The 144179-nt window shown below is 36.9% G+C and overlaps 1 protein-coding gene across 4 annotated transcripts; it reads left to right on the forward strand.

Moving 5' to 3' along the window:
• The first annotated feature begins 69447 nt into the window (after positions 1-69447).
• Positions 69448-121000, forward strand: ZNF800 (zinc finger protein 800). 4 transcript variants are annotated; one of them, XM_037023447.2, is made up of 7 exons: positions 69639-69779; positions 70268-70386; positions 75666-75761; positions 83711-83854; positions 85985-87680; positions 119674-119733; positions 120410-121000. In XM_037023447.2, the coding sequence occupies exons 2-7, from the start codon at positions 70326-70328 to the stop codon at positions 120438-120440; spliced, it is 2088 nt and encodes a 695-aa protein (XP_036879342.1). In that variant the 5' UTR covers positions 69639-69779; positions 70268-70325; the 3' UTR covers positions 120441-121000. The 4 variants fall into 4 exon arrangements, with proteins under 4 accessions (XP_073094592.1, XP_036879342.1, XP_073094591.1 ...); XM_073238491.1 differs by lacking the exons at positions 69639-69779; positions 119674-119733; positions 120410-121000 and adding exons at positions 69448-69588; positions 114163-118930; XM_073238490.1 differs by lacking the exons at positions 119674-119733; positions 120410-121000 and adding an exon at positions 114163-118930.
• Positions 121001-144179: the final 23179 nt, after the last annotated feature.

A 144179-nucleotide genomic window follows, 5' to 3' on the forward strand; every position in this document is an offset into this window, starting at 1 on the left:
ATTTGTGGGTGTGACTACGCTCTTCACTGCTCAGGGCTTTCAGCCTCTGACTAGATTCTGTAGCTTTATTACTAAGGCTTCTTATCATACATGTATAAAATTTAAGTGAGTGAATTAAGTTTACTAGAACATGCTTCTGTGTCCTTCAATAGGTGGACTAAATACTCAGCTAGTCCCTGGATGAACCATAGTATTGATGAGTAACAGGATGTTGGACTGAAGTCTTCCCCCCGAGTTTTGATTGAAACACCAGAATGGTAGATACCAAAGAGAGAGTGAAAATTCTGAGAACCATGTCCGTGAGGGCAGAGGTCAAGGATATGAAAAGGGGTCATTTCATGGGAGGGGAAAGGGTTAGTGAAGGAGATATATTTGGAGAAAAATGTGTGATAAATGCCCCAGCTTCTCCCCACAGTGGGAAGGAGATACTTCTTCATCTCAGATCCAGTGAGGAGAACTCATGGTGCCTTCTGGAGAGCTTTGAGCTTATGGACTGGAGTCTGATTCTGAAGTCGAAAATCTAGAAGGCAAGAGAATGGTTGACTAATCACTCTTCGGGCAGACTTTGGGAGGGATTGGCTCTGAGGTTTATTTTTAACTTTTTCTTTGCCAAAGGATGTTTCCTTGTGTCAAATAAATTAGACGTGGGCACTTGGGAGAAAGAGCCAGTGGGATTTGTTTCAGAGCCTGCCATCTGCAAGGGTGAGGAGACCTCAGGAGACAGAGGCTGGGGATACACTACTGGTGTGCAAAGACTAAGGGGGGAGTTATGAATGACCACTCAGGTTGGACATGTACCCACCTCGGGCTTGAAGTCACAAGAGAAAGATGTTCACTGATGCTAAGCTCTGAAGAGCTCATTAACCTTCAGTTCATGAGGATATCAGGTCAAGTAAAGACGTTTAGTCCCATTCCTCTTCGCCATCCTCCTGACATGACCCTGAGGACATAAAACATCAGCTCAGGAGAGGGAAGAGGGAGAGGAACCCAGGGCAGGAACTGGGGAAGAGGCCAATCATTCCCTCCTCCCTGCAGCTTTCAACCTGGAGCAGAAGCAAGTTGGGAGAGGAGGAGATTTATTGTTAAATCAAGCCCAGAGTTGTTATCATTATCCAGAATTGGACATTCTAGTTTCTGAATCAAGGCTGTGTTTCATCCAGGCACAGGAAACTTTAACCCCTGCTAAATAAAGCCTAATGGAGCAGTGAGAGGCCAAAGTAAAGTTGTGTTTAGACTACATTGTGATACAGGTGAGCTTGAGTAACATCACAATTTCAAATGCAGTGCTAAGTTTGAGGGGAAATGCCTAATGGTGTGAAAAAAAATAAGACTAGCTTGTTGAAACTTGAGTAAGAGATGCTGTGAATAGTAAACAGATATGACCAGGAGTTTAATCTTCGTGCCCTGTGCAAGGTGAGTGAATGAATCCTGAGACTCCTATGCTGGTTTAGGCCTTGGAAGGCAGATTGGGCAGCTCTGGTCTAGGGCACCCTGGCTGTCAGCAGAAGCTAGCAAAAGCCTGCTCTTGAGGAAGGCAACCAAAGTGGGCCTGCAGGAGTCCTATAGATTAAGATCTACCAATATAAACTCACAAAAATCACCAGAATGCCAGAAGAAAAAGCCTCTGTCTCACCATGAGCAAAGTCAGCAGGAGCGATCAACCAAGGATTTAGAGCCCTAATGAGGTCGGATTTTGCAAGTATCAGATGGAGAGTATTAAATGATTATGTGTGAAATATTTAAAGAAATAACCTGGTATCTCACAAATATGAGAAAGCAATAAGGAATGCTCCAAAATAAGCAGGAAGACCTGAAAAGAAACCAAATAGAAATTTCAAAATGGAAAAATAAAGTTGTTGATATTTTAAATATTAATGAGTTGGCTAAACAGCAGATTAAACAATTGAAGAGAGAATTACTGATAGGTGGATTGAAAGGCATTGCCCAGAATATAGCACGGAAAGACAAGGAGATGGGAAATATGAGATTTTATCAGCACAGGCCCTCTGTAAAGGAACTCTGAAAGCAAATGTTTTAGTCTCAAAACCCCTTTAGAGTCTTAAAAACTACTGAGGACCCCAAAAAACTTTAGTTTATTTTTTATATCTATTTGTGTTTATTATTTTAGAAGTTAAAATCAAAATTAAAACAGTTTTTTATTCATTTAAGAAGAATAATAAGCCCATTTGATGTTAACATAAATCACGTATCTCAAGAATAGGTGACTTATGTTCACACACAAAGACATTAGTGAGAATCTGTTGTTTTTGAAAGTCTCTTTATTCTTTGGGTAAATACATGGACCTAGATTCTCAGATCTGTGTCTGCATTCATTCTGTCACTATGTTTTGGTTGAAATGTGTGAAGAAAATGTGCCATCATACAGATATGCAGCTGGACAAGGGAGAAGTAATTTAATAGCCTTTTCAGATAATGGTGAATATCAATTATTCTTGATATTATACCAAAACTCAACACATAGGAGCTTCCTAATAATTAGCTGCAATGTGGAATCTGAAAGCCATATTACTAAACTTTTCATATTCTGTTACATTAAAATTCATTTGCCTATCTTAATCTTTAAATGGACTTTTTACCTATGTATGATTTCATAACACAATGGACTAGTGATTTGGAAAGTATTGATTCATTGAGTGATGTAGATCTTCCAAACATTGATGAAAAAATCTCATTCATTAATGTCACTGCTGATCTTTCTAGAAGAGTCCATGTATTGAGAAGCTGTTAAGCTCATAGAGGGAAATACAAGTTTTCTAAAATTTTAATTTTTGCTTAAAAACTTGAATTTTATCATTGGCAACAAATTCTGTGAGTAGTTTTCCTTGAAATAACAGGCTCACTTCATTGGACTTTAAGAAAATGTCTGCCAATTAGCCAAGTCTGAATAGCCATAGTTCATCTGTCAGTCATTCTCTTAAGTAAAGATGTTGTTCCATGAAAAAACCGGTTACGTCAGCTTGCAACTCAGTCACACAAGTGCTTTCCTTGCGACAGCAGTCATACTTTGGTGTTCGGTAAAAGTGTTTTTTGTAACCCCATTTGGTCACAGAGTATTAAGAAGATACTGCTTAAGGGTCAAGATTTAATAAAATTAGTATGTTTTTATTTTTCTGCTTCACCAAGCATACTGTTAAGTGAATCTAGCATTTTAAAAATTCACTGTGAGTGGATGACAGGGAAGAACACCGTGATTCTTAGCAGTTTGGTGTCCCTGCCTTGATTTGTGCTAAGACACCAGCTTTTTTGCCCCCCATGGCTGTTGCCATCAGCGTGTCAGTGAAGTGAAAAAGACAATTAATACCTGGGTATTATTATGAAAGTAGTTTTTGTGGACCCTCCTAAAAGGATCTTGAGGACCCTTATAAGTCTGTGAAACACACCTTGAGACTGCTATCCTAAAAGAATGAGAAAAATGTCTCTGGGACCAAGGTCGGAAAGAAGGACTAGTGAGCAAGGACCTGGTACTCTAACCAATCGTATCTATATAAGAGAATATCGCTTATTCATGGGGACTAAAATATTAGAGTTAAATTGTAGGCAATAGTAGCATATAAACTGGGAGGGGTGAAATAGCATTGGGAATAAATTGGGAAGGGTGTTTGGGAGGGAGGGTTATGGTGCCAAATAACTTAAGAATTTAAACATGAAGGAAACATTTTAAGTATGTCCAATAAAAAGTAAGTGTATGTATTATTTTCACTCTTCCCAAAGTCTCAAGTATGATAATAAAGGGATGTTTTAAATATATATATATATATATGCACCTATAGGAACAAATTAGGTGAAATAGCAGTCAACTTAGGAAGGCAGAGAGCAAGTAGATGAGCAGTAACTGTCTTAGACAACCTAGGAAAACCAAGTTCCAAGCTGCACAAGGAGTCAGAAGAAACAATAGAAAATGATTTAGATTCTTAAGGATTTCAGATTTTAGAATTACCAGATGCAGAACATAGACTGATTATGTATGAAATTGTTAAAGAAATCTGCATGTACTCACATAAAATGGAGAGCAGCAAGAGACTATCGGGCATACAATGTGTACCCAGAAGAAATAATGGCATCGTGTGCATCCAGATGGAGAGCTGAGGAGCAGTTTATTTATGCTGAGGAATCCTCGAATGGCCCAGGTGTCATTAGGTACCTCCTGGAAGTGGCAGTAAGGTGAGGCTGCAATATGAAAGGAAGTGTCAGGGAAAAGTTTACTACCTAGTGACTAGCTTCCCAGCCTTCCTTTCACCCCCTACAGGTTTCTATGGATGTGATAATTCATATGACTTCTGGGCTGGGTTGTGGTGGACACGTTTGGGAATGGAGTGTAGTTAACGTTTATATACTGAAGTGTGGATACTGAATGTATGTAAAACAGCAGCTCCTATCCAGACTTCAAATAATTAGTACATTGTGAGGATTGGGGGAATGGTGTTTGTGTGTATATGGCAGGGTTATGAGAGGATATGGGGTACTCGTGAAAGTGTGTTAAGTCCTTGTTTTCCAACCTGGAAAGGCAATAGGTAATGCCTGAAACAAAAAAACCAAGCAGTAGTATAAACATGTTATGCAGAGATATGGAGATAAGTAGCACAAGAATCAATTAAAAAAATTAAAAGTACCTCTGGGGATCAGGAAATGGGGCTGCAGATTGGGGTTAGGGAACTGTTGTTTTACATAACAGATTCATAGATCTATTTCACTCTATGTCTACCTGTACTTTTGATAAAAATAAGAATGAAAATTTAAAATCACAAAGGTAGTTACTAAAAGAACAGAAATAGATTCTATAATTTCAAACTCATGAGAGGAAAACAGAAAACATAAAAACTAAACATGTAATTAAAATCTTCCCACAAAAAATACCACACCCAGATATATTTACTGAACTTTAATGAATAAATTATTTCAATCTTATACTATGCTTCCAGAATATAGAAAAAGAGACAATACTTTCACACTCATTCTGTGAACCTTCTATAAATTTAACACCCAACTTTGGCAAGGATAGTATAAGAATGAAAATTACAGGCTAATCTTACTATTGAACATTGGTGCACAAATTCTAGACTACATATTAACAAGCCAAAGTCCAGCTGTGTATAAAAGAAAATAATGCATCATGATTACATTGGGCTTACCCTAGGAATGCAAGGGTGCTCTAACATTTAAATAGTTGTAAATGTCACTCATCATATTAGGAGAGTAAATAAAAAAAAATTAAATAGATGCAGGAAAAAAGTTTGACAAATTCAAAACCTATTTATGATTTTTAAAAATCTCATGGCACTAAATATTGAAGGATATTCCCTTAACCAGATAAAAGATACTAAAAAAACCCCAATATTTGACAGTGAACATTATTCTTAATGGTGAAATCTTAGTAGCATTCTTTTTAAGACTAGGCAAAGGCAGAGGCACCCACTATTGTCATTTCCCATCAACATTTTATTGGATTTCTAGTAAGACAAGATATGAGTAGGAAGTAAATTAGTCATTATTTGCAGATAATATGATTCTCTGCCCAGAAAGCAAAGAATCTATAAATGTCTTAGACAATTATTAAGAAGGTTCTTGGATATAATGTTATATAAACCATTTGCCATCACCAAATAATGTTACAGAAGAAAGATTATTCCATTTACAAAGCAACAGAAATATGGTACGTATGAATGAATTACTGAAAGATATACATGATCTTTATGAACTAGACTATAAGACTTTATAGAAGTTAATAAGATTTAAATAAATGGAGAGATGTGTTATGTTGATATATTATAAGAGTCAACATTGTGAGACATTGATTCACTCCAAATTAATTTATAAATTCAATGCAATTCCAATTAAAATCTCAATAGGGATTTTTTTTTTATGGAACTTGGAAATACTGATTGTAAAATTTATATGGAAGAGCGATAAACCAAAAATAGCTACATTACTCTTGGAGAACAGCAAGATGGAGGACTTTTCCTACCAGATATCAGGACCATTTTTAGAGCTACAGTAAAATTAAATGATTTAAAACAGTAGTTGACCCAGATTAAGTGCTCAATGAATATTAGTTATTATTATTGTACCATTTCTGCATTTCAATGTTTATTTCTTTTGCAATAATCCTTTGCAAGGATTGTTTCTTTCCCCATTAGTAGAATTTCAAACCTTAAGTGCTAGAAGTTTTTAAACTATTTGACAGGCCTGGGTAATAGCTGTACTCCAAATCATGTGGCTCCTGACTGTTACGGAACTGAGTTCCTTCTTTCCGTTGTCTCTCCTGCCTGCTTCCTCCTCTCCCTTGAGTCTAAATGGAAAAGTAGTGTGTTGGAACAATGTCTATCTGCAATGGACTAAGGAGGTAAGAAGCAGTATCCAGAATGCTAGGAACCAAAATGAAAAGGCACAAACTTGGACTCCTTGGATGGCAGAAGAGGCTTGTTTCATGGACAAGGCAAAGGTTGGTCAAAAGGGATAACCTGCTGAATGAAAGTCATTTCATTCATTCATTCAAGAAAACTCTACCTATCACCTATGTATCAAACACTGTGTCTAAGAGATATAAAGATGCACCAGACAGATCTCTTGGGTATAAGATACTCACAGACTAGAGGGCAAGACACACCTGGCAAATATTTAAATATTGTATGCCAACTGCTAGGGGATAGTAGATACCAAATAGGGTGCTGTCAGAGCAAGGAGGCTGAAGGACAAACTGTACAGGATGTGGGAGCAGTGTTATGAAAGGTGGCATCATTCATGCTTGATCTTGGCCATCTGTGCTACTGGGGTAGGAGATGGCAGAGGTACATGCACAGAGTTATAGACATGGAGACACAGACTTTTCCAAATGTGTTTTGAAACAAGAGGAAAGACAACGGAAAGAAAGAACTCAGTTCCGTAACTGTTGGGAGCCACATGATTTGGAGTACAGCTATTACCCAGGCCTGTCAAATAGTTTAAAAACTTCTAGCACTTAAGGTTTGAAATTCCACTAATGGGGAAAGAAACAATCCTTGCAGTCATCAATTTTAAGCTCCACCCCTTAAGCACCATCAGAATTTTACAAAATCTGTTCATATCACACAGCACACTGTTTATTAATTTTAATCTCTTGTCTTTCTTTCCTCTTGTTTCTTTTTGAGTAATCAATAGCCAAATTACCAAAAATTGGTAGTAGCAGGGAAGAGGCAGAGAACCAGGATCCTGAGTATTAGGCTGGCTCCTGGGTGTAGAGTAAAGGAGAAATTCAGTGTTCCAAGCTCATTGATTTGCACTATGTTAATGTTTAGAGAATGGTGTAGTTTTGTAATTCTATGGTTCTCCCTGTGATTTAGTGTGAGGTTTCTTTCTTAAATTGTGTAGTCCTAGTAAATGTCAAGGCATAACAGGCTGAAAATTAGTACAAATTGTGTAAGTGCAAGTGACCTTTTGTGAATTCTGCACTGCTTGGTGTAGTTGTCTCATCTGATCACACATTTAACAGAGTGGAATGCGCTGCTGTTACAGAAGCCTTCTGACTGTAGTTAGAAAGATTTGAATAAACTCCATTTCGAGAAGGGGCTGCTTTTACAGAGGATGTTATAGGACACCAGAAGTGTAGGAAATGGGCTCTGGGCTAGGGAAAATTGGAGAATGGGGAGTCTGGGCTACATGTCTGCAGGAGGTGTGGTGCTTACGGACAAATTTCTGAGAATGTAATGGAGGAACTCCCTTTGCTGTCTAATTCCAAAAAGTCAAGAATCTTTCCCTCGGGAACACCTTTCACCTTGGATTCCTACTCTTCTCAGTCTATGTGCAGTTCCCAGAGGATCTCGTCTAGACCCATAGCTTCAGTTGTCACTTGGGTACTGATTACTTATGTCTGTCTCCAGCTTAGTGTCCAAGGAGCATTTCACTTGAGTGCTCTAAAGCACCTCCAAATTATGCCTGACTGAACTCCTGGGCTCTCCAAGGGATCAAGCTGAAGCCCAACTCCTGCTGACACACATCTTAGCTCAGTTCCTTCCCCATCCCTATTCTGTTTCTCATATTCTCTTCTCCTTAGAGCACTCCCTTAATAAATCATGTGCACCTGAATCCCTGTGTCAGGCTCTGCTTCTCAGAAACTGGTCCAAGACATGTTGTTTCAGTATTTTCTATAGACTTATGCCCTCATGCTTAGCCCAGGGCTCAATGCCAATAGGATCTTCAGAAACTGTTCACTGATTGAACAAATGAAGTCATCTTCATTGGGCAGCATGTTGATTATACTTTCTAAACCTAACTTTTAGTTATGAGTTTAAAATTCCTGATTTTTGCTTTAAAGCCTTATTCCAGTGGCTTATCCACATTAAGCCCATCTGCCTTTATTTGTTAGTTATTCTGGTTTTTGTTTTTACTGCTTTTATGATCCCAAACATGTCTTTTTTACACTTGAATTATATATAGTCCTACATGCTTGTATGTTGTGTCATGTGTCTCCTTTCCTCAACTGGAACACAATTTTATGAACTTTATGTTTTTCGATACCACTTAGGACCTAGCACTTTGCTAGATATTTAGTGCTCAATTGATAATTGTGTAATGTTTATATGGCAGCTTAGTTTAAAGGGATAATATTTGAACACAAATATTCTCTTGGAAAATATTTTTTATTTATTACTCCTGGATCATTTAATCCCTTACTGGAAACTCTATCTCAAAAGCAACAGATTAACACCAAAGAAAGGATAGTATGCTCTTTAATGACCAGAAATAGAAGGATTATGAGAAGAAAATTTATAATTGCAAAATTATAAGTAAAATGAATGAATCAAGCAGAGGGAAACAGTACAAAGAATCATTTCTGACAGTGTTAATGGTATTATTGTACATCAAGATGATTAAAGTAGCCAGCAGAATTCAGAGGCTCAAACATTAGCAATGTGATAAACTTCAGAAGCTGAAGGCAAAAAGCATTAAGTCAGTCCCAGGGGTCCTAGTGGCTTCAAAGCAGTGCCCTCTATTTGATCAGTGAGGGCAATGGTACAGAACCTAAGCTCTTTAATGATTTGCAGTATCATCAACTCTCCAATATGTCTGTATTTGAGAAATGCCTGAGGTGACTTTCTCTTTAATTTGCGAAAAGTGTTCAATATCCAAGAAGTGACAAATTGAATGTGGCCCATAAAGAGGGGAGAAAAATAATGAGACCCCAAACCAGCTTCTCTCTGGAGAACCTACGGAGTTCTGGATGACATCCAGTGGCTGGAGTCAGTGGGTATTTCTTTGGCTTTATGTGGCAAGATATTTTAAAATATACTAGGTGGATGCTGTCGTCAACTAGACTGACTCTCTTGCCACAAAGCATGCTCACCTCTTCTTTTTTTTTAAATTAAGGTATTGATATATACTCTTACGAAGGTTTCACATGAAAAAAACAATGTGGTTACTATATTCACCCATACTATCATGTCCCCCCCATGCCCCACTGCACTCACTGTCCATCAGTGTAGTAAGATGCCACAGTCACTATTTGCCTTCTCTGTGCTACACTGTCTTCCCTATGATCCCCCCCACACCATGTGTGCCAATCATAATACCCCTCAATCCCCTTCTCCCTCCCTCCTCACCCACCCTCCCATAACCCTCCCCTTTGGTAAACACTAGTTCCTTCTTGGAGTCTGTGAGTCTGTTGTTGTTTTTTTCCTTCAGTTTTGCTTCATTGTTATATTCCACAAATGAGGGAAATCATTTGGCACTTGTCTTTCTCCACCTGGCTTATTTCACTGAGCATAATCTCTTCCAGCTACATCCATGCTGTTGCAAATGGTAGGATTTGTTTCTTTCTTATGGCTGAATAATATTCCATTGTGTATATGTACCACATCTTCTTTATCCATTCATCTACTGATGGACACTTAGGTTGTTTCCATATCTTGGCTATTGTAAATAGTGCTGTGATAAAAATAGGGCTGCATATGTCTTTTTGAATCTGAGAACTTGTATTCTTTGGGTAAATTCCTAGGAGCGAAATTCCTGAGTCAAATGGTATCTCTATTTTTAGTTTTGCTTTCCACATGGTTGAACTAGTTTACATTCTCACCAGCAGTGTAGGAGGGTTCCCCTCTCTCCACATCCTTCCCAGCATTTGTTGTTCCTAGTCTTTTCTATGCTGGCCATCCTAACTGGCTTGAGGTGATGTCTCATTGTGGTTTTTATTTGCATTTCCCTGATAATGAGTGATGTGGAGCATCTTTTCATGTGCCTGATGGCCATATGAATTTCTTCTTTGGAGGATTGTCTGTTCATATCCTCCGCCTATTTTTTAATCGGGTTATTTGCTTTTTGGGTGTTGAGGCATGTGAGTTCTCTATATATTTTGGATGTTAAACCCTTGTCGGATATGTCTTTGACAAACATATTCTCCTATACTGTAGGATGCCTTTTTGTTCTGCTGATGGTGTCCTTTGCTGTACAGAAGCTTTTTAGTTTGATGTAGTCCCACGTGTTTATTTTTGCTTTGGTTTCCCTTGCCCAAGGAGGTGAAGTCAGAAAAAATGTTGCTCATGTTTATATTCAGGAGTTTTTTGCCTATGTTTTCTTCTAAGAGTTTTATGGTTTCATGACTCACATTCAGGTCTTTGATCCATTTTGAGTTTACTTTTGTGTATAGGGATAGACAATAATCCAGTTTCATTCTCTTGCATGTAGCTGCTCAGTTTTGGCAACACCAGATATTGAAGAGACTGTTACTTGTCCATTGTATATCCATGGCTCCTTTATCGTATATTAATTGATCGTATATGCTTGGGTTTATATCTGGGCTCTTTAGTCTGTTCCATTGGTGTATGGGTCTGTCCTTGTGCCAGTACCAAATTGTCTTGATTACTGTGGCTTTGTTGTAGAGCTTGAAGTCAGGGAGTATAACCCCCTCAGCTTTATTCTTCCTTCTCAGGATTGCTTTGGCTATTTGGGGTCTTTTGTGGTTCCATGTGAAGTTTAGAACTATTTTCTCTAGTTTGTTGAAGAATGCTATTGGTATTTTGATAGGGATTGCATTAAATCTGTAGGTTACTTTAGGAAGGATGGCCATTTTGACAATATAAATTCTTCCTACCCATGAGCTCGGGATGTGTTTCCATTTATTGGTATCTTCTTTAATTTCTCTCATGAGTGTCTTGTAGTTTTCAGAGTGTAGGTCTTTCACTTCCTTAGTTAGGTTTATTTCAAGATATTTTGTTCTTTTTGATGTAGTTGTGAATGGAATTGTTTTCCTGATTTCTCTTTCTGCTAGTTCATCATTAATGTATAGGAAAGCAACAGATTTCTGTGTATTAATTTTGCATCCTGCAACTTTGCTGAATTCAGATATTAGATCTAGTAGTTTTGGAGTGGATTCTGTAGGGTTTCTTATGTACACTATCATGTCATCTGCGAACAGTCACAGTTTAATTTCTTCTTCATCCATGCTCACCTCTTCTTGAAGTGCAGAAGTTTTGGTTAGAAAAAAGGACTGCAGGAGAGATGTGTCAAAAGTTCCAAAAGAGCCAAAGGAAAACCAACAGATCACCAAAGTAGTAATTTGGAACAGTTTATTGTCCACACACAGAAAGGACAGTTTGTAAATTGGGTACACTCAAACCAAAACAGGGAATGAGGCCCAAGGTATATAGTTATGAAGCAGCTTATATAGTGAGAAAGTAGTGACTGTTTATTCTTCACTGTGATTGGTTATAATAGAATTTTCATAAATGATAAAAAAAATTGGTCAGTGGTTACCTCGTATTAACCTTAGGAATCAGTTTAAGTTTTGCTTATGATTTTCAGAGGCATAAGCAAGAATGACCAGGGCAAATTAGTCTTGCAAAACAAGCTATATTAAGGTTGTTTATTGTTAAATTATCAATCTTTACTGTTACAGTTTATGTTTTTTTAGTCTTGTTTAAGAAATTATTTCCCTAGCTTCAGGATATACATATGTTCTCCTTTATTATTTTTAAAGGTTTTATTTTTTTTCCTGTCACATTTAGATTTTTAATCCATCTAGAGTTGATTCTTATGTATGATGTGATATAGGAGTAGAATTGTTTTTTCATTTGAATACCTAACTTTCCCAGAGCCATTTATTGAAAACCTATTTGTCTTTTCCTAATCGGTCTGCCATGCTACATCTCTTAACTATAACCCATCCAGATGTGAGTTTATGTATCCTTTTCTGGACTTTCTTATGTTATATTCGACTATTTCTATACAAAAAAACACACGATCTTATTTGCTGTAGCTTCATAATATGTCAAGCACTGTCAAAGCACGTTCTTACATACCCAATTTTTTGTAACAGTCATGAGTGGATGTTAAGTTTTATGAAATGTTTTTATCTATACCTACTGAGATGGTCACATTGTTTCCTTTACTCTGTTTATAGTGAATTATTCTGATTGATTTTTCTTATGTTAAAATAACTTGTCTTCCTGAAATAATATGATTTTCCATTGGATAAGTTACCTACTGTAGCAAAACAAACACCCCCAAATCTCAGTGGCGTATAATAATAAGCACTTATTACCAGGGATCTTAGGTCATCTGGGTTTTGGCTCATCTATGCTGCATGGCTTTGTTTTGTGCTGGGGAAGTCAGGACAGCTCATTCTCTTAGTGAGGATTGTGGTTGGGTTAGGACAACTGTGCTCTGCATGTCCCTCCCCATTCTTGGATCAGCAGACTGCACAGTGTGTGTGCGTCCCAAGGCATGGTAGAGGCATTATCAGGAAATTAAAACTGATCCAATACTGTTATCCCATCTCTGGACTTCAAATATCACCATTTGTGTCACTAATATCCTGTAGAGCTAAGGAGAAAAAAATTACCTGTGCCAGGATCCAGTTCAGGACCACACATTGCATTTACTTGTATTTCTTTAGCTTTATGGACAGAAACATTTCTTCAGTCATTCTTTCATGTTGTTGATATTTATGAAGGGTAAAGACCATTTTTTTCTTTGTAGATATCTTTGTATTTTATTTTATTTATTTTTTCCATTTTTTTTATTAAGGTATCATTGATATACAATCTTATGAGGGTTTCACAAGAAAAACAATGTGGTTACTATATTCACTCTTATTATCGAGTGCCCCCCAATACCCCTTTGCAGTCACTGTCCATCAGTGTAGTAAGATGCCACAGAGTCCCTACTTGTCTTCTCTGTGCTACACTGTCTTCCCCATGACCCCCCACCGCTGCCCACACCATGTGCAACAGTCATAGATATCTTTGTATTTTAAATATTTAGTGTCTTTTTTAAAGTGGTAGATTTTGAAAGTAATTTATTTTTTTAACCAGTTGGAAAACCTATCTTCCTCTGAATATTTAGCCTATTTACATTTATGATTATAGTTATTGATATATTTGGATTTATTCCTACCATTTTATTATGAGTTTTTTGTTCTACTTTCTCTGTGTTTCTTTTTCTTTGCATTCATTTGAATTGAGTATTTTTTTTTCTCATTACATTTTCCTCATTTAGTATATACTTAGTTTCTGTTATTTTAATAATAATGTTTCTCCTGGTATGTTTTGTGGTTTTTTTTTTCTTTTTTTTTCTGTGACCTCTGACTCCTTAGCTTGTGATTTATTGGACCTCCCAGGTAGTGTGAATTTGGCCAGCCAAATTGCCTGAAATCTGGCTTGTGGTTAAGAAAGAATGTTTAGAGAAGAATCCCATCTTCTCCAAGGCTAAATTTCTGGATAGGAAATTTTGCTTTTAGTCCCTTGAGTGGCAGTTTTCCCTAGTTCCTTCTCACACTAGACGAATGGTACTTTGCAGTCTCATTTTTATGGTTGCCTATTAAACCTCTCATGTTGGGTGAATCCTAGGCTTTGTGACCTCTAATCTGTGGCTTTATGGGACTCGAAAAACCAGAGAGCAATTTCATTTAGTTTGGCAAATGCCCCCAGAACAAAAGGTGGCTCCATTTCTCTGATTACTTCTCTGGGTTCCCATTTTCAATGAGTTCCCCTTACTAAACAGCCAGATAATTGATGTATTCAGAAATATTTTTTTGTACTTTATCCAGTCTTTTTTTTTTCTGCAGAAGGGCTAAACAGGGTACTTTGTTAACCATACTGATAGAAATAGAAGTCCAGATTATCAATTGGAAATTATATTGGGGGAAAACTTTCTAAATACTGAAGAACTGGGTAGCATTTGATGATCACAAAGTGAAACATATGAGAATGCTTTCTATAGAACACTAATTATAAGCAGAGCTACCATAATATTGTAAAATACAATAATACAGGATGATATTTATAAATACACAAGTAAAGCAGCATTTTATCAGGATTTTAATGCAAACATGTATATTTGATTTTATCATTTAGTGCATTGTTTGCATTAATGATTGTGTAATAGAAAGAGAGTTTTGTAGAGATAATCATATTTTCCTGCTCTCCACTCTTTAAAGACCCTCTAGCATACTGAATGCTGGCCTGGCAATCAAGGCTGTTCAAAATAAGAAGAGCTAATTTTGCTTCATCTTTCACTCCTCACTCCTGCCCTTACAGAGGCTGGTACCCTGAACTCCACCGAGATTTTGTCACCATTAGACCCTGACCATGCTCTAATCTTTGCCACCTCAAAGCCTTTGTCCTTGCCCTTCCTCCTTCTCCCACCCAAGCCTTGATTATTTTTGCACATAACATGCTTTTTTTTTTTTTTTTTGCAAATAATACATCTTTTCTTTTCTATCTCCATTTCTGCTTTGAGGTTTATTTAGAAAGCATCCTTTTGAAACCTCACCCTGACAAGATGTGATCTCTTTATTTGCCACTGAGAGCCTTTGAACCTCTCTTAAAGTTCTTCTACTTTGCCACACATTATCTTTTTGCTCTTTTTAAACCTTCTTTGTTAGAATGTAAGCTTCTCTGATGCAGAGACTCAGATGTTGTCATAAGTGTGTTCCCCCCTGCAAATGCCAAAAACAATGTCAAATGTATGTAGTGCAGGTACAAGAAAAGTACCAGGTGAAATATAGTATAAAAAAATCTATTTAATTGAATTAAATAGTCCGGCTTGAACAACAGAGCATTCTTCTTTCAGTGTTAGTGCATGTGAAATTATGTATGGAGTTAATAAAATGGTATGGAAAATGTGTGGCTTTACGTAAACAGGATTTGGAACCCTTGTACTAGGCAGAAAAAAGGGAATCATTATTCAGAAAGAAAAAATGATTTATTTATTCTTATGAACCTTGTGCATAAGTCTTCATAAGTGGATCTAAGTTCAGTTTTTCAGGATTATTGTCATGAATGAGAAGTAGAGAAATTCTTCTAGTATAATTAAGCATGGGCTAAATGCAGATTGCATAGCTTGAAGTCACCCAAGGGTAGCTTAAATTTAACATGACAGTTTTTCAAAATATTATTTTCTTATGTGAGGACTATCATTTTTTGCAAATAGCACATCTTTATTTCTGATCCCTGTTAGGTCTTTCGTGTTTTAAAATGCCTTTGCATTCCTGTGAGACATCACCAGCATTTCATGGCCTGATGGTGGAGCCACTGCTGCTCTGTCCCAGCGGTTCTGCCTCTTTATGCTCTTCACCAGCTATAAAGCCCTTTGTATTTATACAGCATTTTTAGCTTTTTCAAAGCTTGTTTACAGTTTTTATGCTCGCAACTCTCTTAAGTAGAAGCATGAATTTTTCTACCCTCTTTTTATAGACAGGAACAATGAGGCACAGAGAGGTTAAATGAAGGGCTGAAGGCAAGTAGTGCCTCCCCACTAGTCCACACTACTTTCCTTTCCGGAGTGAAATTATGTGGGCACACATGGTCTACTGGAACAAAGAGAGCTGGGCCACATAGAGCTGCTTGACACACCTGCATGATTGCTCATTTCCTTGTGTGCACAGAGGGCTGCAGGATAGATGGATGTGTTCTGTGAGAGCTTGTTTATGAGTTCACATGTTTTATCTCCTCTGTTGTTTGAACCCATTAGGAAAAACCCTGAGCCAGTTTTCCCAATGACCTCATATCATCACAATAAGAGTTATTCTTCAAATTATTTGGAGATCAGTTCACTTAATTTTTGCCAGATTGCTTACTCTTTTATCACCATCTGCAAAATAACATTCTGATACAAAAATTCTACTTTTTGAATTAAATTTTCCAGGACAAAAACTTTACTTGTCTTTTGATAATATAAAAATAAACACATCTCCAGCTGAGAAGCAGGGACTGCTTTCAAATTATTAGGCCAATGGGCATGATAATGTTACTTGAGAATCTATAGAAGAAATGAAGGATAAACCTGTTTCTATCTGTAGACTTTTCAAAAGGTGTATTTTTAAAAATGATACATTTATCAGGGCTCTATTTACCCCAAGATTTCCATTTAAAAATTTTATTCAGTTTTGTGCCATGTTTTCACAATTTTGTCATTTAAATCCATTTCATTTTTCAGTGTGCATTAAAGAATTAATATAAATGTAATGTTCTCTATGAATAAGATCTTTGATTCCAAAATCTGTTTTTCACTAAAGAATTTCTTTTGATTCATAGATAATGTTCATTGCTTTCCTCCAGACTATATAAGCTTGTTTCCCTTTTCTTCCATTATGATGACCTTTGTCAAGACTGGAGGCCATGCTAATTTTGCCTATAAAGTAGACCTCACTTTTTAATGTTTCCACTACCTATATTCAAGTGGTACCCTTAAAATAATTCCTGGCCTTAATTTTTCAGAATGAAAGTATCAAGGTGAGGTCACCACAGCCAGTTAAGAGCTTTTGTCCTCAATAAAGGCATGCTGGAGTTTGATGACTAGATCAGCAATGGGGTCTGCGAGCACTGGGCTGGTCATTGACCTGTTACTAGTAGAATAGAATTTGTATAGATTCAGCCTATTGTAGTGCAGAGGTGCTGAACTTGTGGACAGACTGACATTCTAGACCTGCTTCTGCTGCTTTCTGGTTCTAAGATCTTGGAATAAATTATCTAATCTCTATGAACTTCCCAGTATTAATTTATAAAATAAAAATAAAAATAATTATATTTCCTAGGGTCATTCTATCAGTTATCTGTTGCTAATTAACAAACTATCTAAAAACTCAGTGGCTTAAAACATGATAATATGTTTGTTCACAGTGTGGGCTGGGTTCAGCTGGGCAGTTCTTCTGTTGGTCTTTCCTTGGGTCTCACATAGCTACAGTGATGTGGGGGTTTGACTAGTTTTAAGTGTTACATCAGTATAAGTTTTGTGTGGTGTTTATGTGTGTATGTGAGTGATGGTGGTGGTGACTGGGAGAAGATATGAAAATTTTGACAGATATTAGATTTTCAGTCCTGAAAATAATTATTTCATTTTATCTCTGACTTCTACTGTTAGACATATTTAATTCATATGGGCTCAGAGGTGTGGCATGCTGGAATCTGTATAATGTGATCAGTGTACGAAGTTTGGAAGAATGGATTCAGCTAAAGAGAGCTGGCAGTCCAAGTCTCAGTGTTTCAAAGAGATATCAAATTAATGGATTAATTAGTCATTCATCAGAATCTGGAGGTCCATTCTAAGTGAGTTTAACTTGAAAGTCAGAAGGGTAGTGAGTGGGTTAATGTCATGAGAGCTCTCCACACATCCTGACTGTGGATGGAGATTGTGAAGATGAGGATTCATTTGAGTTAGACAGGTGGGAACTAGGAAGGTGCCATCTATACACCTACAGGGAATTAGGGGACCTAAGGAGGCACAAACCAAAGCAAATGTGTACATCTCTGGACTAGACAAAATACACGGGGATAAAGGTCAAATAACATATGAATATAGAAGTACTGTGATCCAGAGCAGGGACAGACAGGTGCTTATAGTTTAGGTATCATGAGCATCTTTAAAGTGTGTCCTTAAGTAATCTTTTGATGTAGAAAGATGATGTGGAAGTTCAGCAACTGTCTTGAACAACTGGGTCTCAGGTGTAAAGTCAGGGCTACAGTTGGGCTGAGGCTTTTAAACTTCCTAAATCAGGACTAGCTCAGGAATTGAAATTAAAGTGGAAGGCATCAGAGGAAAAGCTTTAGAAGGCTTACACAAATGCCCTGTGAGATAGTGGGTCTCAAATGTCAATGAGCACTGTAATTTTTTGATTAAAAGTGCACATCCCTCGACTCCTCAGATTATGACTCAGTACGTCTGTTCTGGTGCCCAGGAATTTGCATTTACAGGAAACAGCTTAGTGATGGTCTAATTTGTGCTGTCCAATATGGTACACATGTTGCTATTTAAATTTAAATAGTTAAAATTAGATAAAATAAAAAATTTAATTACTCATCTACTAGCTACATTTCAAGTGCCTAATAGCCACATGTTGGTAATGGTTACTATATCAAACAGTGCAGAATTAGAACATTACCATTGCTACAGAAAATTCTATTGGATGGTGTTGATTAAACCATCTACTCCATGCTTTTTTTCTTTGGACCACGTCTAGTTCTGCTAGGCCTTCCTGGTTTTGTGCCCCATCCTACATCCATAACCACTGTTTCTTCCCAGAGGAGCAACCCTCTCATGCACAATGTTTCAGGACCATGGACAACAGCACACGTGGCCATCCCTCCTCAAACAGTTGTGCTGTTAAGTCTAAGCAGGTTAGAAGGTAAGAATGGGAGGCTAAAGGGATCCAAGGCAGCAAGCCATGTTGACAGGAGAGTCTTTGATCCATACTGAAAACTTCAGTCCGTAATTCCTTAGCTCAGTGGTAATGACTGGCTTCTGGTCATATCAGCTCTTTTCAAGAGAGGCAGGGGGAAGGAAGCCTTGAGCTGCTATTTAGAATATATTACTAACAAGCATCATATATACTGATGTATGACAGTGAAGTATAAAATAAACTTAGAAAGATTCCAGCAGGATTACAATCTGGGTTGCCACTTGTGTAGCCATGGGAATGTTACTTAAACTCTCAGTTTCCCCATCTGTAATGGCTGTAGTAATATTAATGTTATCAAATGATAAAATATATGTAATGCACCTAGTATGACACCTAGCATATAGTAGGCATTCAATAAATATTAATGTTTCCCCTCTTGGTAAATTGAACTTTATACTCCCTTACATGGCGGGCCCCAGTTTATGGTACAGAATGTCTACTCTTCGTTAGTGGTGTCTAATTTAGGGACGGGATGACTTGGTAAATCATATTCTTTGGTCTATTTCCATGTAGGAAGAGCTTGGAGGGTCTGAAATACCTGTGAACAGGATTTCAAATAATGATCTGGAGTTAGAATATTGTAGCAGAGCCTCCTCCTCCTCCCTTCCCTTTTCCTCTCCTTCCTTCACCTCTTCCTCTTTATTTTCCTTCTCCTTCCTTGTATGTCTTCTCCTCTTCTCCTTCCTTCTTACTTTTTCTCTTCTTTTCCCTCTTTGTCCTTTATCCTTTTTCTCTATTTACTTCTCCTTCCTCTGCTGCTGCTATGAGAAGTGCAGCATGAACAAAATCCTAAGCTTGTTATTTCCTGGAGCTAGTGAGTTTTGTTGATGCAGGGTTTTTATTTTATTTACTTATTTATATTTTTTTATTAAAGTATAGTTGATATACAATATTGGTTTCAATTTATGACATAGTGATTCAATAGTTGTATCTATATTACTAAATGCTCTTCCCAGCTAGTGTAGTTACTATCTGTCAACAGAGAAAGATGTTACAGAATTATTGACTATATTCTCTATGATATACTTTCATCCCTGAGACTAATTTATATTATGACTGAGAATTTGAATGTAATTCAGAATTTTAAACTGCAGTGTGCTGATCTATTTGAGAACATAAATGGTCCTCTCAGTTCCCAAAGATATCTCTTTGACATAGGATCTGATGGGGTTTAAACTCACCAAGCAGAGATCAGTTTATGTATTTTTCTTAGCTTTATTGAGGTATGATTAAGAAATAAAATTGTAAGATATTTAAAGTGTACAATGTAATGATTTGATATAACTGTGTAAGAATGTCCCCATCTAGTTAATTAACACATCCATCACCTCATATATTTATTCCCCACCTTTTTTTTGGTGAGAACATTTAACTTTCACTTTCTTAGCAAATTTTGATAATACAAGACAGTGTTATCAGCTATAGTCACCATGTTATATATCATATCCTTTTATGGATCATACTGAAAGTTTGTACCCTTTTACCAATCTCTCCCCCTATTTCCCCCATCCCAATCCTCTGGCAACCACTTCTTTAAGATTTTGTGAGTTCTATGAGTTCGACTTTTTTTTTTTTTTAGATTCCACAACTAAGGCACAACATAAAGTCTGTCTTTCTCTGACTTACTTCACTTAGCATAATGCCCTCCTTTTCATCCATGTTGTCCCCAGTGACAGGATTTCCCTCTTTTTAAAGGCTGAATAATATTTCATTATGTGTATATGGTTTCCATATCTTGGCTATTGTGAATAATGCTGCAGTGAAAATGGGAGTACAGATATCTCTTTGAGGTAATGGTTTCATTTCCTTTGGGTATATGACCAGAAGTGGGATTGCTGGATCATATGGTAGTTCTATTTTTTCTTTAGGAACCTTCATACTATTTTCCACGGTGGCTATATCAGTTTACATTCCCACCAACAGTGTATAAGGGTTCTCTTTTTCCACATCCTACTAGCATTTATTATTTTGATAATAGCCATCCTAACAGTTATGAAGTGTTATTTCACTGTGGTCTTGATTTGCATTTCCCTGGTGATTAGTAATGTTAAGTATCTTTTCAATACTTTTGGGCCATTTGTATATCTTCTTTGGAAAAATGTCTATTGATTTCCTTTGTCCATTTTTAAATTGGGTTTTCAAACATTTTTTAATTTGTTTTTTTGCTATTGAGTTGTATGAGTTCCTTATATATTTTAGGTAATAAGTTCTTATAAAATATGTGGTTCACAAATGTTTTCTCCCATTACATTGGTAACCTTTTCATTTTGTTGATGGTTTTCTTTGCTGAGCAGAGCCTTTTGATGTGACTGATATAGTCCCACTTGTTTATTTTTGCTTTAACTTTTGCTGTCAAATCTGAAAAATCATTGCCAAGACCAGTGTCAAGGAGTTTACCTCCTACACTTTCCTCTAGCAGTTTTATGGTTTTGGGTTTTTGTTTAGGTGTTTAATCCATTTTGACTTGATTTTTACATGTGGTGTAAGAGAGGTGTCGACTTTCATTCCTTTGCATGTAGCTGTTCAGTTTTCCCATATATATCACCTCATTTATTTAAACAGACTATCTTTTCCCCATTGGATATTTTTGGCTCTTTTGCTATGATAATTGATCATTTATTCATGGGTTTATTTCTGGGCTGTCTATTGTGTTCCACTGATTCATGTTTCTGTTTTTATACCAACATCATGCTTTTATTACTGTACTTTGAAATATAGTTTGAAATCAGGAAGTGTGATGTCTCCAGCCTTGTTTTTCTTTTTCAAGATTGCTTTGACTCCTAATGAATATAATATCTTTATTGAATACTGCATTTCCAGCTAATTATGAACAATAATATTTAAAAGTGCCTGCTATTACAGAACATTCACTTCTAACAACCTTTGAATAATGTGAGGATAGTACCTATATAATTCAGAATTAATGTATGTTCTAATTAAGTTTCAAATACAGAAAACCACTCCCTTTTAAAAATCCTAGTGTTTTGGGAACATGATAAACTTTCCATTTCAGAGTAGATATTGCTGTATTAAAGTTGTAATCCAAAGGCCATATTTTAACTGACATGAGTATAAATATGCATAGTAATATGGAAGTATTGGAAGATCTAGATGCCAACCTACATTTGGCCATTTACCAGCAATGCAGGGCTGCACAAGTGGCTCAACCTCTCCAAGCCTTGCTGTACTCCTGTATAAAATGGGAATAAAAACAACTTGCATGGATATTGTAAGGATTAGAGATAATATTTGATGCTTGACACAAAGATGGTAGAATTGAATTTTTATTACTTATTTTTATTCTTGCCCAGGAAAGATTTAGGGAATCTAGTATTATATTAATTTTGATAATGAGTGTTACTAGGAATTCCTATTAATATTACTAAAAGCAAACATGAACCCATGTTATATAATCTTAATTTCATTCTTTGCCTTTTGCCTTGAAGACAGTTTATTTTAAGCATCTGTAATAGAAGATCACATGATTCTGGAGTGTATTACTCATAAAATTGAAAAGAAATAGAATATGTCAAACTAGCAATTTTTAAAATGAATAGTTATAAAGTCTCACAACTGGTGAAAAATATTTCCCTTTCAAATTGCCCTGAAAGCATGATTTTTCTTACCTGATGCATAACTTACTGTCTCATTTTAATCTGTAAAAATGTACCCTCTAGAGAATGAATTTTAATTTGCTTTGTTTTGACTTAATATGTTATCTGTTAAAATAACTGGGAGTAAAACCTTTGCTTTGATATGAGGGAGAAAGGATTATAACTTAACATTCTTTTTCTTTAGTTACTTTTTGATGTTAACCTATTGTTAAAGGAAACAAAAAACCCTTTTTCTGCTTTACATTTATGCCAACAGGTAGAAATAAAATATATTTCACTCAGATTTTTATTATTGTATTTATTTATTTTTTGTGAAGGTGGAAAACTTTGATAATTAAAAAAATTTTTATTCCCTTCTACTCTAGAATATCTATATTACAAACTAGAATATATTGCATATAAGCACTGTTTACTTTTCTAATGATTTCATCTTTTTACACTGGAGCAATGACATTTTCCTTCCTTTTCATTATATCTATCTTCATTATGAAGCTACAAACACATTTTTGCTGTCCTTTGTGCACAATAAATACAGACAAATTCGCTCATAATAGAAACTATGGTTACCCTTTTTATACAGATATAATGAGTCTTCTGCTTCTAAAGCAATATATCTCTCACAGTGGCATGTGCTGGTGATTTTTGAGGAGTCACTTTATTGAGGTGTGATTAATATACAAAAAGCTGTATCTATTTAAAGTATACAACTTGATGGGTTTGGGGATAAATATGAATCCATTGCCAGAATCTATGCCATAAACTTATCTATCACCTCCAAATTTTCCTCCTATTCTACTTATTTATATAGTTATTATTTTTTTATAGGAACACTTAAGATAAATATAACCTTACAGCAAATTTTTAAATATACAATACATTATTGTTAACAATAGGCACTATACTGTATAGTTGATTTGTGGGGGTGATTTAAAAAATGAAATGCAAAGAAAAACTGGAGACTCACATATTTCACCTTAATAGGTTAAAAAATGTTATTTCACATAAATTTGTTAGAAAAGCAATAATCTCTATTTTTGTGTAACAGATTTTTCACATTAAAAAAAAGTGGTGGTACATATATATAAGGAATATTAATTAGTCAGGAAAAAGAATGAAACCTTACCATTTGTGACAACATGGCTGGACCTAGAGGGTATTATGCTAAGTGAGATAAGTCAGAGAAAGACAAATACCATATGATTTCACTTATATGTAGAATCTAAAACAAAACAAATGAACCAACACAAAAAACAGAAGTAGATTCATAGAGAACAGGCTGGTGTTTGCCATAGTGGAGGGGAAATTGGTGAAATAGATGAAATGGGAAAATTAGTGAGAATGCTCAATATCTTGATCTGGGAGATGGTTACACAATTGTATACACATAACAAAATTCATTGAGCTGTATACTAGGATTTGTGCATTTTATTATATGTACCTCAATTTAAAAAAATAAAAGAGGAAATTTGATGATAAATCATTTGAAAAAAATAAAGCAATTGCCTAGGTGTACCAGCGGGCTTCACTGTTAGATGGTCAGTGTGGGGGCAGGTATATCAATTAGCTTAGTTCACCTTGCCCATTCATGTTGGGATGGATGATAGAAAAGCAGTCAACAGATAACTGCAGTGTGGCAAACTAGCTTCAGGTACTGGAATGTGTAGGAGGACAACTGATATGGCTAGATGTGTAAAGAATGCATTTTAGTTAAAAGATAAATAACAAAATGAACTCCTACCCAGGCCAAGAAATAAACTTTGCCATATTATAAACAGATGCCCCTTGTGTGTTCTTGCCAGATTATATTCCTCTCCCTCCTAGCTGAATTTTGTGCAGTATTGCCTTATTTGATCATAGTTTTACCTCTCTCTGTGCATCTTAATGAACATATTGTGCAGTGTTTTCTGCTTTATACAGATGAAATCATACATAGGTATTTATCTTTGACTTGCTCCTTTGCCTGAGTTTTAGATTTCTGAGATTCATCCTTGTTGATGCACCTTACTCCAGGCCATTCATTTTCACTAGTGCATTTTTCCATGAGATGAACACATGATCACTTAGCTATCTGTTCTACTATTGGCTGACACTTGTGTTGTTTACTGATTCTTTGACATTACTAACAGTAAGGCCATAAAGTAAGCCTCCTCATATACAAGTCCATGAGTTTCTCTAGGGAATTTAACTAGTGGTGGGAATATTGGGTCACACAATATATGCTTTCAAGTAAGTGTTTTCTTAATTGGCTGAAATAACTGTGACAACTTACAGTCCCACCAGCTGTGATGAAAATTCTTATTGTCACATCTTTGCCAACACTTGTTATTTCTCTACTACATTTGTAATGTGACTATAAACTTTAGTGCTATAGTGAACCTGGGTTCAAATCCAGTTATGGCATATGAACTTGTGCTAACAATATCATCTTGCAAGTTCTTGTAATGATTAAATGATGAAATATATTAAAGGATGGTTTCACATCTTAACACCAGTAACCGTTATTATTAGTGCTATTCTTATAATTCTTATATATTTATATTATATAGTCTCATAATTTAAGACTTTTAAAGGAAATTAAAGATGAAGACATACATTCTCTATCATGTTATTTAGAACAACCTCAGCTTTTCAATAATGTCATTTGATGAATGCCTATACAATATGATGCAATATTTTGTACACACCGACACACAAGCAAACTGAGGAACAAAACCCTTCCATATGTGATTGAGAATATTCTGTTTGGCTAAGAGCAGGAATACTGAGATATATAGAATTATTTATATTTTTTATTGAATAAACACTTAATCCAGGAAAATTCCTTTCTGGCTTTCCTTAAAGCAGACAGGGATATTTTTCCATTTCCTGACAGTTTTCCAAGGGCATCTGTGGTGGATTCTTTGACATGCCTCCCATCGACAGGCCCATTTCTCCTGCCCTTGAGTCAGGTGGCCTGGACTGCTTTGACCAATAGAGCACGGCGGAAGTGGCACACTGTCAGATCTGGGCCTACACTTTAAGAGGTCTGATAGCTTTCTCCTTTGTCCTTTGAAGCTCTGATCATAAGTCAGCCATGAAATAAGAAGTCTAACTACTCTTCTGGAGAAACCATGTGGAATGGTCCTGAAAGTACATAGTGAAGAAGAGGAGCACAACTGAACCCAGACATCTGCAACCCTGCCAAGACATGGGGCTCATGAGAGAAGCTACCTTGGACCCTCCAGCCTAGCTCAGCCACAGGTGAATTCATGAGTGACCCCAGTGAATGCCAGATGGAGCAGAAGAACCACCTAGCCTATCCCTTCCCAAATTTCTGACCGACAGAATTATAAAATATAATAAAATGAGTGCTGTTCTAAGCCACTGGATTTTGAGGCAGTTTGTGGCACAGTAGGAAATAACTGGAGGGCAGGTTTTCAAAGATGATGACTGGGATGGTGGAATGCTGCATTATTCTGCTTCTGGCTAAAGCATATTCCTGCATCTGACTCTAGACATGGAGATTTCTTGTATATGTCAAGGACCAATAGCCATTTTTGCAATGACTTATGGGTTTTAGTCAAATCTCTACAGTATTTGGCAACACAGATGATTTGTCTGCATGTGGTACGAATAGATAGATCATGAAAAGTGTGGATGACTTCTGATGCCCTGAAATAAAACCAACATTGATAGGTCAAAACATTTTTAATCATCATCATTTTGGTTTTCAACTGATAACAGAGTATGAAGACTCTCGATTGCTATCCATAAAAAGACATGAAAAAAAGACACCCACTTTACTGTCAGCTGGTACAGAACCAGTCCTTACAACATTACAACCAAAGTTCCTCCCCAGCTGACCCTGTGGGATAATTCACCAGCTTCTATCCTGGTCATTGACTCCCTCAGCTCTTCACTTTTCTGCCTATAGTAACACAATTCATGCTTCTTCCTTTGTAGACATTATATGATTTGACTGGGTTTGTGAAGGAGGTTTTCCTTAAAACATTTTAATCAGCATGAATTCAGTAAGAAGTAGGGCTCCCGGCATCTCCCTGTGCACACTATGCCAGTAGTTCCCAAACTTTGCTGCACGTGGGAATCTCCTGATGATCTTTAAGTATACTGCTGCTTGGCTCTTGCTCCAGATATTTTGGTTTAATAGGTATGGGATGGAACCTGAACACTGGGATTTAAAAAATTTCCCAGATGAGGGCAGAGCCAAGATGGCAGCATGAGTACAGCAGCAGAAATCTCCTCCCAAAACCACATATATCTATGAAAATATAACAAAGACAACTCTTCCTAAAATAGAGACCAGAGGACACAGGACAACATCCAGACCACATCCACACCTGAGAGAACCCAGTGCCTCGCGAAGGGGGTAAGATACAAGCCCCAGCCCGGCGGCACCCGAGAGGCCCTCCTCCCAGCTCCCGGCGGGAGGAGAGGAGTCAGCAGGGAGGGAGAAGGAGCTCAGGACTGCTGAACACCCAGCTCCAGGATTCCGGACCAGAGCGCAGACACAGTGCATGCGTGGGGTCCTGGATACTAGGGAAACAGGGTGGCAGGACAGGTGAGCGGGTTCCTAAGGCCGATGCCGAAGAACAAAGAAATGGGAGCGGCCATTGTTTTATTTATTTAATTTTTTTTTTTTTTTTTTTTTTTTTTGCTGTTGTTTTTGTTTGGAGAGTGCTTTTTGGAAGTCTTAAAGGGGCAGGGCAGGACACTTAGTCCAGAGGCAGGGAATCTCAGGTTCTCTGGGCACTCTAACCCCCTGGGCAGCAGGGAGCACAGAGGCCCCTTACGGAGATAAATAGCCTCCCGGCTGCTCCCCCTACAATGGGGCTCCACCATTTTGGAGCAGCAGCCTGAGCCAGGCCACGCTGACAGCAACAGCAGAGATAAACTCCATAGCAGCCGGGCAGGAAGCCGAAGCCCTGTCTGCACGCAGCTGCCCAGCACAAGCCACTAGAGGTCGCTATTCTCCCAGGAGAGGAAGGCCACAAACCAACAAGAAGGAAAGCTCTTCCAGCTGTCACTCATACCAGCTCTGCAAACTATCTCTATCACCATGAAAAGACAAAACTACAGGCAGACAAAGATCACAGAGACAACACCTGAGAAGGAGACAGACCTAACCAGTCTTCCTGAAAAAGAATTCAAAATAAAAATCATAAACATGCTGACAGAGATGCAGAGAAATATGCAAGAGCTAAGGGATGAAGTCCGGAGGGAGATCACAGATGCCAGTAAGGAGATTACAGAAGTGAAACAAACCCTGGAAGGATTTATAAGCAGAATGGATAAGATGCAAGAGACCATTGAAGGAATAGAAACCAGAGAACAGGAATGTATAAAAGCTGACATAGAGAGAGATAAAAGGATCTCCAGGAACAAAACAATACTAAGAGAACTATGTGACCAACCCAAAAGGAACAATATCCATATTATAGGGGTACCAGAAGAAGAAGAGAGAGGAAAAGGGATAGAAAGTGTCTTTGAAGAAATAATTGCTGAAAACTTCCCCAAAATGGGGGAGGAAATAATCGAACAGACCACAGAAATACACAGAGCCCCCAACAGAAAGGATCCAAGGAGGACAACACCAAGACACATAATAATTAAAATGGCAAGGATCAAGGACAAGGAAAGAGTTTTAAAGGCAGCTAGAGAGAAAAAGGTCACCTTTAAAGGAAAACCCATCAGGCTAACATCAGACTTCTCGACAGAATCCCTACAGGCCAGAAGAGAATGGCATGATATATTTAATACAATGAAACAGAAGGGCCTTGAACCAAGGATACTGTATCCAGCACGACTATCATTTAAATATGATGATGGGATTAAGTAATTCCCAGACAAGCAAAAGCTGAGGGAATTTGCTTCCCACAAACCACCTCTACAGGGCATCTTACAGGGACTGCTTTAGATGGGAGCACTCCTAAAAAGAGCACAGAACAAAAGACACAACATATGAAGAATGGAGGAGGAGGAATAAGAAGGGAGAGAAGAAAAGAATCTCCAGACAGTGTATATAACAGCTCAATAAGCGAGCTAAGTTAGGCAGTCAGATACTAAAGAAGCTAACCTTGAACCTTTGGTAACCACGAATCTAAAGCCTGCAATGGCAATAAGTACGTATCTCTCAATAGTCACTCTAAATGTAAATGGACTTAATGTACCAATCAAAAGACACAGAGTAATAGAATGGATAAAAAAGCAAGACCCATCTATATGCTGCTTACAAGAAACTCACCTTAAACCCAAAGACAAGCATAGACTAAAAGTCAAGGGATGGAAAAACATATTTCAGGCAAACAACAGTGAGAAGAAAGCAGGGGTTGCAGTACTAATATCAGACAAAATAGACTTCAAAGAAAGTAACAAGAGATAAAGAAGGACACTACATAATGATAAAGGGCTCAGTCCAACAAGAGAATATAACCATTCTAATATATATGCACCCAACACAGGAGCACCAGCATATGTGAAACAAATACTAACAGAACTAAAGAGGGAAATAGACTGCAATGCATTCATTTTAGGAGACTTCAACACACCACTCACCCCAAAGGATAGATCCACCGGGCAGAAAATAAGTAAGGACACAGAGGCACTGAAGAACACACTAGAACAGATGGACCTATTAGACATCTACAGAACTCTACATCCAAAAGCAATAGGATACAAATTCTTCTCAAGTGCACATGGAACATTCTCCAGAATAGACCACATACTAGCTCACAAAAAGAGTCTCAGTAAATTCCAAAATATTGAAATTCTACCGACCAACTTTTCAGACCACAAAGGTATAAAACTAGAAATAAATTCTACAAAGAAAAAAAGGCTCACAAACACATGGAGGCTTAACAACATGCTTCTAAATCAATGGATCAATGAACAAATCAAAATACTCATTCTCCTTAAAGTGTTCCAAAAAATAGAAGAGGAGGGAATACTCCCAAACTCATTCTATGAAGCCAACATCACCCTAATACCAAAACCAGGCAAAGACCCCACCAAAAAAGAAAATTACAGACCAATATCCCTGATGAATGTAGATGCAAAAATACTCAATAAAATATTAGCAAACAGAATTCAACAGTATATCAAAAGGATCATACACCATGACCAAGTGGGGTTCATCCCAGGGATGCAAGGATGGTACAACATTCGAAAATCCATCAACATCATCCACCACATCAACAAAAAGAAAGAGAAAAACCACATGATCATCTCCATAGATGCTGAAAAAGCATTTGACAAAATTCAACATCCATTCATGATAAAAACTCTCAGCAAAATGGGAATAGAGGGCAAGTACCTCAACATAATAAAGGCCATATATGATAAACCCACAGTCCACATTATACTGAACAGCGAGAACATCCCAAGACAGGGATGCCCACTCTCCCCACTGTTATTTAACATAGTACTGGAGGTCCTAGCCATGGCAATCAGACAAAACAAAGAAATACAAGGAATCCAGATTGGTAAAGAAGAAGTTAAACTGTCACTATTTGCAGATGACATGATATTGTACAAAAAACCCTAAAGACTCCACTCCTAAACTACTAGAACTGATTTCGGAATACAGCAAAGTTGCAGGATACAAAATTAACACACAGAAATCTGTAGCTTTCCTATACACTAACAATGAACCAATAGAAAGAGATATCAGAAAAACAATTCCATTCACAATTGCATCAAGAAGAATAAAATACCTAGGAATAAACCTAACCAAAGAAGTGAAAGACCTATACCCTGAAAACTACAAGTCACTTTTAAGAGAAATTAAACGGGCCACTAACAAATGGAAACTCATCCCATGCTCATGGCCAGGAAGAATTAATATCATCAAAATGGCCATCCTGCCCAAAGCAATACACAGATTTGATGCAATCCCTATCAAATTACCAGCAACATTCTTCAATGAACTGGAAAAAATAATTCAAAAATTCATATGGAAACACCAAAGACCCTGAATAGCCAACGTAATCCTGAGAAAGAAGAATAAAGTAGGGAGGATCTCACTCCCCAACTTCAAGCTCTACTACAAAACCATAGTAATCTAGACAATTTGGTACTGGTACAAGAACAGAGCCACAGACCAGTGGAACAGATTAGAGACTCCAGACATCAACCCAAACATATATGGTCAATTAATATTTGATAAAGGAGACATGGACATACAATGGTAAAATGACAGTCTCTTCAACAGATGGTGCTGGCAAAACTGGACAGCTACATGTAGGATAATAAAACTGGACCATTGTCTAACCCCATACACAAAAGTAAATTCAAAATGGATCAAAGAATTGAATGTAAGTCATGAAACCATAAAACTCTTAGAAAAAAACATAGGAAAAACCTTTTAGACATAAACATGAGTGACCTCTTCTTGAACATATCTCCCTGGGCAAGGAAAACAACAGCAAAAATGAACAAGTGGGACTATATTAAGCTGAAAAGCTTCTGTACAGCAAAAGACACCATCAATAGAACAAAAAGGAACCCTACAGTATGGGAGAATATATTTGAAAATGACAGATCCGATAAAGGCTTGACGTCTAGAATATATAAAGAGCTCACATGCCTCAACAACCAAAAAACAAATAACCCAATTAAAAAATGGCAGAGGAACTGAACAGATAGTTCTCTAAAAAAGAAATACAGATGACCAACAGATACATGAAAAGATGCTCCACATCACTAATTATCAGAGAAATGCAAATTAAAACTACAATGAGGTATCACCTCACACCAGTAAGGATGGCTGCCATCCAAAAGACAAACAACAACAAATGTTGGCGAGGCTGTGGAGAAAGGGGAACCCTCCTACACTGCTGGTGGGAATGTAAATTAGTTCAACCATTGTGGAAAGCAGTATGGAGGTACATCAAAATGCTCAAAACAGACCATTTGACCCAGGAATTCCCCTTCTAGGAATTTACTCTAAGAACGCAGCAATCAAGTTTGAGAAAGACAGATGCACCCCTATGTTTATTGCAGCACTATTTACAATAGCCAAGAATTGGAAGCAACCTAAATGTCCATCAATAGATGAATGGGTAAAGAAGATGTGGTATATATACACAGTGGAATACTACTCAGCCATAAGAAAAGGGCAAATCCTACCATTTGCAGCAACATGGATGGAGCTGGAGGGTATTATGCTCAGTGAAATAAGCCAAGCAGAGAAAGAGAAATACCAAATGATTTCACTCATCTGTGGAGTATAAGAACAAAGGAAAAACTGAAGGAACAAAACAGCAGAATCGCAGAACTAAAGAATGGACTAACAGGTACCAAAGGGAAAGGGACTGGGGAGGATGGGTGGGTAGGGAGGCATAAAGGGGGTGGAGAAGAAGGGGGGTATTAAGATTAGCATGCATGGGGTGGGTGGGAGAAAGGGGAGGGCTGTACAATACAGAGAAGACAAGTAGTGATTCTACAACATTTTGCTATGGTGATTGACAGTGACTGTAAAGGGGTTTATAGGGGGGACCTGGTATAGGGGAGAGCCTAGTAAACATAATATTCGTCATGTAAGTGTAGATTAATGATAACAACAACAACAACAAAAAGCAGTTCCTCTGTGGTTACCTCCAATGAGTTCTACACAAAGGTATAAAGGGCATATCAAAGTGAGGGCAAAGGGTCTGTTTGTGTTTATACAGAGGATCAAAGCCTAATTTGGCTACCCAGAAAATGAACTAAGATACGATATGAAGAAGAACTTCCAACATCAGCACTCTCTGGAAGAGTCATTCCAGAAGATGATCATCAAAAAACCTCCACAAAGATCCAGGCGATGCTGCAGTTGTAGGTGCATCCATCCCACTGTTTCCTGGACTTGCCATTGGAATGAAGAAGGAGATATCTAAGCTGGCCTGTGCATGCAGTAAAACAACAAATTTGACTGGATCTATACTGTTGGAACTCAACCAAGAATTAGGAGAAGTGCAAGTTGTAGCGCTCCAACGTCTTAGGACTACAGACTATCTACGGTTAAAAGAACATATGGGATGTGAACAGTTCCCAGAAATGGGTTGCTTTAATTTGTCTGATTTCTCTCAGACTGTTCAAGTACAGTTGGACAATATCCATCATATCATAGACAAATTTTCACAAATGCCTAGGGTGCCTAACTGGTTTTCTTGGCTTCACTGGAGATGGCTGGTAATTATAGATCTGCTTTGGTTATGTATCTGTATTCCTATTATGTTAATATGTGTGCGCAATTTAGTTAGTAGTTTAAAACCTATACATGCTTAAGTTACTCTACAAGAAGATATGTGAAAGAAATAATCTTCCCATGTTTTCTTCCATCTGCTACCTCTATAGCTTTTCTGCTTCCTTCCTAATTACAACCCTTAAATAGAATTCGTGTCTCATATCGAATTTACCGAGTATCATAATTCCTCCAAGTGGTAAAGATACCTCAAGACAAATGCTGGGCATAGAAACCACAGGGCATAAATCTGCAAAGAAGTAAAAAGCTAACCTTTTCAAACAATATGGCTTCTCTCTCACTTACCAACTTTACATCTCCCTGTATGGCTCCAGAAGATGACTGGTTAGCCAGAGACGGGTAAGAGTCCTCAAGGGAGGAACAACCTAAGACAGGCACAGTCGCAGGGGGGCCATCAGGTGAGAAACTGGGGATCAACAGTGGTGAAGCTTAGAACCTCACCCCCCCTCTTTTGAGAGAAATCTTCTGCATCCGTGGATGTTTTATTGCCCTTGTCTAGCTCGGATTAACACATAGTCTACAGGCACATACCTGATCATCTACAATTGCTCTCTTACAACACTAAACTATGTTTTCTACCTTTATCTTGCATCTACCTACCACTTCAGCATTTTATTAAAAATAAAAATAATAATAATAATAAAGGGAGGAATGTGGGATCCACATATAAATCAAGTATAAAAATCAAACGAATATTCATATTTGACCTGATTGTTTATAGTTCATAATGCGTGATCAAAACCAAAAGTTTCTGTGATGACTGCCCTTGTACTGTTCACCATGTAAGAACTTATTCACTATGTAAGAATTTGTTCACCATGTAAGAACTTGTTCGTTATGCTTCAGAAGATTGGAGACTGACGAGAATTAGGCTTGGGGTGGATTAGTGATTGTGCATTGAGTATTGACTCCCCTATACAGAATTTTATTGTTGTTAACAACTATTTGATCAATAAATATGAGAGATGTCCTCTCAAAAAAAAAAAAGTACAGACTTCCAATTGTAAAATAAATAAGTAACCGGGATGTAATGTATAGCATAAGGAATATAGTCAAAATACTGTAACAACTTTGTATGGTGATAGCTGGTAGCTAGAATTATCATGTATATAAATGTTGAATCACTGTGTTGTACACCTGAAACTAATGTAATACTGTGTGTCAACTACCCTTCAATAAAAAATAATTTAAAAAAATATACCAAAAAAAAAATTTCCCAGATGGTCCTTATGTGCAGCAAAATTTGGACACCACTGCATCATACTATTATTTAAGGACTCTTAGTGCAAGCCACTCCCTGACTAAAAGGGAAGAACATTAACCTAGGCAAGTCACTGGTACACAGAGAATATGACTAGTAAATTACCCAGGAGCATGTAAAGACAAGAATTAAGACTTAAATAACTTCTACTGTGATTTTTTTTCAGCTCTTGATTTTACTTAATACCATTATTCTTCGCTCCAGTCTGAATGCTTTCTCTTTCATCTTGGCGTTACTATCTTGTACATATTTTTGTAACTTTATTTCTTTACTCTCTCATCTCTGGCAGGTCCTGCATATTTAATTTCTTGCTCTTTTCTGATGAATGAATCCCTGAAGGCTCCAGTTTGTATGTTTTGCTAGCCCTACCGTTCACAGGTTTCTTGTGTCCCCAGTTTGAACATTACATAGGACTACATGGTCTCAGCAAGCAGTGAAGAAAAGCAGTCTTTTGCCTTAATACCCAGTCCAAATCAGCACTGACCTGGTTTTCACTTACATCACTGGAAACTCATCTCTAATTTGTTTTCTATTTTCATTTCAAGATCTCTCCCCACTTCTCCACTGCTGTTCCTTCTTGCCATTTGTTTCTTTCTAAGCTTCTCCATTATTGAGTAACTATGCAGAAAAGAGTTGCCCCAAGTGGATCAGATTGAGTTTTTTCCAAGATTTAAAAAATGTCGCTGTTTATTAATGAAACTGTGTGGCAATTTGTGTCTGCATTGGCCTGTTTTTGTAGCCCTCCCTCTTGCTTTGCCAAGGCACTATTTGAAATATGACTTAATATGCCTTGAACTTCCTTTTGGGAAACTATTAATATATTAACGTCAGAACCAAAGCAGCAATGGCCCACATCACAATTGCCTTAAATGGATAGGCTTAAGGCCTTTTATTTTCTCACACACAGTTGTACCTATTGTCTGCATTTCTTTCACTCACTTTTTCTGATTATAAAAATAATGTGTAATAATTAAAAAATGTTTTGAAAGTACAGAATAATATTTTAAATTGAGAGGGAAATAGCCTATAATTATGCTGATATAACTACAGTCAATATTTTGGTATGTTTCTTCTTAATCTTTTTTCTATATATGCATATATTCAAGCTTTTATAATGATAAAAAATTTTAATATATAGACAAATCGAAAGACCAGAATTAGGAATTCTCATATACCTACCACCTAGATGCAGCAGTTATTAGGATTTTGCAATAGATGATTCATCTTTCTCATTTCTTGTGTCTCAGTTTGTCTCTCTGTCTCTGTCTCTCTTTTAGGAGAGTGAGCCATGCCTCTTTACTTTTCGCAAAATGAGACATTCTCTTGTGTTAGAGTGATAATATTATTCAGCAAAGTTAATAACTCCCAAATATAACTTGATACTCAGTTTATGTCTAAAATGTCCTTAATGTCCCCCAAATGTCTTATAATTGCTGTTTTTTCAAGCCAGGGTACAATGAAGGATGGCTGTTGGATAGCTACGTTTCTTCAGTTCCTTTTCATGGCGTTGCCTTTTGAAGACACTAGGCTTGTAGAATGTCTGACATTCTGGTGGATGCTTGTTTCCTTAAAGTGACATTTGACTTGTTCTTACCCTGTGTTTTCTACACACTGGAAGTTAGATCTTAGAACCTGGGTAGATTTAGGCTAACATTTTTGGCAAGAGTATTTCATAGGTGGTACTGTGAAGTTCGTATTGGTTCATGTCAAGAGGCATAGAATATCAGGTCATCTCACTAGGAGTGGCGCTGTTTGCTTCCCTGGCAAAAGTGGCACAGCCACATCCCTCCATTTTTCCTCCTTTGTGACTGGCAAATAATCTGTGGTGTAAAATTCTAGCACTTTCGAATATCTAGTCCTTCATCACCATTTCACCTAATGGTTTTGGCATTCATGAGATGCTTGCCTGAATAAATACTTTTATTGGGTGTTGCAAAATGATTTTCCAATTCTATTCTTTCTATATTTATTAGCTAGAAGTATTCTGTAAAGAAGAGCTTTGCTTCATAAACTTTGGTTCCTCTGTAAAAAGCAAGGTAAATGTTCTATAATTTCCCTTTATTTACTAATTTTCAGAGTAAACTATTTGTATAATATTTCCTAGTTTTTTAAGGTACAAAGTTGAGATCACAATGCATATACAGTTTCTATACTTTTTAGTTAGTATGCTAGAATACTAGAGTGACCATGATGTCATACTGATAATGATTTATGAAAACCTCTTTATTTTATTTTATTTTAGTTTTATTAAGGTACCATTGATATACACTTATGAAGGTTTCACATGAAAAACATTGTGGTTACTATATTCACCCATATTATCAAGCCCCCCCCCCATACTCCATTGTAGTCACTGTCCGTCAGTGTAGTAAGATGCCACAGAGCCACTACTTGCCTTCTCTGAGCTACACCATCTTCCCCGTGACCCCCTCTACACCATGTGCCAGTCAAAATACCCCTAAGTCCCCTTCCCCACCCATCCCCTATGGTAACCACTAGTTCGTTTTTGGAGTCTGTGAATCTGCTGCTGTTTTGTTCCTTGTTTTGTTTCATTGCTATACTCCACAAATGAGTGAAATCATTTGGCACTTGTCTTTCTCCGCCTGGCTTATTTCATTGAGCATAATACCCTCCAGCTCCATCCATGTTGCTGCAAATGGTAGGATTTGCCCTTTTCTTATGGCTGAGTAGTATTCCACTGTGTATATGTACCACATCTTCTTTACCCATTCATCTATTGATGGACACTTAGGTTGCTTCCAATTCTTGGCTATTGTAAATAGTGCTGCAATAAACATAGGGGTGCATCTGTCTTTCTCAAACTTGATTGCTGCGTTCTTAGAGTAAATTCCTAGGAGGGGAATTCCTGGGTCAAATGGTCTGTTTTGAGCATTTTGATGTACCTCCATACTGCTTTCCACAATGGTTGAACTAATTTACATTCCCACCAACAGCATAGGAGGGTTGCCTGTTCTCTGCATCCTCGTCAGCATTTGTTGTTCCTTGTCTTTTGGATGTTGGCCATCCTGACTGATGTGAGGTGATACCTTATTGTGATTTTAATTTGCGTTTCCCTGATAATTAACGATGTGGAGCATCGTTTCATGTGCCTGTTGCCCATCAGAATTTCTTCTTCAGAGAATTGTCTGTTCAGGTTCTCTGCTCATATTTTAATCGGGTTGTTTTCTTTTTGGGTGTTCAGGTGTGTGAGTTCTTTATATCTTTTGGATGTTAACCCCTTGTTGGATATGTTGCTTACAAATATATTCTCCTACACTGTAGGATGCCTTTTTGTTCTGTTGATTCGTTGTTCTGTATTCGTTGCTGTACAGAAGCATTTTAGTTTGATGTCTCATTTGTTCATTTTTGCTTTTGTTTCCCTTGCCTGAGGAGATGTGTTCAGGACAAAGTTGCTCATGTTTATATTCAAGAGATTTTTGCCTATGTTTTCTTCTAAGAGTTTTATGGTTTCATGACTTACATTCAGGTCTTTGATCCATTTCAAGTTTACTTTTGTGTATGGAGTTGGACAATAATCCAGTTTCATTCTCTTAGATGTAGTTGTCCAGTTTTGCCAACACCGGTTGTTGAAGAGGCTGTCATTATTCCATTGTACATCCATTGTATATTAATTGGCCATATATGTGTGGGTTTATATCTGGTCTCTCTATTCTGTTCCATTAGTCTATGGGTCTGTTCTTGTGCCAGTACCAAATTGTCTTGATCACTGTGGCTTTGTGTAAAGCTTGAAGTAGAGGAGCATAATACCCCCAGCTTTATTCTTCCTTCTCAGGATTGCTTTGGCTATTCAGGAACTTTTGTGGTTCCATATGAATTTTAGAACTATTTGTCTTAGTCATTGAATAATGCCATTGGTATTTTGATAGAGATTGCATTGAAAATGTAGATTGCTTTAGGCCAGATGGCCATTTTGACAATATTAATTCTTCCTATCCATGAGCATGGGATGTATTTCCATTTATTGCTGTCTTCTTTAATTTCTCTCATGAGTGTCTTGTAGTTTTCAGGGTATAGGTCTTTCATCTCCTTGGTTAGGTTTATTCCTAGGTATTTTATTCATTTTGATGCAATTGTGAATGGAATTGTTTTCCTAATTTCTCTTTCTGCTAGTTCATCATTATTATATAGGAATGCAACAGATTTCTGTGTATTAATTTTGTATACTGCAACTTTGCTGAGTTCAGATACTAGTTCTAGTAGTTTGGGGTTTTTAATGTACAATATCATGCCATCTGCAAACAGTGACAATTTCACTTCTTCCTTACCAGTCTGGATGCCTTTTATTTCTTTGTGTTGTCTCATTGCCATGGCTAGGATCTCCAGTACTATGTTGAGTAACTGGGGAGAGTGGGCAACCTTGTCTTGTTCCCAGTCTTAAAGGAAAAGCTCTCAGCCTTTTGCTATTAAGTTTGATGTTGGCTGTGGGTTTGTCATATATGGTCTTTATTATGTTGAGGTTCTTGCCTTCTGTACCCATTTTGTTGAGAGTTTTCTTCATGAGTGGATGTTTAATTTTGTCAAATGCTCTTTCAGCATCTATGGAGATGATCATGTAGTTTTTGTCCTTCTTTTTGTTGATGTGGTGGATAATGATGGATTTTCAAATGTTGTACCATCCTTGCATCCCTGGAATAAATCCTACTTGATCATGATGGATGACCTTTTTGATGTATTTTTGAATTTTGTTTGCTAATATTTTGTTGAGTATTTTTGCATCTATGTTCATCAGCCATATTGGTCTGTAGTTTCCTTTTTTTTTGGTATCATTGCCTAGTTTTGGTATTAGAGTGATGCTGGCCTCATAGAATGAGTTTGGAAGTACTTCCTCCTCTTCTACTTCCTGAAAAACTTGAAGGAGGCTGGCTACTAGGTCCTCACTAAATGTTTGGTAAAATTCAGTGGTGAAGTCATCTGGTCCAGGTGTTTTATTCTTAGAAGTTTTTTTATTAGCTATTCAATTTCATTGCTGGTAATTGGCCTGTTCAGATTTTCTGTTTCTTCCTGTCTCAGTCTTAGAAGGTTGTGTTTTTCTAGAAAGTTGTCCATTTCTTCTAGGTTATCCAGTTTGTTAGCATACAATTTTTCCTAGTATTCTCTAATAATTCTTTGTATTTCTGTAGTGTCTGTTGTGATTTTTCCTTTCTCATTTCTGATTCTGTTTATGTGTATAGACTTTCTTTTTTTCTGATAAGTCTGGCTAGTGGTTTTTCTATTTTGTCTCCAAGAACCAGCTCCTGCTTTCATTGATTCTTTTTATTGTTTTATTCTTCTCGATTCTATTTATTTGTGCTCTGATCTTTATTATAGCCCTTCTACTGACTTTGGGCCTCATTTGTTCTTCTTTTTCTAGTTTCATTAATTGGGAGTTTAGACTGTTTATATGGGGTTGTTTTTCTTTCTTGAGATAAGCATATATTGCAATATACTTCCCTCTTAGCACGGCCTTCACTGTGTCCCACAGATTTTTGTGGTGTTGAGTTATTGTTTTTATTTGTCTCCATATATTGCTTGATCTCTGTTTTTATTTGGTCATTGATCCATTGATTATTTAGGAGCATATTGTTAAGCCTCCATGTGTTTGTGGGCTTTTTTGTTTTCTTTGTATAATTCATTTCTAGTTTCATACCTTTGTGGTCTGAGAAGCTGGTTGGGATAATTTCAATCCTTCTGAATTTACTGAGGCTCTTTTTGTGGCCTACTATATGATCTATTCTTGAAAATATTCCATGTGCACTTGAGAAGAATGTGTACCCTGCTGCTTTTGGGTAGAGTGTTCTGTAGATGTTTTTCAGTGTTTCTGTCTCCTTACTTACTTTCTATCCAGTTGATCTGTCCTTTGGAGTGAGTGGTGTGTTGAAGTCTCCTAAAATAAATGCAGTGCATTCTATTTTCCCCTTTAATTCTATTGGTATTTGTTTCACATATGTAGGTACTGCTGTGTTGGATGCATATATATTCATAGTGATCATATCCTCTTGTTGGACTGACCCCTTTATCATTATATAATGTCCTTCTTTGTCTCGTATTACTTTCTTTGTTTTGAAGTCTATTTTATCTGATACAAGTACTGCAACTCCTGTTTTTTTCTTCCAGTAGTTGCATGAAATATCTTTTTCCATCCCTTCACTTTCAGTCTTTGTGTGTCTTTGTGTTTGAAGTGAGTCTCTTGCAGGTAGCATATAGAGAAGTCTTGTTTTTTTATCTATTCAATGACTGTATGTCTTTTGATTGGTGTATTCAGACCATTTACATTTAGGGTGATTATCAATTAATATGTACTTACTGCCATTGCAGGCTTTAGATTCATGGTTACCAAAGGTTCAAGGGTAGCTTCTTTCTATCTAACAGTGTAACTTACCTCACTTAGTATGCTATTATAAACACAATCTAAAGGTTATTTTCTTTTTCCTCCTTTTCCTTCCTTCTCCACCATTCTTTATATATTAATCATATTCTGAACTCTTTGTGTATCCCTTGACGGACTTTGGTGGTAGTTGATTTAATTTTGAATTTGCTTATTAATTAATTGTTCTACTTCCTTTAATTTGGTTTTGTCTTCTCTGGTGACAGTTATTTAGCCTTAGGAACACTTCCTTCTATAACAGTACCTCCAAAATACACGGTAGAGATGGTTTGTGGGAGGTAAGTTTTCTTAACTTTTGCTTATCTGGAAGTTGTTTAATCCCTCTTTCAAATTTAAATAATAATCTTGCTGGGTAGAGTTTTCTTGGTTCATGAAACTTCTGTTTCATTGCATTAAATATATCATGCCACTCCCTTCAAGCTGTAATGTTTCTGTTGAGAAACCTGATGGGTTTTCCTTCGTATGTGATCTTTTTTCTCTCTCTGGCTGCTTTTAATAGTTTGCCCTTATCCTTCATCTTTACCATTTTAATTATTATGTCCTGGTGATGTCTTCCTTGATCCCTTGTGTTGGGAAATCTGTGCACCTCTATGGCTCAAGCGACTATCTTCTTCCCCAGATTGGGGAAGTTTTCAACAATTACCTCCTCAAAGACAGTTTATATCCCTTTTTCTCTCTTCTTCTTTTTCTGGTACCCCTATAATGTGAATAGTGGTCCATTTGGATTGGTCACACAGTTCTCTTAATATTCTTTCATTCCTAGAGATCCTTTTTTCTCTCTGTGCCTCAGCTTCTTTGTATTCCTGTTCTATTTTATTTATTGTCTCCTCTACTTCATCTAATATGCTTTTAATACTCTCTGTTGTATATTTCTTTTCAGATACTGTATTTTTCAAAGTTTCTATCTCTTTCTTGAATTTGTCCCCGAGTTCTTGAATATTTTTCTGTAGCTCCATGAGCATGTTTATGGTTTTTATTTTGGAATCTCTTTCCAGGAGATTGGTGAGTTCAGTTTCATTTGGCCCTCTTTCTGGTGTTTTTGGGATTTTAGTTTGTACCAGGTTCTTTTGATGTTTCATGTTTATGACTTTGTGTAGGCTGTGCCCTCTGTTGCTCAGAACCTCTACTCTCTCGAGCTGCTCAGGCCCTGGAGTGATGGCACGGTTCGCAGGCAACTGGTGGTGGTGCCTGCCAGGAGTAAAGAGCTCTTTCCTGCTTCCCAGCTACAGGGCCTGCCTCCACTGCCAGAGCCAGTGGGTGGAGCAGGCAGGGAGTAGCCTCTATGCTACATCCTTGTATCTGCTGTGGACTGGGCCACTCTGTGGCCAGCCTCATGCAAGGTGGGAGTAGGAGGTTTATGAACTGGTACCAGCCAGGAGGAAAGAGCAGTAGGCTTCTTATCACATTGGGATACTCACAGTTGCATTGTCAGTGAGGGGGATGGAGTGCCTGAATCTCCTGAAAATTCCTGGTGTGCTGGGTTGAGTGTGCTGGGACAATTTTGTCTACCTGTCCTTTCTCCTGAGCAGCAAGCTCTGTGCAATCCTGGTCCCTTTAGCAGCCCTCTTGCTGTTAGGAAGTCTCTCAGAGTGCCTGCCTTTATTTTGTCCCAGAGTGGCTGGTTGTGGGTACCTATTCTCCACAAGCTGCTGGAAACTCAGTTTCTCTAAGTATTCTGCCTGTCTTAGCTTTTCGACTCTACTAATCTCCAGAGAACCATGTAATGTAGGTTCATGCTCCCAGAGCAGACCTCCAAGGCTGGGTGTCCAGCAGTCCTAGGCTTCTACCCCCTCCCCTGCTCCATTTCTCTACCTCTTGCTGGTGAGCTGGAGCAGGGGAAGGGCTTGGGTCCTGCTGGATCACGGCTTTGGTACTTTACCCTTTTCTGTGAGGTCTGCTCTTTTCCCCACATGGAGGCAATCTGTAGCAACCTTCTTTCCCATTGCTCTTTCAGGATTAGTTGTATTTGCTATATTTTCATATTATCTGTGGTTTGGGAAGGAGGTTTCTGTCTCACCTCCCATGCTGCCCTCTTTAAGCCACTCCTTTGCTTTCATTTTAATTGGACAAATATTTTAACAGAGCAAAAAGCACAGTGAAATAAGAGAGATTAAGCACTACATGGCAATCCTTCTTGTGTTTGTACATATCATCAACCAGTGTGTTAGTGTTGCTTTTCAAATATCAGTGGCCTGGCGCTATGACTTTTGTTTCCCTTCTCTAGTCACCCTAAGATTCAGACCTCCCTGCAGATGGTCCTGTCTGACTTGTCAGACTCCTCTAGCTTCTCTGGAACTGCACTTCATCCATTCCACAAAGTCTTTGTCTTCCTTACCTTCCCGCATTCCATGCAGTCCTGTGAAATGAAGTGACCCTGTATACACTGTAGTGCACACCTGCACAGCTATCCAGCTTTTTAAAATATCTGTCTCAGATCCCCTATCTTTCCTTAGATTTCCTGAAGGGAAGGATGTGGCAGTGATTTCTGGAGGGAAACTGTATGGGTTGAACAGATGTTTGAAGTGCTAGGGGAGTATTTACGTTTTGTTTCATTATAGGATTTTTTTTTTTTAACACAAGACTCCAACCCCACCATAGAAACTCTTTCAATCCAGAAACTCCTTCTGGTCCTGGTTAAAAACCTTCACAGTCATACCACCTGAAAAAAATTGTGAGCTGACAAAGGACATGGGATATGTCAGTGGAGGGTGTGTATATAGCAGAGAGAATGTGACAAGGACAAGTTCTAGACTTAATTCTGAAGGAAAATTTTTATTCCTTTGAATTACACTCTTTCCATTTCCATCTTTAGTTTCTGCATCCTACCTGAGGCACTTGAGTCAGAATAGAAAACAATAAAAGCAATTATTGTAAAATTTTATGGCCTCACTATGGTATTACTTCTTTTTTATAACCCCTGTGATGTACTTAATATTACTCCCATTTTACAACTGAAAAAAGTGGAGTTCAAAGAAGTTAAGTGATTCTTAGAATGAGTAAGTGGCAAAAATTGGACTTAATCCAGGGCTTCTGACTCTAGCTCTGTGTTTCCTTTACTGAACCATACTGCAAAGACAATGGCATAGTATATGGGAAATAATAAAAATGAAGATAACAAAAATAGATCACATTTAAGATTTCAAAAATTAGTCTAACAACACTACACACAGAGTCATGTTTGGGTAGGAAATTGCAGAGAAATAGAAAGCCAAAATTTCTGCTAGCTCCTAGATTTGTACAAGCCAACTCTGTAAAGGGCTATACGTCATTAATTTTAGAAATGACAGCCTCAGCAATAATCAGATGGAGGCCCATAAAATTCAGAGAGAATTCCGAAAGGAAATCTAAATGAAAAACATTTAAAAATGAAAACAATACATCTATGTGAATGAAAATACATCTTAAAGAATCAAAGTCAGGAAATAAAATTTCAATTGTGGTTACTACAATAAAGAGTATTTAGCTAAAATATGAATCCTTTTCATTACAATGTAACTGCCAATCAACCAAAGAGAGTAATAGCCCATGGAATCAAGGACGATTAGGTATGACAGGGTTACATACAATGACTGTGTGTTATATTATAAAAATAATCTTTCTGTAGATTCCAAAGTGTATGCTTTGTTTACAGAAGGTAACATTTCAACATTTAAAAAAACTTTGTTATAATTAAAATCTATTTGAACTTCATTCCTAGAATGTTTCCTCTCTAATTCCCACAGTTCATCTGTGATATGTTAGAAGTAAAAGAAAAATAATGGCGGAAAACGGTTTACTCCATCTTGTTTATTGACAGTGTTTCCTAAGTTAATTTATTTAAAAAAAAACCTATCTTCTCTTCTGAATGGTGAGTCTGGCTACAGTAATTATGAATGATAAAATTCTTTTGGGTTTAATGGAAACTGTGCTTATCTAACCTTACTTTAATATTTTTAAGACAAAAAATATTACAAACATGTAAAGACAGGAATAAAATTCATCCACAATTCTGGCCATAACTAATCACTGTTAACATTTTGGTGTATTCTTTATTTAGATTTTGGTATGCTAAATGTAGCCATGCTTCAGGATATTTTCCTAGAAATGGCACTTTTTAAAAAAGGAGAATGGAAAATAGAAACTTTAGAAAAATTAAAGTGCCAATTATTTGTAATTACACAATTATTCAGTCAGGAGGTTGTTCTCTTTTAACACTCAGGAGATGCTTGGTAGTGAAAGGTACCCAAGAGGCCAAAATACAGGGATCCATTTAGTGTGTGGTATTGATTCTTTGACAAAACATGATTTAGTAATTGGCTTGGGTCATTCTGACAACTTACCTTTTCAAATCATTTTACTTATTAAAGATTTTGGAGTACAGTATTTAAAGACTTTTCAAAATTTTAAAAATATTTATTTTAGGGCAGTGGTTCTAAACTTGCAACATGGATGAACCTAGAGCATATCATACTAAGTGAAATAAGCCAGAGAAGGACAACTACCATATGATTTCACTTTTATGTGGATTCTAAAAAAACCAAACAAACTATACTGAAATATACTCATAATGATAGAGAACAGACTGGTGGTTGCCATAAAGAAAGGGGTGGAGAGGAGGGGTGAAATAGGTGAAGGAGGAAAAAAATTAAAATGTTTGCTATCTTGATCTGGGTGTTGGTTACATGAGTGTATAGACATGTCAAATGCACCAAGCTGTACACTAAGATTTGTGCATTTTATTTTATGTATCTCAATACAAAGAACTGAAAAATCCTATGTTCCCAAATCATCTGGGGAGCTTATTATAACACAAATTGCTGAGTTTCTTATTAAGTATGTCTGCTTGGGGCTTGAGACTTTGCATTTCTAAGAAGTCCCCATCCTCAGCTAGCGCAGATGGCCTGGAGACCACACTTTGAGAACCACTAACATAGGGCATAATTCTATGAAGGCAGCTTACAAGAGGCAATTTCCCCGAACATGCATTTTCCATTTGGGATATTTCACATCACAGTGATGAGCTCTAGGTTTTATTTAGGATCTTTAAAATGAGACTTTGTAGTCTGATTTTAATGAGGATGTCAGAAACAAGCATAAATTATGAGTTCAATTGAACTTTTTATAGACATGAGAGAGGAAAAGCAAATCCTTCAAAAGAAAACCTCCTAAATCCTAGAATTTCCTGTTTATGTTCAGATTGTCTATAAAAACATATAGGGTGTGTGCCACCTTATGAATCTGCATGTATGGTGAGAATTTGTTTCTCATGGTTTAAACCCTACCATGTGAGTTGTCCTCCTGAAACCCTCAACCTTATCAGCATGAATTCTTCCTCTTCTCTTACCTATCGAATGTTTCTAGTCCAGAAGCCTCATACATTTCCTAAAGTATGCAAGTCCTCTCATGCTTTATTAAAAAATCTGTAGAGCGTAAAACGGGAATGAGTTCCAGCAGGTCTCAGACCTTTGCCAGGCAACCACACACCAGTGCAGGAAGTCTGAAACTTTGTATTTCAAAATGTCTTCACAGCCGTTGAATCAGAATTCTGGTTTGGGAGTCAGGTGACCTCCATTCCAACTCTAGTTTTCAGTTGTTAGATTCAGGCACATGGCCTAACTCCACCTGCTGTGGTGCTCAGGAGTTTAGCTCTTTGGTGTCAAGGAGACCTGGGCTTGCATCTCAGCTTCTGGTACTCACTGGCTCTGGGACTCCGTAATAATGGGACTAGTGACAATTAACAGAAGGGTTAATGTAAATATGAGAATATGCCCCTCAAGGTGTCTGCCACACAGTAGGCAGTCTATACTTCTGGTTACTGTTACTATATGTAAAGTGACAGGATTGGGCTGGATAATTAATGCTTGGGCATGTCCCAGCTTTACAGAGCTATGCTTTTAAGTGAAATAGAGACTTAAAGAATAATGATGGCTGAGTTAATCTGTACGGCTGCCATAACAAAGTAGTCCAGACTGGGTGGCTTCAACAACAAAAATTAATTTTGTCACAGTTCTGGAGGCCACAAGTTCAAGATCAGGGTGTCAGTGATGTTGGTTTCTTCTGAGGCCTCTCTCTTTGTTTTGTAGATGGCCATCCTCTCTCTGTGTCTTCACATGGCTTTTTCTCTGTGTGCATTTGCATCCAAATATTCTCTTCTTATAAGGAAACCAGTCATGCTGGGTTAGGACCCACCCTAGGGGGGGCCTCATTTTAATTTAATTACCTCTTTAAAGACCATGTCTCCAAATACAGTCACATTCTGAGGTATTGGGAGTGGGGCCTCAAAATATGAATTTTTTTTAACTAAGGTATCACTGATATACGATCTTATGGAGGTTTCACATGAACAACATTGTGGTTTCAACATTCACCCATATTATCAAGCACTCACCCTCCCCATTGCAGTCACTGTCCATCAGCGTAGTAAGATTGTCTTCTCTACATAGAGGTGCATATGTCTTTTTGAATCTGGGCTTTTGTTTTCTAAGGGTAAATTCCTAGGAGTGGAATTCCTGGGTCAAATGGTATTTCCATTTTTAGTTTTTTGAGGAACCTCCATACTGCTTTCCACAATGGTTGAACTAGCTTACATTCCCACCAGCAGTGTCGGAGGGTTCCCCTTTCTCCACATCCTTGCCAGCATTTGTTTTTTTCTTGTCTTTTGGATGTTGGCCATCCTAACAGGTGTGAGGTGTTATCTCTTTGTGGTTTTAATTTGCATTTCCCTCATAATTAGCAATGTATGGAGCATCTTTTCTTGTGCCTGTTGGCCATCAGAATTTCTTCTTTGGAGAAATGTCTGTTCAGATCCTCTGCCCATTTTTTAATTGAGTTATTTGTTTTTTGGGTGTTGAGGAATATGAACTCTTTATATATTTTGGATGTTAACCCCTTATCAGATATGCCATTTATGAATATATTCTTCCTTATTGTAGGATGCCGTTTTGTTCTGCTGATGGTGTCTTTTGCTGTACAGTAGCTTTTTAATTTGATGTAGTCCCATTTGTTCATTTTTGCTTTTGTTTCCCTTGTCCAAGGAGATGTGTTCAGGAAAAAGTTGCTCATCTTTATATTCAAGAGATTTTTGCCTATCAACACATGAATTTTGAGGGGACACAATTCAGCTCATTCATAACAATGGCTAAGCATGCAATCTGAGCCTTTGCTTTTTTATCCTACTGAAGAATTATGGGTTTTCAGTTCTGTTTTGATAAGTCATTTCATAGTGAACCTTTGGCTAGCCAAAAATAAAAACCAACCAATCCCAGAAGAAAGTTGTGGCCTCAATAATGTCAAACAAAATAATAATGAAACCACCATTTGACTTCAGCACATACACTTTAAGTGCTAACAGATTTATATAATCATGTCTTGTTGTCTAAGAATTACTGCAAGGCCCCGTAAGATCTGGCTTTTTCAGTGATGTTAATATTAGTTGTGACTATGTTTTCGGTAGTAATAATATGTCTCAAACTGAAGTCCTCACTTTCTGCAAATGACTACTAATCATCCATTCATTAAATATACCAGTGCCAAGTAACGATTTGCACATTCCACATTTTCTGCTATGTGGGCATCCATTAACCAACAAGATAATGCCCTTGTGTGCAGTTGCTTGGAAGGCCCTGAGATCCACTGGACCTGTTGTTTCTGCCTCATGCTCTTAATTCATGAGGTACTAATGATTTCCAGACTAGTAAGTGTACCTGTTAAGATGTATTTAAACAATCTATTGGAAAACCAATACTTTTGCCATTGGAGTTGGAAATAATACAGCGGTGTAAAAGAGATCATGTTTAAATAAGTGCCAAACTTAGTGCTTGGGATGTACTTGGCGCTCAATGAATGCCAATTTATTATTCATTCTATCAAAAAGTCTAATTCATTGTAGGTATAAACATTAAATGATCTTATTTTCTCAAATTATACTCTTCCCTTGGGTAATGGGCTTTTTCAAGGCAGTATAGTTCCACAATTCTGAAGGTGCACAGTTTTTAAAATAGTTTCTCAACCATGTTTTAAGGCTCGGTACTGTTCCTTTAAAGGTATTAAACTCACACTTGGCCAGATCCTCATCCATCCTCCTGTCCATACAGGCCAGAACTTTGCTCCAGCTGCTTTGTACTAACAGTGAAGGTAGTGGTGGTAGGCAGGGAGGGGCCATGGGAATGGTGGTGATGGGGTCAGTGCTGGTGATAAAGACGATGGTGGCCTGGCTGACTGGAGTGGGGACAGAATAGTGGACACTATCCAAGGCACCTCTCCTTCCCCCTGCCTTCTCACTGCTTCTTCTTTGGCTGGGATGGGAGCAAGTAGGAAAGGCAGAGGTCTCCTATAGGATGGTGTCTAGTGAAGCAGCAGTTACACTACTCTGTGGATTGTGACTGGCGTTTGTACATTTGCATTTTATGGTGACAACCAAATGCTCTTCTCTCTGAGGTGTATTTGTTGGTTCTCTACAGGGTGCTAATAGGACTTACCTAATATGGGGGATTTGGCTTGGGCTCCAAAGTCCCTGCTGCTTGGAGTTCCATCAACTGTTGGGTGATTGCTCAGTGCAGTAAAAGTAAGATGGCTCAAGCTCATGGACTCCTTCAGCAATGTCATTTTGACCCACAGACACACAAGAATTCTTGTTGCTTCAAATAGTGGAAATGGAGGTTGCCTCTCTCAGGCAAATCTCTCATATCTATCACCTTTCTCTGAAGGGGCATCAGGCACTTAGCCAATCTAGTCCTAGATCTACTCTTAAAGAAAATACTTATCTCTAGCCCCCAGGTTAATTAAGGGAGAAAGCTGGGGATTCCTTAATCTTTCTGATTACCTATCTTTGGCTTTCAAGGAAGAGAATAGCCTCTTTCAATAAAACCAGCCTTCCAAACTGTGACCTCTTCTCTTCCAGGTCTTCCAGGATGGCAGCTCTCCACAAGCCCAGGGGGTGGTGGCTTGCCCTCAGCAGGTGTGGCTTTGACACAGAATGTGGGGATTTTCTTTCATCTCTGGGTCCTAGTTGCCAATTCTGTCACTCAGAACCTAAAGCCATACTATTGCTTAGTTTGGTTCCCCTAAGCAGAAATAGAAAATGAAAGGTTAGATTATACGGTCTTGAACATCCTATCTCACTATAAGATTTGAAAGTCATTTGATAAAGGAGGCTTACATCTCAAGAACTAGTTTTGGTAAGTACTACAAAATAGTACTACATTGTAGAGGGTGGGGATGACAAATGCATGAGGCAATGCCCCAAATACCATCAGAGTAGGTGACTCGTTAAAAAAAACAGTTCTTTATTTATTGGGTGCTTTAGCCTGAGATTATTATAGAGTTTCTCATCTTGATAACATATTGTGAGGGAGTATTATCAATTTCAATCACTCTGTGGTTGAGGAAATTGAAATTCAGAGAAGTTACATGGTTGTTCAAATTAGGTAAACCTCCAAAGTAACCACGTCAAGACATGAACATTCTCATTCTCATTCCAACATTTGTATTATGCTTTACATTTTCCTAAATGGGTTAGGGTGGTCTACAGCATGGTAACAAACAGGCCCAAGCCCGGATGTCATTCAGTATTTCTCTCTCACATAACAACAGCCCAGGCAGTTCTTCTGGTCAGTGGGTAGATTTCCTCCATGTCGTCAGGCAGGCTCCTTTCATCTGTGACTCTGCTAACCCTTACCAGGGTTTTGTGTTTTTTTTAAGAAGTCAGGTTCATTTAGATATAATATGACATATAGTGAAGTTCTTCCTTTTTAGGTCTACAGATCAATGAATTTTGATGAATATGTATAATTGTGTAACCACCTTCATACTCGAGATACAGAACATTTCTATCAGCCCAAAGAATATCCTTGTGCCCCACGGCAGCCAGTCTCCTTCCCTCCCACAATGATTTCTGTCCCTATAAGTCTGCTATTTCCAAAATGTCATAGAGATGGGATCATATAGATAACAGCTTTTGTGGCTTGATTTTTTTTTTCTTCTTAGCATAATCCTACCAGGGTTCCTAAACTTTTTGTGTCATGGCCACTTAGGAGTCTGGTTGAGCCTCTAAACTTCTTTTGTAGAATAATGTTTACAAACAAATTGTGTAGAAATACAGTATTTAAAGTTTTAAAAGAGCTAATTTGTGATCTAATAATATATGTGCTTTTTATTAATGCCTTAGTGATGAGCATACATTGTATTTTGAGATGTCCTTAACAACTATAATAAAATATGACAATATTGGTAGTTTTTATTGGTGAAAGAGTCAGTTATTGCTCATAGAACTGTGTTTTGTTGCCTATATTAATAATTAAAGGAAATGCAACAGTTCAAATAGAGGTTAATGAAAATAAAGATTTGAAGGTTTTCCTCATCTAAATCACAGACTCCCTGAATTCTACCCATAGGTCCTTTGGGGCTCCATGTACCCCAAATTAAGGATTCCTGTTTCTAGAGCCTCATTATTATTTATAGCTAACATGCAGAAGGGAAGGGAATGGAGAAACAGCTGCGGAAGATTTTTGTGGGCCTGTTCGGGAACTGGCATATGTTACTTCTGCTCACATTCTATGGGAGAGAACTTAGTCACATGGCTCCATCTGTAAGTCATATGTAAGAAAGACAAGGAAGCATAGGCTGGCTGTGTACCCAAAGAGGAAGTGAGTGGATTTTGGTGCTACCTTGCAGTCTCTGGCACACTAACCTAATTTGATTTAAGGTATCCCTTGTAGGATACCACCTTCTATGATGCCATCATAACTGATCAAAGCATGGTTTTATAAAGTTTAATGATGGTATCATTTGTTAGTGAATTAGAAACTCAGGGCACAAATCTGGATCTACACAGTCTGCACTGTATCAATTACATGAGCAACATTATGGTTACTAGACTCCCCCCATCATCAAGTCCCCACCACATACCCCATTACAGTCACTGTCCATCAGCGTAGTAAGATCTGCACTATATCTTGGTGTTCTTATCTGCCATGTGATTGAAGGACCACTACAGGGATCTACTTGCATGAAAATATTGCTCTCTTTTATATGGGGCCACTGCACTTGGGGTTTAATGTTCTGTGGCTACTGTCTTAAAACTCAATAATTTTATCTTTGAATTTATGTTTTGTAAGTGAAGTCTGATGGGACAATGGAGCGCTCTCTGGGGACTTGGAGCCTTGGTTCACATGCAGGGCCACTCTCACCCCTGTTCCCTATACAGGCTCTTAGCTGCCTGCTGTCTGTCCCTGGTCCCATGGGACTGCCTTGCTTCCTCCTCCCCACTCTTGCCCTAAGACCACTGCCACCCTCTGCCTGGCCCAGCAACCAGGTTGCTTCAGGAAAGGGGAGAAACTCACATTCTGTTGCCTCCTTTTGTCCTTGGCAGTGGCCCTGGTGTAGGTGCAAGGACGGTCAGAGACAGGGGCATGCCCTGTGTTGTCTCAGGGTGGCAACACCCCTACACATTTGGCAGGTGACTCAGAGGGGCCCCTCTTGAACATCCCCAGTCCAGGCACTGAGTGTGTACTGGCATGGGGGTTTCAATCCTTTGGGGGTTGCCCGCCCCTGTGGGTTGGGGCACTGGTTCCAGGGCCCTGCATTTTTGTTTTGCACTGAACCCTGCAAATTATGGATCTATCCCAGCCTGAGAATCCCAGTAAAAGTCATGCTGCTGAATCATCCAACAGAGGCATCTGCCATTGTTTCAGAAGTTTTCTTTTTCCCTTCCAACACATATTTACCTAGAAGGGATGGAAAGATCCTCTGTCTTTCACATTATCATGGATCAAATTCTTTAGTTTTGCAAATTATGATCCAAGATCACATCTTAGAAAGTCTGAACCTGGGGATATCCAGAACTGGCAGATTTCTGCAAGTAAATTCATAATAACAAATCCTGAGAGGTAGTGGCAGGATGGGCCAAACAACAAGGTTGACAGACTCAGGCTGAACGTCTGCAGGACCGCAGAGGATCCTGGCTGTGAAAGGCAAATAGGACACAGTGAAGGGCCCGAGGCAGGCTATGCAAGAGAAGGAAGAGAAGGAAACAGCAAAAAGGCAGTTCTCCTTAACGTCATGATTTTGCTGTGAAGATTTTTAATCTTGGGAAACAGCAGCAGGAAGCCAAGGTGTTTAAATGCTTCTAGTTACAACTTCTTGATGATTTGAAGGTTGGCTGGTAAGTTTGCATATTCTTCTATGACAAGAGTTGTTATCTATCTCTATTGCTATTATATTGTCTCATACTCAGTGGTACTTATGGATGCTTTTAATCATCTAAGACTTCTGATACTTGTCTTCCTCAAAATCAAGAAGAAAAATAAGCAGGAGGACTAGAAATTGAAACTAGAAGTCGTGGTTACCATACCATTATTCAAAACCACTATTTTACTTCCTTTCTCACAGCCATAATATCAGACAAAGCGTTATTGCTTGAAGCAAAAAGGTAAATGTTTGGGTTGGATTGATCCCCCTACCTGCAGAAAGTTATATGTTGAAGTCCTAGTGCTTTAGAATGTGGCTTTATTTGGAAATAGGGTTTTTGTGGAGTAATTGGTTGAGATAAAAGTCACACTGGAGTAGGGCGGGTCCCTAATCCCATATCCCTGGCTTCCTTATAAAAAGGGGAAAATCAGGCACAGAGACATGTGCACAGGGAGAATGCCATGTGGAGACTGTTATGCTTGCCCAAGACAAAGAGGCACCAGAAACTAGGAGGAAGGCCTGGAACAGATCCTTCTGTAGCACCTTCAGAGGAGCCAGAGTCCTGGCTGACAGCTGATCTTGTACTTCTGGCCTCCAGAACTATGAGATAATGAAGTTCTGTTGTTGAAGTTCACTCAGTTTGTGGCACTTGGTATGGCAGTCCTAGAAAACTAATCCAGTGAGCAAGAAGATTTCTGAATCCATGAGGTCAGAGGTCATATTTCATAAAGGTTCTCCATTTTATTAAGAAGTGTGGGTCTTTTCTTCAAACAAGAGAAAAAAAACAGAAAGCATGTATTACTAAGATACACAGAGTGAACCAGCAATTTGAATCAAGTAATCAGCTAGCAAATCATCAAAGAAACCTTAAATAGTTTTATGATAGTTAACAATTCTTAATGAATCACAGAATCTTCTATCTGAAAAATATGTATCTATTACAATAGAAATAGATATATATTTTTCTTATGGAATAGTTCCCATGAAAATATTCTATAATCCTTCTCAGAAATCTTTTCTTCTTGTCCATCTTGACTTAGGTATTTCATCATTTATGATTTATACCCACCTCCTCCCCAAAATAATTTGAGGTAGTTATGACTCTTTCCTTATATCTATTCTGGAATGTCACAGCCATATTGGTGGCTGGATCAGTAATTTAATGTTCATTAAATAATACATATGAACCAGTGTGACTCTTGTTTCTATAATGCCATGTGATGGTTATATAGAAATGTCTTGATATTGAATCTAATTCAACTTCATTAAATCATATTATAGCTAAAATAAAATGGAAGGATTCAGATTGAGAAAGCAAGAATACATGAAGCCCCCCTACTTTCTAGTTCTTGCAGCAGCAACTGGCTCCCATTCTGAGACCTGCCTTTATTAGCTGGAAGCTGTAGAGCCCCAGGCCTCAGCTGCGTTAACTGCATTATTTGGAGATAATCAATACACCAAGTTAGAATGTAAAGGCATTAGATTCTTAAGATCATTAAGCCACTTGTCCATTATGTGTTTCATGTCTTGGTATTATACCATTATGCTATTAATTCCTTAAGGTCCCAGATGAATTTTAGGGACAAAGGATTAATTTAATGATACCTGCCCCCGTGGGGGAGTTAGGGGGAATGCCAGTCACATTTGCTCTAGATTTCAGAGAAAACCAGAAAGGATGCTGTGTTTCTCTCAAGTCAATACATGAGCCTCTTGTAGTCAATTATCTGTACAGCAGTTGGAATTGATAGAACCCAAATATGATTATGTTACCCCCTACCCTGCTTAAAACACTTATAGTTAGCAATCATTAAAATCAATACATTTTTAATTTTCTCTAAATCATGAATTCTATCATCTTCCACATTTGAAGCTGAGCCTTGAGGCTTACTGCCCTGGGGATAAGAGGGAAGCTTCCTGACATCTTTAATCTTGGAACTAGGCAAGGGCTAGGAATGACTGTCTAGATAGATTCCTGCAGCGTATCAAGAACTAAGCCTACTCACTCAGATCACAGAGCCTGCTGTGGTGCGAGACGAAATCCCTTCCCCGTATGAGAGCCAGGCCATGAGGCTGTCCTGTATTCATGAGATACCATGTACAATAGTGGTTCTCAACCCTCTCAGCTACAACATCCCATTTTCATAACTGTCTTGTAATACCTCCTTTATTATCCTGAAATGAAGTCAGATAATGTAAATTATCTCCACATTTAATTAAAAATATCAATATAATAACCTAAGCCTAATATAAAGGAGAAATAGAGGGGAAATAATTAAATATAAAATGATATGTCTAGCATTTCTAGCCTAGGCTTGCCTAGGCGTCAGATACTTGAGTCTTGCTATAAAGGAAAGGTTTGAATTAAAGAGAATTAAGAAGTTCTTCTGTATAAGAAATATAAGAAAATGGGAGGACAGAAGTACAAGTTTAAATGAAAATATAAACAAGAATTAGGATACAATTCGAATGTAATAATCAGATCAGACTTACATATATATATATATATGATAACAGATGGAGGGAAATAACCATAATTGAAGTATAATAAGCCACAACAAATTACAACTGAAATGGAGAAAATGAGGATATACAATAATTGTATAAATCAACTTGGTTTTATTGGTTAGTACAGTATAAAATAATTGCCTTTATTATATCAGAAAGGCAGTGATGAAGTGTTAAACCCATAAAAAATGTATCTCCTGTCTTCAAGTCCCACTGCCTTCAATCTTTGGTATTTAAAAAGACCTTGGATACTGTATCCTTACACAGGCAAAAAGAAGTCAGATTGGAAAACTAGCATATCAAAAGAAGGTTGTTTAACAGGCTTCCAGGAACAGAATCAAAGTAAAATTGAATAATAGGCCATTACAAATTACACAATATTAATATGTAATTTTCACAGCATAGACAACACTGTTACACAGCATTAAAATATATGTTAGAAATGACCAGAACATTTTCAAGCAATCTTATTAATAACATTCAATGAGATTCCTGTGTTTCTTAGTCTGTTAAAAAGTCTCATACTTCCTATGATATGTATTTGCATGTCACAGCAACAAAGATGGACAGATACAGATAAGCTGTTGCACCAGCAATTCAAATACCATGAGGACACTGCCACTGATGATGTATTCTGATAAAATGAACAATTGCTAAGCTTCCAAACAAAACAAGATGTAACAATGCTCAATTTACATGGTAGTTGCAGTCCTTGAATTCATTATATATTAAAACCATGGAAAATACTTTGTGATTGTGTGTAAACTGGAGTTTGATTCTAGGCTCAGATAATTATAAGCATTTTTTTACCCTTCTGGAAGTCTAGTGATCTTATGAAACTCAGAATTTCAGAGAAGATATACAAATGACCAATAAACACTTGAAAAGATATTAACCATAATTAACTATCAGGGAAATTATTAGCTGTCTGAGAATTAGCTCAAAACAACGAGATGCCACTTTACACCAACTATGATGATTATAATAAAAAAGGCAATAACAAGTGTTAGTAGGGATGTGGAGAAACTGGAACCTTCATTCACTGCTGTTGGGATTATAAAATGGTGCAGCTACTTTGAAAAACAGTCTGCATTTCCTCAAAAAGTTGAACAGAGTTTCCATTTGACCCAGAGATTACACTCCTAGGCATATACACAAGAAAAATGAAAACATCTGCCCACACAAAAACTTGTATTTGAATGTTCTGGCAGAACTAGTTATGATAACCCAAAGTGTAAACAACCCAAAAGTTCATCAACTGATGAATGGATAAATGAAGTGTGGTATGTCCATACAATAGAATATTATTTGGCAATCATAAGATATGAAATACTGATACATGCTACAACACAGATGAACCTTGAAAACATTATACTAAGTGAAAGAAGTAGACACAAAGGGTCACATATTATATACTTCCAGTTACATGAAATTTTCAGAACAGGCAAATCCAATGAGACAGAATAGATTTGTGGTTGCCTACAGATAGGGTGTTGAGGTAGAATGGGGGGTGATTGCTAATGGGTAAGGGTTTCTTTTGGGGTTGATGAAATGTTCTAAGATGGATTGTGGGATGGTTGCACAACTGTGAATATACTAAAAACCGTTGAATAATACCATAAATAGGTGAATTTCATAGTATGTGAATTTCACCTCAATAAAGCTATTATTTTAAAAAGGCTTTTAAAGGCTCCTTTGCACAAGGAGCTCTTAAGCATTGTGACACATCTGGTACCTTGGTCCTGCTCAACTAAATACGAGTTGCACTTCCCAGTCTTTCTGACAATTAATAATACCTCACAGAGTTCCAAAAAGTCCTGGAGAATCACAGAACTGTAGAAGTAAAAATAATGTCTACCCATTTTGGTGGACAGAAATGAGGGTGGGAAGATAGTTGGACAAATTCCCATCTCTTTCTTCTGAGTTCTTAAAACTCTGGAGGGGAGATGGGACATGCTGGCCGTCTCCTAGCCTCATGCATTGTGGGCAGTTGTATTTGATATGCTGGGAGGAAAACCAAGAGTGGATGAGTTATTCCTCAACTGATTGTTTGGGATTGGGAGAGGAACCTGCAGGGCAGGACAGTCCCACACCCCCTTGGCAGAGTGCATCCCATAGTTGAAAGGGTGCCGTGGTGTACTTACTCAGAGGGAGGTTTTGTATGCACTTTTGATTCTCTCTCAGTCCTATGTGGACTGGGTGCTGAGTTTAGAGCTGGAGGCCTGCTATGGACATTCTGCTAGGAGCTGGATGAAGTATGTGGAAAACACACAGCATTATCCCAGGAGAGGCTGGGCAAGTACCAAGGGGCACTATGGGGCTTTGACTAAGCAGAGTGAAGAACAGGCCAGAAGTTCATCTCCCACAGGTGTTAACAGGACATCCATATGACCCAGCAATTCCACTCCAAGATTTCTCTACCCAAGATATATTAAAAGATATATCCTCACAAAACTTGCACGCAAATGTTCATGGTAACAGTATTTATAATAGCCAAAAATGGGAACAAAGCAAATGTTCATCAACTGATCAATAGATAAATAAAATGTGGCATTTCCATACAATGGAATATTCCATTCTTTTGAATGGAATTCAAAAGAAATGAAATAGTGATACATCCTACATGGAGGAGCCTTAAAAACATAATGCTAAATGAAAGAAGTTAGACACAAAAGGCCACATATTATACAGTTCCATTATATGAGTGTCCAGAATAGGCATAAGCACAGAAACAAAAAGTCAATTGCCAGAGACTGGAGGAGAGAGGAATGGCTGGTGGGTGTGGGATTTCTTTTTTGGTACAGTGAAGAGGGTCTGAAATTTGATAATAGTGATGGTTGGACAACTCTGCAAATATACTAAAACTCAGCAAATTGTGCATTTTCAAAGGATGAGTTTTAGCATGTCAATTCTGTAATGTCAATATCTCAATTTTTAAAATATATGTATATATGTACACATTGTCCACACACAACATAATGATATCACATTTTGTGTGCACGTTTGAGTGTGGTGACTAAATCTTTAACCTTGCTACCCACTCTGATGTTTTTACTTTGCTCTTAAGACCTTTGCACTGGCCAGACCTTGGGCCTGGAACACTCTTACATCCTCACTTTGGCTGGATAATTCCTTGTCACATCCTTTAGCACAGCCTTCCCTGACCTCCCTGACAAGGTCAAATCCTCTATTGTACTGGCTTGTGGTACCGTATCTCTTATACCACTCACCATATTATGCCTATTACATTTACATTTTCACAAGTGATTTTTGGTGCAATATCTGTCTTTTCAGTTAGACTATAAACTCCCTGAGGGCTAGTATGATCATGTCTGGTTTTGCTTATTCTTGTATACTCTGGAAGAGTATCTGACACAGTGCCTGATCTATTTATAGAGATCAGTATGTTTATTGAATGAGGTAATGAATAGCTTTCTCTTTAGACCCTGTCTACTTTAGACCCGTTCTGAGTTTACTTCCACTTCTGCCCATTTGCTTATTCAGCCAAAAATGCTCATTGAGTTCCTACTATATGCCGAACTGTACATGGTTTCCTGTGACTCATGAAATGATGACTGGTTTAATCAACTGTGATTACAGACGCAGGAGTCATTTTACGTACAAAAGATTCTGAGTGGGTCTCAAGAATACAGGAATTCACCTTTTCATAACACGGCTATGTATATGACAGCAATGCAAACCTTCATAGACTTTTCTTTCAGAGTTCTCAGTATATTATTCTTTTTAATGTCAGTATCTAAATCACATAACTTAGTCTTGAAAGTTTTTTCTAGCTCCTAACCTAATACTGCACCAAAAATTCCAGCTCAATTGCAAATTCAATTTTGCAGCAAATGAAACTATTGCGGTGTGTAAGAACTAGACATACTAAGTACAAAGGTTTCTAATCCTGAGCCAGACTGGACTACCTATCTGAAAACAGCAAAGTGCCAGCTGATTACTTTTCATAAGTGATTTGTGATTATTCAAGTAATTATGTCTCTTAATGAATCATATTTTATGCAAATTAATTTGTGAATGTAAATTAATCATAGCAAAGAACATTCTCATATATTATGTATATATTCATACTAACTCCAGAAATATAAGCAGTAATGTACTTTTGGCAGAGATACAGTTTCTCAAATGTAAATTGAGTATTTCTGTCAGTAATCAGGATTTTTTTGCTGAATGTTTGGCAGAAGGAAAATGTTTTTTCTTTTTCCTTTTTTTTATTATTTTGGCATTTTTAATTAGAAATTAAATTAATGAAAGCAAATGCATAAAACCAGTACATTTCATATAATCTGTGAGGAGACAACAATTGTATTAGACTGTAAGTTCCATGAGAGCAGAGATCATGTTTTTTTTGTGGGTTTTTTTTTTTTTGCTATTTGTCATCATTTCTTCTAATCTCTAGCACTCTTATTGGAATAAAGTAGGTGCTCAATAAACTCATTACATGAATGAATCAAAGTACTCTGATTCCATATTTGATATTTATAGAGGATAAACTAATGATGCCTGATCCCAGTGCTGGAATTAATAGGTCAAGTCATTGGTTTGTGTCTCAGTTTATGAAAGTAGCCAGTGGGTAAAATGTATCTTCTAACTTTGAATTAGAAGAGGCAAGAAAATAGAAGTCTGATTTTTTATTGCATGGTTCACATGAGGACAGTTTGTTCAGATTTACTATATTTTGAATGATATGAGTTCAGAGGCAGGAAGATTTGGTTCAATTACCAATCATTTTTGCATCATGTCAGGGTTGGAAATAACTTCAAAGTCATCATTTAAAATCCAGCCTTCCATCTAAAGCTTGAACTTCCTTTACAATATTTCTGCTCAGGGCCTAGCCAAAGTTTGAACATTTCAAAGGGATAGGAAATGTGCTATCTCCGGTGGTCATGTATTTTATTTTAGAACAATTTGTTTAGAAAATTCTTTATCCTGTTGCATTGAAATTAGCCTTCCTGAGCTTCTCACACCAAGCAAACATGAGTATATAGAATACTCTTCCATCTAACACCCCGTATATATTTGAAATATTTGCTGGCTAGGCTAAATGTCCCCACTTAGTATGAACACTGTGTAGACATGATTTCAAGTCTTTTCTCTTTTCTGATCACTGTCCCAAGTGAATGTGCCTCTGTTTGTTTACATCTCTTTTAAAGTTTGGTGTCCAGACAGAACCTAGTATTTTAGGTATGGTTTATGTGCTGTTACTATGCTCTTGCCAAATACTGGAATTGTAGCTAGCCGGAAATGTCCCAGACATTCTTCCTGGGAATGTAGTGACAATTCCTATGAGCCTGCAACAACCTTTCTGTCTCTCTCATGTGTCAGAGCTACAGCATTTTTGATTGGGGAAAGTGATTCCTTCCTAGGTCACATAAAAAACAATGGGAGAGAATATGTATCTCCTTTCATCTCCATGCTCAGCAAACCCATGAAGGCTAAAATAAAGCTTGTTAATGTTTTTGCTTTGCTTATAAGTGAGCTAATGAATGTAAAGTGCCTAGCCTGGTGTCTACTTCAGAGTAATGATTCAACAAATCTTAGTTACCATTTCCTTTCCCCTCACCACCTCTTTATATATTTTCTCAGAACTTTCTCCTCATCTTTTCAATACAGGATGACATAAGGATGAACAAGTAGATTATATTTTCTGCAGACTCCTTGAATTCCCAGAAGACATGAGTTCTTTGTTTTCTTGAAGTGATATTCTGAGACATATGATACACAAATGTCTCCAGTCTTGTGAATAAAATATAGTGCTTAGTGCAATGATCTTTAGAAATTAATTTTATTAATTTAGTTGATTTGTGCATTATTTTGCACCTTCATTCATCTGGCTGTGTTGTGTGTTTAAAATGAGCTTCTTAAAACTAGAAAGACCAAAATTAAAAAATGCGGCATTTCAATTAGATCTCTCATTTTATGAAAGTAATTCCCTTATTGTATTACAGTTCTCAGTTTTATAAGCGATTAAGAGAACTAATGTTGATGGGGGCATTTTTGGATATCCTATAGCAATTGTTCCTTTTTAATGAATTTCTGAGAAATTTTAAAGTAACACTGTTCCCATAAATGAAGCTGCCATTCCTGACGGTGTTGGCATACTGTCTCTTCTGGGAATAAAATGATTAGACACACACTTTTTCAAAGGTATTTATTTTAGAAGAGAGAGTAATAGTATACGTAGTTACTCCTCCATGAAGTAAGTACTAAAAAGAAAGTGTCATTCTGTGGCATTGAAGACAGTGATATTAATTCTGTCATCTTGGTGTTACTGGTTGATTCAGTACTGCCCACCAACAGAGGTCTTGCCAAGAATCTTGACACTGGATCCAGTGGGGTTTTCTCCTAACTAGAACCTACTCTGAGTGGAAAGAGTAATTCTCTTATGCTCTTTTTCAAAATTCTCATCAGTCTAACTGATTTACTCCATATATGACAATTAGCAACACTGAAATTGCTTTATTAAGTCTGTTGATTGTCAATATCTGATGACCTAGCAAGCTTCCTGACTTTATATACCTTCTACCCTCATATGCTCTGATGCTAGAGATTTCTCAGGTTCAAGATTAAGAACTTCCATTTGAAAAAATTAGAAAGTTTAAATGGGAAAAATTAATGCCAATTTAAGACTAAAAAAAGTGATCATTTTATAGAAATTATTTAAAATCTCAGATAAATGTAAGTCCAAACACCCATCATTTACTTAAAATGTTCCATTAATACAGTATTTCATTGCAGGTTATGGTCTGGTGCATAGTAGTCTATGTGGTCAACTGGAATTAATATCTGAGAGACAAGTATGGATTTTTACCTCTGGTCTCAGTAACCATAAGTTAACACTTTCTTTTTCTGATACTTTGTCATTAGAGATGAGGCATCATCTCACTTTTCCTCAGAGGGTTTTGGATTTGGTAGTCCAGATAAAGATGCTAATGAAGCCAGAGTTGTATAAAAAAGCTAAACTTCATTCTGTCCCACAGTCTTGAACAGCAGCCTTATTCTCAGTCTTGCAAATAACCTGCTTGGCCATAAGGAGGAGCAGTTGGGTGAATGAATGAAAAACTCTGAATACCTTTTTAATGATATGATGTCAAATATTAATGATTACCTGTCCAAATTGAACCATATGGCATTTACAACTTAGAATTTAGGATTAATTACCCTGCTAATATACAACAACAGATAATTTATTAGTCAGCTGTCCTTAAGAAATAGGTCTTAGCAACATTGTAATATTTACTTGGGAAAAACAACACATTATTATTCATCAGCTATGGTTATCACTTCTTTCATTAAAATGAGTTGAAAAACTGATGCTGCAAACAAACCCTCCCCCTGATGCTTTGTGTATAGTGACCTTGTGAGTCCATGGTTTCAGTCTTCTCTCTTGTGCCTGTCTTATGTGATTATCATGAAATAATATTTTTTTACATGCCACTATTATTAGATTGGGAGCACCTCAATAATTAGTAGACTAGAAATTCCAAAAAGGTAATCCTAAACTATTCATGGATGTATTCCTAGTACCTAATGTATAGGCACTAAGTTTTTGTTGACTAAAGGGAAGAAACCACCTCTTACTGGGTATTCTCAGTTTGGTGGGATGTTTGGAATATAATAGATACTCAGTAACTGTTGGTCGAATACATTTACCAATAATAAATTAGCACCTAGGGTAATTACAAACTTTTTTTTCCTAACTTCATATAAGAGTTAACCAAAACATACTGTCCAGTTACATAATTGATCATTAGCTTCTAATTATCAGATTAGAATTATAGATTCAATCCAGTTAATTTTTACTCTTTTACTTTTGCTTTGATAATTTATAAAACCTAAGTAGAATTATTAAGATCACTAAGTAAAAGAAGTCTGCAATAAAACCACTGTTATCTCTTCACAAATTGCTCATTCATAACAAAACTATACAGTGGAGAAACTGAATAACCCCTTAAACCAGCAATCAAGGTTAATATCAAACATACATCACATGCCTCTGGATGTGAATTCTGAGAAAGGTACCACATCAGTTACGCTGTAATCATTCCATAAATGTAAAAATGTGAAATCTCAATCTAGTCATGAAGAAACATCAGACAAATCCAAACTGACTCATTCTGGCCTGTGTTTATCAAAATGCATATGTATATGCATATGGAAAGAGAGAGGGAATGCAAATATGACAAAATATTAAAAATTAGTGAATCTGGGGAAAGGGAGTATGTGTATTATTTGTATTGCAATTTGTACCTAAATTTAAAATTATTTCAAAATTCAAAGTAAAAAGAAAAACCCTCAAAGAAAAACAAAACCAAAATCATGATGGGTTTACATGATAAATGCTTAGTAGTTGCAAGTGTTCAGCTATGGTATATATTCTACAGCATTACTAATTCTATACAGTAATTGTCTCTTTAATTGTCTTAGTATGGTTGTTCTTTACATTGAAAATGAATGTCCTATTGGGCCAAGGGCTTATCAAACCAAATTACTAAAATTGATTTTACCCACTAGAGTTTTTCTTACTTTTTTTGTGTTTATTGCAAATTCATTCATTCAAGCCTATCCAGTAACTTTTAATGGTTGCCTATTAGGTGCCAGGTAGCTTGCTAGATGATAGCAAAACAAAGAAGATGAAAGTTATGGTATGTGTTCTTGATGTGGTGCCTTTCTCAGAATTCAGACTAATGGGAGAGTCAGACATTTAATCAGAATGATGTACTACATGATCAGGAAGACAGAGCAATTTGTTCTTGGGAGGTAGTTTCACAGGAGTAACATCTGAAGTGGGTCTTGAAGGATGAGTAAGAGTTTTCCAGGGGGAGGAGAAGGGCATTTCCAGGCATGAGAAGCATGTGCAAAAGCACAAGCGTCAACAAGTTCAATAATCATTTCTAATTTTATGTCAGATATAGTTCAGAGGTATTAAAACCTATGTCAGCTACTTAAAAAATTTTTTCACTGTGAAATTTTAGACATTCATAAGAGTAAAAAATGTAAAACTTAAACTCTCCACTTACTGAATTATTACAGAGCAAATATACATGTAATGATCACTGAGGTCAAAATCTATAAAATGGCCAGTAACCCCAAAACTGGCACCCCCTCATCCAGTATGACTTCCCACCCTCTCCTTTCTCCAAAGGTAACCATTCTTCTATTATTTTAATAGTTGCTTCAACAAAGAGATACACAGTATCATCTTTCTCTTAAATTCCCTTGTGTCCCACATCCCCTCCCCTCCATCTAACTACTTCTTGCTCTTTTGAATTCTGCAAAGGGTAAGAAACCCAGTGTGTTTGGAGCATAAAGTTGGGAAGTTGTAGGAGGGCCATGTATAATAAGTTCTTATTCTTATTATACCTGTAATGTATTCCAGGTTCTGCTGGCTGCTTTGTTAATCGATTTCTTACCACACTGAAAGTAGCATGCAGCTGAGGAAATTGAGGCTCAAGAGAGGTTTTTACTTGCATAGAGACACGAACTCATGAGTGATGGAAATAGGACTAGTTTCTGACTCTAAAACACATGTTCTTTTCAGGTTTCTTAAGATTTGACTTCTTCATGTGGAAAATTGGCAGTCAACAGGGAATTTAAATTGGGAATAGTGTGGAATAATGGAGTGAGGGAGAGAGAGGTGGTAGGGATACCATGTAGGTAGTATTGCAATGGTTCAGAGATGATGTTTAGGACTAGAAGATTGATGGTGCATATGTAGGGAGGAAACTCTATTTCCCAGACATTTCTGCAGTATAACCAATTGTTTATGGTACTAGGTTAGATACAGGGAATAAGTGAGAAGCCTTGTATACAGGTAACTTTCAGTACTTTGCATCTGGGCACATGCTCTTTTCTATGACTCCAAGGCCTCTACTTTGAAAGCCTGAATGGATAACAACTCTGTGGATTAAAATTAGGAAGAGGAAGAACAGGTTTGCTGAGAAGGTAAGTTCAGTTTCGGTCCTGTTAATTTTGAGACACCTGGGGAAATTCAGATGCTCTGTTTCATCGGTAGAAATAGAGTTTAGAGGCTCCTGGGACAGGTCTGAGCTGGAGATAAAATTTTAGGATTGATCAGAGTAGATGTACCTTGAGGCATAGGACCTGGACTCGACAGACCTATGTTTAAATATGAACTCAAGACACTAGTTATGTGTTGCCCTATGTGTAAATCAATATATCTAACCTAGAATCTTTGTAAGGATTCAGTGAAAACTAGAAATACTGAACACTGAGTTCAGTAAGTGGCAAAATTATCATTAGCTTTTATTACTAGATTACAATACAGGTTTTTTATGAAGAAACTCCACCCTAACAAAAAGTAAAAAAATAGAATTCACTGAAATACTCTTTGAAATGCATTTGAATGGAAAACTTGTAAGGTGTGCTTTGGTGCCCAAATGGCAGCAGGGTACATGGCTGTGCCACCTGGCCAGCAAGACCTAAGTGTGCTCTGCACCAAGAATGGGAGACTCAAGTCCATGCCGTGGGTTTCCTAGCAGGCAACTTACCTTCAGAGCAGCAACCCAGGTACAGCCTACTCCCTGTTCTCCTTAAAAATAGGAATTTTAGGGAAAGCATTGTCTTCTGTTTTCATATTATGTTGCCTGCACAATATTTAGGTATTAATTTCTAAATAGTTGGCAATAGATCAACATTTAATGTTTGTTCTTTTAAATCATTTTTTTTCCATGGCCTTTTCTAATCTCACAGCTTCTATTTTGGCCCATAATTTGATATGACATAATTCTAAATGTAATTATTTGTGTGTAAAATGCCGTATCATAATGAAAGCTAGCAAAATCTGAACAAAAGTATATAGGTCTTTATATGAACTATAATTGCTTCTGCTTGATGTTAAGTTTTTATGATATGTTTTAGTGGGATCTATTTAAAACAGATGGGAAAATCTTAGAGTAACAAAGTGATGAGAAAAAGTTCAGTGAGAAAAGCTAAGGTATCATCAAAGTTTATCTACACAAAGCCACCAATTTGATCCAATTAGTTTAAAGAATAAGTTTGACTAGTTTTCCTGTTTTGCTGTTCTTAAAGGCACCAGCAGGCACTAAAGACAAAAAATCAGCAGCTTTAATTAGCTACTATCATTCTTGAAATAATTATATATTGCGATAGACTGTAAGCAAAGATTATCACAATAATTCCTCCCATTCCTGCATGTATATCCCTTGGAAATGGGACTTTGCTACTTCTCCCATCAAGAAGAGGAATCTATCTCCCCACTTCCTGAAACTGAGCTGGTCTTTCAACTTACTTTGACTAATAGAATGTGTTAGAAATGATGCCATATAATTTTTGCTTTGAGAGGTCTTGGAGCTTTCGTTTTTGTACCCACTTGGCATGCTGCCACCAATTTAAGATACCCAGGCTAGTCTTGAGGGTAAAAGGCTATAGGGAGAGAGAAAGGGTTCCTGCCAATAGTCAACACCAATTACCATTCATGAGTGAGCCCAGTCAAGCTGTCAGATGCCATAGCAGCTACATGCATGATTCTGGACAAGGCCAGTCCAAATCACTGATTTATGGAATTGAGAATATAGAATTCTGTGTGTGCATACATATGGTAGAATTCTCCTGTCTTGAAGATGAGAATAATTTTAAACTCTAAGAGGGTCTTAGGTTAATCATTACCATGTATTTCCAAATTTTAAGGATAAAAAAGTTTCTTAAAGTTGTAATGATGTGTCACTTAGGTTGCTGTAGTGAACAATGAAAGAGAAGCAGATAATTTTTTGTGATGGTTTGTATACAGTATTTTCAGAGATAGGACAATTCTAGGTGATTTCCAAAGTCTCTTTAATTTCTAGAGTTCGGTGAAATTTCAGTTTAATCCTTGTGTTTTTAGTAACTCCACTTCATGAACTTGTACATAGCATTTTTGTATCTTTTACAACTGGCATCATCTACTGACTCATCGTTCACATATGATGTGACCAAAAACAGCTATGATATATTGTAGGTAACAAAGTACAGGCAATACAGCATAATGGCTAATGAGTTCGAGAGCCATACGGCCTGGTACAAATGCTGGCTCAGTTGCTTATTAGCTGTGACTTTAATGAGTTGTTTAAACTATCTTTGCTTCAGTTTCTCCATCTGTTGAATGGAAAGATAACAAAACCCCACTGGATTGTCGATAGGATTAAATGAGTTGATATTTGAGCTTAAACCTATTTCTCAATAAACATCAGACAGTATTGTTATGTTGTAGAACGGAATGGTCTAAGTCCTAGTTCTCTTACTATGTGACCTTCAGCAAATCCATTAACCTCTCTCGGATTGTTTTCTCAACTATAAAAAGTAAGGTTTGGTAGATAATTTTCATGGTTTCTTTTCATTTTTAAAATCCTGATTCTCTGTTTGAGATATATCTATCTATATCTATATAGATCTATCTATCTATCTATCTATCTATCTATCTATCTATCTATCTATCTATCTATCTATCTATCTATCTATCTTTATAACCCAAATCTATTATTCTGCTAGCTTTTTGGAGCACTTTCCACATATTTTAAAAGCCAAGCTGCTCCCAAGTATCCTCAAATGGAAGAACTTTGAAACTGAATTTTACTACAGTGCTTGATATGTTTTTTCTGTTTGTACATTCCAATCTTGTCTATAATTCTAATTTTTCAAAGATGGTCTAAAACTTATTAGTAAGCAGTTTTGAGAACCGTCTAATAATGACCAGCTTTAAGTATCAATAATGCTGCATTTACTCAAGAACATTTTTTACTCCCATCTGGTCAGTAACCATAACTCACATTACTGAAGCAATCCCTTTCCAGATTTATGAAAAGTTAAGATTGTGTATTGTTTAACCCATGATAAATATGTTTATTAAGTAAATGTAGAAAAAGGCCCTCCAAAATTTTTCACTTCGTTTTACTAAAAATCTCGTTTAATAAAAATCACCTATAATTCGACTTCTAAGGTGTTACATGAAGAATTTTTTTTTTGCTTAAGCATATTGCATACATACATTCAAAATGTGATTTTTATTGGCTGCATAACAAATACCATCATGGGGATGTATCATTATGAATTGTGACATTTCATTACATTTTAGTTGGATGTCGTGTGATGCTTCTTGACAATGAGATAAACGATCATACTACTATGTGACTAGTGTGTAGAATGTACAGTACATGAAATTCCTTTTAAAAAGTTGATCATTTTCTATCCTTTTCCTGTCATTCCTATAATCAAGTTGCTACAATCCCTCAAGACCTATGCAAATGCTCCCTTTAATACTTTCACAATAAAAAATTTATCATTTACTTGACGTACTATATAGACTTTCCTTTGAACTTTGAAAACAGATTTCAGTCACTCTTTTGCTCTTGCAAAATACTAAACTTTGCTGGCAGTTTGTTAGACAGCTGCGACGGGTTTCAGTGAATCACTGGGGGCGCTTTTTCTACTTAAAAAATTTCCTTATCGACAGTGGGCACATAGTTGTTTCTTGATCAAGAATTCCGTTCTAGGAGTTGAGGAGAGAGCGGAGGTGGCGGCTCTCTTGGCCCCTAGAAGCGGCACACGGGGTTGGTTAAGCTGGCAGAGGGCTGCGAGGTTCCGGGATTTTCCAAGCAGGGTGCGGGCGCCGAAGAGGGGGGTAAAGGGCGTACTGCCCATGTGAACCACCTTCACTTTCAGGTTCCAAAAGTGGATCGCCGTGGAATCAATACTGATCTCCTACCATTAGATTTTTTCCTCCAAAGGACTGAGAGGCACACTTCGCAAATTGTTGGGCAAGAAAAGCAAAAAACTCCCCCCAAAGTTCGACTTTTACCACTTATAAATGTGCTGACAACCTTTTCGGGATCACCACTGCTTACGGCTTGCATATTTGCCAAGCCTCTTCCTACAGTCCATCCTCGGGCTTTTCCACCCTCCCCGTTTCAGTTCCACGGAAAGGAGAGAAGCGACGGCAACAGTTTGGTTGCGGAGCACTCCGTCTCCAGGCGCGAAGAACGCACCATGCGCCTCACACCTCTCGGCGCGCGCGGCCGGCGGCTTTGGCTCTCCGTCCGCCGGCGGGAGGGCGTTCGGACGAGAGGCAGGCCCGGGACTCCGGCCGCGGCCCCAGCGCCACCCGCCAAGGCTCCCTCCCCCGCGCGGCCGCGACGTCGCCTCCCCACAGCCCGGGCGCCCAGCCGGGCGCATGCGCGCGGCGCTCCCGGGCGTGCCGGCCACACTCCCCCCACCCACTCCGAGAGCTTGTCACTTCCTGCCCTCGCCCCATCTCCGTCCGGGGTCAGTCAGTCGCTCCCTGTCGCTGCGGGCAGTCTCTGCTTCCCCCTTCCTACCCGCTCCGCGGCGGTTGTTCAGGCTTTTCGGGGAGTGGGAGACAGAGAAAGAGAGAGACTGACTTAATAAAGTTTCCTGAAACAACAACTCCTGCCAAAAAAGGCCCAAGGAGGGGGGAAGTGCCCATTCTTCCCCGCGCCTCTCCAAAAGCCTGAGGGACCGTTGCAGGTGGAGTGGTGCTGGGGGAGCCGGGCTCCGGCGGCAGCCGTTGCCCCGGCGAGGGGAGCCTCAGGTGCTGCCCGCTCCCGTTCGGGCTCCTTCGGTGGCGGCGGCGGCCAGGGCTGCTGCTGCCGGGCGGTTCCTCCTGTCAACTGCCTGCACCAGCGCGCCGCCCGCCCGCCCAGCTCCACAGCGGGGAGGGACGCCGTGCGCCGCCGCAGCCTCGGACCGCGGAGGAACGTGGTGAGCTGTGGCGCTTCCGCGTCGGCGCCGGTGGGGACTCTTTCGGAGCGCGTTGGGCCCGAACCTCAGTTCCTTACGCGCGGGGCGCCGACGCTGCGCCAGGTGGGCCCGCCGCTGCCTCCCGCGCCAGGCTGTCCCCGCGGCCGCCTGGCCTTCCTTCCGCCTGCTGGCCGGCCCGCCCTTGGAGTTAAGTAAGTTGGGCGCACTTGGTTGTTGGGACCGGGGCTGTGCCGGGGAGACCCCAACGCACGTGCGTGGCGGGAGGGCAAGGCGCGGGCCGGCCCCCGGCGGGAGCCGCACCTCTGCTGCCCCTGCCGCTGCGCCCTTCGCCCCACCGGCCCGCGGGCCCCGGCGGCGTCGGCCGTGCCCGCCGTGCTCCGCGCCTCCGTCTCCGCGCGCGCCCTTCCCGGACGGCGAGGCCGCCGCCGCCCGCGCTGTGGGCCAGGCCCTCGTTCGGCGTTGCGCGCCCGAGGCTGCGTTTCCGGGTAGGGCGATGAACCTGTGCGGGAGTTTGGGCTGGAGAAGACATAGTGCATTTTTTTTTCTTTTTTCGACTCAAGAGGACGGTGCGGGTTCGTGGAGGGAAAGAGGGCGGGTGAAGGGAACGCATCTGGAAAATACAGCCGGAGCCCCCCCAGGAAGTTCAGGGTGAGTGACGGGTTTGTGCTTCTTTCAACAGCCAAGCCGCAATGAAGAGCTTCTTACACTGAAAGGAAAGTAGGTCGCGCCCACTGAAAATGCCTTTAAGGGACAAATACTGTCAGACTGACCACCATCATCACGGATGCTGTGAACCAGGTATACCCCTTTCTCTAGTTAGTTTTGTCCTCTGTCAGTGGCCCTCTGCCTTCTCTTTCCTTTGGTTTTCTTTATCTTCTGCCCAAGAAGTCATTCCTAAGTAAGCAGGCTATAATTTGCCCCAGCATAAAACTAGTTATGAAGCTAAAAGCTTGTACAAACAAGAGGTCTCCTCTGCTTGATTCCTAAAAATAAAGTACAGCAAGTGTCACCTTAAATCTTTTCCACGAGATCACTCAGTTCCTTTTCCTTCTCTTTCGAGGCAGCCTGCAGTTAGTAGGCCTCAAACTTTGCCAGTGTTTAAAACTGAAGAGAGAGGAAAAAAAGTAGGTAGTAACATTATTAGTATTGATATTGGTGGAAGCTGTTTCTTTTAAACTTTTAAAGTTTCTCATGCATTTTTATCAGAGGATAGCACTTAAAGTCTAAAAATGAGTATGTTTGAGCTGATAAAAGTTTGTTGAACTCAACTTGTTGAGAGAATCAGGTTTTGCTAAGTACAACCTTTTTAAAAAAATTCCTTGGACAGACCTTGTATTGCAAAATGAAAGCAGCCACTAAATCAGATTATTTAGATAGAATAAGTATTTTTGAGATAGTTTATTCAGTGGAACTTTAGTTGAATTTATGATGTGAAAAAGTTGCTTTTTGGGGTCTTAGAAAGCTTTGAAAAATGTGCTATATAAATTATTGATAGGTTTTCTGCTTATTAGAAATTTGATGGCTTTTGTCACAAACATTTAGGAGTATGACCTAAAAGGAAATCATTGAATACATATGGTCAGTAAACCAAATAAAGGCTGTTCTGTTCTAGTTCTAATAGTTATCATTATTTTTGGCTTAAAAGTCTTTAGGACTTTTATGCTTTTGCATGCTTTTTGTTGGTGTTATTTTAACTGTAATAATGTACTTGGTTTTATCACAGAGTTCATTTTAACTACCTTTATGATTAATGGAAAGACAATGGCAGTAGTAAAGGGAAAGAACTTCCATTTTCAGAAAACTTTGGTACAAATGAGAATACAGTTTGTGCTGTGACCCCACTGATTTGCTGAAAATCAGTAATAACTCACCACAGCTAATAAAACAGGCAGTCCGAGGATGGGATCCACTTTGTGTTCGACTGCCTTCAACCTAGCTCACTTTCAGCAGCGTTTCATCCTGCATGTTTCCTGCATTTGAATTGAAGCTACATCACTTCTGTTTTACCTAATGTTGATTGGAGTTTTGAAGTAGAAGGCTTGTGAATGCCTTTTTTACTTGTGTTCCTCTGACCTTTTATTCGTTTTTTTCTGAGAACAATTTTAAGTAATATAAGCTGAATTAGCTAATGTTATTTTATTATAACTTATCTAGGCAAAGCTTGGTGGTTCATTTGTTTGACAAATTTTAATTGAGCACCTGTTATTTGCTAGGTCCTGTCTAAGGCAAGGGGGATATAGGTGGTGAACAAAACAGGTCATTCCCTCATAGAAATTTTAAGTGGAAAAGATGAACATAAACAATTAACAAGATAATTTGTGGCCATGCCTTTTTTAGTGTTTTCTGATAAAGTTTTCTAGGGACTTTAATGTCTTTTTAAAGATGCTCTCAGAGTTGAACTTTTTAATATACATTGCAACTCTTTTGCTTTTTTCTCCCTCATTAACAAGAAATCATGTAAGTTGGATTCATTTAAAAATTTCAGTTTTCTTCTACCAGAAACTTTACATGCAGTTTATTTTTCAGACTACCAGTCAAAAGTAGTTAGAGTTTTTTCACTTAAGTAGAATTAAACACTTCCTGAGGATTTAGTTCAGTGGAAAGCTAGAAGTTTTTTCACTTACCAGTTAGTTAATTGTCATTATTTCAGAGGAAGGTGTGTGCTGAACAGGAAGGTGTTTCTAGTACTGAGAGGAATATGTTAATGTGTTAATGGTGTGTTAGTTTTTAAAAGAGGATAATCTTAAATGGAAGAAGGTGACCAGATGTTTGAGAAATTCGTTTAATGGGCTCTCCTGAAAGGGCTGTCCTTTTTTGAAGTGTGAACAGTGGATGAGTCTCTAAATGAATGCAGTGTATTTTTGAAGAGGCCTTGATAAAATGGGCCAATTTGTACTGAAAGATGGTGCTATAAGCCTGTCTGTATATGTAAGGTACTGTCTTAGTTATATAATAACAGTATTTTTCATTATAGAAATTTTCAAACATTGAAAAGTAGAGAGAATGGTATAAGAAACCTGATGTAACCATCACAGAACTCCATCAGTTAGCAATACGTCAACAATTTCTTTTCATCTGTATTCTTTTCTCCCCACAATTCTCTTTTCCACCCTCCTACTGCTCCCCAATCCTCTGTTATTTGAAAGCAAATCCCAGATATCATAAGTAGACGAATCATGTAAGGGGCTTGTTTTAAGGGTGGAGAGACTTTTGAAAAAGTAGGGTTTTTATTCTGGCAAGTGTGTTCTTGGATGTCAATTTTTGAGGGTTTGGGTTTTTGGTTGGAGGGAGATGGTATTTTTATCCTAAATGGTTATATAAACTGATCTTGGGAGGGATGGTAGGATATGTAAGAGGAAGTTTTATAGATACTAATATATAAAGCTTTTTAGGATTGAGAGTATGTTTTCAAATGAAGGAAGCGTAGTTTTCTTACAATGGGAAATACACAGATGTATATACCAAGTGGATGCATAACTAAGCCAAACCTGAGCTTATTTTGAATGGTGTCTTAGGATGTATATACGTTCTAGCAGTAGTGGTGGTCTGAAGGTGGTGGGTAACAGTGTGCTCTAGCTTTAAAGGCCGACGCTCTCATGTGGAAGTGGAAGCTGGTATATTATAGGAAGTTTTCTGGGGCCTGTACCTAAGTGAAGAAAGGCAACTCTAAGGAGATGTTTGCATTTTTGACCATAGACCCTTCCTTATTCATTACCATTTATTCATTTTCCCTTTCTAGAATTCTTGCCCTGTATAGAGGCAGACCTTGAAGCTTTTAGTTCTTTACAATTGTACAGTTTCCATCTTCTCTTTTTGTAAACAAGTCATCCATTGTTATAATGTACAAATACTGAAAAGAGATCCATCTAATCCAAATAAATGGCATCATCAGTCTATTTACAAATTTCTGCTGTAGTTTCTCTGAGGGGTTTAATTCTCTTAGATTTTGGAAAAGATCTTTCCATTTTTTGGTGTCAGGAAAGCAATCGATTTGTACATGATGATAATGATGGTGGTGATAGAACTTTTATTGAGCACTTACTGTTTCCCAGGTTCTGTTTTAACCAGTTTACCTGTATCAGCTCATTTAATCCTCACATAACTCTATGATTTAGGTACTTTGATTATCCCCATTTTAAATAGGAGAAAAGATATCAGAGAGTTAACTTGACACAGTTGTATCTAGTGAGTGGTGGAAAAAGAATTTCAACACAATCAGTCCAGGTCTAGAATCTTACGTTCTTAATTGCTGCAGGTAGTGCTAATGTCAGATGTTCTTAATTCATCTAAAATACTCATAAAATGTCTCTGAAAATTGGGAAAACCATTTAATGAAATTACTTGGTCTTGAGACATAGTTCCTCCCAGTTGTGTGCATTGAGCACAAAATTTGAAGCCTAAAAGAGAATCTGAGGCTGTGTTGATACAGCACAGCCTGGTTTTAGCCCCCTTATCAGAAAGCTGAATGCTGCCCAAACCCAGGCCCTGAAGTAGTAGCAGCACCTGTTACTGAAGTGTAACCCTCCTGACCTCCCCACACTAAGTAGGTGATCTTAGGGTGAGAGGGGAATCTTTGAATAAACTTCATAGCATATTGAAAAAAGAGATTTAAAGTGGCTGGTTTTTCTCCACCACAACCATTTATCTCTTTCTATTTGATAAATGGTCGAAAAACTCAAGTTTTCCTTTTCAGTTACCTTGTTTCATATTACTGTAATCTAATTTATTATTATTTATACTGCTAATCTGAGAATTTTGGAAAGCAGGGATTATATAGGCTTCTGTATATGAAAATGAAAATTTTTATTTTTAAATGGAAATATTATTTTTGCTTACTATGAAAATGTGTTCTTTCTAGAATGCACACTTCTAAAAGCCCAGGCTCTGAAGCACTAGTGAAGTGTGAGGCAGAAAAAGTGAAAATTACCCCTATAAACGTACACTGACAGAAACTTTGTTACGTTGGTATCCCATCAGACTTTTTATCATTTGTACATACCACATATAGGTTAACTTTATTTCTTCCTGTATCTATTGATATATATTAATATAAGTGAGATCATATTCTGTAAGTCTAACCTATTTTTGTTGCTTAACAGTCTTACTGATATCCTTTGTTGTCAGTACATGTAGATCTAGCTCATGTTTTCTAACAGTCAGGGGAGATTCTGCTGTATGGATATTTTATAGCTAATTTAGTCTGGTTCCTAGTGCAGGATTTTGAAGTTGTTTGAAATTCTCTCAATTATTTGTAGTGCTGCAGTGAACATTCTTGAACATCTGTCATTGTGCACTTGACCAGTTCTTTCCTTAGGTAGTGGTTTTTGAGTTTGTTCTTATAATTGCCCAGAGAACTGTTTTAGATTATGCAGAGAGTTTAGGAATGGTTCATGAGGTGTGGCTAGGCAATCACTGACTTAGAATTTCGGTTAGATATAGTGGTTCCTCTTCAAGGGGAATAAAAATGCACGCATGGCAAATATGAACTAAATAATACCAAAATATTAATATCTTTGCATTTGATGCCAATATGTAGCTTTAAGAAGCTTTAGTTTAGCCTTGAATTGAGAATAATTTTAGTTATTTTTTTCCCATTATTTTGTTTTGCCTTACAAAGATGATGATGAAGTACAGTTGACCCTTGGACAACACAGGTTTGAACTGTGTGGGTTCACTTACATGTAAATGCTTTTCAATAAATATATTGGAAATATTTTGGAGATTTGTGACAATTTGAGAAAATATTCCTTTTCTCTAGTTTATTGTGAGAATACAGTCTGTAATACATGTAAGTACAAAGTACGTGCAAATTGACTGTTAGGCTTCCATAAGACAGTAGGCCATTCATTAGTAGTTAAGTTTTTGGGGAATCAAAAGTTATACCCAGATTTTCCATTGTGTATGGGGGGCATGGGGTGTTGGTGTCCCTAATTGTTGTTCAAGGGTCAACTGTGAATACAAACAAGTGTTGTTAGCATTAACATGATTATAGCAAACCATTGTTTTACATCAATAGTAAATGATTTAAATAACCCTTTTTTTGTGGGGATTGGGGTGGGTGTTTGTCTTCCATGTAGTTTATGTCCTGGAACCTGGAGATGCTCCTTTGTTACAGCAACCACTACAGACATCCAAATCTGGTATTCAACAAATAATTGAGTGCTTTCGATCAGGTATGAATGTTTCAGGATGTATTTTTCAATCTTCATACAGTAGTTAAAAACTACCTAGGAACTCTTAGAAATATTAAAAAAAAAATTAAAATGTATACTTTGGGTTTCTTTATAGAATCTTTTTAATTGTCATATCTAAAAAAAAGTGTTTCAATAAATACTGACTTGATCTAGACACTTTCTCAATACTATATATTATGTATTAATTTAAAAATAAACTCAGTATGGTTTAAAGAATTATGTCATGTGGTTACTTACTAGTAAAGTGCCTCTTCCTCTTAAAGATTCATTGTTAATTTTTGGTACGATCTTTGTAAACTCTCAAAGTGCAGTAGTAAATTATACTGGGTTTTTATAAGCTTTGGCAGAGTAGGCAATTTACTCACAATATCTGAGATGTCACTTGTTCTAGGTTAATTACTTTATCATCTCTGTTTGTGTTACTCACCTTCTCCTCCCTAACCCTGGGGTTTCTGAAATTGCAATATCTTTTAAAGTCCCAAAATAGAATAGACTTATTCTAGCCCTGATATCTTAAGAAAATTACATTTGTTTTGCTTTACTTTCCATAAGATTATTATAACTGGATATATAATATTTGTGTACTTGTAATCTAGTACTTTAAAATATGTGTTGCTTACTACTTTTAAATGATTGAGAACTGTAAGAACTATTTGGTTAGCACTAAGATCTTAGGTTGCTGTGATTCTTATGATACACGTATTCACCTCGTACACATTTAGCTTCTCTGACATTGCAGACTATTGAGTCAAATATGAACAAGCAAACACATATGAATGATGGACACTTAAAGGATTAGAATATCTTTTGTTATTACTTTAAAACTTGCTATCTTAATGAAAAATTTCTGAGTTTCAAAGGAAAAGATAATTTATATGCAGCTACTTCTTTTATATTGATAAATTTTTTGAGGTGCTTGTTTTTAAATCATTGTAAAGGGAATAGCATATAGTTGCTTTATTTTAGGATTCTGAAAAACAGATGTTCCTTAATCTAAAATAAAATGATTTTTATTTCTGACTCTTTAAGATCCATATATTAGACCTTTTATCTATAGTCCTCATGGCATTTTTTAAATACATAATTCAATAAGTCTTGAGTATATGCCTATGCTTATGTTGGATGTATGACCTATTTTAGATTGTTGTTTGTTGTTTTTTACTTTTGGTAATTGCCTTGGTTAACAGAAGTAACTGATAGGTCAAATTTTCCTATGATAAATATGGTTAAAATTTTAGTTATTCAGGACAGTATTTAAATATATCTCTAGCACAGCAGAGGAATGGTTAGTTTGTAGTAAGTTTCTGTTAGCACTTCTGGTGTAGAGACAAAAATTCTTTGTTCTTTCTCAATCATGGAAATGAAGGTAATAGCTTTTCACATTTAGTGATATTCCTTGCTATAGGTTTCTTTTTTAAAATTCATAACTTGAAATTAGTAAGGTTATTTTATACTGCTTTAGTTTATTATAGTGTTCTTTGTTTAAGAAGTTATAGCTTGGTAATTCATAAATGCTTTGTCTTGTTAAAAAAATACCTTTTCTACAAGGTCCTGTACCCCAAATCTTTGTTTCTTTAACTTTGGAAGGTGAATATTTAAAAATGAAGTTCTTATTATACTGTGGACATATGTTCGTTGTGTTTGCCATTTCTTTACTGTCTAAACTAAAGAAAAGGGACTGTGAAATGGGTAATATGTTCTTTTTTAAATGTCCCCAGAAGATTCGTCTTCTGAGTTATTTAGGCAAATTCTGAAAATACTATAGTTTTTAAGTACCCAATAATTTAAATTAGAGGTGCTTTAGAAATATGCTGAATGGTTCAAAGCAACATTTTAGATTAAAAAGGGGTATCTTTTATTTCATTAATGTGTCTCATAATAAACAATTTCAATTTCCTTAAGATAGTAATCTCTTATATACCTGAATAATCTTAAGTCTACTAAGGTAGTTCTTTAGCATTGAGGTATTCAAGCACTGGCTAACAGAAACCTTTGGAGGATGGGATGGAAGTTTGGGCCACATGACTTAGGGACTAAGATCCCTTCTCACTCTGAGACTCCTGAAAGTTCCTCCTAGTCCCATTTTACTGCCAAGCATGCTTTCAGTGACTCATCTCTTTCTAGGTTCTTTCCATTACAGCTGGTCACACATATTGCATTTAAAGAACTATCCTGGTAATGTTTTTTATCTGACAGATATTTGAAAATAGAACTTGGAAGTTCACAGAGGCTTAAGTCAGGATGGGCAGTAGTAATGTGTTACGATATCTAACTTTATCTTCAAGCTCAGATAGTTCTCTTCAGCTACTGTATCATCCCCATTTAAATGACACCTTCTCTTGCTTACACTGGGTTGTTTGTGACTTGGTAGTACTTCCTACCCAAGCTGGAAGTTCATAAAAAGCTGAGGAAGGAGTTGACTCAATTTTTAGGGCCACCAGCACCATGTATGCTCTACTGACTGACCAGTTTTGACCCATTGTTTTTGTGTCACATTTCAGCTTTTATTTTAGACTCTTTTACTGGCTTTAAATGACAAATTCTTACTAACTTCTGATATCTCTTTATTTCTGGCTGCTTGATTTGTAAATCAATTTGAATATATTTTTCTTTTTGGAGTAACATATACTTGTCATTAAAAAAAAAATAGTGAGTACAAAAGGATAACAAAAATACAAAAATAAGTCTCTGCTAAGGCAACCACTGCCAAATGGTTGGTGTGCTTTTTTCCAGAGACTCTCTATACATAAACAAGTATATATCCCTCCTTTTCTCTCCGTTACAAATGGTAGCTGACTCTGCACACTGTTATGTACCTTTGCCTTTTTAATAGTTCATCCCACTGTTGTTTGACATATGTGCATAGATGGATGCCTCATTTAGAAGGCTGCCTGTTTTCCCCTCAACCTACAGTTTTCTACTCTGTAATCCCTGATGGTTCGGTGACTTGAGACCTGCTGTTTGCTCTGATTTGCTGGCCTCTGGTACTACCTTGACTACATCTTGCCCTTTGCTGGAGTCTTCTTTGTTGTGTTAGTCTTTCTTTCTGTGAGTTGGTGTCTTCAAATTTTGCTCATTTCCACTAACTTAAATTTCCACTAATTTAATTTTGCTTCCTTCTTAACTTCCCAAACTGAAACAAAATTTTAAATAACAAAAAAAATGTGTATTTCCATGAGATGTTTATTAAAATTGATTTCATTGAGCTTAATATTCCTTTTTTAGTCCCTTAGTCTTCTGGTAGAGGCAGAGGAGCTGTGGAATGCATCAAGGTTAGAAACAGAAAAAAGGAGAGAAGAGAATGATAATCATTTTGTCTGGTATTAAAACTGGTCTTTAATATGAAGTTGACATTTTTTTTTATTCTTGTGTATAATATTATAAAAAATAATATATAATATTGTAGAGAAAATTGTACTTGTAGAATATACTACTATTATGTGCAAGGAACAATATCTTTTTTGAATCTTAGGGAAGAATAAATTGTAGTGAAAAATGAGAGTTAGCTTTGTGTTTTGTTTGCTGCTGTCATTATCTTCCTAAGTTTGGGTTTGTTCATTTAGCTTCTTAAAAGAAGTCTTTTGTTTGTTTGTTTGTTTAAAGCAGCATTAATTGCAATTAGTGTAAGCTGTGACTGAATGCTGATGCCTCAGTCCTGATTCTGTAAGCAAAATCTTAGGGTGGAAGTATGATTTATTGGGATATGTAAGAGAGTGACATATTATATGATGGATTTTGTGGGGTTTTGGTTATTACATAGCAACTGTAGGAAATTTTAAATTGGACTAAATATTTTTTGGATAAATAAAAATGTAAATTGTTCATTTGATTTGTTCTTCTATGTGTCATGTCATCTGGGGCCATGTTCTAGGAGAGCCACCATTTATATTAGTCTGGGAATTTCTCAAGGGCACAGATCATATCCCTCACTTTCATGTCTCCAGTCTGTAACATTATAACTGGCATTTAATAGGTGTTCAATAAATGTTACACTAAACTAAGATTCATCAAGTGGTACTAAAATAATTTTATTCTACTTTTAAATGTGTTGTATGTGGCAGTGTTTCATAATTAACTTAGTAACTTTTTTTTTTTTTTTTACCATCCCTGTAGGTAGGTGATGGTTTTAAGGTAACAGTGTCAATTTTTTTAAGTTGTCTTGCTTTTTATGTGTAAGTACTTATGTTAAGGGATGATCAATTCAAAATTTCCTTTGATTGGGTCGTGGAACTCAGGAGATCTGAAAGGCGTTACAGATTTGCTTACAACATTGGGATGGTACTGTGGTTAAACAGTCATCCTAAAAAAGACTGAGTTCATGTGTGAGTTGACAATACAGCAAGCAGTATACCATTTAAAAGTGATTACTGCCACTTCTTAAAATGGTCATTGACCAATATACAGTATATTAGGGAAAAAAATGAAGGCTTATCTTTGTCTAGCACAGAAGAGTTAGAATTAGTGTTATGTCATGTAAAATGACTGCTATCCAACCTAATGTAAAATTGAATACTGACTCCTTTTGAAAAAATCTATTTAACATTTTTATCATTACATACAATATATTTGGCATTAAGGAACAGCACAAGATAAACCCTTGATGAAGCGCTTTTTATTGAGTACCTGTTACATGTTCTGAAATATTTACTAATTAGTTAATTTCCAGGCATCTAAAGCCTTCCCCTTTGGATGGCTGGTGATCTACATAAGCAGTAAGTAGTGATTTCTAAGATATTAAAAGCCTATGGGAAGAAAGAGAGTCATAAACATAGGAAAAAGAATAATTAGGAATAAAACCGCATGCCTCTGTCTTTCTCAGGGTCAAGAGCTATGGGAGAACTTTGTTGTTATCCAGATGACCATGTTTGTTGTTTCACGTGGCAGGAAGTTTTAGGCATAGTTGATTGGCTGTGTCTAATTGTTAGTGAGCAAAACAGTCAGAAAATGGTAGCTGATTAGAACAAAGCCATTATGTTCCCATGAGAAAAACAACAAAACCTTAAACAGTGACTGAAACTAACTTAGTGGTGAAAAAAAGTATTTATGGAATGGGGGACATCCTTCTCATTTGTATAATGTGTAAGTGAATGAGAAAATCTGAGGTCCCTGTTTTGACTTTTCAGTCAACTTAGCATAAACTAAAAAAAAAAACTTATTTATAGAGGTTTTCTTAAATATAATGTGAGCTCTCCATTATGACATTTAACAAATGTCCATCCGGCACGGTCTTGAGGGTGTGGGAATGTAGTGGTGGGTGTTAAGGTATCTTCTCTGTCCTCATAGAGCTTTCATTTTAATGGGAATACAGATAAGTAATTAATTCAAAGATAGTGGGATAATATAGTGTGGATGTATAGGGTGCTGTGGGAGCATAGGTGAAGAATTCTTAACAAAAAACAGGAAGAGTCAGAGAAGGCTTCCTGGAAGAAGTGACATCCAACCTGCCATCTGAAGGATTACTGCAAGTGAGCCAGACCAGGGAAGGGGGAGAATGTTATAGACAGAGAGTAAAAAAACATGGGTGATGGTCTGAAAAGTGAGAGAAGAGAGAAAGAATTTGGTGAGTCCATGGACTGGAAAGAAATTTGGTATACCTGGAAGTGGCAAACACTTTTTGAATGCTTATTGGAAACAAATATACCCTCTTTACTGAATATAACTAGTTAGGACTAGATAAGAAATTAAGATATTTTATGAGATATTGCTAAGAACCTGGTAAAGGATACGTCTGATTTAGTCTTAATATTTTTACAAGTAACTGTTCTTTATGTGTAAACTCATGTAATTTCTACTTAATCATTGGTATTTGAGTCTTCAGTTGAATTCTTAAGCCTAGTTCAGGTTATTTCTGTGTCTCTAACTCTTTTTGACTATCTTTAAAGATAGAACTGAATTTTTAGTATAGATCTAACAGGTTTTTAAATTTAGAATTAAAATGTGCAAATTCCTTCTTTTCTTCCTGTTGGTACTACACTCATGTACACTTCCTGAGAACTATATATAGATCAATTAGACAGGTTTATCCGAAGTATTTTTTATCATCACTCTACCTCTGACCATTTGTTAATCACTTAGGAGGTTAACTATGAACTAAATATATTAGCAATCTATTGCCAATATATTTTGTAATTTGGAATGAACTAGAGAAATATATGTGTTTACGTGTATGTATGTATGTATGTATGTAAATTTACTCACATAAAGAGTAATACCCAAGCTGTTCTCTGAATCTTACTAAATTTATTTTCTGATTTTTGTGGTAGTATGGTCTAGTGGAATAAACATTGATTTGGATTTGGGATATGGTGGAAATTACTTCATTTTATATATTTCATCCCAGTAGAAACCCTGATGTGTAATTTAATTTTTCTGGGACTTAGGTTCATATTTTCTTCCATAATTCTCCAAGGTAGGTTTGGTTGGTTAGTTTATTTTGCAAGATGGGTTAACCAAGTGCAAAGATTAAAAGTTCTTTAAGGTCACAAAACTATGTATCATCAGAATTGGAATCTCTAAAAACTTGGTAAATTCTGATAAACCTGGTAATCAATCTTTTTGCCTTAGAATTTTGAGGGCTGGCCTGTCTTCAAAATGAGGATAAAATACAAAATGATGATTAATATAAAAATTAAATGTAAATAGGTTGTAAAAGATTGAATCAGAAATATTTAACTATGGACCCCTCAATATTAATGGCACTACTGAAGTTTTGTTTTTTATCCTATAGTAGTCCCAGAGCTTAATAGATAGTCAAATGCTTGTTGAGTGAAGGAATAGTTTGCACCCAAATAGTCTTAAAGGTATTTTTCAGGACACTTGAAAATTATTTCCTCTTTAGTTTAAGTCAATGTTACTATCTTTTTTTTTTTTTTAATTTGAGGGAACTAAAAGTTCATTGATAAGTAAAGCACTGCAGACCAATTTTGTCAGTTTATCTGTGGCAAAGACCTGTAGGAAGTAGTGACAAAAGGCCATCTGTTCCTATTTTATTCTTGGTAGATGTTTTTATTTTAAAGATTGGATGTTTTTTGCCATTTATTTTTTTCTCTTCCTCTTGATCATCTGTCATATGCTTTGATTCCCTAGAACACTGGCATTTCTTCAACTAACATTTATTGAGCATTATTTGAACTGAAGGCTTTGTAGTTGTAAATAAGACAGCTTTGGCTTTGGCTGCTTTGGAGTTTGTAATCTAGTGGAAAAGATAGGCTTTAAATTAGTAATTATATCAGTAATTAATTGCAATTGCGGTAAGTTTTTGAGGGGGAAAGGCTTTGAATTAATTTATAGTGGTATCAAGAGGCCTAAGCAAAATTCAAACTATGGACAAGGATTCTCTATTGTCACACCAAATGGCCATAATCCCATCTTGGCCCAGAACCTGAAATAACTTGAGCTGAATTTTAAATGAAAAGTCACACACAATCCTGTGACATAATTTGACCTTCTTTAAAGAATCAGAAGAATATGTATAACAAAACTCCATGTCCACTACCTAATGCATAAAAGAGCTGGAAGAACCAGTCAGAAGGTTTGGCAGGGGGTGAGGTGGGGATTTAATTTTTCTTTTGCCCTCCAGATCTGTTGAATCAGAAATCTCTAGGGGTAGATCACATTTTTATTACCAGGCCATTGTCATGATCAGTCAGATGTTGCAACCACTTTTGGAATATGCCAAGAATTGATTAGTTGCTGATGTAGAAAAAGAGCATCAATTTTGGCTACCCTAATATCCAAATGATGACAGGACTTTGCTTAGAACTTAGTTTATAGCTTAGTTCTGAATATACTGTAGTAGAAATTGGCAATGCCTATATTTTATTTTTAAAGCGTAACTGCACTTTTGGATTGTCAGCAGTGATTGCTGTTAAAAAGTGCATGTTAAAGTTACCTTTTGTGTTAAGTGTTTTTTTGTTTTTTCCCCTCAGGAACTAAACAACTTAAGCATATTTTATTAAAAGACGTGGACACTATTTTTGAATGTAAATTATGCCGCAGTCTCTTCAGAGGATTACCAAATTTAATAACCCATAAAAAATTCTACTGCCCACCAAGTCTCCAGATGGATGACAGTAAGTTTTATTTGTATATTCAGTTATGCATTTTACTGTTAAGTATTCTTAAACTACAACTATACATTTGTGTTAAAATGGTATTGCTATCTAGTTACAGATAATTAATAATGGAGAATAAAATTAAATACTTAGGGTTACGTTCAGTTTCTTAGGTAGGCACTTTCATATTAGTGCTTTTTATTTGGCTTTTCCTAAAGATAATATGAAGTTAGATTTATGAATATATTTATTTGGATTAAGACACTGGATATTGTTTTTGAATGTTTATATGGCCTATATATTTATATTCAGGAATTTTGTACATTAAAATACTAATGCTTAAAGGAGGGGGGTGTATTGGTATTTTTTCTCTTTACTCATTTAACAACTTATTACCAGATGATGACTGATCATTTACTTAGATTCCCATTAAATAAATGAGAAGGTTGGAACAGAGCAAAGAATGAGTAAATGAGTTGATTTCTTGGGAATGGAGAGCATTAAAAATACATATTAATCTTTGTAGTGTTTGCTGGGTCTTGATTTGAAGATCAATTTTGTTCTCAGTGACATTTATTTTGATAAATCATTTTGGCAAAAATTAGATTCTGTTACAGGCTAACTTGAGATGTGACATAGCTTTAGGTGATGAGAGCAGGTGGTTTACACTGGTAAAGTGTTTGTGGGCCAAATGTTGAATTAAGTGTATTGTTCCTGTATGATTAAGTTGATGATACATGTAATGGTATTTTCTTGCTTTAAACAACTAATGTAAATTCCTTAAAATATTTTAATAAGTATTAGGTTACTTTCATTATGTCTTGTTTTTTGTAGACTTAAAAATGATCTAACATTGTGTTAGTTTGATATTGTAGTTGCATTCCACATTTTGTACATTTTTCAACTTTTTTGGAATGGGAGTGAAATGCAAATTTCAAACATCGAAAGTGCTGCTTTAATTATTAGCATGGAGCTGATTTAAAGTGTATCGTAGGATATAGATTAAATGAGAATTTCATATTTGGACACTTTTCCTACTACTGTTGGATCTTACTGTACTTTTTATCTTTGAAAACCAAATGAAAAGACAATCTAGAGATTAACTTGAAATCTAACCTTTTAATTAAAGTACTAGTAGAAAATTAGTTAATTTTCTGTTATTTGTTTTATAGTGTTTTTAGGCTATTTTTTTAGTTTTTAGAAGGAAGTAAATGGATTTGCTGGATTATTGCATACTTTTCTTGGCAGTACTTACTCTAGAAGTACTTCTGTGAAAGTGTTATTCTTATAGTCACCACTTCATTTTAAAAAGGAAGATGAGTAGACTTGAGCTATAATGAATAATTTCTTGAGTCTAAATAGACATCAGATTTGATGCTGTATTTATAACTAGATTTTAGAGTTATATGTGGAAACATAACCAGTGGTAAACAATTCTGTTACAATATGAATATTTGGTTGCTTATAGAGGATATAATTATTGTACAAGTAAATAAAATTAGGTCTGTTTTTAGAATAAATCTATATATAGTTTTTAATCATTTGTTTTAATAGGATTGTGTTATGTTAAGGCATTAAATAGGACTGAATTTGGCAAATACTTTTAAACATCATGTCATTCATGTTTATATATTTTCCTATAAATCTTTGTTTTCATTTCCATAAGATGTTCAAATACCCCTCTACAATTATAGGTCAAGTTAATAGTAATGTTGTTACATTTTCTTGTAAAAAAACCATTTTTATATATGGTAACATTCTTCATTATGTTTTATCCATTTTGGGTTATGAAAACTTTGATTTGCCTTTGCTAGCCTAAAAATTTTTGACTGAAAATATGAAATGATATTTTGTTTAGGACATGCATGTGCTTATATATTTTATATTAAGGGCACTTAGAAGTAGCTCTTTAGATTGCCTTTCTTCCTAAACATTTGTCATAATGAGATATAAAATTAAACCAAATTTTTGTTTAATTAATGCTAGTTGTTAATCTTCATAAAATATTGAAAAGTAGATAATGCTCTTATAAAAATAAATATGAACCAGTAATAATTTTAGGATAGATGTTTATAATACATTTTTAAATATTAGAGGGCTAGAGCAGTCTAATTATTTCAGATTAAAATGTTGCTTTTTCCTTAACAGACCTTCCTGATGTAAATGATAAACAAAGTCAAGCCATAAACGATCTCCTAGAAGCCATATATCCAAGTGTGGACAAGCGAGAATACATTATTAAGCTAGAACCCATAGAAACTAATCAAAATGCAGTGTTTCAGTATATTTCAAGGACCGATAATCCTGCTGAAGTCACAGAGTCAAGCAGTACTCCTGAACAAACCGAAGTCCAAATACAAGAAACTAGCACTGAACACTCTAAAACAGTACCAGTTACAGATACAGAGGTGGAAACTGTTGAGCCCCCTCCTGTTGAGATTGTTGCAGATGAAGTTGCACCTACATCTGATGAACAACAACCTCAAGAATCGCAGGCTGATTTGGAAACTTCTGATAATTCTGATCTTGGTCACCAGTTGATATGTTGTCTGTGTAGAAAAGAATTCAATTCCAGGCGAGGTGTTCGTCGTCACATTCGAAAAGTACACAAGAAAAAAATGGAAGAACTAAAAAAGTACATTGAAACACGAAAGAATCCAAACCAATCCTCTAAAGGACGCAGTAAGAATGTTCTAGTTCCATTAAGTAGGAGTTGTCCAGTGTGTTGTAAATCATTTGCTACAAAAGCGAATGTAAGGAGGCATTTTGATGAAGTTCATAGAGGACTAAGGAGGGATTCAATTACTCCTGATATAGCAACAAAGCCTGGGCAACCTTTGTTCCTGGATTCTGTTTCTCCTAAAAAATCTTTTAAGACTCGAAAACAAAAGTTGTCTTCAAAGGCTGAATACAATTTAACTGCATGCAAATGCCTCCTTTGCAAGAGGAAATATAGTTCACAAATAATGCTTAAAAGACATATGCAAATTGTCCACAAGATAACTCTTTCTGGAACAAACTCTAAAAGAGAGAAAGGCCCTAATAATACTGCCAACAGTTCAGAAATAAAAGTTAAAGTTGAACCAGCAGATTCTGTAGAATCTTCACCCCCTTCCATTACCCATTCTCCACAGAATGAATTAAAGGGAACAAATCATTCAAATGAAAAAAAGAACACACCGGCAGCACAGAAAAATAAAGTTAAACAAGACTCTGAAAGCCCTAAATCAACTAGTCCGTCTGCTGCAGGTGGCCAGCAAAAAACCAGGAAACCAAAACTTTCAGCTGGCTTTGACTTTAAGCAACTCTACTGTAAACTTTGTAAACGTCAGTTTACTTCCAAACAGAACTTGACTAAACACATTGAGTTGCACACAGATGGGAATAACATTTATGTTAAATTCTACAAGTGTCCTCTTTGCACTTATGAAACTCGTCGGAAGCGTGATGTGATACGACATATAACTGTGGTTCATAAAAAGTCATCCCGCTATCTTGGGAAAATAACAGCCAGTTTAGAGATCAGAGCTATAAAAAAGCCCATTGATTTTGTTCTAAATAAAGTGGCAAAAAGAGGCCCTTCCAGGGATGAAGCAAAAAATAGCGATTCAAAACATGATGGCACTTCTAACTCTCCCAGTAAAAAATATGAAGTAGCTGATGTTGGTATTGAAGTAAAAGTCACAAAAAACTTTTCTCTTCACAAATGCAATAAATGTGGAAAGGCATTTGCCAAAAAGACTTATCTTGAACATCATAAGAAAACTCATAAGGCAAATGCTTCCAATTCACCTGAAGGAAACAAAACCAAAGGCCGAAGTACAAGATCTAAGGCTCTTGTCTGGTGAGGAACAGTTACAGAGTTTTGCTTTTTTCCCCCATCGAACTAAAAAAATCATTTGATCATAATTTATAGGTGGTTCCATTTTTTAACACATGTTTGCTTTCATATATCTTATGGCAGTGGGAACTGCAAGAGTGATGTGCATACTGCACTTACCTCTTCAGTGACCTTTATTCCAGTGGCTTGGGAACAAAAATTAACTTCAGAACTTAATCTTCCACAGGACAATGCAATATAGATATAGGTAGATGGCACAGGGTCAGTGCTTTCCTCTCAATATTGTAAAATACATACATTTTTATTGGCTTGTTTACAATAGGAGTCTTCTGTTTAACTTGCACAGGTTTAATTTGATTCAGTGACTTAGTCTACTAATTAATACATTGTAGGAAAGTTAAATATATTAGAATGAATTTGTGAAGGTGATAATTATAGGAAAAAAGTCTTTTGAGGCACTGTGATTATTGTAAAAATTAATTTGTGATGGCTAAATAAAGTGCTGCACTCAAAAAAAAAATTCCAAAATTGAATATAGAGCAGTTAGCATTTATTATTTATGTTTAACCTAGTGTTTCTAGGCAAAGGGGAACTTGATAAAACAAGTTTAGATTATTTTTCTTTCTCCTTGGGAGTATGTGTTAGTTACTGTTTTTTACTTTTGATCTATGGAAAAAGTGATTATTTAGGTCCCAGATTGTCTTATTTTTGTCTTTTTGTTGAAGTAAACTTTTCATGATCATTTCAACATGGTTAACATTAGGGATTTTTATTATTATTTTTTGGTGGTTGTGTGATGCAAGAAAAGTAAAACCCCTGTTGGGAAGAAGAAAAAAATACTACTTTTTAAGAAGGTTTTGGAATAAATCTAGATTTTTAAAATGCAGTATAAAATAAGGAGTAGACTCCTATACTTGATTTTGCAAGTCTCTATATTTTTTAAGTTTACCTTTAGTACCTATGTCCCCTGTATTAAAACATTTAATATATTTAATTACTGTTAGTTTTGGATTCAGGTTCTAAAGCAGTATATTTAGTTTGCTGAGTAGTTTAAATGTTGTGGTTTGATTATCACACATTCTTTTTTACTTGTTTGGAGAGCTTGAGGTGAAACCATCCTTTAGAAGTTCATTTACTATTGTATAATTTTAAGAAGAAGGTTTTATTGGTAAACTCAAAAGTGTTCATTTATTCCCATTTCTCCTCAGATAACTTCAAGTGATGTACGAAAAGGTTTGGAGTTCATTTTTGTGGAAAGACTTTAAATTGGTGTTAGAACCACTAAACATCTTCAAATGGTACTATGAGAAAAAAAAGAAACATTTTCATAAATATTGACTGTAACTGCTGTTTCTGACTAAAATAATAACCATCTAACCACTTGTTTCTAGGCATTGCCTCTTCCAGCACTTTCAAGTAGCTGTGACATTAAATATTGTCATCACAGTCCATCAGCTAACCACCCTTGACCTTGTGCACTTGGTCTACAGTTTCTACAAAAATATTGCAAATTTTGTATTCCAAACAATTTGTTGATTAAAGTGATCAACAATCTGAAGAAAATGTCACCACTGGTGATTTTTAATTCACAAAGACTATATCTTAGCGATTTTAGTTTTGTTCAACCTTATTTGGCAAAATTTTCATCTGTATAGATATATGATTTCCTGGAGAGTGTGTGTTAGGACCAAAAGACAAATTAGTATCAATATGCTAAAAGTACTTAGCCTTCTAAATATTTGTAATTATTATTACATCTGTTTATTTCAGACTTGTTCTCCAGCACTTAAATGTAAATGTTTGAAAGTTTCATTCTAAAATGTGTATTACTATAGGGAAGTTTCAATTCATTTTCATCTATGGATCATTACATTTTTTATTTGTAAACATCTTGAGATTTTTATGAATATTAAACATTCCCTTATTTTTCCTTAAATTTTATACAAAGCACTTTAATGATAGATGCAACTTAATTTTTCAGTTTCTATTTTTTTTAAGTACCACACATTTACTAATGTTAATATGAAGGTAGTAAATAGCTTACTTGTAGTTTATGGATGCAGACAATCCATGCACAACCACTTCTTGTGATACTAGTTTATTTCTTTAAATACTGCTAAAAAAGGAAGATGGGGGTGTAAACCCTGCTTTTTTTCCTCCCAAGTAAAAATCTTAAATGACCACTTTAGATATTTGATTTCTACTGTAAAATTTGAAAAATAACGAATTTCTGTCCATTTTTGCAATCAAGACCTTAGGAAAAACAGAAGTACACCTATCTTTATGAAATATTGGGCAGGTTTTTGTGTATCAATATTTTGTACTTTTTGGGGAATATTTTATTTTTTAGTAATTTTTGTCAAATTATAATTTTAAAAGGTACAGCAGAGAATATACCATGCTTTTATATAGGTCTACACCTGTACTTAAGAGGGACCCTGTCCATCTATATACTTTTTGTATAAAATTTTTAAAGGATTTAAGATCCACAAGGTCATAATAAATGCCTCTATAGCTAGAAAAACATTTACCCCTCCCAGTGCTTTGCACTAAAATATACTGTGAAAGGAAACTAGAAAGACTGTAACTGTTGCTGGAAATGTTCTATATTGAATGTACATGCTCTTGTTGGAAAAATGTACTATATGTGATGGAAATAAACCAGACTCAAAGTTATTTCAGCTGAATGTTTCAACAAAAGGTGCATTGGTTGAAACTTAAATGTTTTATTATCAAATTTAAATTTATTCAGTGACTATGAGCAGGTACACTTGAATTATATCCTGATAGTTGTATTTTTAAGAATTAGAGTAATTTCTTTTTAAAGTAATTTAAAAAACAGATATGCTTTTCCACATATGGAAAACTTGTACTTATAGGTCTAACTTTAATGATTAATAGCATAATATATTTAGGGAACTAAATGTTTAGGTGGTATTTCATTTATAAACCATCTTCATTAGTTGCACATTATTAAACTGTATGTTTGACTTTTCCAAGGTGTTATCTTTTATGCTTTCCTACACACAAGACATCTTCCAAAGATATTTCCCAGACTTAAGTGCCTATAACCAGTGAAAAGATAATGAGAATTCTTAAAAAGCTTGGGGCAAATCTTTGCTGCAACCTCTTATCTGTATGTCATCCCTTTCCTCTGCTTTACTTGTTAAATACTGTAGGGGAGAAAGTGAAATAGCCTGATGTTGGTTGAGGGGAGCCCAATTTTTGAAATTCCCTTATTCTTACCTGTTTTCACAGGGCTTTTTATAGTTTATCTCCTCCATCATAACTCTTGGGCCACAGAGCAGAAATTTAGAAGGAGGAACTGATTTTAGGGACTGTCAAAATATTTTATCTGGTTCATAGAGAAAAAAAAAATTCACTGTGTCAGAACTTTGTTTAAATTAAAAGTGCCTAGAGAGATTAGAATAATTGTATTATAGTAGCCAAATTAATAATAGGTCATGGGAGACATAGGAGTTAGAGGCTAACTGGGACCAGTTTAGAAAGGTAGAATGAAAAATAAAAAGTGGAGATTTTTTTGTTCTTCCTATTCCTTTCTGGTCTTCATCCTTACCTTTTGGTTTTATTTTGACTTGAGCTGTGTCATCTCAGAGGTTTAGACTTGAGGTTCTTGAGAAGAGGCCTAAAAAATTTGTACCAGAAGCTTTTCTGCATGTAGGCTGTATAAGTAAATATAGCACTTTTAATTTATTTTAGGGAGGAGTAGTTAAATAGGAAAAAGAACCATCAGAAACTTTATTTTATATTAAGCCCTATCTGGCACAGATTATATCCACCTTTGCTATTTGATCGGTTAAGAGTTTTTTTAATAGAATTCAACTCATCTTCCTTCCTGAAGACACCTTCCACTCCTAAGTGTGGTGGGAGAGGAAAAACAGTGAAAGGTATGGCTTGTGCTTCAACTTCATACATTTGGATAGTGCAATTGAGAGCTGAATGAGGTATGGCTGACATTGGGCAGGTTTGTTCATTACAACATGGAGATAGTCCATGTATGTACAATAGCCATTTTTTTGGTTCATGTTTTTTACACTCTTCCTCCCTACTTCAAGAAGAAAACATGCTTGAATAATACACGTACTGAAGAATATATAAATAACCCGCCCTTAATTTTTAGCCTATTGTATGTATGGGCTAGTTTTCAGTTGACATGGATGGCTTGTATTGTTTGAAAGTACCTTCACATTTTTAGGAATATGTATTTGTTATATTGCTTAATGGTCAAAAGGCTGGTCTATTCAGTTTGCTTTAGAGACCTGTGGATGCAGTAGCAGGGAATTTTGCAGTTTTGCTGTAGCTTGAGGCTGTGGGTATAGAAAGAGTAGTTTCCCATTAGGTGTTATGCAAGTAGGTGTGGAGATAGAGATGCACAAGTGGATAGCATTTCCTGCTCTGATGTTGCAAAAGACCTCTTCAAATAGTATGGCCACTGAAATTAAGATAGAAATGCTTCTAAAACTTTAAAAATTAGGTTCCAGGTTTCCTGTAGTGGCCTATGGAAGTATTTTAGATTCTTATTTAGAAGTTGTAGTTATTTTCTAATGGACTCCATAGATTACTAGGATTATTATTTAACCATGGCTCTTGTAGTTTATCTGAAGATGAGTTCTTAAGATATGTGCAGCATGCTTTGGCTGTGGTGTTAGACAAAAATCCTTCTGTACTCTTTGGTATTCTTGCCCTCTTCTCGGACTTCAGGAACTAACAGAAACCTCATGATTAAAAAGGAGTTAAGGATCCACATTCTTAAAAATGGCTATTTGTTGTTTGGTTTCCAAGGCATTAAGCACATGACAGACTGTGGAATAAAACATATTTCACTTAAACTTACCTACAATTATTTTGGCTTTTCTAACTTTCCAAATTCATTCCTCCTTTCTTTTTTAATTTGTTTCTGCAACCCTTTCCTCTGATTTCTGAGCTTCCAGGTCTTATCTTTTCTTTATTCTCTACTGGTTTATTAACAAGAGATCATTAGTACCAAGATAGCTAAAACATTTTTTGAGAAGCCTAAAGAGTGGAAAGTAAGCTCATTTCTTCCTGACTCTTTATTGCTCTATATCCAGTTTATCATGTTTGATTACTCATTACTTCTTCCTGTACATAGATTCACCACTACCACACCACAAACAGAGGAGTACTTAATGAAGACCATACGTAGGTGCAACTGGTTGGGAAAATAACCCAAGTTGGAGGGTTTGCTGTTTGTGCCCACTTTGTAAAATTAATTTGCTTGTGTATTTTTGAAGTTAGGGACTTATGTCTTGATTAATTTTGTTTAGTGCCTAGCATGTTTTCATGTATACCCAGGCACTTTAAATAAATGTTTGATAATGATATTAAAGTAAATAGCCTTTTCCATGTCAAAATTGTGCTGTCATATACTTATAGACTTTGGGTCTTTCATAAACTTTTATTTTCACAATATGGATAGATTTCACTTACTTTAGAAAATGCCACCAGTACTAAGATCAGAGGTTATGGTAATAAAATTCTTAGTATTAGCTAATGACAGTGAACATTCATGGAGTGTTTACTGTGTGCCAAGCACTCTGCTTATCCTTTGCATGCCTAATTCCCCTAGTCCACCAGTACCCCGATGAAGTAAGAACTGTTAACTTAATTATCCCTATTTCATAGAACAGAAAATTGGAATTAGAGAACTTCAGTGATTTACTCAAGTTCACATAGCTAGTAAATTACAGAATTGACAGTTGACTCTCCATCTGACTACAAAGCATGTGCCCTTAATCAGTGTACCTTACACCTGCTTGTTTTACCATTTGCAAAGCATATTCATTGCATTACCTTATTGACAGCTTAGTGTAATTATGTGGAGCTAGATGAGTTGATGAAATTTTTGGATCCACAAATTATTTCCTGTGTGACCTTGTGCAAGTTTTTAAACATTCTGTACCCTAATTATCTCACTTATAAAATGGGGGTAGCACTTCTTACCTCATAAGGTTGTTCTGAGGATAAAATGAAGAGTTCATGTAAAACACTTAGACTAGTTAGTCCCTGGCGTGTTAACAATAAATATCTGATATGATTACTATAAATTATTTTCATAGTATACCCAAATGTGGATTTTTTTTTCTTCTTAAATCTAAGTTAGATGGAAATGTGTGCATTAGAAGAGAGAACTTTATTGCTACATCAGAATTTAACTACTGCTTTAGTTTTTAATTGGGACAATGAAGAAAACTGTATTTGCTACTAACTCTTCTAATCAGATATTAATAGTTTATCATTCTTACAAATTTTTTATTTATCTTGAAAAAGGTTTTGGGTGGTTTTAAGCCCATTCATTTTAAGTTAGGCTTTGTTTTTGTGGTTACTCCCAGAATAACCATCTGGCTTAAAATTCTCATTAGTATCTGTCCTATTACACACATATTTTATTTTTGGTCATGTGCAAAATATTGATATGAGGCAAGTACTAATTGAGTATCATAGCTGAAATATTTCTATAAAACAAAAGTGATACACAGTACAAATTGAAAGAAAGCATTTAATTATAGAAAGAGTGGATTCTTCAGGAGAGCACAATTTGGGCTAAGTCAGGTATTTGGTGCCATGTTATGAAGAAATAAGAAATGGCACTTTGAAAAGTCTTGCCAATGGTAGTCACTTGTGGCAGTATTCCATATTTCAGCTGAGTCCCAAGTACTGTTAAATTACCTGCTGAGAGGGATTATCCACACACCTGATTGTTCTTGATCTTGCTTATTTAAGAATAAGATGATCTTAGAAATTTAGTGTAGGGACTGGTATAATATGCAATACCAGAGAAACATTGTCCCAAGGTTTGGATGAATCTCCCATTTCCTGAACTTCACATCAAATACTGGGGTTTCAACACCTGCACCTGGGTTGTGTGGCTTCTTAATGTTTCTGATACTCAAATACTTGTGTCAAGTATTTAGAGCATATTCCTAGCATACAAAGCATTGTAATGTTCAAGCAGTAGACTGAAGTGGTTAAAAAAATAGCCAAACCAAAAAGAACAAAAAAACCCACACCCATTTTGAGTGCTTGAGCAATAATGACCTATCTGGGTGTCCTGCTGTATATAATCTGGTAACACTCCAAACTTACAGTATTATTGATGTTATGTTCAGAGGAGAAATTATACACCAAAATGAACCCCCTTATAACAACTCAGGTTTTGAATAGTGGTTTTTAACCTCTTCTATCTATGGAATTATCCTGAAAATAAATGAGCTCAGAAATGAAACTGAGTTTTTAGTCAGATTTTGTAAGTCGTGCAAAATAATTTTTTAAAGAGCTGAGACTCTTCTTGGGTAGATTGGGGCTTTGGTAGACTTGGACTCCAAGGTGTACACTAGTTTTGATGGGTAGCTTTTATTTTGGTTGATAAGAAAAAACAAGGAATACTCTTAGGAAAAAACAGTGAAGCACTAGGAACATTGTGTGAATTGTATAAAAAAATTAACTTTTAGGGAAAGGATTTTTTGTAGCTTCCTTGAATTTTTGATAAACAGCTTGTTAGGATCAGTTTACATAGCTTCTGTAGGAGAGTGGTCATGTCAATTTTCATGCCTTTTGATTTATTAATATTTATTGAGTTTTTTGAAATCCAATGTGCTGGGCATCTGTAGATGCTTGAGACTTGGAACTTCATTCTATTTTCCTTTGAATGGGCAGGATTTGAGGAGATAAAATAATGGTACTATCATAAAGATCAACAAGAATACACTGATATTTATGAGTAATTTTCAATATTTACATACTCGTTAAACTTACCTCAAAACATTTTCATAATTTTCCAGTTCATCCTTACTCTGCCTGGCCATCTTGAGTAGTCAGCTGTTGTTTCTTGTGATTTTAAGAGAACAAAGTCACTTACGTACTGTGAAACTTGGGCACAAACAGATTTATACACATATAAGAGGAGGAAACTTTTAAAGAGATGGTTTTGCTTCCTTAATTTCTCTGTGTCTCTTTTTAATCTCTAAGTGCACAGTTGCAGTGGTAGGAATTGTTAGTTTTTAAGGTTTAAGATACTTCTTTGAAGGCCTTCTTTCTAAAACAGTTCACTAGAGCTAAGTAACACATTTTCAAACCACAGATGTTACAAAATGGAAATAAACCCCACAATTCTTGGATTGCCAGCCACCACCCAATTTACCATGTCATCTGATTAAGGTGTGTGAGTGCATGTTGTGCACCCATAGGTAAAAATACGGGTGCTACATTTTTTGATATTTCATGTGCAGAGTTTTATTTCATCTGTAGTGAATAAGGTGAGGTTAATTAGAAGCCTTTATGTGGGGAAATAAGGGAGATAGCACTGGCCAGGCCTTTTGGGAATCTAGAAGTAGTTGTACAAACTGGTTTCACCATATAGATTTTGACTAGGTGTTACAGAAACTAGAATAAAAGGAATGCAGCTATAGTGACGAGGTATTGCTAGCAACAGAAGTATCGCTTCTCTGCTGCTAACCCACCGACTCTGCTGTACTTTTTTTTTTCAATTAATTACTTCATTTTATATCTTCTCAATAAGGTTGTAACTGCCTCATTACTTATGCTGTCAGATTTCTCTTTCAGCTTCTTCCCTCTCCATGTAGCTTGAGTTTCACTCCTGTAAGAGAACATCTGATTAATTCAGTTAGGTATGTTCCCTGATGGGCAGATCTCCCATTACAGGCCTCTTCATAGGTTGCTCTTCATAGTTTGGCTGCTCTTAGATCCGGTGCTCTCTGTGGTCCTGTCGCTGGTGATCATAGTGTAGAGTGTAGAGGCCATAAAACATGGTCCTAGCCTCAATAAAAGGAATCTTTGGTGGGTCTTTTAAAAGAGAGATCTGGATAGTCCTAGGATGTAATAATCTTTACAGTACACATGGTTTTCTTCCATCTTAAAGCTGATAGAATTAAAGGTAACCTGTGAGCTTGACTGTTAGGTCAGTGCAGCACCGCCAATCCTAGGCATACTGAGAAAATGTGGGGAAGAGTATTGCGCTGAGCATTTACCATTTCTAAACTGCCTTGTGCTGTTTCCATCTTTTGTTTTGCAGATTCATAGACAGCCTGAGGTTTTCACTCAGAAAGGGCCAATACATTTCCTCCAGCAGCATATTAGGCCATTCTCAGTTGGTGCTATCTTCCAGACACCCACAATTATGCTGCACAGTTTGAGTTGGTGATTTAGTGAATCCTTAAATATTGCTTCTGCTTTTCTACTTATATTTTCCACATTTGGGTTTACCCTGCAGTAGCTGTTTTATATTCTCTCATTGATTCCTTCAATGTCCATCATGTGCCTCACACCATTTCCATTCTTTTGGGGGAACAGAACCATACAGTGGTTAAATCATGGATTTTTAAGACCCTTTTCAAGTCCTGGCACCTTATTTATTAGCTGTGTAATTTGGGCAAGTTACTTAATCTTTCTAAGCTCCAATTTTTCTTGTCTGTAAAACAAAAATATTAAAAATTACCTTCTAAATAGGTTTGTTGTGGGAATTTATAAAAGTTTAGTGGTATATTTATGTAACATGCTTAGCACAATGCCTGGTTCAAGCAACAGCTCAATAAATATGTATTATTACTGTTTTAGTGATGGCTAAAATTGCCATCAGTTTGCTGCTGAAATACCTTTTAGCACTTAGTTTCTGGTTATCTTGCTTTGCCATTTGATGTTTGTTGCCTTTTTATTGGCATTAACCCAACCGTTTAATTACAAGTCAGATGTAAATCTGTGATAAAGCCAAAATACACAGCAGTTTATGAAGTTAAAACATATAATTCTATGGGTCTTTAATCTGTGTATCTTTTGCTAATTGTTCAAGAATTGAACTTTTTGATACAATTTTGCTTCTTTGTGATTAATGTCTTACAGAACGATGTATAGTTTTGAGTAACAAAACTCAGAGCAGCTTTTGGTTTTATTTTTTGTTGTGAACATTAGACTTTGGGTACATGAACATGTTCTGGGTTTACAAGCAAGAACCAATGCCTTGAATGTGTCTGGCATATAATATGCTGAGAGAATGATGAAGGGAGGAAGGAAGGCAGGAACATGACATCATTTATCTTCAGCTTATCTTGAGTCTACAATATAACTTTTCTTTTGATCTTCCTTTTCCATTACATCATCTTCTAATCTGTGTTGCTTCTCTACCTGTGATTTCCTCTTCATTTCTATTATTGATGACTTCCATTGTCTGCTTTCTTTGTGCGAGCCTCCTAGTGTTTGCCATCGCTACTAAGTAATGGTGAGATTCAAACTCATGGGAGTGCCCTATTGACTCTATACCCTGATAAGTAGTCCATAATCAGTTACACACTGAATGGGTTTACATTTAGTGATTTTTTAAAATAATTCTTTTCAAGCATTACGTATGTTTAATTTGTGCCCACTGAACTCTGTGAAATTAATTTCACTTCGTATTCCACTCCCAGATCTAAACAAAGCAAGCATATAGTTGTTAATTGCCTCTTGTACCACTTGTGTGATCTTAGGAATTGGGATTGATTATTTGATTTACCCACTTCTCACACTGCTACTTGAAAACTTTTGCTCTGTCCTTAAATAAGTTTCCAACCCTACTTTTACTTCCTTGATAGGAGGCAGCCTTGCCTGTATCATGGCAAAAAGTTAGAGGTATTTCCTTACACTCTCCTGCATCACAGTTCCTTTTTGTCTTCTGTTCCTTCTTGGGTTCTTTGGAGGAAGAAGGGTTCTTCTCTTCTGAATCTAACACGTGTACCCTTGCCAGTCTCCTTGCCTGGACCTTCCTCCAGCAACCGTCCTCTCTGTCTTGCTCGCTGTCTTCTGTCTCCCTTTCCATAAGCGTCACCCCCTCAGCCTACAAACATGCTCAAGTTCCTTTTAGCCAAAAAGTGAACTTCCCTTCATACTACCGTCAGTCTAGTTACTGCCAACTATTCCATCTTCCTTTCACTGTGAAACTTCCATGTGCTGTCAACTACTCTTGTTTTACCACCAATTTCACTATAATGTAATTGTCTGTTTCCTTTCTTTCCTTCTCCACAGACTGTAAGCATTTTGGAGATTGTGTCTTGATCACCATTGATTCCCCAGGACCTAGGATAGTTCCTGGTACATACAGACATTCAGTAAAGTATTTTTTGAATGAATGAATAATATGAACCATGTACCATTCACTTGTGAGCCTCTGCATGTTTTTCCTACCCCTACTTTTCTATTGAAAGTTCACTTGAAGGGCATCAGTGACCACTATATGCTAAATCTCATAGCATCTCGCTTTCATCATGCTTGACCTCTATGACCATTAATGTTTACATGTTACCTTTCCAAGATTTTCATGGGCAGTTATAACTGACTGGGTCGCCTTGGGCCAGTCTCAGCCTGGTATTGTACCCAAAAGAAATAGGCAAGCCCAAAAATCTTTGTAAAAAAGTGAACCTCTTCACTATTTTATAGAAATCTTCTCAGGAGATACGAAAGTACAGTTGCATAAAGCTCAGCAAACTTCATACAAATTCTCTACCCATCTCTCTTCCCAAATCCTCATTCAGCTTGACAGCTTCCCTCAGTCTCTTCTGCAGCTTATCTCCCAAAACCTTCTGTAAACTTTGCACCAAAAACCCCTTGTCCGCTTTTCCCATTTTCTGTGTTTCTTACTTTTCTAAGAATGACTGTACTCTTTCCAATTTACATCACTTTAGCCTCTGGGCTTCCTTCAGTTCTTTTCTATACTCATTATCCTGCTCAGCATTCCAAAAATTTAGGAGCTTTCTTTTGATTTCAGCTGGTTTGTCCTTACCAATATGTTTTGCATGATTTTACTTAATCTTACAGCCTTAGGTCAGACACTCTGTCCTCCAGTGAGTATTTCCTGTCCGAGGTTTAGCTGAATTTCTCCCTTGTGTGTTTCTGTATTGCTCTATCTACAACTATATTAAAATTATCTATGTCTCCTTTTGGCTATAAGCATCCTAAGGGTAGGGCTCCTGACTTTTCTTTATACCCCTAGTATCTAGCTTAGTACCTGAACATGGTGGATGCTGATAAATATTTATTGACCTGATGCTCCTGTGAACTCTGAGACTTTTTCTCTTGCCACTGACTTTTGTTAATAGGTCTGTAAATATGGATCAAAATCTCCTTAGTCCTTTTACCTTTTTTTCACTCTTACAGTGATTCCCCACATGCAATGCATCACTTACCACTTATGTGAAATGACCCCAGACCTATTTTCTAGCCTGGCTATTCTGATTATAAGACCATTTTCAAAGTTGTATGTCAGACCTCTCCACAAGGATATTTCTCCAGTATCATGGATGCAACAGAAAGTGTCAGTAAACCAAACTTAATATCTTCCCTTTAAACTTGTTCCTCCTTTATGTGTTCTCTGTCTCAATTATGCACATGCCTACCCTCCCAGTTACCAAGCTAATTAGAATCCTAGGAAATATCTTGGCTTTTTTCTCTCACACTCTTTACCTAATCAGTGATCAAGTCTGTCCATCCTGCTTTTGAATGTTTTTCACATTTGGCTCCTCCTTGCCATCTCCACCTTTAATAGTTTGGCTGAACTCTTATCTCTTACTTACACTGTTGCAATATAGTCTCTTAACTGACCTCCTCTCTAATCTGTCTTCCATGCTGTTGTGAGAACTATCTTCCTAAAACACAGATCTGTTGTTACTATATGTTCATTGCCTGACTAACTTATTCATTCTCAGGTCTCAGCTAAAATGTCACTTCCAAACAAGGAGAATCTAAAGTATGTCTCCCTTGTAGTTCTATATTATGTTCTTTTCCTTGTTGTCATCTAATACAGTTTGTAATTATGCTTATATTTGTGCATTGATTGACTTAATGTCTGTGTTCCCACTGGAGAGGTTTATGTGAGATGCAGAAAAGTTATGTAGACCCTGTGCTTAGCACAATACTTGGTACATAGTAATGCTTAAAAAATATTTGCTGAATGAGTGGGTGGGTGATAGCTTATCAATATAGGGAAATGAGATGACAAGCAGATATGTTACGGGATCTTATAATCTTCCTACATTTTCATGATTTTGATCTGTGGTTTCAGCCTTTCTGAAATAGTAATAGGCTTTTCCTTTCTGCCTTTTGCATTTATTTTCCTAAGAATGGAAGTCAATGATTATGTTACCCCACACTTGCACTAATGCTGATGTAACTTCAGTTGATTTGGGGCCATTGGGTGGTAGCAGCTAGATTTGTTTACTTGTTATTGATGCATAGGTGGTGTCCTATGCATGCAGGCCCACAGGTATTTGCTAGGTTGAATTAACCCAGATTCCTTTTTAGCCTATTAAGTAATGTAAGCCTTTGTATAGCATGTTAATTATTGTAGGGCTAGTTGTGTTTGAAATGAGGTATTTATTTGCCTTTTGAAGATTGAAGGTTTCAATTTAACAACTTTTACTGAATAAAAGATGAAATAAATTGTTTAAAAATATTATCTAGGAACAGATTAGCAATAATAAGCAAACTAAACTTTCTCCCCCTGAGGAGCCTGCTCAGGTATCAAAAGTCAAACAACTTTATGAATATTATTCATATTTCACTGTCATAGGTTGACTTGCTTCATCCATCCAGTAGACATATTGAGCTCCTGCTTTGTGTGAGGCACTGAGTCAGGTGCTGGGTTAAAGATGAGAAACACAGTTCTTCCTCTTAAGTACCATGGAAGAACACATTATAGAGTACACAGAAGTGGAATATTAAGGTACACTGAAGGGTTAGGGGAGGCTTTTCGTAATTCCTCAATTCATTCTTGAATTGAGTTTTGAAAAAGTTAGCCAGGTAGAAAAACTTCTCAAATAGGTACATGGACATGAGATCACATGTAGACCAAGGGAAGGAATATGAGACAAGGCAATGGTCAAATCAAGAAAGATCTTATGTACCAAGTAAGTAGGTTGAATCATTTTCAAGATCAGGGTTAGCTGTTGAAGGATTTTAAGCAGGGCCATGTAAATAGCCTTGAGGATACTGAATTGGAGTGGAGGTAGTATGATTTGTGGTAGGAAATCAGATAGAAGCCAATTTCAGAAATCTAAGAAGTAATAAAGGCCTAAATTTAGGTAGTAGCAGTGAGTCTATGAAGATGAAAACAAGTACTATAATTATTGCAGAAGTGGAATTTTCTGGACAGTGGCGATGATTCCTAGGTTTGGGTATATGGGTGGCACCATTGTTCAAGGTAGGGAACACAGGAGAAGGCACAGTTTTTCAGAGGGAAATGTTGAAATAAAGTTTAAATGTGTTTAGTTTGAGGTGCTTGTGGGCTATGTTAAACAGATATGCCTAGTAGGAGAAGTATTTACAGACTAGAGGTCAAGGAGAGATTTCCCAGGGGCTTGAGATTTAGGAGTTATTAGTGTACATGTGGTTGTTGAAGCTGTAGGTTTTGAAGAGATTACTAAGAAGAATAAATGGAGTCAGTATATCATACATACTACTCCTGCTCTTGTGGTTCATTATGTAGTTTAGGTCCGTGCCTTTCTATTTCAGTTTTTTATTTGGGAAGTGATATTTGGCTAGCACTGGTTCACTGTCTCTCTCCCTACTGCCATGTATAAAATCTATTATATATATATTTGATATTACTATAAGAACTGCTGGGTAATTAAATTGTGATAGTTTTAGGCAAAGTGAACTTATCTATGTGTTGTACTTAGAGGGCTTTTAGAACATCTGTTAGACCTATTTCAAGGGATTACTTCTTTAAAAAGGGAATACCTTGTTTTTTTTTGTTTTTTATTTTATTTTTGTTTTTATTTTGGGATCATTAATGTACAGTTACATGAGCATCATTATGGTTACTAGACCCCCCTATTATCGTTCCCACCACATACCCCAGTACAGTCACTGTCCGTCAGCATAGTAAGATGTATTGAGTTACTTGTCTTCTCTGTGTTGTACTGCCATCCACATGCCCCACCCCCTTCATTATTTATGCTAATCATAATGCTCCTTTTTCCCCTCCTTATTTCTCCCTTTCTACCCATCTTCCCCAGTCCCCTTACCTTTGGCAACTGTTAGACCATTCTTGGGTTCTATGAGTCTGCTGCTGTTTGGTTCCTTCAGTTTTTTCTTTGTTCTTATACTCCACAGATGAGTGAAATCATTTGATACTTGTCTTTCTCTGCCTGGCTTATTTCACTGAGCATAATACCCTCTAGCTCCATCTATGTTGTTGCAAATGGTAGGATTTGTTTTCTTATGGCTGAATAATATTCCATTGTGTATGTATACCACATTTTCTTTATCCATTCATCTACTGGTGCACACTTAGGTTGTTTCCATTTCTTGGCTATTGTAAATAGTGCTGTGATAAACATAGGGGTGCATATGTCTGTCTTTTTCAAACTGGGCTCCTGCATTCTTAGGGTAATTTCTAGGAGTGGAATTCCTCGGTCAAATGGCATTTCTATTTTTAGTTTTCTGAAGAACCTCCATACTGCTTTCCACAATGGTTGAACTAATTTACATTCCCACCAGCAGTATAGGAGGGTTCCCCTTTCTCCACAACCTCACCAACATTTGTTGTTGTTTGTCTTTTGGATGTTGGCCATCCTAACTGGTGTGTGAGGTGATAATTTCATTGTGGTTTTAATTTGCATTTCTCTGATGATTAGTGATGTGGTACATCTTTTCATGTGCCTGTTGGCCATCTGAATTTCTTTGGAGAATTATCTGTTCAGATCCTCTGCCCATTTTTTAATTTGATTATTTGCTTTTTATTTGTTGAGGCATGTGAGCTCTTTATATATTTTGTATGTCAACCTTTTATTGGGTATGTCATTTATGAATATTTTCTCCCATACTGTAGGATGACTTTTTGTTCTATTGATGGTGTCCAGAAATACCTTGTTTTTACAAATGAAATAATCTACTGGGTTCTTAGATTGAACAAGATGTGTTTGTACAGAGTCCTGTACCTTTGATCTGTCCAGTTATTGTTTGTGATTTAGTCCCAATGCCTCTGACCAGGCCAGAAACTATTTATGGAAACTAGAAGGAAGCCATCTGGGTAAACGAATACAATCTGACATAATTCATATGGTAAATTTAAGTAATTTATTATCCATAGCCAGATTCTAAGGAGAAAAATGTGCTATTTAATATTAATGATTGAAATATATTAATTTTACTTTTCCATGCTGCACGTTTTGGACTGGCGAATACTTAAAATAACAGTGGATAAAAACTGGGTCCTGCATTGTTATGTATGTTCCTGTGGCCCTCACTGGACTGGTCTCTCCTAATTTCTTTCTACCTCCTTTCTGAAGGTTCTGAATCTAACAATAGAACTTTAGATCTTGCTGTCCAGATAACCACTAGAGTTCAAGGGGGAGATTTTTGTCTCCATGGATCTGAAATCAAGCAGCCTATTTAAGCTAGTTAGGCCAATGGATACTTAAGAGAGTATTAAGAATGACTTTTAAGAAGTCATTCCTGCTTGGGGTTGAAACAAATGATTTAATACTGAAAGTATAAGCCTGTATACCATTTGACCTTGTCAACTTTTTTTGTTGTTTAATTAATTAATTAATTAATTTTTTTATTAAGGTATCATTGATATACACTCTTATGAAGGTTTTACATGAAAAAAAATGTGGTTACTACATTCACCCATATTATCGAGTCCCCCATGCCCCATTGCAGTCACTGTCCATCAGTGTAGTAAGATGCCACAGAGTCATTACTTGTCTTTTCTGTGCTATACTGTCTTCCCCAGGTGTACTAATCATAATACCTCTAAATCCCTTTCTCCCTCCCTCCCCACACACCCTCGTCCACCCCTCCCCTTTGGTAACTGCTAGTCCCTTCTTAGAGTCTGTGAGTATGCTGCTGTTTTGTTCCTTCAGTTTTGCTTCGTTGTTATACTCCACAAATGAGGTAAATCATTTGGTATTTGTCTTTCTCTGCCTGACTTATTTCACTGAACATACTACCCTCTAGCTCCGTCCATGTTGTTGCAAATGGTATTGACCTAGTTAACTTTTAATTAACTTTTAAAATCTGCATTTAAAGGGAAGAATTCCTAGGAGACTTTGTGTAAATTTTATAGATGAGTTATCCTTAAAAACTGAATTCAGTAATAGAAATACCAACAGACTTGAACTAGAAGAGGATAGCTATAATGAAAATTTTATTGTAATCTAATCAATTACACTGAAATGAGAGAAAACACCTTTAAAAGTTTTCCGTCCTAATACTTTGAAAATGTTTTTTTCTTGTTATTTGAACTTTAATCTATAATAGGCATTAGCATAAACCAAAACCCATGTCAAAATAACACAAGATATATTGCTGTAGCACAATTATTTTAAATCATAAACTTTTAATTATTACCTGTTTCACATCTTCCAGTTTAAATGAATTTCCCTTTAAACATTAGTTTTTTTTTTTCTGGCAAGCCCCTAATACCCATTCTTATGTCAGTAAATCACTAAGAGATTACTGAATAAGGGTAAAATGTGTATATAGGTGTTTGAAGGATTGTAACAAAAATGAACAGTGGAATGGAATTTTAGAATATATTCCTTCTGCATTGAGGACTTCAGTTGTTTAATAACCTCTTTATATTTGTAAATATTCTTTCTTGCCCTTTATCAACATTTTAAAGATAAATTTTATTTAGAAATTTCTTAGATTTGTCAGTATGTTACCAGTAATAACACACACACAGAACTCATTCTTTATCTTTAAGACAATGAATACCTTAAGTTTATATTGTATATTTTGCTGAAAGTTAAGTGGTTATGCATTATTCCTTTAGCTTTACAAGATCATGAGATCACTGAAAAATTGAGGATAGCTTTTTTATGTTTTATTTTGACATTTTTACATATAGTAAAATCCACAGCATTCATTTTAACCAGACCAAATTCACAGACTTAATCAATGGAAAAGTAAAACTGGCACCTCTTGATTTCCTGGTTTTGTGTATTTTGGGTGGAGCTGCTTTCTGAGTATGAAGGTTGTGATAGGAAATAATACTAGGTACTTGCAAGAAAATACTGGAAGAGAGTTGCCAGACATCCTGTATAAGTATGACTTGCTCATATCTCAGAGCCTGGACTTACTGAAAGTTACATCTAGGTGCATGCTGATCCTGTTTTTGAGCCTGTTTAGTCAATTTAGATATATTACTTACATGTTATTATTCCTATATAGTACTTTCATAGAGTACAATTTGGCAACCCAAGATTTGAAAAATAATTTCAAACTTTTTTTTTGCCAGGTTAGCTTTAAAAATCAAACTATGACTAAAAACTAAATTCATCATCCTACCATAAATGATTCCCCTTGTTGACTTTATTTTGCGCATGCTACCCCACCATCATTTTGCTCATCACATAGATTTCAAAATCCTATTTCTTCTATGAATCTGTACTTGATAGCACCAACCTATTATGACCTTTTCCTCTGATGAACTCACAACACCTACCTTACCATTTCTTTTTCACCTTCATCCTTTGTGTTATTATTGCATTATAACTTAATAACAGTGTCCCCATGATTAGATTCTAAGTCCTTGAGGGCAAGGATTAAACTAACTGTCCAGCACGTAGGGTCATGAATGAATGGGTCACCAGGCCTGCTCCGTTCTCTGTTCTGCAGATGTCAGTTCTGACTTCTTCCTTTTCAGTGTTATCTTCATGTCCTCCTCCTACTGTTCTAAACTTTCTATTGCTCTATTTTTGGCTACTCTAGTTCTGTTAGTATTTTGTTTATGAAGATTATTGGGTGATTTTTGGCATACTTCATGGGAATACAGGGGTGATTTTTCAGTTCCTATCTCAGGATCCACATTTAAATTCTACAAAAATTCTCTTTATAATTACTTTTAATATTTATTCATTTATATGTTTTTTGAGAATCTGTGTCTTAGAAGCAATAGTTTGGATATATAAAAAAGGATTAACCACATTTTTTCTTTTGATATAGAATTAAAAGAGAAGAGAAACATTGTCAAGTTCACAAACACATATTTTCTTCCCAGACTCTCTTTGGCTTACTGTGCTGCCTTTATAGCCTGATAGGAACAGAGCAGGCAGAAGTATAGATAATTATAGTATCATGTTATGTAAGTCAATGCAAAGTAAGGCTTATAGTTATGTTATTTAACCACCTGGCATTTTGTATATACCTTCTTTTGAGTGATAATTCTGTTGAATTGTATATGCGGGCTCTAGAGATTTAGTATAACCTAATTTTAAAATGGAGAAAAATGAGGTAAGTGATTGCACAAGGCCATGCAGGTAGTTAATGAAGAAGTCAGGAATAGAGGCCAGCTATCCCCTACAGATTGTTTTAGTAGGTAATAAATGTGCATGTAAAAATATGAAAGAATACAAAGAGGTATATTATGAAAGTTAAGTTTTCTTCCTGTCCCATCTCTTGATTTTCTCTTCCTCTTCCCCAGTCAAGAAGTTAACCAGTTTCTGGGGTCTTTCAGGAGCTGTTTTCTGTGCATACAACCATATAGATGTATATACATTTCCCTTCATGCAAGGTACACACACTTCTGTACCTTGCTTTTTCTCACTTTTTAACGGTATGTCCAAATAGTGTAGAATCCAGCTATTTTTATTCCTTGGTCTATGAACTTTCCATTTTAGCTGTATTGCCTTTCATTTAGACAACCAGTTTTTAATGTGAATGGGCAAAGTGTCAAATTATTCTTTGTTTCCAGTATATCATATTGAGTACCTCAAGGGCAACATAATATAGCATTTCATTACAGAGAGAAATCATGGTCATTGATCGATTTTATGATAAATGTTGAAGTTAAAAAATAACAAGTGAAATGTATATGATAATTATTGCTAGTTACCAAAGGTAGCTGGTTGGGATATTTTCTTTTCATTTCTGAAAGAAATGGCAGGTGAAGTTTTCAGGGAAATATTTACCTTTAGACTTGTATGGTATAAACAGTTTAATATCTCAGTGCCATTGAAAAGCAGTGATATTATAAATATCAAACCACAAATGTTTATTTTCTAAATTTTAAAGTCTCCAACCTCATATGCAAATTACAGAAATGTTTAATTTGTTTCTCAAAACATTTGCAACTATGTTTTAATTTTCTTGATATGACTCATGATCATCTGTATTAAAATATACCCTTAGTTTTGATCATCCTGGGTTTATTTTGGCCAATTTAGCAGGATAATTACTGCTTTATTTTTCAGAGATTAATGGGCCCTATTAGAACTACTTATTTTGAACCTTTAAAAAAAATGTGCCAAATGCACACGATACGGTTAATGGAGGTTAAGTACTTACATTTGAATTCTACTTTAGATACAGTAATCCAGCATTCCCCCAAAGGATGGCAGTACCTCTCAGTATTATTTACTGAACAATTCTGTTTGGAAGTAGTATTAATTATAACTCATTATTGAGTGGAAAAAAGTTAAACTAAAATTTTATTTTCACAATACTATCACACCAGTGAAAATTCAGCAGTAGAACAGGTAAGATTGTATTCTTGAGGTTCACAGCATTAGAGCAACTTTTATGTGTATTTTCCTCAATCCTGGACATGGGATCCTAATGGTTCTTACTGCATTCTGACTTTGGAATTCTTAGTATAAGATCATGAACTAAAGTCTTGTCAAGAATTGTGTCATGTTACAACCTTGCTGTATTTATAGGTCTCTCTTCTATGAAGATGTTTTCAGAAAACAAAAACTAATAAGCAAAACATCCCAAAAAGAAACAGAATACCTAAGTAACCACATCTTGTGTGTATTTGTGGGCTTAGAAATATTGATACTTTCTCTTTGGTAAAAATTTATATGCCCAAGTTCTGTTTAAACTTTATCTTTTTTTTGCTTAGCTGAATAATTCTTTTAATCAGCAAAATAAATACTTACTGGTGTTATTTATTTATTTTAAAAAAATAAAATCTCCAGCCTTCTCTGCCATAAGAATTCAGCTCTAAATTCACAAGGCGGTGCTCTGGAGCATGAAGAAACAACACTATCTTCTTCCTTTTTCCATCATTTCCATTTCTAAATATATGGTGTTGTGTGTGTGTGTGTGTGTGTGTGTGTTTGAAATCACATGGTGTTCACTGTAGTTGAAAATGGTGAACAGCAAGACAAGGAGGGAGGCTAGCCTACCTGCCAGGCCTCACAGGTAACTTGATACAGCCACTACTTTCCAAGGCTGGCCCTGATTACTGATTCATCTAGCAAGGTAACTGGGTGCTAGAGGCCTGTGTCACTCTACTGAGCCTCGTAGGTATTGGTGGTTTTTAAATTTGTACTTAATACATATTCATAGGTACAATGCTAGTTTTTAAATTTGCAATAAGAAGTATCAGGCATACTGGTTTCCAATGCTTATGGCTCAATGTTTTCTCCCAGTAGGCAAGTCTACATGGGAACTAAATTATAATCAGAAGTTGCCTGATGAGCATTGATTAGCTTTCATGGACTAATACAAGTAAGCTCTGGTAGTGTGATACATTCATCTTTCCCATAGGAATATGCTTGCCACTCAGACCAGATATTCTTCAATTTTCTGAGCATCCTTTCTGCTAGGCCAGGCTGCATTTTTATTTCTTGATTTGCTTTCTTCCTACCGTGGCCATCTTGTTTTCTTGATTTCCTTTTCTATAGAGTTACTATAGACTATCTCCTTTAGCACTTTTTTTTTCCCATTAGAGTTCAATAAAATTGTGTTAATGTATGTAAAACACTTAACCCAATGCCTGGCATACAGTAAATAACTAATATTAGTAAGTATAACTGGTGTTGAGTTCAGGTCACCTTGATATTTGTAATGTCAAAGACCATCTTTTATCTATCTCATATTTTACATTTTGAGTTATTTTCATGCTTTCATCCTTTTAACTCCTTAATTTCATTTATCCTTAATTTTGAGTGCATGAGCTAATTTGGACAATGCTTTTTGGCTCTGTATGATTTTGTTACCATTTTGTTTTGAGATTTTCATTCTTTTAAACTTCTAGTTTCTTGCTCCAAAATATCCCATGCCCCACAGTTCCTCCATCTGTAATGTGAACCTATTGGAAAAGATCTTGGAAGTTACTCCTCAGCTCTAGAATATATAATTTTATATCTATTTGAGTAGATGATGTATGTTATAGCTCTTTCCATCTAATGCTTATCTTCCTGTCAAGCCCTGCTTAAATTCTTTCTCATAAAGTGTAAAGTTATTTTGAAAATGCTAGCAGCATCTAAATCCTTAGAATAGTAGGATGGCCATGGAATGGAGAGGCAATGATTTAAAAAGTCCAGGGGTGGAGGTATGGTGATGGTGAATTCAGCAGCCAACAATGACATTACAGATCTGACAAATACACAATTGACAAATCAAAGCTTTTTGTGTGAAAAAATACATTTTCACATTTTGTGTGAAAATGAATAATTGGAATGAGTCAGTGAGTCCAGCAACAATAAGAATTGTCAGCTTTCCTCTCTATTCCTCCAGGGACGAGTTATTCTTTTTAGAGTGGCAAAATAGATTTTGGGAAACAATAGAGAAATTGCCACAGCTCTTTCTGGTGTTTGTGAAAATACAGATGATGGTGCATTTTTGAAGTTAGTGGTCTCAGAACCACACTTTGAGAACAGCCATAGGTCATAGGTATAAACATTGTGGGAATTCAAGAAATGGGCAGATTGTTTCAGACTGCCAGTAGTAAGGGAAAACTTACCAGAGTAGTTTTGTTTGGCATCTTGAGAGATAGGCAGCATTATGAAGAGATGAGAGGAGGGAGAAAACATTTTTTGGAGGGTGAAATGCCAAGAACAAAAGCATGGAGGTGGAAAATAATGGTGTGTATTTGGGGAGTGGAGAGTCAAGCAGTTTAGTGCAGAAGTTCTCAAATAATGGTCCTAAAAGAACTGAGATGGTGCTTCTGGCAAATGATATCACTTACTTCCAAGTTGGAAAAACGGGCGCTCTGCCATCTCTCTTCATCATGCAGCTGGGTGAAACTTCTGATACCTCTCAGTGCACCAAGCTTCATGTTTTCATGTGCTCTCTGACATCATCAAAGAAGAATTCCATTTTAGGACACTTTTTGGAAATTGGAAGGACTCAACATCTTTGAAATAATTCTTTCACTAATAAATACTCAAATGGAAGAAAAAAGTGATATTACTCTGAGAGCAGATGTGCACCTGTAATGTCAGGTGCACACCGTGTGTGGCTTTCCTGCTTTGATGAGGAAAGGATAGCCACCCTTCCTTATGTCTCATTACTTTCTATATCGGCAGCTGTCATCACTTTTCCAAGAGGTATTGCCAAGAAATGTAGTCGTATCTTGTTGTTTTGCACTTTGCTTTATTGTGTTTTGCAGGTATTGCATTTTTTTTACGAATTGAAGGTTTATGGCAACCCTGCACATCGACTAAGTCTTTTCCAACAGCATTTGCTCACTCTATGTCTCTGTGTCATGTTTTGGTAATTCTTCAAATGCTTCCAACTATTTCATTATTATATTTGTTATGGTGATCCATCATCAGTGATTTCATTCTGTTGAAAGTTGAGATGATGGTTGGCATTTTTTAGCAAAGCATTTCAGTGAAAGTATGTATAGTGTTTCTTAAAGACATAATGCCATCACACAATTAATAGGCTACTGTACGGTGCAAACCTAACTAGGAAACCAAAAATTCATTTGACTTGCATCACTGTGATACCTGCTCTACTGGGGTGGTCTGGAACCAAACCCTGGATATCTCTGAGGTATACCGGTGTGATGTTTTTCTTTACCAAATAGGAATTTGCTCCCTAGGGGCCTTAATTGAACTTGAAGACGAGGAAATAATGTGACTTGACTCTAACTTGAGAGTCTTGGAGGAACTTAATGTCCAGTTAACAGGCTATCCTCACTGACAAAGCCTTCTGTGGAATTCTGTTTTGGTTCTATGTATCTGTGTGAGTCAAGGTTTTCAGCACTTTTTGCCATGCAGAAAAAAGTTGCAATTGATTAACCAAAGATGATGTATGTATTGCTATGTCAAACATCATACAACAATTTCATCTTAATAAGCCAAATCTCTTTGAGATTTACTACGGAGCAGGTAGAATTTTTTAAATTAATTTTTTCAGAAAGTCACCATTTTTATTTTATAAAAAATAACAATGTGAGGGAGGCATAATCCTTTGCAAATAGTGTTTTTTATATATTGCTGATGTTCAGGAAATCAGTTTCCAGTGCAGTGAAATAGAGTGTATGGTGCATGCATTTCTATGCGTGTTTCTGGAGGATGAAGTCCTTATCTGTGATCAGAGTCTCAGAGTGGTCTTTGACTCCTCTGAAAGGTTAAGAACTAATGATTTAGCTAGTGTCAGGTAATGGGATGCTCTGGATGCATTTGAGCAAAGGAATGACAGGAAATTAGAAAGCTCATCTGAGGAATGAGAAAGCAAGCTTTGGCAGGACTGTAGGGTGACGTAGGGATTCAGGTTAGCCCCAGGGTCTGTTTATCCTAATAATCTGAAGATAATTTTCTAGATAGAGCTTCTCAAAGGCAGGGACTTCATTTATCCTTTTTGTTCTTAGTATCTGAGCACAGTTCCTGAGACATAATAGGCACTCGAAACTGTTGAGTTGAACTTGCTGCATGATAGTGAAAGTTGGACTATAGCACCAAAAATAAAGACTAATCTCTTATCTGTATTTAATCTTATGTCAAATCATTTGATGAAAAACAACGGTTTTGGAGGGATAATGCTTTATAAAAAGTTTTTACAACCTTTTTGTTTAGGAGCTGTTGGTTAACACAAACTTTTGGCTTCTTATGATTTGTTGTCTTTATAAATTTTATTTCCGGTAATTTTTTACTAAAGGTATGCCTCTGGACATGATAATTTTATCCAGTACTTTCAGAGGGAAGGAAAACTTGCAGGATGGTATGGGTGATTAGGTAATATCAGTTTAAGCAACATTCCAATAAATCTCATAAGTTTGGCTCTGCTCAACATTATGTAAAATCAGCCTGACAATTCTGATGTCACTTTGGCATAAAATACTATTGGGACTATATTAATGGATCTGTCAATTTAATAACAAAGCCCTGGAACCCTGCCCTTATATTAGTGTAGTTTTATTGTCATCCTTATGCATTTTCCTGGAACATGGTCTAGCAAAATAGACTCCCTTGGTATTAAAAACTGCTAAAAATTTAAGTTTGTTATGCTTGGGAGAGCAAGATGCTTAGACTCTAGTTTATTGTAACATTTTAGTTTTGCTCCACGTTCTTTCAAGTTATAGAGAAAACTATTGAATACAATGTTAAAACATTGGTATTATCTAAAACATTTGTTCTGAAAGTTGGTAATTTTTTCTGTTTTAGCAAATATTTTCCCATGTCTGTGGGGATTACAAATCCAACTAGGTTTGTTAGAATACCAGAAAGCCTTTTTTTTTTTTCTGAAGAAGAAAGGTGAAATTAGGTGTAACTTCACAAAAGACAGTCGTTTTGATTCACTGCATAATGCTTAAGCAATAAACTGCTCTGTAATACCCATGATTTACTCAGAACCATTGAGGAAGTTTAACAGCTTTTGTGGAACATTCGTTCATTCTTAAAATCTATTTATGTCCACCACTTCACTACACAATATAAAATAATTATTTTCATAAATTTGAATTGGGAGAAAGTCAGAAAGGGTACATAAGAATGGAGTAAAATTCCTTTAATTAAATTAAGTTATTTTTTATAGAAACAAAAGTTGCTTATTGTACAATTTGGGACATATATTAAGATTACCTGCAGCTTCATTGCCTGGAGATAACCATGTAACATTTTGGAGTGCTTCTTTCCATCATTTTATATATATGTGATGTGTTCTGTGTGTATGCACATGTATATGCATTAAGTGTAAACACACCCATACACACTACAAATGGAGGTGAAACTGATTTTTTTCATTCCATCTAGTATAAATACTTTCCCATATAATTAAGTATAATTTGTTTTAATAGGTTAATATCCACTATAAGAAAAGGACTATAATCTAACCAACGCCTTATTGTTGGATATAGGATATTTACAGTTTTACATTTTTTCATTTTATTTCCCTTTTGTTTTTGTTTTTTGCTATTACAGATACTGCAGTGAACACCCTGTATGGAAATTATGGATATATTCATAATTATTCCTTATGGGAAAGATTCTAAAACTATAGAGTTTCTGAGTCAAAGAATATTCAGAAATTAAAGAGTTTTGATACAAATTCCTAAATTGCTAAAACGTGTGAAACTTCGATGGGGTGCTCTTTGCTCTGATCAGCACGGGTTGATCTGTCTGTGTGACAGGCAACCTGTTGGGCGGAAGCGGCTTCGCGCCGAGTTCGGGTTTGCGGCGCCCTGATGAGCGGGGAGGCGCCAGAGCGTTAGTCCGTTTCTAACCGGCGTGTCTTTGTCTTTCTCCCTGGGGACCGCCGCCGCCCGTGCCGGCCGAAGCCTGGGGAAGCCGTCGCCCCGCAGCGCCGCCGCCCTGCGCCCGGCCGCCCCCGGGAGCCGCTGCCCGCCCGCGGGCGCCGTCACTACGCGCCAGGCCGCCGCCAGCTGCCGCGCCAAGCTCCGCGGCGGCGCCGCCCGGGAGCGCCAGCACGCCGCCCGCGGCCTCGGGAAGCCCGCGCCCCCGTGAGCGCCGCCGCCCGGCCGCCCGCGGGACCGCGCCAGCCCTCCGCGCTGCCCGCGGTCCTCAGGCGGCTCGCCGCCCCAGCCCTCCCAGAGCTCGCGGACGTCACTCCGTCGGCGGCGAACGCCCTGGTGCCCTCCGCTATTCGCGGCCCTCCCTCCACCCCGTCGCTTTAACTGAACCCAGGTTACCCCAGAACTCTCTCTCGCGCTGCCCCTGAGGGGGACCGTGTGCCTTAGGGCCGGCGGGTGGGCAGGACGGCCTTGCTAGTCGTTGCTACTCGCAGAGCGTTACTTCCTTATCCCGCCTGCCGAAATCCCGGCCTCTGAGAATCTTGCAGTTGGACCATACCAACCTCTTTCCCTCCTTGTAATTGATCAACTTCCTAGTCAGTTTCTTTCATTATTAGTTCTTCAAAGACTAGCTCCCACTTTAGTCTTCACCTGAAATCCTTCAAGCTAGTTACTCACCTTCCCTACCCGACCCCCATCTGCCAGAACATTGTTTTAATGACTGGGGATGATCGACAAAATACGGAGCTGCGACCTGCGTGTGGTTGAACCTGAGCTCCATCCCACATCCAGTCCCTTCCTTGTGACTTCACCTCCAATACCATTTCTTCCCGTCGGAATCAGTCCTGGCTCCCATGGTTCGAGACTGCCATCCCAGGGGATCCACTCTTGGGTTTGCACTGAGGCCGTGCTTCTCCCGGGCTACTCCCAGTCGGTGACTGAGTGCAGTGCGGGTGTTAGTGATGGTGTGTTCATTTGAGACGCTGGACTCCTCTAATGAGCAACTTCGGCGTGGGGACTCCTTAGCAGCCCGGCTGAAACTTTCTAAGAACCGTGCTGCACGCAATCTAAAGCTCTTCTTGCCCAATCCCACTCTCCTTTCATAGGTGTCAGACTTGCATTGTGGAATGAAGGCATCCCCCTCTCTGCTCCTCATTTCTTCCCTTTATTGATGTTCCTCAATAAAACCCCTGGAAGTTGAGCCTTGTGTTGGTGTCTGTTTCAAGGAGGACCTGAGCTAATATATCAGACATTCCACTCTGATCACCATCTCCCTGTCATTCTGGATCCCTTGTTCATGGACAGCTAATTCATTAGCCTCATTTCCTCCACTGTTTATCAGCCCGTCTTGGATTCACTTCCTTCCTTATCTAGCCTGGATCCCATGGTCCATCATTATAACCATCCTCCTTGAAATACAGTGCTCTCAGCAGTCTTGCACCTCATTTTCTTCCTATTTATTTTCCTGGTAAAAACCCAACTCCTGACAAACCTTACCATCTGCCTTTCATGGGCCTGACTGGGACAGCTGAACTTTTCTTTAAGAAATCACACAGTGCAGCCAACTAGTTTTACTTTCAATCCATTATCTCAAACCTCAAATTGGTGCTATTGTTCCTACTGTAGTCTCAGCTTTACACTTTTAAAATGACTGTTTATATATCTTCATCTATCCTCAACATTTTCTGGTCTCCTCTTCCTGGTTTACTTCAAATTTCCCATGAATAAGAAGATACTACATACAAATTTCCTCATCTTCCCATAACAAGACCCCCATTTCTCACCCCAAGCCTAGCTATCTTGGTAACTATTTTCTTCCTTTTTGTGACTATGGAGGAATTTTCAAAGGCCAGCCCTTCCTTTCATGCTCCAGGTTGCATCCCCTCTTCAAGGACTTACTTCTTTAGGTTCCCCCTTTCAGAAACTGCATCATCAGTTTCTGGATGGATCACTCTCTTTGGTCTGCAAACATGCTCTTAACCAAATCTTAACCAATCCTTCCCTTGTGTACATCTTTTCCATCTATTAGCTACATCTCACCTTTCCTTCATAACCTAACTTCTTTATGGAGTTATCCTAATGTATTGTCTTCATTTTCTGATATTTTATTCACTTACCAATCTGCAGTGTGACTTCCCCACTACCACCACCACTGAAATTGCCCTTGTTAAGGTCCCTAGGCACTTCCATATTACCCTCTCCAAAAGGATACTTTCCTGCCCACATCTTGGCCACTCTCTACTTTCAGTGTTCTCTCTTCATGTCCAAGACTATGTTCTCTCCTGGTTTTCTTCCTCTTTACCAATCAATCTTCAATGTTATATTCCATCTCCTTCTACCTAGCTTTGAAAAGTTGAGGTTTCTCACCTCCATTTGGGTCCCTATTTTCTATGTTCTTTCCCAGGATGGTCTTATCATTTCCCATGGATTTAAGTATGGTCTTTAATGTGTTTCAAATTTGTGTTTCCACCTTGACCTTTCCTCTAAGTTCTAGACTTGTGTTTCTAATTGCTTGCTTAATATCTTCCTTTGGCTGACACAGATCTTTTTCAGATTTAACATGTCCAAAATCTAATTCTTTATTCTCACCCCACCTATTTACCCCCATCTTCCCTATTAGAGTAACCAGCACCACCATCCAAACAGTTGCTCAAGGTGGAAACCCAGGGGTCATTTTTGATTCTTTTCATAATCTCTCCCCTATGTCAGATAGACCAACTATCAGTTTTATCCCCCAAATATATCTTTAATTTGTCTGCTGTTTTCCATTTTCAATACCATCACTTAATCCTGATCAATATATTTTTCTCACCTCATTGTGATAGCCTGTCCTACCTGGTCTCTCTGCTCTCATTCTTGACCTGTGACCTACTTCAGTATATTTTTGATAGAGCGGTAACAAAGGTCTTGCTCATAAATTGAAACGACTAAATTGTTCCTCATAAAATAAAATCTAAAACCCTTACCATGGTTCAGAGAGCCCTGAACAATCAGACCTACCTATCTCTCCATGCCTATCTGTGTCACACTCTTTATTGCCCACTATGATGTAGCCACACTGGTTCCTCCAACATGCCAAGAACTTTTCTGTACCTCTGAGGCTTAGTGAATGCTGTTTTCTCCGCTTAAGCTGCTCTCCTTGGCTATCCTTTTCCCCACCACAACCATGTCCTTTAGACAACTGCTTTACTACAACATGTTGAGAAAGGCCTGCTGAGAACATTGATTGAAAGGAGTCGTCCTTTTCTTCTCCTACTTGTTATCTCAGTTCTTTGTTTCCTTCATTACTTAAATTCCTTATCTAGATTTGTAATTTTATTTGTTTATTTCCTTTGTGTGTGTGTGTGTCTGTTTCTCATACTGGAATGAATGAGGGAAGAGACTGTCTGGATATTGGTATGCTTCAACATTGCATTTCCAGCCCTGAGCACAATAGTTGGCATGTATTAGATGCACAACAAATACCTGTTGAAAGAATGAATGAACACATCTCCTAATTTTTCTGTTGGGAGTTCATTTTTTATTGATTTGTAAAAGCTCCTTATATAATAAAATCTCTCATCATTTGTTTATTTTATATGCTGCAGACATTTTGCCCCTTCTCATATATGTACCAATTTAATTAATGATATTTTGATATACAGAAATACCACATTTTTCATTTAGATAAATGTCTTTTCTTTCATGATTTCTACTTTTGGTGATATGTTTAAAAGAGTCTTCTGCATTTCAAAGCTATATAAATATTTGTTTCTTCTTCTAATTTTTTTAGATTTAAATCCTTACTCAAAATGGGATTTATTTTTGATAATAGATGTGATTAAGGCTCTAAGTATTTATTTAGTTGTTGCATCATCATTTATTGAAAACTCCCTCTGCCACTGTTTTAAAAATTCCACATTTATCAAATATTAAATTCTTATATATAATATTTTGGAGTGGTTTCTGGGTTTATTGTTTTTCCTTTGGTATCCTCCTCTATTTTTGAATTATGCCGTTTTAATTATTGTCATTTTATAATTTGCTTTATTATGTGATTAACTTTTTAATGGGGTAAACATTACTCTTCTTTTTAAAAAAATTTGTTGCTCTATTTGTGCATTTATTCTTCCAGATAAACTTTTGTTATAGTTTGGTCAAGTTCCAAAATAAATTCTATTGTCATTGTGTTTAAAATTGCTTTAACATTATAGATTGATTGGGGAGCAATTGCCATCTTTGTCATACTAATTTTCCCATTCAGGAACTTGTCATACGTCAAGGTTATTGAAGGCTTCCTATATATTCCTCAGTAATTTTGTAGGTCCTGCATATTTCTTGTTAATTATATTATTAGATATTTCATATCTTTGTTTATTTTATCATGTTTTATAACTGGTTTGCTCCTTGTGGGATCAAGGTATTGATTTTTGTGTTTGGTAATTTTTCTCAATTCTTTGATTAATCCTTCTAGTTGATTCTCTTCTAAGTAGACAATCATTTGAAGTGTAATTAATGATAATTTTCTCTCTTCCTTTACAATATTTATGCCTCATATATTAAATAAATGATGGTATTAATTTTGCTCTTATTTTTGACTTTTTTAGGAATTCCATTAATATTTCACCAACTTTTAATGTTAGCTCTTAGACTGAAACAGAGGTCTTTATCAGATTAAGGAGTGGTTTCCTGGTTCGAGTATCCTAAGTGTTTTATTGGAAATTGTTGAATTATATTAAATACATTCTGGGCAACTAGAGATGATCATATGGTTTTACTCCCTTTACCTGTTATTACAATAAATTATATTAATAGATTTCTGGATATTGGGTTATTTCTGCATGAGATGCATCCTATTTCATCATGGTGGGTTTTTCCTTTCAGTCCAATAATGTTGAGTTCAGCTCCTTCCAGTTTGTTTAGGATTATTGTATTGATATTCATGGAATAAGACTGTACTGTAGTTTTACATTTTTAAATTCTATTTTTATCAGCTTCAAAAAATTTTGTATGCTCTAGATTCATATAGAGTATAGGAATTTTGCCTAGTCTTTGGAGGTTTAGAGGAACTCACCCTTAGCACTGTTTGGACTCTAAAATTCTTTTCATGGTAGGTAAGTGGAAAATAAATCTCTAAAAATACTTCTATGACTTTTGCCTTGACAGGTTAACTACTATTTCTTGAGTATCAATTTAAAAACTAATATTTTAAAAGAAAATCATGCATTTTCATGGAATTTTAAAATTTGTTAACAGACTTTACATGTACCTATATTTTAATTAAAAACACTTTCTTTATGTAGTTACAGCTATTTTCTCATTTCTCATCTTTTTAGTTGCATTTTTCATTCTTTTATTAGACCTGCCCATGTTTTAAAGGAACCAACACTTACTTATTTCAAAAGTTCTATTTTTCTATTTTATACACCATTAGTGTAACTTTTACTTCTTATGTATTCCTTCATTATTATTTTCTTAAGTTTATTTTATTTTCTGAATGTTTCTTTGTAATTGATGACTTAGTTCATTTATTTTTATTTCTTTCTTATTTAATAATAGGACACATAAGGCTATAAGTTTACCTGTGAGCACAGCTTTGACAGCATCTCAAAAGGTTTGGTATGTAGCCTCTTTATTGTTGCTCTTTTAAAATAATGGATTTTGATTGTTATTTTTATTTCATCTTTGATGTTATTTCGGGTAGCATTGAGGTTTTATTGTTAATTCTGATTTTAATGAAGAATAAATTTATTAATATTTATGTTGCTATTTTAATAAAGAGCTAATTTTGCTTGAAGAAAAGTGGTTACCTATGAAGTGGTCTTATCTGAAGTGATATAATCATTACTTCGAGTTCCTTGTCACAAGATTCTATCAATAGCACCAACTAGTGGTGACTATACTAATTACTGACAACAACAAGATTTGGTACTTCTAACAATTTACAGTGTGATTTCTATATAATGTCCTAGTTACTCATGCAAAAGGCAAGAAACAGATTGAAAAATGTTTATTACATCAACAGTACTCAGGTTATATGCAGCTAAAATGACATCTAGTAATTAGAGAAACTCATTGTCAAAGTTTATGAACTCAGGAAGGATTTAAAAATTGTGTACATGGACTTCGTCACAACATTTTGGCATAGAACAATTTTTCTTTTAGACTTAGAAAAAATAGCTTTAAAAATTTATTTTCATAATTATAAATGTAATTAATGTATAAATAAAAATTACCTGTAACTTTATCATGCAGGAAAAAAGCACTGTTAACATTTTGTTGTATTTCCTTCTAGGGCTATTTCTGTACATCACTCTTCATTTTGATAGAATTGGGCTCATGTTCTTTTGCATCCTGGTTTTGTTTTCTCACTTATTATTTGCAAGCATTTCCGCATGACATAAGGAAGTAGGTTTATTCCAGGATTAATAGCATAAGGATTGGACTCTACCTGCTGTGATTTCTTTTGCCCAGACTGCTTACTTTTTATAAGCCTAGTTTTTGAAGACTTCCCTGTAATCTTCTATTTCATTTCTTTGTTCTTTAAACAAGACATAAGCCATTTTTGTTACTTGCATTCAAAAACTGACTGATGTACTGATTTTGCTTTATTTGATAGTATTTTCAGAATTCATGTGCCAAGAGATATATTATGCATGTGTGTGCAGGCATGCACACACACACACAAGTCTGGAAAATATCACCTACTTTGCTTGCTTATCTGGAGGTTCACAGAATTCTTATATTAAAGCCTCAATTCTTATATTAAAGGCTCTGAGAAGTTCTGCATTAAAGGAAAAGTTTTACATTAAAATACATATTTCAACATACTTTTTTCTAATAGAACTTAATATTTTTTAAAATAAAACTTTAGAAAACACTCATTTTGTTTATTAGCTTAGTATCCTGTATTGCACAGGACAGCTCTTCCACCACCAACAAAAATTATCCAGCTCAAAAGGCAATATTGCTGAGGTTGAGGAACCCCTTCTTATATCATTACATGAGTTGCTTTATATTAAGATTGTTCTCTTTCAGAGTTACATAATTATTAGGCTGAACAATCATGACTTGAGGGATGAAACTCTAAAGTGACTTCTAGTCTTATCAGCTCTTCCTTTAAAGTGTTTCTGTGGGAGGGCTTAAAGATGGTGATATGAGAGGTGAGACAGAAACTTCCTCCTAAAACCACATATAATATGAAAATATAGCAAATACAACTAATCCTGAAAGAGCAATGGGAAAGAAGGCTGTGGCAGATTGCCTACACCTGGGGAAAAGAACAGACCTCAAGGAAAAGGGTGAAGTACCAAAGCTGTGATCAAGTGGGACCCAAGCTCTTCTTCCACCCCAGCTCACCAGTGGGAGGAAGAGAAATGGAGCAGGGAGAGGGTGGAGGGCTGGGACTGCTGAACACCCAGCCCTGGAGATCTGCTCTGGGAGTACGAACCCACATTACATGGTGTTCTGGAGATTAGGGCAGTTGGAAAGCTAAGACAGGCAGAATACAGGGAGAGACTGAAATTCCAGCCCCTCATAGAGAAGAGGTACCCACAATGGCTGCTCTGGGACAAAAGAAAGGTGGGCAATCTCAGAGACTTCGTAACAGTGAGTGCGCTGCCTAAGGGACTAGGATTGCACCAAGCTTGCTGCTCAGGAGAAAGGACAGATGGACAAAATAGTCCAGGTACACTCTTCCCGTCAGGTTAGGAACTTTCAGGAGCTGCAGGTGCTCCATCCCCCTGATTGGATATGCAGCTCCAAGGCCCCCCACCATGATATGCATCCTGCTGCTCCTTCCACCTGGCCGGCACTAGTTTGCAAACTGGCTGCCTCTGCCATTGTGCCAGGCAAGCCAGAGGGCGGCTCTGCCTATGGCAGCTACAAGTGCATAGCATAGAGGCTCTTCCCTATGCATTCGACCCACTGGCCCTGGCAGTGGAGGCAAACACTGCAGCTGGGAAGCAGGAAAGAGCTCTTGCCTGCTGACAGGTCCCAGCACTGCTCGCCTGCAGCCTCCACCATTGCTCCAGGGGCTGAACAGCTCCAGAGAGTAGAGCTTCCAGACACTAGAGGGCGCCACCTACAAATGTGAAACATCAAAGAAACCTGGTTCAAATGAAAATCCCACAAACACCAGAAAGAGGGCCAAATGAAACTGAACTCATGAATCTTCCTGAAAGAGATTTAAAAATAAAAATCATAAACATGCTCACAGAGCTACAGAAAAATATGCAAGAACTCAGGGAGGAATTCAGGAATGAGATAGAAACTGAAAAATACAGTATCTGAAATGAAACATAAAATGGAGGTGTTTAAAAGCAGATTAGATGAAGTAGAGGAGATGGTAAATAAAATAGAAATAGGAGGATAGGAATACAAAGGAGCTGAGGCATAGAGAGAAAAAAGGATCTCCAGGAATGAAAGAATAGTGAGAGAACTGTGTGACCAATACAATCGGAACAATATTTACATTATAGGGGTACCAGAAGAAGAAGAATAGAGAAAAAAGGATAGAAACGGTATTTGAGGAAGTAATTGCTGAAAACTTCCCCAATCTGGCGAAGGAGATAATCTCTCAGGTCATGGAGGTGCACAGATCTCCCAAAACAAGGGACCCAAGGAAGACAACACCAAGACATATAATAATTAAAATGGCAAAGATCAAGGATAAGGACAGAGTACTAAAATCAGACAGACAGATAAAAAGGATCACATACAAAGGAAAACCCATTAGACTATCATCAGACTTCTCAGCAGAAACTTTACAGGCTGGAAGGGAGTGGCATGATATATTTAATGCAATGAAACAGAAGGGCCTTGAACAAAAAATACTATATGTGGCAAAATTATCATTTAAATTTGAAGGAGGGATTAAACAATTTCCAGATAAGCAAAAGTTGAGAGAATTTACCTCCCACAAACCATCTCTACAGTATATTTTGGATGGACTGCTATAGATGGAAGTGTTCCTAAGGCTAAATATCTGTCACCAGAGAAGATAAAACCACAGTAAAGAAAGTAGATCAATTAATTACTAAGCAAATACAAAATTAAATCAACTGTCCCCAAAGTCAATCAAGGGATAGACAAAGAGTACAGAATATGATACCTAATATGTAAAGAATGGAGGAGGAAGAAAAGGGAGGGAAAAAAAAGAACTTTTAGATTATGTTTGAAATAGCACAACAAGTGAGGTAAGTTACACTGTTAGATAGTAAAGAAGTTACCCTTGAATCTTTGGTAATGATGAATCTAAAGCCTGCAAAGGCAGTAAGTACATATCCATTGATAATCACCCTAAATGTAAATCACCCTAGATCTGAATGTACCAATCAAAAACCATAGAGTCACTGAATGGATAAAAATGCAAGACCCTTCTATATGCTGCTTACAAGAGACTTACTTCAAACCCAAAGATATACACAGACTAAAAGTGAAGGGATGGAAAAGATATTTCATGCAACTAATAGGGAGAAAAAATCAGGAGTTGCAGTACTTGTATCAGACAAAATAGGCTCCAAAACAAAGAAAGTCACAAGAGATAAAGAAGGACATTACATAATGATAAAGGGGTCAGTCCAACAAGAGGATATAACCACTTGAATATCTATGCATCCAACATAGCAGTACCTACATATGTGAAATAAATACGAATAGAATTAAAGGGGGAAATAGAATGCAGTGCATTCATTTTAGGAGACTTCAACACACCACTCACGCTGAAGGACAGATCAACCAGACAGAAAATAAGTAAGGACACAGAGGCACTGAACAACACATTAGAACAGATGGACCTAATGGACAGCTACAGAGCACTGCACCCAAAAGCAGCAGAATACACATTCTCCTCAAGTGCACATGGAACATTTTCAAGAATAGATCATATACTAGGTGACAAAAAGTGCCTCAGTAAATTCAGAAGGATTGAAATACTACAAAGGTATGAAACTAGAAATAAATTTTTCAAAGAAAACAAAAAAGCCCACAAACACATGGAGGCTTAACAACATGCTCCTAAATAATCAATGGATTAGTGACCAAATAAAAACAGAGATCAAGCAGTATATGGAGATAAATGACAACAATAACTCAACACTGCAAAATCTGTGGGATGCAGGGAAGGCTGTGCTAAGAGGGAATATATTGCAATACAGGCTTATCTCAGGAAAGAACAATAGTCACATATGAATAGTTTAAACTCACAATTAATGAAGTTAGATAAAGAAGAACAAATGAGGCCCTAAGTCAGTAGAAGGAGGGACATAATAAAGATTAGAACAGAAATAAATGAAATGGAGAAGAATAAAACAATAGGAAGAATCAATGAAGGCAGGAGCTGGTTCTTCAAGAAAATAAATAAAATAGATAAACCCCTAGCCGGACTTATCAAGAAAAAAAGAGAATCTACACACATAAACAGAATCAGAAATGAGAAAGGAAAAATCACTACAGACATCACAGAAATACAAAGAATTATAAGAGAATACTATGAAATATTATATGCTAACAAATTGGATAACTTAGAAGAAATGGAGAGCTTTCTAGAAAAACACAACCTTCCAAAGCTGATCAAGGAAGAAATAGAAAATCTGAACAGACCAATTACCAGCAACAGAATTGAACTGGTAATCAAGAACTACCTAAGAACAAAACACCTGGACCAGATGGCTTCACTGTTGAATTTTATCAAACATTTAGTGAAGATATAATACCCATCCTCCTTAAAGTCTTCCAAAAAGTAGAAGAGGTAAAACTTTCCAAACTCATTCTATGAGGCCAGCATCACTCTAATACCAAAACCAGGCAAAGATACCAAAAAAAAAAAAAAAAAAAGGAAATTACAGACTAATATCCCTAATCAACATAGATGCAAAAATATTCAACAAAATATTAGCAAACCAAATTCAAAAATACATCAAAGAGATCATCCATCATGATCAAGCAGGATTTATTCCAGGGATGCAAGGTTGGTACAATATTCGAAAATTCATCAACATCATCCACCACATCAATGAAAAGAAGTACAAAACCACACGATCATCTCCATAGATGCTGAGAAAGCATTAAACAAAATTCAACATCCATTCATGACAAAAACTCTCAACAAAATGCATGCAGAGGGCAAGTACTTCTACATAATAAAGACCATATATGACAAACCTACAGCCAACACCATACTTAAAAGCAAAAGCTGAAAGCTTTTCCTTTGATATCAGGAACAAGACAAGGATGCCCACTCTCCCCTTTTATCCCACATAATTCTGAAGGTCCTAGCCATAGCTATCAGACAACACAATGAAATTAAAGGCTTCGAGATTGGTAAGAAAGAAGTTAAACTGTCACTGTTTGCAGATTACATGATATTGTACATAAAAAACCCTAAAGAATCCAGCCCCAAACTACCAGAACTAATATCTGAATTCAGCAAAGTTGCAGGATACAAAATTAATACACAGAAATCTGTTGCATACCTATATACTAATGATGAACTAGCAGAAAGAGAAATCAGGAAAATAATTCCATTTACAGTTGCATCAAAAAGAATGAAATACCTAGGAATAAACCTAACCAAGGAGGTGAAAGACCTATACTCTGAAAATACAAGACACTCATGAAGGAAATTAAGGAAGACAGCAATAAATGGAAATACACCCCATGCTCATGGATAGGAAGAATTAATATTGTCAAAATGGCCATCCTGCCTAAAGCAATCTACAGATTCAATGCAATCTGTATTAATATACCAATAGCATTCTTCAATGAACTAGAACAAATAGTTCTAAAATTCATATGGTACCACAAAAGACCCTGAATAGCCAAAGCAATCCTGAGAAGGAAGAATAAAGTTGGGGGGATTATACTCCCTGACTTTAAGCTGTACTACAAAGTCACAGTAATCAAGACAATTTGGTACTGGCACAAGAACAGACCCATAGATCAATAGAACAGAATAGAGAGCCCAGATATAAACCCAAGCATATATAGTCAATTAATATACAATATAGTAGCCATGGATATACAATGGGGAAATGACAGCCTCTTCAACAACTGGTGTTGGCAAAACTGGACAGCTACATGCAAGAGAATGAAACTGGTTTATTGTCCAACCCCATACACAAAAGTAAACTCAAAATGGATCAAAGACCTGAATGTAAGTCATGAAACCATCAAACTCCTAGAAGAAAACATAGGCAAAAATCTCTTGAATATAAACATGAGTAACTTTTTCATGTACACATCTCCCTGGGCAAGGGGAACAAAAGCAAACAAAAAATGTGACTACATTAAGCCAAAAAGCTTCTGTACAGCAAAGGACACCATCATCAGGACAAAAAGGCATCCTACAGTGTGGGAGAATACATTCATAAAAGATGTAACTGACAAGGGGTTAACATCTAAAATATATAAAGAACTCACATGCCTCAACACCCAAAAAGCAAATAACTGGATTAAAAAATGGGCAGAGGGCATGAACAGACAAATCTCCAAAGAAGAAATTCATATGGCCAACAGGTACATGAAAAGATGCTCTACATCACTAATTATCAGGGAAAATTAAAAACCACAATGAGATTACCACTGCACACCAGTTAGGATGGCCAACATCGAAAAGACTAGTAACAACAAATGCTGGCAAGGATGCAAAGAAAGGGGAATCCTACTGTGCTGGTGGGAATGTAAATCAGTTCAACCATTGTGGAAAGCAATATGGAGGTTTCTCAAAAAAGTGAAAATAGAAATACCATTGACACAGGAATTCAACTCCTAGGAATTTATCCAAAGAAAACAAGGTATCAGATTCCAAAAGACATATACACCCCTATGTTTATCACAGCACTATTTACAATAGCCAAGATATGGAAACAACTTAAGTGTTCATCAGTAGATGAATGGATAAAGAAGAGGTGGTACATATATACATGGAATATTATTCATCTATAAGAAGAAAACAAATCCTACCATTTGCAACAACATGGATGGAGCTGGAGGGTATTATACTCAGTGAAACAGGTGGAGAAAGCCAGATGGAGAAAGCCAAGTACGAAATGATTTCCCTCATTCGTGGAGTATAACAAAGCAAAACTGAAGGAACAAAAAAGCAGCAGACTCACGACTCCAAGAAGGGACCAGCAGTTACCAAAGGGAGGGTAGGTGGGGAGGGAGGTAGAAGGAGATTGAGAGGTATTATGATTGGTACACATGGTGTGGGGAAGTCATGGGGAAGAAAGTGTAGCACAGAGAAGACAAGTAATGACTCCGTGGCATCTTACTATGCTGGTGGACAGTTACTTCAATGGGCTATGGGTGAGACTTGATAATATGAGTAAATATAATAACCACAATGTTGGTCATGTGAAACCTTCATAAGAGTATTTATCAATGATACCTTAATAAATAATTAAATAGTTTCTGTAGGATTTGTTCTTTCTCTGGCCTTGGATGAAAACTCATGCAGCCCTCATGAATTTTCTGGCCACTGTCATAAAATGAAAAAAATCCTACAGTCATTTTAAGCCACAAAGTACATTCTCAATTCAGTAATTAAAAGGTCTAGTCCCCCTCATGGTTACATGAGTGCATACCCATGTCAAAATTCATCAAGCTATGTATACTAAGATGTGTGCATTTTATTGTATGTACTTCAACATGAGAAATAATAAAGAAAAATGGGTTTTAAAATGTCTGGTCCCTTGTAATAATCAAAACTTCAAGGTTGATTTATTTGAAACTACCCCTCCTGTCAAGGGTATGATAGAGGAAGAAAGAGGGTTTGACAGGCTTCATCCCCTTTTCCTGGCTTTGTGCTCCTACCCCTCTCCTAGTTTGCCCAACTTCTGGGGTCAGAGCATGGTGGGGAGAGGAGAAGGAGGAGGACAGGAAAGTTCTTAATGGACTGAGAGTGTCCTGAGTTGGTGTGGAACTCACTGGCTTGTCAGGTGTTTACAGTTGATTCCAGCTCCTTGGATATTTCTAGGGGACCTCTCACCTAGATTTCCTTCTGTGAGTCATGCACTCTCCCCTAGCTTTTTCAAAGCCATCTGTGGTGAAGAACCAGGTAGGTGTGTGTGTGTGTGTGTGTGTGTGTGTGTGTGTGTGTGTGTGTGTGTGTGTGTGTGTGTGTGTGTGTAAAAGAACATGAAAGAGAAAATGAACAATAATTTTCAATCTGCTGTGGACTTATAGTTTTGAAAATATACAATAAAAACGAATTGCTAGTAAAATGAACAAAAACAAGACATACAAATATAAAACTACATTCTACAGATGTGAAATTACTCTGCCTAACTGCTATGCAATTTTCTAAACGCTTAGTTTCCATTTCTGTATTTTTTCAACATCATAGACTGGTAACAAACAGCGCGGACCAGCACGGACCCTCAGACTGGAAGCACTGATCTAGCTCACTGAGCACAGATCTAGTTTATGAAGACACAGAGCTAGCTCATTGCTTGCTCCTTCACTAGTGCCTGGGAGAGAGTGACATTTGGCTTCTTGTCCCTGAAGCCTGTTTGTCCGTCACACTGCCTGAATATCCATTCTCTCCCTCACGTAGCTCACAGCATCTAGACAATGGAAAAACACTAAGGCATCTTTTACTCTGACATGGTCTTGGAGCACAGATTGCCCAGTGTGGCTGCCTCCTCTGGCTCACCTCCCAGATGCGCGCCAGGTACTCCTCAGGTATGGTTGGCAGAATAATGAGCCCCTGTGAAGTTGCACCTAGTACCCAGAATTTATGAAAGGGTTACTTTACATGGCAAAAATGACTGTGCAAAAAGGATATGATTAAGTTAAGGTTCTTAAAATGGGGAGATTTTATTTTGGATTCTCCAGGTGGGACCAATGTAATGACAGAGGTCCTTATATGATGTGAAAGAGAAAACGAACCAGAGATGTGATACCAAAAGCAGAGGTTGGAGTGATGCAGCAAAGAATGTGAGCAACCTGTAGAAGCTGGAAAGGCAAGTGTATTCTCCTCTAGCCTCCAGGACAGCCTTGCTGGCACATTGATTTTAGCCTGCTGAGACTGCTTAACTTCAGATCAGTAAGATAATAAATTAGTGTCATTTCAACCCTCTAAGTTTGTGATCATTTGTTATAGCAGCTATGGAAACTCAAGCAAGCAAGAGTCAGACCCTGGCTAACTATAGCCCCAAACTTGACATGTAATAGCTGGGTGGTTTCTATAAAGTCCTTCTACTTTGATTTGTTGTAAGTCAGATTTCAGTTTCACTTTTAAATAGCTTGTTGCTTGGATGCTTAGCATAACTAACTTTTAAGCAGCTTCATTGTTTATGAAAAAGAAAAAAAGAAATGATTAGAGCCTAACTTCAGTGGCAGTGCTTAATGACCAGTTTACTAATTTTGAGCTGAATGAAAACACATTCCTAAAGTTACAAACCTTAAATTTGCAATTTTACTTCTATGTCATTCTTTAACATCATTGTTTCTAACTAAAAGGGATATGCAATTAGCAATTTAATTTATTTGATTGCTTTGATAATTTTCTCTGACACTTTCCTTTCATCTAAATACTGTAAAGTTGCTTTGTAGAAATTAAATTTCATGCAAATAATATAATTAATCCTTATTTGTAAAGTTGCTTTGTAGAAATTAAATTTCATGCAAATAATATAATTAATCCTCCTTTTGTAGGTTTTATTCGTAGTGTTAGCAGAAATCTGAAAATGATATATGCCAACCCAAATTTCTTAGGATAAAGCAACACCTAAAAGCAGTTTCCTATTGTTTGACTTACTGACTTTTCACTATTCTGTGATGCGATTATTTATCCCACAGTATAAAACACAATCTAATGTTAATCTTCTGAAAGTGCTTCAGCTGTTATATGGCTCTGATTTTTAAGTAGGTAGAAGTTCTTCATTTAATAAATGTAGGCTGAGGTTCAGAAAGAAAGGACAGTGAGGACAAGGCTTAAAGTTCACAGAGCTTTGAAGTGTTCCTATCAAACTTCATAATGTAGATATTTGCTGACGTTTTAAAATGTAAGACACACATTAATGAATGTTAGAAATTATTTCTCTTGATTAATTGCCCAGGAAATATCTCTAAGTAATTGGGTGATCATCCTCTTGAACATAACTATTTCCAGTAGTTGCCCACATCAGCACTATGTGGTATACATAAAATCAAAGAAACCAAATAAAGAATTAGGGATATGCAACTTGAGAAGATCTATTATGGAAGGACTGATTTTTCTGGTTGAAGCAAATGCTTTAGAATAATCAAACTTAAAAAAAATGTTGCACTCTTTAAAATTTTTTCTTTCAGGATTTCTCTGGATTCTCATATAAGTTGAAAAGATGATAAGTGAACTGAAAGAGAAGAAATAATTTGCTTTTGGCTGTCACTGTTCTAGGGCCCCTATCAAAGAAACTCAGTTCATTTTTATTAAATTAAAATAAATGAATGAAGAGAATTGAAGTACAAATGGAAAGAGAGTATGGTTTAATAGGATAAGTAAAAGAGCTCACATCTAATAGTTATTGACCACAGAAACTAATTTTATCTTTTGATGCTCACTTCTTGATTATGAATAGAATATAATCCATGAAACTCATTTGACTCAGTGTTCTTGGAAAACATAAGTAATATATTTTAAAATATGTAATAAAAGTCAAATACTCTTATAAAGAGGTATAGAAAATCCAACTACATTATATATTATGGTTATAGATAGAAAAAGGCTAATGTTGACAATTGGGAAAAATGAAACAAAACCTGAATCCATCATCAGGGTGCTGTGTATACTTCTATTTTCAAGACTAATCTTTTGTTTCAGTTAGGAGTTTTTCTTTTAAGTACTTGGAAACTTGGAGTAAAGCAATAAGAAAAGCTGATGGGGCCAATCTGCCTGCTCAGACCTATCATTAAGGCATCAAAGATGAGTTTATCAGAAACTGCCTGCTACCTTTGAGTAGAAACTCCTTAACTCCCAGCAACATGTGAGTTTGTTGAGGAAGAAAATTAATCTATGAGTTTAGTCAAAGTGGCTAGAAAATGCTAGTAAAACCCAGATGTTTTTCACCTGTCTTGAAATTGTACTGTCAGTGCAGAGGTACTAGGAAAGACAAAGATCAAGTGAGCACAGATTACTTGGCACCTGTGTCTTAAGTAGAAAATTCTTTCAATCAGTATAATTTAAAAATTCCAAATGATAAGAAAACAGTACTATTTATTTCTTAGTAGCATATAAAAGAGTAACATCATAAGTTCTGTGAAATATGCTAGTTTTTCTGAATCTAGCAAAGCATCAGCACCTGGGGGTGCCTCAAAGGGGTTATTGGCTGACTGGAAGAATAAATGGTGCAGTGGCCCTCTGGAACTGGTTGTTTCTCACAGGCTCTCAGGTGGGTTACCTGCAGCTCTGTGGCTTCCTATTAGGTTTTGAGTTTGCCTCAAATAGTCCACGTACTAACAAGTGAGGACTTGTGTGTCTCATGGGAGGAGACTTAGTTATGCAGAAGAAGGGAAAGGCTGTAGTTCCAAATGTGAAATCTTTTCCTGTCTTAGCACCAGCCTTGGGATGTGGTATAGCAGAAAGAGAGGTTAAAGCCACAGGCTTTGGAGTCAGGTAAGGACAGGTGGTACCGTTGACTTCCTGTGTAGCTCTGAGGGACTTACTGTTTCAGTCTCGGTAGTGTCATCTATAAAATGGGAACAAAAGGGAGGGTGTCTATGATGGTGTTGTATGCATAGCACAGCATCTCACAGATAGTGTCCAGTGAATGCTATTATGAGTATTAAGGTAAAGGTAGATGGAATAATTGTTTCCCCCATGTAAATAATGGGAGAGGAAAATGGATGGAAAATTAGGTGAATAAATTTTAGCCATCATGACAGTGGCTTAAACTATAAAAACTGGCAACACCAAAGGTTGGTGAGCATATGGAGCAACCAGAAGTCTCTTATGTTCATTGTTGCTAGGAGTATAAAGTAGTACAGTTGTTTTGGGAAAAATTCTGGCAGTTTCTTTTGAAGTTAAACGTACATCTACCCGATCACGCAGAAATTTCACTTGTAAGGGGAATTTTTACTTTTTTGTGTTTACCTAAGGGAAATTAATGCCTACCCAAAGACTTTTGTAAGTATATTCACATCAGCTTTATTCATAACAGCTAAATATTGGAAACATTTGAGATATTCAAGAGAAGAATGGGCAAACTGGTATATGACATACAATGGAATACTTACTACTCAGTAATAAAACATGAACCTCTGTTACTCACCAAATCACGCAGGATTTTCAAAAATACCATACTGGCATCAAAGATACTGGGTAAAAGAAGCTTTACATGAAAGAATCCATAAAGTATGATTCCATTTAAGAGAAGTTTAGAACAGGCAAAAGTTTAGAACACAACAGGCAAAACTGATGTGTGGTGAAAAATCAGAGCAGTTGCTGCCTCTAGTGTGGGAAATGAGTATTGACTGGTGAGGAGTCTGAGCGAACTTTTTGGGATGATGACAGTGTCCTAGCCCTTGATAGGGGTTCAAGTTAGACAGGTGTGTGCATTTGTCAATATATCATAAATGAATTAAAGTTTGTGCATTTCACTGTATGTAAACTTATTAAAAGGAAAAAATCATAAACAAATATTGAATTCTGGTGTTATACATGCTGATGTGTTCACAGTACCCATGTGATCTGTACTGATGTTTGCAGTTTACTTTGAAATGCATCAAAAATGAGACAGGTTGATGGATGGGTAGAGGGATGGAGAGACAGATCAATATATTATAATGCAAATGTAGTAAAACATTAACTGTCAAATTTAGGTGGGCATATACAGGTGTACAGTGTACAATTATTTTAACTTTTCTGTATGTTTGAATAGTTTTATAATGACAAGAAAATAAGGCATATTTACACTTGTGTAGTCATCCTGTCCCTCTTACTGGAGTTGGGAGATCAGGGCCTTCATCCTCTGGTTAGGCCTGCTGCTCTTCAGTTTCTTGTTCTCACAAAGCTCTATCCTTCTAGTTTTTTGCTTCCAGGGTTTGATTTCTGAGTATTTCCTAAATCCTCACAGCCCTTGAATGCTTTAGATATTTTGGCTTCTCAGCTTGTCAGCTGGTACTGGTGGCAGTTCCTTGGGCTACTCAAATTTCTGTCCTCTGTTGATCTCACCTCGAACTGAGTTTCTTCAAATCTCCCGATTCTGCCAGTGCTGCCCTGCATGGGCTGGTTCTGCCTTCTCAGCCCACAGACTTGACCTAAGAGGCAGGGTGGAGCGAAGAACCCAGGACTCCCTGGTTGCCTGGTCTCTCCGGTGCCACTACCTACAGAAGTGTGTGTTTGATGGTGTTATGCACAGCGGCATCTCTTTTTCTACTCTAGGAATTGGAATATGAGATCTATCCCACAAGGGACAGGGGATGTTATAGTGGCTTTGTGTCATGTGAAGGACGGTGATCTGGAAGGGAGGAGCCTCACCCACCTCTTTCTTCCACTAACTCCAGGTGTATAACCCTGGATGAATCTATGCCTCAGCCTCTTAATCTGTAAAATCTATAAAATGAAGGATTGGATTAAAGACTGTGTAAAGACTGCTTCAGTTTCTAAAATTCTGAGTCAAGGTGTTTAGATCCAAGTGGGTCCATACCCTGCTCTACCACGTTTTAGTTATGTGGTAGAGCAGGGTATGTTGTATTTTTCAAAGCCTTAGTTTTCTTACCTGTGAAAAAGGAATAATAACAATAAATATTTATCTCTCAGAGATTTCCTTAAGGGTTAAATTAAATAAAGCATGTAAGGACTTGCACAGTAGGCAGTGTTAGCAGCTGCCTATCACTGTTACTATTTTTTAAAAAATTTTTATTAAGGTATTATTGATATGCACTTTTATGAAGATTTCACATGAAACAACAATGTAGTTACTGCATTTACCCATATTATCAAGTCTCCTCCCATGCCCCAATGCAGTCACTGTCCACCAGTGTAGGAAGATGCCACAGATTCACTGTTTGCCTTCTCTGTGCTACACTGTTTTCCCCGTGACCCCCCACACCATGTGTACTAAACATAATAACCCTCAATCCCCATCTCCCTCCCTCCCGACCTGCCCTCCCACACCCCTCCCCTTTGGTAACCACTAGTTCCTTCTTGGAGTCTGTGAGTCTGCTCTATGTTGTTCCTTCAGTTTTGCTTCATTGTTATACTCCACAAATGTGGGAAATCATTTGGCACTTGTCTTTCTCTGCCTGGCTTATTTCACTGAGCATAATATCTTCCAGCTCCATCCATGTTGTTCCAAATGGTAGGATTTGTTTCTTTCTTATGGTTGAATAGTATTCCATTGTGTATATGTACCACATCTTCTTTATCCATTCATCTATTGATGGACACTTAGGATGCTTCCATATCTTGGCTATTATAAATAGTGATACAATAAACATAGGGGTGCATATGTCTTTATGAGTCTGAGAAGTTATATTCTTTGGGTAAATTCCAAGGAGTGGAATTCCTGGGTCAAATGGTGTTTCTATTTTTAGTTTTTTGAAGAACCTCCATACTGCTTTCCACAATGGTTAAACTAGCTTACATTCCCACCAGCAGTGTAGGAGGGTTCCCTTTCTCCACATCCTTGCCAGCATTTGTTGTTCTTACTCTTTTTGATGCTGGCCATCCTTACTGGTGTGAGGTGATATCTCATTGGGGTTTTAATTTGCATTTCCTTAATGATTAGTGATGTGGAGCATGTTTTCATGTGTCTGTTGGCCATCTGAATTTCTTCTTTGGAGAATTGATTCTTCAAATCCTCTGCCCATTTTTTAATTGGGTTATTTGCTTTTTGGGTGTTGAGGCATGTGAGTTCTTTATATATTTTGGATGTTAACCCCTTGTCAGATATGTCATTGACAAATATATTCTCCCATACTGTAGAATGTCTTTTTGTTCTGTTGATGGTGTTCTTTGCTGTACAGAAACTTTTTAGTTTAATGTAGTCCCATGTGTTCATTTTTGCTTTTGTTTCCCTTGCTCATGGAGATGCGTTCAGGAAGAAGTTGCTCATGCTTATATTCAGGAGATTTTTGTCTATGTTGTCTTCTAACAGTTTTATGGTTTCATGACTTACATTCAGGTCTTTGATCCATTTTGAGTTTACTTTTGTGTATGGGGTTAAACAATAATCCAGTTTCATTCTCTTGCATGTAGCTGTCCAGTTTTGCCAACAACAGTTGTTGAAGAGGCTGTCATTTCCCCCTTGTATGTCCATGGCTACTTTATTGTATATTAACTGATCATATATGGTTGGATTTATATCAGGGCTATCTAGTCTGTTCCATTGGTCTATGGTTCTGTTCTTGTGCCAGTACCAAATTGTCTTGATTACTGTGGCTTTGTAGTAGAGCTTGAAGTTGGGGAGCATAATCCCCCTAGCTTTATTTTTCTTTCTCAGGATTGCTTTGGCAATTCAGGGTCTTTTGTGGTTCCATGTGAATTTTAGAACGATTTGGTCTAGTTCATTGAAGAATGCTGTTGCTATTTTGATTGGAATTGCATTGAATCTGTAGATTGCTTTAGGCAGGATGGCCATTTTGATAATATTAATTCTTCCTATCCATGAGCACGGGATGTGTTTCCATTTATTGGTATCTTCTTTAATTTCTCATGAGTGTCTTGTAGTTTTCAGAGTATAGGTCTTTCACTTCCTTGGTTAGATTTATTCCTAGGTATTTTATTCTTTTTGATGCAATTGTGAATGGAGTTGTTTTCCTGATTTCTCTTTCTACTAGTTCATCGTTAGTATATCAGAATGCAACAGATTTCTGTGTATTAATTTTGTATCTTGCAAATTTGCTGAATTCAGATGTTAGATCTAGTAGTTTTAGAGTGGATTCTTTAGGGTTTTTATGTATAACATCATGTCATCTGCAAACAGGAACAGTTTAACTTCTTCCTTGCCGATCTGGATGCCTTTTATTTCTTTGTGTTAATTGATTGCTGTGGCTAGGATGTCCAGTACTATGTTGAATAGAAGTGGGGAGAGTGGGCATCCTTGTCTTGTTCCTGATCTTAAAGGAAAAGCTTTGAGCTTCTCACTGTTAAGTATAATATAGGCTGTGCATTTGTCATATGTAGCCTTTATTATGTTGAGGTACTTGCCCTCTATACCCATTTTGTTGAGAGATTTTTATCATGAATGGATGTTGAATTTTGTCAAATGCTTTTTCAGCATCTATGGAAATGATCATGTGGTTTTGTCCTCCTTTTTGTTGATGTGGTGGATGTTGATGGATTTTCGAATGTTGTACCATCCTTGCATCCCTGGAATAAATCCTACTTGAGCATGATGGATGATCTTTTTAATGTATTTTGAATTCAGTTTGCTAATATTTTGTTGAATATTTTTGCATCTATGTTCATCACGGATATTGGTCTGTAATTTTCTTTTTTTTTTGTGGTGTCTTTGCCTGGTTTTGGTATTAGAGTGATGCTGGCCTCATATAAGCAGGATGGGTATTAGGTCTTCACTAAATGTTTGATAAAATTCAGTGGTGAAGCCATCTGGTATAGGTGTTTTGTTCTTAGGTAGTTTTTTGATTACCATTTCAATTTCATTGCTGGTAATTGGTCTGTTCAGGGTTTTTGTTTCTCCCTGGGACATACTTGGAAGGTTGTATTTTTCTAGAAAGTTGTCCATTTCTTCCAGGTTATCCAGTTTTTTGGCATATAATTTTTCATAGTATTCTCTAACAATTCTTTGTATTTCTTTGTGGTGTTCGTAGTGATTTTTCCTTTCTCATTTCTGATTCTGTTTATGTGTGTAGACCCTCTTTTTTTCTTGATAAGTCTGGTTGGGGTTTATTTTATTTTCTCAAAGAACCATCTCCTACTTGTGTTGATTCTTTCTATTGTTTTGTTCTTCTCAATTTTATTTATTTCTGCTCTAGTCTTTATTATGTCCCTCCTTCTACTGACTTAGGGCCTCATTTGTTGTTCTTTTACTAGTTTCATTAGTTGGGAGTTTAGAGTGTTCATATGGGATTGTTCTTCTTTCCTGAGGTAGGCCTGTATTGCAATATACTTTCCTCTTAGCACAGCCTTCGCTGCATCCCACAGATTTTTGCGGTGTTGAATTATTGTCATTAGCCTCCATATATTGCTTGATCTCTGTTTTTATTTGGTCATTGATCCATTGGTTATTTAGGAGCATGGTCTAAAGCCTCCATGTGTTTGTGGGATTTTACATTTTCTTTGCATAATTTATTTCTAGTTTCATATCTTAGTGGTCTGAGAAGCTGGTTGGTGTAATTTCAGTGTTTTTCAATTTACCAAGGCACTTTTTGTGGCCTAGTGTATGATCTATTCTTGAAAATGTTCCATGTGCACTTGAGAAGAATGTGTATTCTGTTGCTTTTGGGTATAGAGTTCTGTAGACGTCTGTTAGGTCCATGTGTTCTAATGTGTTGTTCAGTGCCTCTGTCTCCTTACTATTTTCTGTCTGGTTGATCTGTCCTTCAGTGTGAGTGGAGTGTTGAAGTCTTCTAGAATGAATGCATTGCATTCTATTTCCCCTTTTAATTCTTTAGTATCTGTTTCACATATGTAGGTGCTACTGTGTTGGGTGCATAGATATTTATAATGGTTATATCCTCTTGTTGGATTGACCCCTTAATCATTATGTAATGTCCTTCTTTGTCTCTTGTGACTTTCTTTGTTTTGAAGTCTATTTTGTCTGATACAAGTACTGCAACTCCTGCTTTTGTCTATTAGTTGCATGAAATATCATTTTCTATCCCTTGACTTTTGGTCTGTGTATGTCTTTGGGTTTAAAGTGAGTCTTCTGTAGGCAGCATATAGATGGGTCCTGTTTTTTTTATCCGTTCAGTGACTCTGTCTTTTGATTGGTGCATTCAGACTGTTTACATTTAGGGTGATTATCGATAGGTATGTACTTATTGCCATTGCATGCTTTAGATTCATGGTTGCCAAAGGTTCAAGGTTAACTTCCTTCTATCTAAAAGTCTAACTTAACTCACTTAATATGCTATTACCAACACAATCTAAAGGTTCTTTTTTTCTCCTTCTTTTTCTTCCTCCTCCATTCTTTATATATTAGGAATCATATTCTGTACTCTTTCTATCCCTTGATTGACTTTGGGGATAGTTGATTTAATTTTGCATGTGAATGTGAATATTGTTCTGTTTGTATCTGTCACACAGTTGTCTCAATATTCTTAGTAATGAACTGTTCTACTTTCTTTGTTGTGGTTTTATTACCTCTGGTGACAGGTATTATACCTTAGGAACACTTCCATCTATAGCAGTCCATCTAAAATACACTGTAGAGATGGTTTGTGGGAGGTAAATTCTCTCAACTTTTGCTTATCTGGAAATCATTTAATCCCTCCTTCAACTTTAAATGATAATCTTGCTGGATAAAGTATTCTTGGTTCAAGGCCCTTCTGCTTCATTGCATTTAAATACATCATGCCACTCCCTTCTTACCTGTAAGGTTTCTGCTGAGAAGTCTGATGATAGCCTGATGGGCTTTCCTTGGTATATGATCTTATTTCTCTCTCTGGCTGTTTTTAATAGTCTGTCCTTAACCTTGATCTTTGTCATTTTAAACACTATATGTCTTGATGTTGTCTTCCTTGGGTCCCTTAGATCTATGCACCTACGTGGCCTGAGTGACTATCTCCTTCCCCTGATTGGGGAAGTTTTCAGCAGTTACCTCCTCAAAGACACTTTCTATGCCTTTTTCTCTCTCTTCTTCTTCTAGTACCCCTATAATGTGAATATTGTTCCATTTGGATTGGTCACATAGTTCTCTCAATATTCTTTCATTCCTGGAGATCCTTCTTTCTCTCTGTGCCTCAGCTGCTTTCTATTCCTCTTCTCTAATTTTTATTTCATTTATCATCTCCTCCACCATATATAATCTACTTTTGATACCCTCCATTGTGCTCATCAATATTTGGATCTCTGACCAGAATTCATTCCTGAATTCTTGAATATTTTTCTGTACCTCCATGAGCATGTTAATGATTTTTTTTTGAACTACCTTTCAGGAAAATTCATGAGGTCGATTTCATTTGAATCTTTCTCAGGTGGTGTATTCATAATTTTACTTTGAACCATGTTTCTTTGGCATTTCATATTTGCATATGGCACCCTCTAGTGTCCAGAAGCTCTACTCTCTGGAGATGCTCAGCCCCTGAAGCAATGTTGGGGGTTGCAGGAGAGTGGTATAGGTGCCTGGGGGTAAGAAAGAGCTGTTTCCTGCTTCTCAGCTGCTATGCCTGCCTCCAGTGCTTCCAGATATGTATCCCTGCTTTCCACAAGTGGCTGGAATCTCAGTTGCTCTAGGGATTCTGCTTGTGTTAGCCTTCCAACCCCCTAATCATGAGAGTACCATGAAAGCACCATGAAACGTAGGTTTGTGCTCCCAGAGCAGATCTCCAGAGTTAGATGTTCAGCAGCCCCAGGCCTCCACTCCCTTTCCCACTCCGTTTCTCTTTCTCCTGCCAGGGAGCTGGGTCGGGGAAGGGCTTGGGTCCTGCTGGGCCATGGCTTTAGTACATTACCCTGTTCCGTGAGGTATATTCTTTTCTCCAGGTGTATGCAGTTTGGCGCAGCCCTCTTTCCTGTTGCTCTTTCAGAAGTAGTCGTATTAATTATATTTTCATAATTATATGTGGTTTTAGGAGGAAACCTCTGTCTCACCTCTCACGCTGCCATCTTTAATCCAATCCCTATCACTGTTACTATTGCTACGACTTCTCCCCTTTCTCCTCCTTCTCCTTCTCCTCCTCCTCCTCCTTCTCCCACTATGTAAACCAGAAAGCCTCCATGGCTATATTTAGCTGCAAAAGTCCTCCAAAGGCTTTGTGTTTCTTTTTCTCTTTTGGAGAGAACTTTGTTTTTTCAGTTTAAATAAACTTAACTTAAATATTTTCTCTCTGATTTAGATTTTCAAGATATATCTGCAGTAACTTTAGGGGGGTGTGCTCTTTTAATTTTTAGCCACATTGGTTTTTTCAGAAAGGGTATCATGTTAAAAACGAGGATCCATTGTAATTCCACATTCTCGTCATGATGTCTTATCTTCTAAAGGCAAAAATCTTCATATTCTTTCTTCTGCAAATCATAGGTATTAAACTGAAAAATCAATTCTTCTTAAGAAAGGAGAAGAACTATTATTAAGAAGTAAAGAATAATCTGAGCATGGCATGCACAGATCAATGGAACCATCGGAGATACTATTAGTTTCTTACAAAAAACTAAACCATCACCTCAGGCCCTTGATGATGAATGTTTATCCCCAGCGGAATCAATCTGCAGAAATATAGGCAAGTACCCATCAGCCTCCACTCCTAGGATCTCTGTCTTTTACTTTTTACTCGTAAAAAAAAAAAAAACCCCAAACAAATAACTGAGAATGTTAATCCAGTTAGATAAATACAATTAAAAATATAATTCTAGCATAAGACACGAACTGCTTGAGTTCTCCAATATTCTATAGGTTAGAAGTATTAAAGTAGAACTTATAGAAACTAGTACAACTTTTAACCCAAAAGATGAATTATATTTATAAAAATAAATTTTCCAGCATGCTAGGGACCTAGAATTATAACTAGGAATAACATAGTAGCATGTAATCAGAAGTCTCTAATATATATACCCTTTGTCTTGAAGCAATCTGCCATCTCTTCAAGGAACTTGTGGGAAACACACACGCAGAGGACAGAAGTCTGCAAATGGGTACTTGTCGTAACTTTGGTGCCAAACCCTAATGTAAAACCTTTGAGTGCGGGATTCCTTTGGCTGCTCGGAGAGTCAGCTGTTCATCTAGTACCAAGGCAGACTGAAAAACTACTCTTTCTCTTAAGCTCATTTCCAAGTTGCAGGCCTTCTCACCAATGGCAAAGTAAGGCTAGTTCAGAGCAAGCCAGCAGCTTAGGTAGGGGCCTAGGCCTTGTAGCTACAGCTGCCTGAGTCTTACATGCCCCAGTGTGGGAGAAGGGTTGCAGCTAATGCTATTAGTAACACACCTCTGGACACCTCTGAGCTTGAAGGTGAAGATTCTCAGTGAGTCAGCTGTGGGAAGGAGCAACAGAGGAAGTGAAGCAGAGGTGAATCCATTCTGACCACTTCTTTGCTTTTTTTTTCATTTTCACCGGTCCCCCAGGAACTTGAATAATGGCTGTATTCTCAAAGGGATCTCAAGAGGAGCCTCACAGAAGAAACTGCAGGATTTCTCTGACAATCAGTCTAAGGAGACATTGTTCTGTCAGCCAAAGATCTTACTGACATTATAAGGTTGAAAAAAGGTCACCTAGTTATGTTACTACTATTGCCAGGGCACGAGATTGGGAACATCAGATTCTTTTCTGAGGAGACAGACACAAATGCTACATACAGGTTTACAGAAGTGATATAGGAGATTTTTTTCTTTTATGAAAGATTTAACAAAGAATATCTTTAAGAAACAAATTTCAACAAAGTGCAGTTGAAATTTAAGTCAATTTATCATCCAGTTTTTCAGGAATGAATGTGTATCACATATGGCAAGAATGATTCCTGTGAAATATTCATTTTGAAAGCAGAATTTATACCTTGTTAAAAAAAAACACCCTACAAATAAACCAAAATGTAATATGAATGTTTCAGAGAGGTCAAATCAAAGCTTAATTCTAACCACAGATATAATATGTAGACCAATTTTCCTAGAGACATAGTTCACCAAGAATCAGAATGAGGTGATCAATAGTGAAATTTTTTTATCAAACCAGTTAAAAAATGAGAGGGTTTGTGTTAGATTTACAGAGAGGTCAGGTGACAGAGGACTTCCCGTATTATTTCTGAAAGTTAAGTTAATCAGTTATCTTTTATTTGTTAGGAAGACAATCCTGAGTGTCAGAGTTAAAACTAATTAAAGACCAAGCTTAAATATGACACTAGTGTGGTTTAGAGATGATCTGTAAACTCACTAGCTGTGTGACCTTACTGAACTTGCCTATGACTCAGTTGTCCCATATGTAAAATGGAATTAATAATGGTAGTTGTCTCATAAGATTTCAAGAATTAAGTGAACTAATTCATATAGAGTCATTAGACTAGTTCCTGATATAAGTTAAGTGTTCAATAAATGTTAGCAATTATTATTATGATGAAACAATTTCACAGAGCATTATGATGTCAGTGCTAGATTACAGGAAAGGAGAAAGGGATATGAAAGGCCCTGAATTTTGTTAAAGCCCTTGCCTGGGTAAAACAGGGGGTTAAACTACTCAGTTCAGAAAGAATCTAAATCTTGAAGTTGTTAAGATTAAATATAAGCCTATAAAATGAAGGATTTCATGTCTTATTTCTCAAGTCCAAGACTATCCACGGTAAACTCCATACTTTACCCAGTTGCTCTCACTTTTGAAGAGGACATTCAATGGAAGATAACTTTGTTCTTCTATCATTAAAATCTCCAGGGTTAAGCAGTCATGATGCAGAGCCCTGCCTTACTTGCTGGCCACTCCCTTGCTGTCACTTTGGACACATGTGGCTGGAAACAGCTGCTCTGCTGTCTACTGCAGATCAGGAATACGACTTAGTTACTAAATCTTTTATTCCAATTCCTAAACAACCATGTGTGGTTAGGTTTTCCTAAGTTTACCACTAGTTACTCTAGGAGAACTGACAGGATAAAAGAAATGGTAAAAGTCCATAGTTTAAAAACAAACGTGAAGTTTTATAAGGTTAAAATGTTTCTCTTTGAGCTGGCTATGATATTTGATTATGACGAGCCTGCAGCTGAAAGAGCTGAACAGAGGTGAGAAGGAGACGCTTGAGAAATACACAGTGAGTGTTTTGTTTGTGGCAGGCATGATATTCATATAGTTAAAAATTCAAGTGGTCACAAAAATACAGCAATTTTTAGGACAAAATGAGCAGGGGAAAGGAAAACTTGCCATTTCAAGGTGACTCAGTCACTGTGAAGTAGAATCCTTCTTCCTCTCCTCCACCTCCCTGGCTATGATCCCCAAGGCATTTACCATCATCCTGGCATCTGGGGAACGCATCTGGGCTGTCTCATTCCTCTGTGGGCATCTACATTTTTGTGGCTCATTATCTGTTCTTTTAGGCATAAGCCACACACAGTGCACGTTCCTGAGAAGCTCAGCATCTCCTTCTCCAAATTTGGTCGTATCTATGGCACTTGTGTGACTTGCTACTGAATCCGCAACATCTTCTGACTCTGCAACATCTTCTGAATTTTTATTGGTCAATTCTGCAGATTCGACTAGGAGCCAGCTTGCCTGAAACCATAGCTATCCTTCAGCAGCTTTGCTGGCTTCCAATCCTCAGCTGCTTTAATGCCTCTCTGGATTTCTTGGAGGCTCCAAGAATTGAGGTGGGGAGTAGTGTTCATCTCAGACCTAACTTTGGTTTAGATGGCCAGCTGTCAGCTTCTACTCTACTGTAGCTCTGAGCCGAGGGAGGGAATGCTGAGCCTGCCTCCTTCCAGAGATCTATGAAGGCAAACAGAGCACAGCTCCCCTCTGGTTTCAGATCTCCAGCCTTTTAAAGTATCCCTCCTCTGTCCCCTTCGCAGCTTAGTGTTCACCAAGGAAACAGGGACAGTGTGTGCCCCTAGGCCTTCATGGAATGGGTAGGCACTGCACAGTGATGTCACATGTAAGGAAGGCCTGTTCACATCATAGACATTGATTTTTGCATTCATTAAGACAGTTTTCTAGAAAATAAAAGTCATATGTCTTGAAGGAGCACTTTTTTTCAAATTCGCACAAAGATACCATATGGATAAATGATGGTACAGGTGCCAAGGCCAATATGGAAACCTTCGTTCTTATTTATTTATTTACTTTTATTAAGGTATTATTGATATACACTCTTATGAAGGTTTCATATGAAAAAACAATGTGGTTACTACATTTACCCATATTATCAAGTCCCCACACATAGCCCAATGCAGTCACTGTCCATCAGTGTAGTAAGATGCCACTGAGTCACTATTTGCATTCTCTGTGCTACAGTGTCTTCCCTGTGACCCCCACACCATGTGTACTAAACA

Source organism: Manis javanica, chromosome 6, assembly GCF_040802235.1.
Source record: "Manis javanica isolate MJ-LG chromosome 6, MJ_LKY, whole genome shotgun sequence".
In the NCBI taxonomy this organism is placed as follows: domain Eukaryota; kingdom Metazoa; phylum Chordata; class Mammalia; order Pholidota; family Manidae; genus Manis; species Manis javanica.

Bases quoted from the DNA above. Each gene is read 5' to 3' on its own strand.
- ZNF800 (XM_073238491.1), top strand. From the start codon at position 70,326: ATGCCTTTAAGGGACAAATACTGTCAGACTGACCACCATCATCACGGA. The intron at 75,762-83,710 runs GTATGAATGTTT...TTTTCCCCTCAG, and splicing joins AATTGAGTGCTTTCGATCAG to GAACTAAACAACTTAAGCAT. The intron at 83,855-85,984 runs GTAAGTTTTATT...TTTCCTTAACAG, and splicing joins AAGTCTCCAGATGGATGACA to ACCTTCCTGATGTAAATGAT.